Genomic DNA, 144,179 nt, shown 5'->3' with positions numbered 1-144,179 from the left:
AGAATTTGTATTTCAAACATTAAATTTATTATCAATAACAACAACAACAACAACAACAACGACAACAACAACAACAACAACAACAAATGGTTAAGCCATGTCAAAAAAAAATAGAAATTCAGATTATCGTATTTTTCTTTTTGATAATTCATTTTTTCCTATTCCATATATACTGGTATATTGTTAATTTTAGCATTTGATTGATTCATTTGGAGCCATATACCAGAACAAAAATTGTTGTTGTTGTTGTTGTTGTTCTATATTATTTGGATCTAAACAAAAAACATTTGCACATTTTACATTTCATATATATATGGATATGATACAATAATGAAAAACAAAAATGAATATTTGCAAGTTTCAAATAAAATAAGAATAATGATAATCAAAAGTAGCAGTAGTCAGCAGTCAGTTGCCAACAGCATTATCAGAAGGTATACAATAATAATAATAGTAATAGCGTGTCGTGTCAAGCATCGTTTGCTTTTGTTTTCTTCTTTTTTCTTTGAGCGAAAAAAGAAAAAAAAAACGTCAAGTGACTCGTTTTTTTTTGGTGAAATGTAAAATGGATGATGGGGTATTAGCGATCGAGAACGATCCTTGGAATAAAACAGCGTCAATGTGATGAATGAAAGAGGAAAGTAAACGAGAAAAAGAGAGAGAGAGATAGAGAGAGCGGATCATGAGAATGCAACCAGGTGATGATGTTCGTTTTTTTCTCCTTTTTTGTTTAGGTTCAATTTTGTTGTTGTTGTGCTTGTTGTTGTTTTTTTTCCATCCCCCTTTTTTTCTCTTGTTTGTTTGTTCATCATCATCATCATCATCGTTTGTAATTCTACAAATGTTTGAAAAAAATGGCAAACAACATTTTGTTCGAACATAGAATTATTCTCTCTCTCTCTCTCTCTCTCTCTCTTGACTGTTTTGTATATATATATTTGTATTGAGAATCTTCCAAATCGAATCAATTATATTTCATGACATGATGATTCGTTTTTTTGATCCAAAATTTTCATCAATTTTCATTGTGTTTCTGAATGCAAATCTCATCAACGAATGTTTCATCTTCAATTATTATGGAATTTATATATATCATTTATTTATTACAAAAAAAGCTCAATAATATAAAAAAATAACAAAAAAAATTCAAATATAAATCTTATAAAACAATAACGCCATCCAGAATCGGATAACGAAACTACTTGGAATTCAGTGTTCATTTTACTTATTTTACTTATATAATGAATATAATAATAATAATAATATAATAATTTTTAATTAATTAATTAATATATAATATATAATAATCTCTTTATGACGCTTAACGATTTGTCGGTAACTGCAACTTTTACACTCGCCAAGTGCTTGCGCTGTGTACCTGCACTGTGTATTAACTTGGCATTTAATGCGGCGAAGCTGAGCCGGCCATCGTACTTATTATCAATACAAACATAACTATTTAGTATGAGCTACTGAGTGTGTGTTGTGTGTGTTTTTTTTTATATAATGAGAGCAAAACTCTCTAAAGTTTTATTATTCGAATAAAAAAAAGAAAAATTATAGAAGAGAATTAAATTACAAAAGGGGATGATGGGGGGTGGATAGAGTGTTCATTGTAAGTATATGCTAGGGGTGTGTGTGTGAAAATTTCAGGGAGCGATTAAATAAACGGAAGCGAGAATGGATGTGTTCGCAAAATATGTGGAATGTTTTGTTTTTGACGAGAAGTTTAACCGTATCAAAAAGATTGAAGGAGTGAGGATTCTTTTTGTTTTGAAGTTAATTTTATCGTTCCAAATTTCAGAAGCATAAAGAAGGGAAGGAAGAAGAAAATTTTTGTACAGTATAATTCTTCTTGAATGAGTGAGACCGTATTTATGTGAAATGTGTAGCTTCAGAATATTGAGATATTTATAAAGTTGAGAAATTTTATCCTGAACGTGACGATTAAATTTCAAATTTTGGGTAAAATGTGTGTGTGTGTGTGTGTCTGAACATATATATCGAACAGTGGGAAAAACTTTTGAATGCCTCTGAACAGTTTGTCCAGCTCAAAAGTAGAAGCCGCTTCTAAAGAAACGCATTCTGTGGTATGTAGCATTGACAAAGCTTTTTATTAATTAAATCTTTTTTTTATAATTTGTGTTAATCAACAATGCGGCCACGCCTACGGGGTAACCGAATCGTAACATGTTTCTCCACCACCGCAGGTTTCAATCTCTGGATACCAATAATTTCCTCGCCATGTTGAGTTTCAACTTTGAACGTTCTCGTTCCTCGATCAATGACTTTAAACGGCCCGTTGTATGGTCTTTCCAGAGCTCTTGTATTTTCTTTACGTACCCATACATATCCTGCATTAGCCAAATCAGGTGGAAGATGCAAATTATCATCATTTGATGGTCTGGTTGCCATTACTAGATTCACCGGTCACCATTTCGTTTACATTACTAAATTGATCATTGTTATTAATTATCATTGCTGGATTATTATCAAGATTTTCTCTATTTTCATACAACATCGATGTCTGTTGTTGTTGATGATGATGATGATCATCAGTATCATAGACAATATCATTGTGATACAATTCGGCTGCATTCGATGGAATTGGAACACTATTAACGCAATATTGAATATTCATACATCTATTATCATCGTATGGATAATAGTAATCAGTATAATAAATCATCTGGTTCGAATCGTAAGGATTATATAAAGATGGCGGTTCATTCATTGGTTGTTGTTGTTGTTGCTCGATCTGATTGGCATAAATAAAATTGGTATTATTTTCGATAGAATAGAAAGGATTGTATAATGCAAAATGTGGATCAGGATAATCCAATGTATTATCTACTCTTTAAGTTATTATTAATACAGTAACCATCCATTGTAGCGTATTCGATGACTACATTTATTCAACTGAACTCAAAACGCAACTCATCCCCACTCATCTGTTCGAATCGGGGTTAATCATTAATGACGTTACCACGCCACCACAATCTCTTATTTTATAAATATCATCGTCGCGAAGCGCCTGTTCCCGGGCTGGTTTTACTTAATTATCATAGATGGCTGGCAATGGATCAACATTAATATTATCATCATCGTCATCATCATTTGCTTGCAGTGGGACATCACGAACATTGTCATCTGCATTTGATGGAGCGACAAATGTTTCTCTATAGAGCAGTGTTTCCCAACCTTTTTTTCTTCGCGAACCCCTAATAAAAATCCGAGTACATACAAAGTTACCCTTTTGCATATCCAACGAACCCCCAGGGGTTCGCGAACCACCGGTATAGAGCATCATAGACAAGATGTAATAAAAAATTATATTATATATAAATATAAGTTACATTACATTTACACTTACGGATGGTGCTCGCATAAATGATAATATAGATCATTATAATTTGTAATGAACAGTACCATGTACAGAACAATTGGCTTCAGTAAAGATGTGATTTCTTAATTTTTTGTAACTTATTACCAATTCATTGGTTGAATCAAATTTTCTTTTTTTGGCACCCTACAATAAAAGATTATCAAAAAAAAAATTTACAAAATTAGTTTGAATTACGTATTGAAGTAGTAACTTACTGATTTTAAATTTTCATTCAAACAATTAGCATGTTCAAGATCTAGTTTTATTTTCATTAAATAAAACTCTGGTATCTCGCTTTCCAAAATCGATAACATGTAAATTTGGATTCGTTTCCAAGCATCAATATCGACCTTTTTAGACAATAGTATAATTCAATACAACAAACAAATTTTTCATTCAATATTGCAACACACCTCGAAACAAATTGTCTTATCTTTCTCGGCAATTTCTCACATTCTTTTAATTAGCCGAGAATAAGCGGCAATTATTTGCTGTTGTAATTGGAACAACAATTCCAATTGCTGTTATTGCTGGAATTGTAATTGATGGTAATAATAATACTGGTGTGGATGGTGTTGATGATTACCAACATCAACATTATGTTGATGATGATGAGGATTTCTTTTTAGAACAGTAATAGAATCTTCCAACGAATTAACTGTACATTCCATCATACAGTTATTTTTGATATCAAAATGAGTATGAGAATTAGGAGAATAAATATAAAATTTTATCAATTAAATTTTTTAATTATTAAGATTTTAATAAACACATGTACACTCGACGACGGCTATTTTCACTCCCATCATTTTGATTGTTGTTTTTATTTTCCATTTTTCTTGGAATTGAAAAAATGATTAATTAATTTCAGGTATATTATAACAGGTATCAGGCAATAATTTATAACTTACCAAAAAAAACCAAAAAAAAAAAAAAAAAAAAACCAATCTACAAATATGATGATGATGAAATGAAATGATGAAATGAAAATGATGATTCGAATGATTCGAATTCAAATTCGGATACGGAATCATCAAAAATGATGATGATTAGATTAGAATTAGAATTGATAAAAACAATACTCACTTTTCAGTGCTCATAATCATCATATTACTCATATAATACTCATCATACAATGCACACAAAATGAAAATCACGTGTGTCAGTATCAAAATTCGAAAAATTCGAATTTGAACTCTTTCTATGTTCTATTGAATGACTGCACCATCTATTGGATGCAAAAGCTGCAGCAACGTGTGCTGTGCTAGGACAGTGAAAAAAAGCTTTGTCAAAGCTACATACCACAGAATGCGTTTCTTTAGAAGCGACTTCTACTTCTGAGCTGGACGAACTGTTCAGCGGCATTCAAAAGTTTTCCCCACTGTTCGATATGTTCAGACACACACACACACACACTGGGCGTACCTGTTTAATAAACGAAAAATTGGTTTATCACCAAATTGCCCTGTGTGCAATTCTCCACAAAATTATAGCCACATTACCACATGTCCGATGTTTGATGACATTATGAACATCTTTGAAATTAACGGCAACGAACACTTGACCTCCACAATTGAAAAATTGTTAAATAACAACAAACTATCTGATTTCTCCCATCTCGTCCACCGACGCTTAAGGGATATGAATGAACGCCTTAAATTCATCATTTAAAGCTCTATTCTTAATTTTTTATCTCTTATCTACATGATTATTATCATTGTATGACTTTATTCTCGTTTTTTTTTCCTATTGTATTTACATTTTTCATTATTTGATAATTTTAAATAAAGCTAGGAGTTATGCTCCGTTAAAAAAAAAAAAAAAAAAACACACACACAAACACACACTGAGTAGCTCATACTAAATAGTTATGTTTGTACTGAAAATAAGTAGGAATGGCCGGCTCAGATTCGCCGCATTAAATGCCAAGTTAATACACAGTGCAAGCACTTGGCGAGTGTAAAAGTTGCAGTTACCGACAAATCGTTAAGCGTCATAAAGAGATAAAATAAATAGACATAAAGAGATAGATAATAATTCATTACGTGCGTGGATGCTGAGCGTCGATGGCATTTGTTCTTTACTTTACCGCTGTACTACTGCTTTAATTTTTCTGTTCTTTACTTTACCGCTGTACTACTGCTTTAATTTTTCTTGCTTGATACTTATATATAGCACTAATACCACTACTAGCTAATTCTAAAGTTCATATCCATATATATGTACTACCAATCATACCACTAATACTTGAAAAATAAAATTCCCTACTTTCGTTGTACATTTCTTGCGCTCAAAATATCAGTAGTATGATGTAATAATTTTAAATTCTATCCAAAAGATGGCAATCTATGCAATGATCAAATAATACAAACAATGCTAGAGAATAGCAAAATGCTCACACACACACTTTATCAATATTGATTCGGAATGAAAAACTAATTTTTTTTTCATTTGTATGGTAGTGGTACATAGATCTGAATATTTCTTCTTCTTTTTTTTTTTGATTATAGACCCAACAATCAGGATCAAAGAAAATAAAAAAAAATTCGCAACTAAAGAAACACATTGAATCGCCTTTGGCTCCAATAAATAAAGCCATTGTTGTTGATGTTGATGTTTGTATGTATGTATGGTTTTTTTTTCTTGATATGTTGAATGATCCAATTGAAAAAGAGAAATAAACTCTCTCTATATACACTAACTTATAAAGTAAGAGAAAGAAAGAAAGAAAGAAAAAAAAAACGGACGAAAAAAATATTCGTTATTTTTAGTTCATATACATCCTTCATAATGATGATGATAATGGTAATAAGCGCAAAAGGAATATGTTAGCGTAACTCGTTTTTTACATCATCATCATCATCATCATCATCATCAGCATTCATTGCTATCTGTACCAGAAACGGTGTTCATCAAACACATACACGCATACACACACACACACACACATCGTTTGGATCAACCACCACGCCACGCACTAAAGAAACAACAACAACAACCACAACAACAACCACAACAACAACAACAACAAGAACTAAGCAACTAGTTGCCATCCACATACATACATCAAACATTATCATCATTATCTTGAACAAGCTTTTTCTTATATTATTATTATTTTTTGATGATCTCTCAATGTTTTCTTCATTCCATGTTTGAATTACATACACAAAATACACATTCTCTTTATACATCTCATCATTCTATCCCATGTTTCAATGGTCAAAATGTTGTTGTTGTTGTTTTTGTAGTAGTATCTCATCAAGCAAGCTATTGATATATTACTATATATCAAGATATTTTTTTTTCTATGGTTCATTCGATCGTTCTTCATGAATTTTTTTTTGTGTTGTGATGTGTGTGTGTGTTTCCTCTCTTTTTCTTTTCTCATTAAAAACAACAACAACAACAACAACGACAACAGCAACAGCAACAGCAAAAAAAATGATCATTTCTTATTCTCTTCTTGAGACCGAGAAAAAAAAATCATTTTAACGTTCCTATTCATTTCGTTTTGTTGTTGTTGTTGGTAGTGTGACGCGCTTGTTGAAATTTTTTTTTTACCATTTTCCTTTAGTTTGTGAGTGCGCTAGTCCCTTCTCGCGCTTTCTTTGCATTTTTTCAACAACAACAACAACAACAACATCAACATTCGTACTTGTTTATTACCAAAAAAAAATATGTGAATTTTTGCTCTATTTCTATTTCCATTCAACAACAACAACAACAACATGATATTTTTTTTTTGATATATATATCAATACATGAGAAAAAAAAGATGCTGAATTTTGATTGGTATGAAGAACCCCAACTCTTATACATCAATATCAATATATCGATATCGATGACGTGATTGATTGACCCTAATGAATCATTGATTTTTAATTTAATTTTTTTTTCGCTTGCTTGTTTGTTTGTTTTTAATGTTGATCCAATTATCCATGCAATCAATTAACGAAAAAATTTTTTTTTTTCATCCATCTCTCATCTATGTTGATTTGTAAATGAAAAAAAAATTTCATTTCATCCATCATTAATTATCGGCCAAATGATTATGACAATTTTGTTTTCTTGTTTGTTTGTTTGTTTTTTTTGTATTTCATCACATTACATTCCATTCCATGATCAAATTGTTAATCTTTTCAAACTTTTATCTTAATTTTTGTGCCAAAAATATATATATTTTTTTTATAAAAATTTTATTTTTATCAAAAAAAAACAACAACAACAACAAATTAATGTAGAAATTGATCCACATATCTTGGACAAATGTAATCATCATCATTATCATCACCACCGCCGATCAATGTGTGTGTGTGTGTGTGTGTGTGTGTGTGTGTGTGAAAAAATGTCATAAAAATCTAATGATTATATGGTGTTGTACGTGTGTTTGTTTGTTTGTTTTTTTTTAAATTTTTTTTCTACAATATAACAACAACATGATGAATGAAAAACATCAAATCAAACTGATGAAATTCATCAATTTTCATACATAAACACATACACAGCATATATCCACACATATTATATATGATGAAATGTCACGCACGTTTTCATTATTATTTTCATCTTATTATTATTATTATCATCATTATCATTGCCGACATATGATAATAATTGGTGACATTGTTTTCTTTCATTATTATTTTCCATAGTTTGACAAATTTTATTTTATTTTTTTTTGCTTCGTTTTTTTTTCAATATATTCTTTTCATCATCATCATTGAATATAATACCTGGTTGGTGATGATGATGATGATGATAATGATGATGACAATATGACATCGAATCGCACGAAGACAACAAGACAACATTATCCTTATTTTGGATCATCATCATCATCATTGTCATTTTGATAATCTTTTAGTCACATCTTTTTGTTGTTGTTGTTGTTGTTATTCATCAATTCAGGTAATTTTAGCTCTTTTTTTTCATTATTATTATTATTGTTTTTATATGCAAAATGAAAATTATTTCTTTTTCTCTTTTGTTTTTTTTTTCTCACATTCTGTCTCTGTCTGGCTCTCATACTATTCTATTCTATTTCAATCCACAACTGTTTAAACTATTTTGACTTTGCTCTATATATTTTTCATTCTTTATTATATATTATCATCATCATATGTTTCAAAATTCTGTTTATGTTTTTATGTTGTTTTTTGATTTTGGGAAATTTTTTTTTCTCCCACAAAATGAAAATTCAATCTATTCAAATTTTTTCTGTGATCATCAGTTTGATTGGATGCCCATTATCGATTGCGTGATCGATTGTGATTGGATTTTTTTCTTTCTCTTTGTCTTTGTCTTTTGTTCTGTTTGTTTGTTTTCTACTCAAAATTTTCTTTCATCATCATAATCTATCATATAGTGGTTTTTAGGCGATGTGCTTTGTTTTTTTTTTTTTTTTTTTTGTGGTTTGTCTCCAGGAAATAAACGAAAAAAAAATCGGATAGAATTTTTTTTTTCGTTTTTGTTATCATCATTTGAATCACCACCACCACCACCACCACCACCACGCAAAAGAAATGAAAAAAAAAATCATTTATTCAACATATATATATATATTGTTTCTCATTGTTACCATTATTTTATCGATTATTATTGTTTTTTTGCCTGATTCATATCTGGTATGTAATAATAAAACTAGATATAGATATAGAGATCGAAATTGTGATATACAGAAAGTCAAAAAAAACAACAACAACAACAACAACAACAACAATATCATAATTTTGTGCTAATCATCATCACGATAATAATCAAAAAAAAAAAAAAAAAAAAAAATAGTAGCCAAATCTAGTAACCAACCGTGTGTTTGATAACGGCAATGAAACGCCTATTGAATTCAATAAATTCCTTTTCGATTATAACGATATATATTAATCATAATCTACTGCTATTTTTTTATATTAATGTGTGTGTTGTGTGTGTCATAAAATGAAAAATTTTCTTTTTTGTTCAAATGAAAAAAAAGTTTTGTTTTTGTGATTGAGAATTTGTCATTCTATTTCCATATTATATAACATGAAATTCTTTGGAAAAAAACAGTAATTTTTTTCAATCTGCTATAATAATATCAAATCAAGCCATCATTTCCATCAATTCATTCATTATTTTAATGGCCCTAATAGTAATAATAATTATCATTAAGCAATAAATTTGACTATTTCATTGTTATTCATCATCATCATCATCATCATTATTTTGTGTGTGTGTATATATGGTTTTTTTTGGAATATCGTTACTACAAATGTTGTTATTCAGAAATCAAAATCAAAATAAACAAAAAAAAAAAATTCTGAGAACAACATTGTTTTTGATGTGTGTGTGTGTGTGCTATATATATAAAAAAAATTGAATGTTTGTATGTATATTGTTTGTAATGTCATTGGTCTTGTATGTGAATTTTTATTTTCTGTTTCGTTATTTGTTTAGATAATTCTTGTTTTCAATTATCTTCATCAAACATACACACTCGCACACACACACACACACACACAGAGACATGTTGGTTTTATATACCGTTTGTTTATACAGTGAAACAAAACGAAATTAAACTTGAAAAAAATCTTTTGAATGTTTTGATTTACTGTTTTTTGTTTTTGTTTTTGTTTTTTTGTGTTATTATATAAACATTCAAAAATAATAAGATTATGTGTTATGTTAATTCACACACACACACACACATTTAAGATTTTAGAATTTTTTTTTTTTTTTTGCTTTCTATTATTCAATATATAAACTGAATGAAAAGCAAGAAGATAAAAACAAAAATGTTCATCAGAAAATTCAGTCATAACAAAAATAATTTAGACTGTTGATGATGGATGTAGAACCATTCATCGCCATTAGAGACTGTGGTGGGTATGATGATGATAATAATAATAATAATAATGACGATTCACCGGAAACCAACAAATAGTGTGCATATGGTAACCAAATTTTTTTTTCGTTTTCTTTGCCATATCTATATTTATGATCCATGAAAAAGATTATTCCATTTTTACCAATGTAAAAATCTTTTTTTTTCAAAAATTTGTACTTATGATGTAAAACATTAGCGATGATGATGATGATGATGAAAAATAAAAGAATTCAACGAGTGCGAAACGAATCAATTTTTACTTTTAACCATATCGTCTTGTCGTTTATTTTTTTTCAGGTGGTAGATTTTTTTTTTTTTTTTTTTTTTTGGTTGGTTTCTTTCCTGTCATTGAAGGTACGATACTTACATTTTCATATATGTAAGTTGTCCACACACACACACATACACACACAACAAAAATTGTCGGCCATATATTACCAATTTACATTGCTTTCATTAACATTTGAACAACAACAACAACAACAACTTCGATGAAAACAACTCTAGAAATTTAAAAAAAAATTGCCTAACCCTATGGATGCGTGATTTGTTTGTTTGTTTAGTTTAGTTTGTCTTCATTTTGTTATTACAACAAAAGATTGGCTAATAGCAAAAAATAAAATTCGTTTGTTTTTTGTTGGTTATGTGACGGTATTTAGCCAGAATTTTTGTGTGTGTGTGTGTAGGTTGAAAAATCGTACACTTTCTATGTGTGTGTGTGTGTTTTATACGACGACAATCGTTGTTGTTGTTTTTGATGATAATTTAATCCAAAATAAATTACTAAATCCAAATTCAATTATTTTCGTTTTTTTATTTCATCCACATAACTTCATGTTTTTTTTATTTCTTCGTTTGATACATTAATTTTTGGTGGTGATTATATAAACACAAACAAAACAAAATTTGTTGTAATAATTATATATATATCGCATCTCGTTAATAAAGGTTTAACAAATTGAAAAAATCTTAATAACAGATTAATAACGTAAATGTGACAACAAATATAGTGACCATATTTTGTATTGTTTTTTTTCTTCTATCAAATCTAATTTGTTTTCTTTTTCTTTTTTCTTTTTCATTCATTCTAGGTTTTCATTCATAGCTGCTAAAAATTGGGAATTCTGTTGTCCAAAAAGAAATTGACTTTAAAAAAAAAAAATTTCATTCCTGATCAACAACGACAAACAATTAAATTATTAATTAAATCAAAATGGGCTTATTACCGTTAGAATTTACTGATGGCCTAACGGATTCGCCATTTTTTCGTGAAACATTACAATCACATGAACGTGAATTAGATCTGACCAATACGGCCATAAAGCATTTGATAAAAGATATTAAAGATTTAATCGCTGCCGCTCGAAGTATGTCATAAATTTTTTTTTTTTGTTAGCCTAATTTATTTTTTATGTTCTTTTTTCTAACATGTTTTTTTTCCTTTTCAAAAATAAATAAATAAATATAAAATCTAGATTTAAGCCGAGCACAGCGTACATTATCTGATACATTGAATAATTTCAATTTCGAATGCATAGGCAATTCACAAACCGATGATGAAATGGTTATTGCTAATTCATTCAAAGATTTTGCCCGTCTTTTGTCCACTATTGAGGATGAACGTGATCGTTTACTTGAAAAAGCTGATGAAGCATTTCTTGAACCAATTGAACGATTTCGTCGTGATCAAATCGGTAGCGCAAAAGAGGCTAAAAAGAAATTTGAAAAAGAGACAGCAAAATATTGCCAAAATTTGGAACGTTACCTCAATCTATCTGTGAAGAAAAGTGAAACACAATTATGGGAAGCCGATGCCAATAATTCTATGGAACAGCAACATTTTTTCAAAGCAATGTCTGAATATGTTTTGAAATTACAAGAAGTGAATGAAAGGAAAAAATTTGAATTCGTTGAAACTGTGCTAAGTTTTATGCTCGGTTGGTTAACATTCTATCATCAAGGCCATGAAATTGCTACCGATTTTTATTCGGTGAAAATGGAATTACAGATGCGTTTACAGCGGACACGAAATAATTTCAACATGACACAAGAAGAAACTAAATCATTGCGTAAAAAAATGCTTGATAATCAAGAAAAAGTAAGCTTTCACTTGTTCAATAAATTAATCAATGATTGATTAATTATGAATTTTTCTTGATCATTCGATAGTTTCGTCAAAAATTTCAAGATTCATGTTCATCCAAAAAGACCTATTCCCGTCAAGGTTATCTATTTTTAATGGAAAAAAGTTTGTATCATTTTTTGAACAATAAGATATTCGGCCATCTTTCCGTTGTGGAGTGGCCGGTGACCAATGTGTTGATGATTTTTAATTTTGTTTTTTTATATATTTATAGAAGCTTTCACTACCTCATGGACTAAGCATTTTTGCAAATTTAATAAACAAACAAAACGTTTGAAAATGATACAATATACTCAAACTACTGGGAAAATTGTATCTACAGACGAGATTACCATAAAAGAATGTATTAAAAGAAATCAGGATACCATTGATAGACGTTTCTGTTTTGATATTGTGGCACAACCAGAAATATTGAATTCTAATCATCATCATCATCACCATTCTGGTCATAATCATTCTGCAACAACAAATGGAGGAGGTAGTAATAGTGGCAGTGTTGGTAATAATATGGCTATCCAAAAACATTCCAATAATTCACAGAATACGAATTCATCCTCAAATGATGGTTCGGCTCAAGTTGTCATTTATACATTTCAGGCCATATCTGAAGAAGATTACAAGTATTGGCTTGAAACATTGAATGCTCGTGATCCATATCCGACGAATTTAAGTGGTCAAAAATCGGGAAAACAAAATTCTAATAAAATTAATAGTGATAATTTGAAAAACACTATTGATAGTCATCTAAATGAAACGTATCAATTGGATGCTGAAGGTTATTGGTTTGTTAAGAAATGTATTCGAACAATCGAATCTCATGGCCTAGATCAAAAAGGAATTTATCGAATGGTTGGTGTAGCTAGCCGTGTTCGTACATTGATGGATATGTTTGCACAATCTAAGTCAATCAATCAGAATCATGAAGATCATGAACATGATATTGATCGTACAGATTTATTACCAAATTTTAATGTCGATTCAGAGGATTTTGAAACAAAAACATTGACCAGTGCTTTGAAAAGCTATCTTCGGAATTTAGCCGAACCAATTATGACATTTCAATTACATCATTTATTCATAACAGCTGCGAGTATGTATTGTTTTTATGCTTTTTATTATTTCGAATCCAATCTTTATAAATTTTATTCGTTCTTTCTTTATTAGAATTGGAAAATAGAGCTTTACGAATCGAAAAGATTCATCAACTTGTGCATCGTTTGCCACCGATCAATTTTAAAGTTCTTAAAATTCTTATTGAACATCTTCAAAAGTATGTATTGTTTATCTAAGCTTTGATAATCGAATTTTTTTTTATCCTTAATAGAGTTGCCAAATTACATGACAAGAATCTGATGACTTCATCCAATCTTGGTGTTTGTTTTGGTCCAACATTACTACGTACAGCAGAAGAATCTGTTGCTGCAATTATGGATATCAAATTTGTCAATGTTATTGCCGAATTATTGATTGAAAACTATGAGAAGGTATTTTTTATAATAATAAGTAGTAATCATCCACACACTTATCATCTGATTTTATTTTACAGTTTTTTCTGACTAAACCAACACAAATGGAATTAGAACAAGTCCAACCAATTACCAATTATCTAACTTCAACAGTTAATCAGAATTATATGAATAGTCAGATACAACAACGTCCGTTGCCAAACGTACCAATTAGCCAACAACAACAACAACAGCAACATTATGCCAAAACAATCTATGAAACTCCAATGTCTACGATGAATAATCGTTTATTACCGCCATCGTTGAACCAACAGCAATCACCAACGAATATATGTCGAAGCAACAGTCAAGATCAATTACATACAGCAAATATACAAACAAAATCTAGAGCTTTGTATTGTAATAATCAGAATGCATTGAATTCTGTTGGCCAAAATATGAATGGATCTTCAACGGCCATGTTACATGCACAACATTCAAAACAGTATTCAATCAATTATTCTACTTATCCACATTATCAAATTCAACCACAACAACAACAACAACAACAGCAACTTAATTGTAATAATACGGCATCACGCCGTGCACTCCATCTTTCTTTATCATCATCATCACCGTCACCATCATTAGGATCGACGACACTTTCAACAATGGCCAATACACTACAGCAACAACAACAGCAACACTTGTATTCACAGCCACATCAACAACAACAACAACAACAGCAGCAGCATCAAATGTTTTATAAACAAATTCCGGCCAATTCTATATATGGACAGATTCGAACCAATTCGAATCATTTATTACAACCTTCAATTTCTTATCAAAATCTTCATTATAATAATGAATTGTCCGCCGCTTTTTCAGGTGATGCAATGCAGAAAAAAAGTCCGACTGGACCGAATTCAAATATAATCTATAATCGACCAATGACTAGTATTGGTATAATGCCACCAAATTCAAATTATGCAAGTCTCCTTCGTTCAGATAGTAATGAAACGGGATCAAAATTAGAATCAATCAGTAAAAATAACTATAGTCCAATAACAAATGAATCGATAGCTTTGCAAAGTGGTTTTATATCAATACCAAATACACAATCAATGCAACAACATTCTTCAAGACCGGTAAATTTTTCATCATCATCATCGACGTCATTACCATCGACACCCGAACATTCACAATTCCCATATAAATTGCCACCGGCTACAATGATTAAATCGGCAACAACGACATCGGCAATGAATAGAAATCCAATTGTCGATCAAACTGGTTCGACAACTGCCGATCCAATTATTGAATTATATGGCAGTAGTGCAGGTGGTGGCAGTGTTGTGAATCATCCACATCATCAACAGCAGTTTAATCATCAACAACAACAACAACAACAGCAGCAACCGCCCGTTAGCAAACCGATATATGCAAGTATTTCCAGTCCATCATCACCACCACAATCATCGATTGGTAGAACGGTACGAACACGTTATGTTTGTATTGGTGGTACCGATTCTGAACTATCATTTCAACCAAACATGATCATTACAAATGGTATGAGCATTGTTGACAAATTTAAACTTTCAACTTTCAATTCAATCGTTTTTTTAATTTATTCTTTTTCATTAATGATTCTTTTTTTTTTTGCTTTCATTTCATCAACACATCAGTTCGACCATCACGGGAACCAGGCTGGCTTGAGGGCACATTGAATGGAAAAACTGGTCTCATACCACTCAATTATGTTGAATATATTGATTGAGTTTGTTATTCTTCTGAAATGCCGTTACGATGAAGAAAATGAAAAAAAATAAAAAAAAATAGATCGTCTATCAAAATCAATTCAGTCTATTGGATTCTATTTTGAATTGTATTACATAGCATATATTTCACATACTTACGATGAAAACATTGTGAAAGAATTTCATTGGAAAAAAAACCGGAAAATCAGTGCATTGATTTTTTGAATTTTGATTCCCCTTTCTTGACAATAATGGTAGCCAATCACACACACACATGCACACATTTTTCATTTTACTTGTATTTCTCTTTCTTTCTTCTTTCACAATTTTGTTATTATTGAAATATTTGCCCTCTAAATTGACTTTTGATGTTGTCCATTCCATTTAATAATAAATATATAAATTATGCACATCACATCATACAGATAAAAAAAATGGGGGGCACATACTTTTCCGATATGTGTAATAATCATTAATAATGATGATGATGATGATGATGGTAGCGATAATGATGATGATAAACATTTTTATTTTCACATGTTCCATTATCATATATCCATATATATATTTATTTGGATCAAATTTTTTTTTCTTTGTTCTTGTCATTGTATTTTTTTTTTACCGCCATATTTTTTTCTCTCCTGATTCTCTACAGTTGTTGTTGCTTCATATCGATTGTCTCATATGATTTTTTGGCTATCCGATGACAAACACACACACACACAAACACACTTATTACACAGCTACACTATATATACATTTTAAGCATCAAAGAGTGAATATAATATACCATTTTGTTTTGCTAAAAATTTTCTTCATATAAAAAAAATTGTTGATTTTTCAGTTTTTTTTTCTTTTGTTTGTTGAAAAAAAAAATTTCATTGTGAAACTTGAATTATATATATGATGATTTGAATTTGAAGAACACATGCATACACACACACATATGAAAATACACGAAAAACAGTTATTGGTCGATATCGACCGATCAAGTAATCATAATCAAATTGCGTATGTTTGTCTGATCTCATGACATTGATTGTTTTCTTATCAATTTTTTTTTCTCTACATTACCATTTTCAATTATTTTTGCAAAAAAAAACGAAGCTCTTTTTTATAACACACACACACACACACACATTCTATTCTCTTTGATCATTGAAACTATTCAATCATTCATTTCATATGTGTCTGTTTAATTTATTTATCCGAAAATGAAAAGTGATTTTTCTCCACCCGTTAACAAACACACACATACACATACACACACACACACTAAGTCAGTGAAAAATTTAAAAAATTCATCAATGTCCACATTATTATTTTGGAATTGATTTGCCAAATATGAAACCAAATAAAAATATTTTCTATAATGTATGAAATGAATATTGAACCCCAAAAAAATGGTCAAATTCTTTCATATTCAAAGTTTGTATCCGATATATTCAATTATTCCATTCGATTCAATAAATTATTCCAATCGGATTTGTTGTTTTTGTTTATTTTGATGTTTTTTTTTCAATCACCTTTTTTTTCATTCATATAATAACAGAAAAAAAGTGCAATATTTGTATTTGAGTTTTTAATCAATAATCATTAAACGATAAAGTATTAATAATAATAATAATAATGATAATATTCATTAATCAATCATAAATAGATCCATAATGAATTCTTTGGATTTTTTTTGCTGTGTGTATGTGCGTGTGTGCTTGAATGAACTTCCTGGTACGAATGTGTTCATAATAATGATAATAATTATAAAGAATGCAGAGAATTTTTTTTTTTGAATGAACAAGAAAAAAAATTAAACAAACAAGATAACAGACAAAAAAAATGACTACGTTGAAAAAAAAATTAATCAATCAATCAATCAATCAATCGATTGATCGATAAAATAATTGATCAATCAAATTGACAACAAGAAGGGAGTGAAGCAAAAATAAAAACCGGAATAAACAAAGAATAACAACAACAAAAACAAAAAAAAATGAAACTGAATATTTTTGATGAATTCTGACAAACAAAAAAAAAATTCTTTGTTTAATTTTTTTCCAGCTCTTGTTAAATTGTTTCTCTACATTTTTTTTATATTCATTTTCTACATTGATATTTAGAATTCATTATTTTTTTATGGTGAGTGAAAGAGATACGAATATATAAGAATATATAGAATTGAAAATGAAGCTAATATTAAGTCATTATCAAGCCAACGGATCGGATATTTATTGTGCCATTAGAATAGGCTAAATAATCACGTTAAACTACATATAAAGTTTTGTTATATGGTTTTTTTTCGTTCAAAATTAAATCTGTTCTGTTTGTTTTTTTTTCGTCGACAAATGAAAACAAAAAAGCAAAAAAAAATTGGATTCTTGAATGTGCCTGTTTGAATAGTAGTAGTAGTAGTAGTAATAGTGTGTTTATCATATCATCATATAAATATTTATGTAATAGTATTTGGCGTTTATATGTGTGTGTGTGTTTAATGTGTTTTTTAGTGTGTCACAAAAAAAAATCATAACAAATAATTAATCAATCATGAAATAAAATTGATGATGATGATGAAAAGTAATGTAATGAAGTAATATTCATCATTTTTTTTTTAATTTTAGAATTCTGCTGGTGTCGCTGTTGACCATATATATATATATATATTTGTTGGCTATGAATCGAAGAAACACTACACAGACAGAATGATAATATCAAGAAAAAAAAATGATCAAATCGTATCGAATTTCAATGAATAAGAATATAGCAAGAAAAAAAACAAGAAACAAATGAGTGATAAAGAGAGAGAGAATGAAAAAATGAATTACAATTTCAACTTTATGTTTTTCATAACAGTTTCAATTATTAACGAACAAACAATGAAATAAAATTTAGGCCACAACGTATGCTATGCTTTTTTTTCTTCATCAGTAGTTGATGTTGCCGTTTTTGTATTTATATTTATAGTTATTTATAATAATAATGATAATGTCGAGTACGTTTGCTTATGTGTGTGTGTGTGTGTATAGTAGGTATTTTCCCGGTTTTTTGTTTGTTTGTTTTAATATTCGTCATCATCAAAGATTCAATTCGTTTGTTTTGTTCGTAAATGGATAGCACACAAATTCACAATGATAATCAATGTTGATGTTTTTTTTTGTCTTCTTCACTCCATTTTCATTTTTATAATCATCATCGTGGAATTTAATGTGATGTTTGATGTTGTTGTCATTCTTGTTGTTGTTAATGCTGTATTGTAGTCATTATGGTTGATAGCTATTGTTTAGTTGATTAGCTGGTTAGTTGATTTATTTTGGTTCACTTTGTGGCAATTCATTTAATAGCTGTCGCTTGATGTACATGATGTGATGATTTTTTTTTTGATGTATAACCGGGTTGATTTTTTTTTTTGGTTTAATTTATAAATGTTTTTTTTTCGTATGAGAATTTGTAATTTATTCAAAACCCAAGAGCAGAATAAAAAGTAAAGGATAGTATTATATAAGAATGAAGAAGAATAATTGAATGGATGATGGAAACAAATGATACAATCAAATAATTGATGAAACAATACTCGATTTTGTCTCTTTTTTATTTTTTTTTTTTTTTGGATGCTGTATTTCATTTGATTTTTATCGTGAATCTCTGAAAATATTAAAATGTGATATGTTGATATTAATACATCAATAAGAGATTTTTGAATATATTGGACATGATTTTTATGTACTCACTTGGTCAATGATAGACGTCTCATTCGAGGTATATCCTATTCAATGGAAAAAAAAGAATTAGAATCATTTTTTTTCTTTGAATCAAGAATTTTCAATAACTCACATATTCTTCCATGGAAAGTGTGCGACGTCTTCCAATGGCAGCTAGGCTTGATTTGCTAGGCGGTGTATCGCCTTTGATATAATATAGATCAGAGATTTTTACAATAAATATCATATAACAATCATTGTTAAATTTTTCCTTACCTCCATGTGTGATTCCTGGCAGCTGTAATGAAGTCAGAAATCCTAGCCCTTTGACAAACAAAAGAAGACTTTGTGCAAATTTCTCCGGGCATTGACTATTTTTTTTTTTTTTTGAACATTTAAAAAGTAAAAGGTCAATGATGATAAGAAAATTGGATATATAAATAGAAGTGAATAATATAAATTGCATAATATTGAATAATTGATTATGTTTTTTTTCATTCATATGATCTTTTGGAAATTTTGTTCAATAAATAAATGATAATAATGCTTACCTGACAACATCTACACAATTATCCACCTTGAGTAATGATGTTTTCTGTTTGTCGCATTTGGTATAAATATGTTCAACACCAGCTGCAAATGGTGATTTACTACCAGTAACCAATAATATATCCAAATTGCCCAGATCAACAATTTCTTTACGATTCATATATGCAGACATGAATCTATGTAAATTGGTCGAATTGATCTTCTTAATATGGCTACTGTAATTATCGACCAAATATTTGAGACCATCACCGGCAGTATTACCAAGCTATTTATTTTTTGTTTGTTTTTTTTTGTTTCAACATGGATTTTTTTCCCCATTTATAATTATTGTTGTTGTTGTTGAACCATTATCATCATTGTTTGCAATTATATAATGTATATAAAATGAAAGACAAATAACAAGATAATAAATGAAAAAAAGAAGATTAACGTCATTATTATTATTATTATAGTTAATTTAGACCACAAAATGTCTATTATTATTATGATTATTATATGGTAAAGAATTAAGTGTTATCGAGAAATAACAAAGATTAAAAAAAAATATTCCGGAAAATGATTGTTCTCTTTCACAGAGATAGAGAGACAAGTAAACAAATAAAAAGAAATTCACAGAATAAAAAAAACAAAAACAAAAGAATGAAAGATAATAATAATGAAACGAAACGTAATGATGATGATGATGATTGTAATGATGAAAACTAATACAACTATATGAAAGAAGGTGACTAACAGAGAATAAATCTGATTATCAAAAAAAAACAGAAAAAAAACAAAAAGAATATTCTCAATCAAAAACAAAACTAAACTAAATGATTCTCAGTATATATATATGTGTGCTCATTGTTGATGATTAAATCAACAGAATGAAATTCATTTCACATAAACAATAAAGAATTATGATTACCTTGTGCATGGTCACAATTTCTTCAGGACATAATTGCTGTGAGCTTCGACGTTTGGAAAAGAATTTCTCCTTTATAGATTCTAAGAATCCAACGCCCAATGAAACGAGGTTGATAAGTACCAAGCCAAGTATACGTTCAGGATGAGCAAGTCCAAAACGGGCCAATATATTGGCACCGGCACCATCACCGATGCCAACACACAATTGTATTTTCAATTCATCGAGCACTTTAAGAAGCACTTCTTCGCCTTTTTTTTGTCCATATTACAATAAAAAAAAAATAGTATATATGGATTATGCCAATACAAAGTAAACAACGAAAACGATATAACAATATTATTATTATTAACAAAACATTCCACGTCCAAAATGATAATCGAAAAAAAATATATAGTGAGAATAAATTGAAAATACAAAAGAAATGAATGAATGATTAGAAAATACGGAATACATGAATAAAAACGGAAATTAAACTCAACACTGAACACTACATAACCAAAAAAAAACGGAAATTCAAAATAGTATAGGATTTAACAACAACAACAGCAGCAGCAACAACAACAACAACAACAACATATTTTCGATTGAATGATTCAATCTTTTACTTTTGAGAATTATATTTCTCACATACATATTATTCATAGTCAAATACACTTACCTATTTGTTGAATAGTGGGAAAATGTTCCAAATCTTTTGCATCATCTTCTTGTCCCGGTACATCAACATGAATGAACACAGAACGCATACGAATTTCCGATACTTGATGATTTGTTTCACAATATGATAATATAATAAATATTATAATGTTTCCATGAAAAAAAAATAAGAAAATTTAAGAAAAAATAATAACAAACACAATAATGATTAGAATTACAAACAAACATTTCATATACATTCATATCATTCGTTATTCGTTTGTTTTCATTTTTGTATATATTATATATAAATAGAATCTAAACATGTTAAAATTCCTGAATTTTAATTATCATATAAACATTCTAACATTCTAACAGAAAATTTCTTTCGCAAACTTTTTGTTTTTGTTTTGGTGAAAAAAAATGACTGAATGAATGAATGAATGAAATGCAATTAAACAACAACAAAAAATCAACTTACGGCAATCAAGATCGACAAAATCTTTCATTGATCTATGAATATTGATATTATGAACAAAAAAAAAAACACACACACACAAATTGAATATGAATGAATAATTTTAATAACACAAATGTAACCAACCTGTGATTGAATCCGATATCGTGTACAGTCAAAAAAATTGCCTTCTTTTCGTCCAATTCACCTGTGTGTAAGTTAAGAAAAAAAAGAAGATAATAATTAGATATAATAAGTTCAAACAAGGGAAAAAAAATCAATTCATTTCAATCAAAATATGAAATTTGTGTCCTCATGCCTAGATCAAAATCGAGATAGAGATTCTTTTCAATCAAAATTTTACATTTCTATGAAGTATTATGGTAAAACTATATATATCCATTATATAATGCTACCACCATCATATTCTGGAATTAATGGGATTTCAATGTTATGATTTTAATTAGATTTTTTTTTTGTCGCCGATTCTTTTCTTTCTTCTATACAATCGGTTTCATATGGCACTTTATATTCGTGTGTGTGTGTGTGTGTGTGTGTATGTGTGTGTACGCCTACGCAGATTTACAATATCAAAGTCAAGTCAGAAAAGTCATTGATTCTGAAAATTTGATCTCTATTTTTTTTTAAATCTGATTCCTTGAAAATAAAATAAAAAAAAATTCATGATAATTATGACAGTGTCAGGCGATTTTCTTTCACTCTTATTCCTTTCAAATGATTAAAATAATCACCAATTTGATTCAAATAATCATGATGATAACAATATGATGATCATCATTTCAAATGTATATATATAACATTTAATGCGATAATCTAATTGCATCATGTATGATAATGAAACAGGAAAAAAAGTTTTTTCCAGCACTCAAACTAATCATTACACACACACACAGACCACAATTAATTCTTTTATATAATGACAATTCTTTTTTTTTCTTCTACTCAATCTTTGATCTATATATTTTTCACATCGAATCAACATTTTTCATTCAAGCATATTGTTGTTGTTGTTGTTGTTGTTGTTGTTGTTATTTTTATCATCATCATCATCATTATCATTAATATCAAAAATAGCTGAATAGAATGGCCACATAGTTGTATTTTTTTTTTGTTTGTTCGTTCAATCTCTCTATGTGAGTACTATTTTCATGATAATCATCATCATCATCATCATCATTAACAGAATAATTAGTCCAGATGGTTCTAGAAAAATTTTTTTTCCATGTGTGTGTGTGTGTGTTTGTGAGTATAAATATTGATGTATATTAGAATGAATCACTTTGAAAATAATTCTTGCTCTTTCTCTCTCTCTCTATATTTTCTCCCACATTTTTTTGTGGTAATAATATTGATTTCAGTAGATTATTTGTTAATGCACCGTATTCTTTTTGTTTTGTTTTTTTTTGTTTGTTTGTGTGTGTGAGTGCGTTTTAGTGATTGAATCTATCTAATATCTAATGCAATATTTGCACGCGATTTTTTTTCATCTTTTTTCTTTCGATCTTTTTTTTTTCTTGTTGCTGATAGATTATTATATAAACATTATCAAGAATTTCTTTTTGACAGTATCTTCATTTTTACTCATTGCATAAATTCTATTTATTCTATTCAGCTTTTTTTTATTATTATTACTGAATGTATGAGATTCTTTTGCAATTCGACAAACACACACACACACACACACAATGTTCACACAATTAAATTAGAGAGATAGTGTTGCAAATAAAAAAAAATTATAGATGCATCCATGATTCAGCTTCATACATGTGCACTATTTGTAATTGAATTTCATAAACATAATTTTTTTTTGTTATATACCTTGAATATGGACTTGAACATCACCAATCTGATCATTTACTTTGAATGAAAGAGTTTTTGTTGGCACTGGTATTGGTGGATGTGCACTGGTTGTAGGTGAATTTGTCGATTGTGCACCGACAGCTGCGGCTGCTGCAGCACATGCTTCAGCCAAAATTTTTGATGAATCCATTTCTTTATTTTCTTCCAATGTTGTTAAATTATTGGCCATTGTAATGTTTTTTCAAAAAAAAAAAAATTTATTTTTTTTTTTGGAGAGGGGAAGCAGGGTGGATATGGGTGGGTGGATGAATAACAGTTTGAAAGTTTGAAAGAAAAATGACTGTTGTTGTTGTTGTTGTTCAATTTTCAGTACAGGAAAGACGTTTGTTGTTTACATCGACGACGGTTTGAATATTATCGGATATGAAAAAGAAAATAACACTAGTCATTAAGGTCACTATTAGTTATTTTATTGTTGATGATGAAAGATGGACAATTCTTTTTAAAACAAAAATTCTTAAATTGTTTTTAATTGCTAAATTCACAACGACCACCAATAATGCAATGATTCGGATGATGGCTATGTTTGTTGTATCATCAGAAAAATGTCAAATATATATTATTGTGAAATCGGGAAACAAACAAACCAATATGGATGATAAACAAAATGTTATGTGAGAAAAAAAAGCACAAACAAACACACAAAAACACAAATATGAATCTTTTTATGTTTTTTGTTGTTGCCGCCGTTGTCGTTGTCGTCTTCTGTTATCCAATCATGTGATGATTGTTTTCAACAAACAAATAGCGAAAAATAAAATGGATGATGAATGAATGCGAATCGCATATACACACACACACACATACATACGAATCGTCAAAAGTGTTCAATGATATATGAAAAATAAAGTACGTGATTTTATAATAATAATAATAATTATGGTGGTGATGTTTGATTCAAAATTCGCATTTTTTTTTTTTGCTTGTCCTTGTAGTCGTCGTCGTTGTTGTTGTTGTTGTTGTTGTTTTTATATTTTTGTTGCAGTTTTGCAGAAAAACCAGAAAAAAAACTACGAATGAATGAATATTATAATGAATGTGTGTGTGTATTTATAATAAAGTAAACACGAATTTAAAATATCCAAACGCACCCACACACACACACACACACAACACCGCCACAAGTGATGAATTGACATGTACGCACACTACACAGAGAGTGAAAAAGAAAATAGCGTAAAAATAATAAAATCATCAACAACAACAACAACAATAATAATAATAAAAATAACGAGAGAAAAAAAAATTTCAATTCACAACAACAATCATAATGTGTACATACAAACAAGTTTTTTTTTCTGTTGATGATTATATTGTGATGTAAAATCCATCTATACACAAACAACAGACAGACAAACACAGACAGAAAAACACAAACAACGAATACAAAATGATTGGAATCTGCGAAAAAAAAAATTAGAAAAGAAAGCAAAGTTGAATAATGAACCAAATGAATTTGTTTTTCTTGTTGTTGTTGTTTTTTTTTCAATGTTATCAAATTATTATATATTGTAGTTTGTTAAGGAGATTTTGTTGTCAGAATAATAATGATGATGATGATGATGTTGTTTCTTTAGTAGTCGATGATCAATTGGCACCACTGTATTATTATTATTATTTTTTTTTTTTCATCACATCAACCCAATGAATGAATATCAGCCAATATCTTCTTCTGTTGATTGTATGGTTGGCTGGCAAAGAAAAAAAAAATGAAAAGAAATTCTTTGGTAAATTATATTTTATATATATGGAAAAAGAGAAAAAAAATTTTTTTTTTTTTTCGTAAAGGCCAAAGTGAAAATATTCTGCAAAAAAGAAATGAATTTACAATTTTGATCCAATGAATTTTTGACGATGATATTGCGAATGATGATTCAATGTTATATGACATTCATCCACTATGTATGATGAAAAAAAATTCTATGCAAAAAAAAAGAAGAGAATATTGTTCATTCTCACGCTACTTATTCATTTCTTATTTTATTTTATAAAAAAAAAAAAATTTTCTCCTTTTTCTTGTGATGATTCTCTTGATATTTTCTTGATGTGATGATATTTGGTTGGTTGATATGTGCGCGTGTAATAGATCAATGGATTTTTTTTTTGTTTTTTTTTTGTTACTTGGATTCACACAACTACCAATACCAATACAATTCATACATTTGCATTTATACACACACACAAATACCATAGAGGCATGAAATAATGAAAAATGAAATGAAATGAAATGGATGAATGAAAAAAAAATTTTTTTTTTCAAATTTATACACATAAAGTAATATAATAAACATTACCGAAAAAAAAGCGCATATACCGATAAAGTCAGGCCCAATGTTAAAATGATGATGATGATGGTGATGAAAACAAAAAAAAAAATTTTTAGATTCTCAACGCTCCAAACAAATGTGTGTGTGTGTGTGTGTGTGTGTGTGTACAACAACAATAGATTCAGTTCCAGTTTTTAATATATATTTTTTTTGTCATTGATAGTTCTGAGACGGGTGTGTGTGTGTGTGTGTTATTGTTGTTGTTGTTGGTTTATGTATAAGTGCGAATCAAACTAAAATAAAAAAGGAATACAAGAATAAAATTGAATATAGAATTTATAAACAATCTATGTAGCAGTGGTAGTAGTATTCAGTAGAAGCAATGAATCTAAGAATTTTGATTCTGAAATAAATTCTGGATTCAAAAAAAAAAAATGAAAATACAATAAAAATTTCATCTCCACCCATATATTGACTATTATCTATGCTACTATGTTTTTTTCAGGTTCTGTTTTGATTCTTCTTCTTCTTCTTATTCTTCATTTGGGTGTATGCGTAATGTATGTGTGTGTGTGTGGAGTGTATTAGAATTTGATGCCCGGATCATCAGAAAAAAAAACACAAACTTCAAACAACGCCTGTTTTTTTTCATGGCATCAAAGTCATAACCAGAACATACACACATATACCATGTGTGTGTGTGTGTGTGCGTGTGTTTGTGTATAAATGTATAATTCTGATGCCACATTGGACTAATAATAAACTTTAACATTCAAGTTATATTAGATGGAAAATACCCTTTAGAAAAAGAGTATGGATCCATAAAGATGTATATATATTATATAGAATAAATGGACAATATAAATAATGTATACGAATACGAATTTTCATGTGATCTTAGAGGATTTTTTTTTTTTTTTGGTTGACGTCATTGAATCAAATAATAATAGTATATACATACGCAGATCTATTGTGTTGTATGTTATCTATCAAAAAAAAAAAAAAAAAAAAAAAAAAAATAAATAACCATGAGACAATGTTGGTGAACTCTAAAACACTTATCTTGTGTTATATTTCAAGTGTTACGTGTACGAATCAAATAAACAAAAAAAATTGGTGCATAGCTTTCAAATAAAAAAAACCTAGTAAAGAATACTAAAATTTTGGTATTATAATGATAGGACCTGTTTGTTGGTGTGTTTGTGGCTACGATTCTTGCTTGTTACCACTACTACATTCTATCATATATATATATATTACTACATTCTACTAGATTCTATCAACGCAAATGAAAACGAAAAAATGACGATTGATGATGACATTCACTTATTGTGATTTTTCTGTTTTTTTTTTTTTTTTTTTTTTTTGGTGAGGAAAGTCAAAAAAAAAGAAAAGAATTTTTTTTCCATTAGAGTAAAGTGAATATGAAATAATAAAATGAAAGAAATGTGAGGATGAGTAATGTATTGAATAGATATTATAATTTTACGAATACGAATAAAATGACGCCATCATGGATCATGCGTGATTTTTTTTTGTTGATTAAATGGATAAATGAATGAACCATTTTTTTTCGTTTATGCTTCTGCTATGGAATTCACTACAAATGTAAAAGAAGAAGAAGAAGAATCGTCATTCGATTAAGATTATTTCATTCATACAATATAGTATAGTAAAGATAGGAAGATATCTTTTATTCTTGGATAAAAAATGGATCAACTACACACACACACACAGACACAAAAACATTCATTTGAGGTTCTATGAACTAAAAGAAAAAGAAAAAGAAAAAAAATCTTTTTTCCCCATAGTACCATTTATTCTGTGTTGTTTGTCTTTATATTTGTATGGGTTATCTCCGTTTTAAGTATAGGCTTAGCTCAGGTTCATTACCAAATAAAGAATTGAACAAACGAAACGATGACGATTGATAATCATAGTAGAGAAAGAAATAGAAAAAAAAAATTGATGCCCAAAAGAATAGGCCATATACTTTTGAGATTTGAGATTTTTTTTCCAATAAAATGAAATGAACGGCCACCATTCAAACAAAGCAAAAAAAAAAGAAAAATCAAACAACGCAAAATCAGACTTGAGACTGAATTTTTTTTTATATTCTTTTTTTCCACAATTTCAGTGATTCTTTACGATGAAAACATTACTCTAGTTGATCAGGTTATGATCGATAAATGGATGAATGGATCAACCAAGGCTACATGATCGATCTAAATGTCTTGCTTACTGTTGGTATAATCATCTTCATCATTATAGCTATTATCATTGTTAAATTGAATTTTTTTTTTTTCATTTCTTTTTTGTTCACTTTGTTCAGTGATTGCTGATTTTGCTAGTTTTGTGGCTCCGGATTTTTTTTTTGACTGAAATTCATTTCTTTACTGAAAGAATATATAAATTATTATGGAATTCAGATTTTTTTTTTTTTTGGTTGAAAACTAGGACATCTTTCAAACCAAACAGCACATATAAAAAGGAATATGAATGTATGTATGTATATTCTATTCTCTGACTTCAAACCGAATAATGTGAAAAACAGTAAAGCTAGATCAGGAATAGACCTGACCGATTTGCACCAAAAAGATAGATTTCACTTCAAACGCGAGATTGGCCAATGAGAAAAAAAAGAATAAAAAGAAAAAAAAGTGACGGCTCAAACTGATATCGAGACCTAGATAGATGAATAAATCAATCTAATATTATGGAAGAAAAAAATGCGAAAAAAAGAGGAAATTCAACCGATCCATCGAGAATTCTGATTATTAGTGATTTTATTCACTAATTTTACATTATCAATATTTGCGTTCGTAGTGAAATGCTGTTTTCGGTAATCAATTCTCATCAATCTCTGGCCTGAAGAGCAAAAAAAAAAAAAATGCAATGTATAAGTGAATAAAAATTTGATTAAATTCATTTGACTGACTTCAGAATTCTGGAACTCATAATTTTCATTCAGTCATAACTATCGAAGTAACCATCATTACCACTTTAAGCCAATCATGAATTCAAACTTGAAAATGATGATGATGATGATGATGAAACAGATATTCAAGAAAGATGTACGCATATAAATAAAATGTGATTTAAATGGTCAAAATTAATTGATTTGAATACGATAAAAAAATGTATTCGAAATTGAGAATATTTATAAATTTTCCGTTCTTTTTTGTTGTTGTTGTTTTCTTGTGTTCAAATATTTGGAATACAAGTAAAAACGATATTCACTACCTAACCTTTTATTATTAGCGATCAAATTACAACAAAGGTTCTGGATTCTGTTCATCATTATATACAATTTGACAAACGGCAAACACATGCACACAATGATGGATCAGTCTTTTGCATTTTTTTTTCTTTGCCTCCTGTGTTATATAACATTCATTCATCGTGTGATATTAGACAGATTTCTTTCGAAATAAAAAAGAATTCTGCCGAAAGAATAAGTAAAGAATGAAAATTTAATTATGTATCGTGTATGCCGAGACAATATTTGAATCTGATTTCAAGTCATAATACCGACACACACACACACACACACACACACACGAATACACTTGAACAAATAAACCATACAATGAAAAAAAAACAAGACAAACAGACCAGACAAGCAAGCAAACAAACAATCAAAATGATGATGCTGATGATGAAGAAAAAGAAGAATTGGAACAAAGTGAAAATAAAAATGGAAAATGAAAAAAAAATCGAAAAAAATGATAAATCAAATACAGAAAAGAGATAAAAAAACGAATACAGATCCAATAGTGGATTCAGAATCCAATTGTGATAAGTAATAAATCAACAAAAATCAGACACACACACACACACACATACATTGGTATTGAATCTTCCAAATATTAACTTTGTATCAATCACTTTTATTTATTTTCTTATTTTTTTTTTCATCGTATCATCTCGCTTGTTTTGTGGAGATTCTAGAATCTAGATAATGCCAATATCCACATCTGTCAATAAGCAAGGTCTTTTCTTTTATCATTGTTACAATTGTCAATCAATTTTCAAACACACACACACACAGAGATATATGTTTGGCGAAAATCAAAAAAAAAATTAATTACATTTGCATTAGATTTTTTTTTTATTCTCTTTGAGATTCAATTCCAAATTTATTCTTCATTACAGATACTTTTCGAATATCAGGCATGGTGGTAACGTTATTTGTGAACATGGCGAGCGAGCGAGCGAGCAAGAAAAAAAAACGGATGACATGCTGACTCATGAAATCAACAACTCTATCTGTTATCTTTTATATCTTACAAACAAAAATGTAAAAAATATATGAAAAAATCGAATGATTTCATGACTCGATATATTGATAAACAAATGATAAAGAATGAGTTATGATGGCTTAAAATAAGTAACAACAAACCAGTCAGAATGACTTATCATCATGATTGATAAAAAAAAACAATAATGACTCATTCTGACTAACAATGAGTCGATATTGATAAACGATGACAATGCCGTATATTGATATGAAAATCAATATAAAAACCTAAGAGAAATTGATTGAAAAATAATATTTTGTTCAACATTCATATTCATAATAATTTACCTTTTTTTTTTATTTGTGAAAATAAAATTTCTACAAGCCATTAGGATTAAAAATCCAAACTCTACACACTATAAATTATGGAACATATATTCCAATGTGCTCGAGAGAGACATCAATATCATCAATAATATATATATGTAATAACCAAGCATCCACACCCATTTATTTCATTTGTCACATTCAAGAAACCATATTTGGATTGAAATAACGAATATGGGAGGAGAATTGTTAAGAAGTGAAGGTGACATTAATCAACATATTATAACGATCGAAACAATGGAACGAATATTAAAATTAACAATATTGATGTCAATGATAACAATCGTGATTGGTCAATTTATGGTGGTGAAAATCAAGGTATTAAATCCTATCGGAGAAAATTCTGATCTAATTGAAGATTTCTGGACTCAGATGAGTCTAGAAAGAAAATTTCATACAGAAGTGATTGAAATATTTCAACGTCAATGTGTCGATAAAATGATCTTGAAAGAAAAACGTATGATTAACTATGTTACAGTGATGGGCATAAAATCAGTTTTGGATAATCGGTCATATCGGTCACGTTCAAGTGTTGGAACATTTCGCAATGAAACATTATACAGAAAAGTTGAACCAGATAATAATTGAAATTATCAACTCATGTGATGCTTGTCTAAAAACGAAGCAAGGACCATCTTACGGAACAATGTGAAAAATGGATCATCTAAAGCACCGTTTGAAATCATATTTATTGATACAGTAGGTGGCAACACCGGAAGATCAACTAAACGATATCTTCATTTAGCCATTGATGCTATGACAAGATACTTATACTTCAAAAACTCAAACTTACCGAGATTTTGTAAAATCAGTGGAAACAGTACAAAAATATGGAAAGCCCAGGTTGGTTGTGGCTGATCGTTACGTGGCAATGGATTCAATTAGCTTCAAGAATTTTCCTCAAAATAATGCGATCGAGCTAGTGTCCACCCCAGTCGATCATATAAAAACGATGGACATTGGAAGAAGACTTAACTTCTGATTTAGTTTATGTTGATGAATTGTATGCTGTGCGAATTCGATTAATTATTTTCAATAATCACTCAAATAATTTTTTTTCGTTCAAAATTGAAAATGGTAGATTTGTAGAAACGACTGTTGCTAGTAGACTAGATTATTTTGACCGAATTTTCAATTCAATTTTTAAATTTATAAAATTGACTTTTTTTGAATTTTCACTGATTATTTTTATTTTATTTTTACTGATTATTTTTCTTATTTTACTAACCGTTAATTTGAATAAAACCGACCGGTTTATATTTTAAAACTGACAATTTATTTTTAAATTAACTGATTAATCACATAAAAAAAAAACTGACCAAAATCGATATATTTACTGATCAATTGACCAAAACTTTTAAAAAATTACTGATCAACCCTTAAAAATACTGCCCGGAAAAATGGTACCAAAAAAAAAAAAAAAAAAGAATCAAGTGCCAATGAAATCATAAATGTTTAGTTTTGTTTTCTGTATTATCTGTTTTGTTTTTTTTTCTTCATCACTAACATGGATCACATTCATTGAACGAAAAACGGATCTCAACCATGTTCAACATGATCGTTCTAATGGCCAATAGGGCAATCATATCATATCATATCATATTCTAATTATTAATTGGCTAATCAATTTGTTCATGTTGAAATTGAGAACGAAGAAAATTAGTATTTAGATTTTCGTTGGTTGAATCAAATTTCAAAGAAACCGAAAAACATTTTATCCATGTGAATGGATAAAGAATATAATAATTATGATGATGATGATTATGATCATGATCATTATATAAAATGTTGATGGTTATTTGACCTATACATCGTATTATTATTATTTTTTTACATTCAATATATCATCTGTTAAATGCATTTTGTTCTATAGTATAGACCAATAGACATATCATCATCATTTGAATTATGATTTGTAGCGATAATAATGTAAAAAAAAAATGTCATTGTTGAAAATGAATGAATCTGAACATGATACATGATTCATATGTCTCATATATGAAAACATTTCCGATCCAAAATAATCGACTATTTTGTTTTTTTGCCACCACTACATCTGTAGCCTCTTTGTGAATGTTCAATTTATTATTTTTTGTTGTTGTTACTATTTTTGTATTTTAAATTGCATTCTGTTGCTGCAATTTCACTGTCATATCATTAATATTATTATATTATTATTATGAATGTTAAATATGTATGGCCAATTTATGAAAATTATGAAAATTTATTTCATACATTGCAATGAAATATATGAATTTTTTTTTTTGATTTGAAAATTCAATATTCTCTGTACAAATATTGTCAGAAATAAAAATCAATCATAAGTATTTGTACAAATGTTTGTAATATATATAGTAAGTAAGTACCACATACACACACTCACACACACACAATTGGGAATACCTAACCCCCTTAATATTACCTGGATTGATTGAAAACCAGGTTATTCTTAGTAAAAAAAAAATGAATTAAAATCTAAATTTTTTTTTCTCCTCTGTAAACACAGCATGGAAACTTGAATTGAAACCAAAAATTGGCCACCATCAAAAAAAAAAAAAAAAACACTACCCACATCATCATCATCATCATCATTGGATATAAAAATAAATCCAAAACATTAACTATCAACGAACGGAATAGTGATCAAGTATTAAAATCGTACATATTAAATGTGAATGTGCCATATTATATAATCGTGTGCGTGTGTAACCTAAAATATATTGAAAGGAATGAATTATATACGTTTAGTTTTAGTTTTAGTTAGTCAGTATAGTAATATTTTTCCTTCATCTGATAATACGATCAACGAAACGTTTGTTTTTTTTTTTTTACTCGACCACCCGAATTCTGTATGAGCACGAATCAAGTTTTTTTTCATTTTTTTTTTTTTTTTTGGTTATATTTCTTTTTTGTTTTTATACGCGGCATACACACACACACACACACATGAAGGATGAAGGACATTTTGAGAGAGAAAAGAGAAAAAAAGCAAGAATAAATGGGTGTGTGTGTGTGTGTGTGAATACAATGTATAGTGACAATAAATGATGAAATAAAAAGACAAAATGTACGACTCGTTTGTCCGTGTGTGTGTATGAGTGTCCGAGTGTATATGTCCGTCAAATAAAAATCGTAGATTATCGTATTTGGTAATAATAATGGGGCCAGTAGGATTTTTTATACGAATGAATGAAAATTGACCAGGATTTTATCGAATTTTATTCGCTCCCATTCTCTCTCTCTCTGTCATTTTGTCATTGTTCTATTTATTTCTTCTCTATATTGGCACACAATATATTTCTTTACCCTATTTTTGTTCTATTCTATATATAAATATCATTCTTTTATCGAAAATAGTTGAAGTAAAAAAAAGAAAAATGTAAATAGCAACACTAAATGATTGAGTGTGTGTAAATCAAGCTTGGATAATCATATTTTTTTTTTTTGCTATTCGTTTTGTTTTGTATATGATGATGATGATGTCGGTGATGATGAATGATGATGTGTTCAATGTGTTTTTGAGAAAAAAAAACTATCGAGAAAAAAGAAAATGAAAATGAAGCATATAATAACAAAATTTTTAGTATAAAAAATTTTTTTTTGTCTACCACAGAACAACTACGTGTGCATGTGACAAAACATTCTCTGAATCAAATTCATAGAGAAAAAAATAGCCTGTTATGTACACTACCTAAATCGTAAAGGAGTGGCGCAACTACCAAAATCGATAGTACACACACAAACTTGTTAGTACTTGCTAATTTAATAGTGTACACTACTAAATTAGCCGGACTTTCGAAGTAAGTAGTGCACACTACTAAATCTCAAAATACAACCCAAATATGTGTAGTACAATACCAAATCTGATATTACAATACTAAATCAGATAGTACACTACCAAATCTGATAGTACACTACCAAATCAGATAGTACAATACCAAATCAAATAGTACACTTGTTGTAACATTCTATATGAATGATATTAATTGTATTGTATTATTGTATGATGATTGACATTGAACAATATTAAAATTATTCGATTTTCTACCATCATCGTGAATACACGTGTTTATTATTTTACAACACTACCAAATCAGATAGTACACTACTTTGATTTTTGATCTCTCCCCCTTTTTAACCCTTTCGACCTCCTTTTCATTATTTGTATTGAATTTAAATTTTATTGCAAAATTAAATGGATAATAAATAAAGCAAGAATCTTTCCTGCTCTGTTAAAATCCAGCTGTGTCTGGAAAGAGACAATTAAGAATTTATTAGCTACCGAAAGATCATCGTTTGAGCAGATCAAATTGGCTATTGAAAATGACAATAAGGGTAAACGCCTTAAAAATATGCAAGAATTAGCCAACATCAAACGTAAATCGAACGAATCTCTCCCGAAACTGGCGACCCGTATATGTCACGGCATTTATGAAGAGGGCCGTTTATGAGTAGAAAAACGTGGTGGCGTGGAAAAAACGCGTCACTTGTGTCTTGGCAGTTGAAGGAAACGTGTCGTTGTAAAATATTAAAATTTTATAAAATTGAAATAAAATCGAATTAGTGATTATTCGTGACATATACACATTCTAATTGACCGTGTATTTGGCAAGTTTGCAGCATCAAATAAAATGCAACTTGAAATTTTTTTCTTTCTAAATTGCCTTCCGCTTGATATTATAATTATAGAAGAGCATCGTGTTCTAGGCAGCCACCTGATTCATCAAATCGCGATACTCCTGCACAACATGACCAGGAAATGATTGATCCATCAAATCGCGAAACTTCTGAACAACATGACCAAGCAATGATTGATCCACCAATTCATGAGATTTCCGCACATGATCAAGAAATTCAAGAAATGATTGCTGCATCAGAGATTCCAATGATATGTGATAATGAACAAATGGATTAGGAAAATCAAGATTATTCAAATTCTGTTTATGATGACCCCGAAGAATTGGAAACGATTCAGGAGATATTCAAAGAATCTTTTGATTTTATAGCTGATTCAAATTCTTGTTCATATTATTCTAGTAACATAGCAATGCTACCCGACGGTAATTTTTTGAATGATGTAATTGGAATTATAGCTTTTCATTTTTTTTTTTCAATTTAGACGAAAAAAAGTTCATTGATAAATTCCTGGCCGAACTCATCCAAGTGAAAGTAAATAAATCTATACCTGATAAACATGTTGTTGAAATCGGGAATGTAATCGCAAAATATTTTATAAAAGCAAGAGAAAAAAAGAACATGTTCCAAATATAATGGCAAAATATTGCGGTAGCAGTTATTTACAAAAGCAATTTGTGGCAGAACAAAAAATCCATACAAAACCCGTTACTATCAATATGCCCAATTTACGCATTCAATATTTTCCGATTAAAAATATTTTAAGAAGCATAATTGCTCAATATCCTTGGTTAATTGAATCGATTCAAAAAGAGAAAGAAAGAAAATTTGTTCCCGAACAAGACCGTGTCCATTTCCGAATCAAGAATGAACTAGATACAACAGACAAAGATATGTTTGATAGACTCGTAGGAAAACTTCGAGTTAAAGTTTCTTTCGACGATTTCTCATTTATGGGAAAAAACGGAAGAAAATTTTTTGTGGGTTATATGTCATGTTCAAATTTGCCGTTCCATGATCGGACAAAAAGAAACAAAATTTACATGTTTCTGATGGTCCAGCGACCAAATCCTGATTTACCTGTTGCAAATTTCATCGAGCAATTTGGTCATTACTACAATTATAGAGAGCCAAAACCATGCTCACTATTAAAATTGAATGGAATCACACGCCATAATATAATGCCTCCAGACCTGTTTCATGTTAAAAATATTGTTAAATAACGATATCTATGAATTATTATATTGGCATTGTATGATTTTGCCTTGCTAAAAATACAAGTGTTTCGAACTTTGATTTGGTGTAAAAATTTATAATTAATTTCATGATTTATTAATAAAAACCATTTATTCAAAACGTAATTTTGTTATTATCGTTCATCCTCAACATTTCACGATCTGTTGGATAAGTTTCAAGACGACTTTATGTTTATATTGTCATCATATTCGTCGTCTGGTTTTCCGTCTTCGTATTCATCTTTGTTTTTATAGTTATAATTTCCATCGTCGTTGTTTCCGTTTTATTCGTCTTAGCGTTTATTGTCGTTTTGTCATAAATTCACTTGTAAAATCGTTTGTTAAATAATGATTATAATATTATAAATTTATTTATTTATTGATTCAAAATTCAGTTATTTGGTTGTAGTTATATACTTAATTTTATCTAAATTTATGTTTATTCATCAATGATGAATTTGTACTTTTTAGATTGTTGCAAACTACTTTCAAAAATGATAGTGTACACTGCCATGTTGTTTAGTACTTATTCATATCGTAGTGTTCACTACCATTTGTACACTACTAACTAGTAATGTACACTACATGCTTTTTTCTCTGTGAATGATTCGGTGTGCAAAAAAATAGTGGTTTCGAACACCAAAAACCAAATGAACAACAATGGCAACATCATTTTTCAAAACAAAACAAAAAAGAAAAAAAATGAAGAGAATGGCATGAATTACATGGCATTGGCAAAAAAAAAATGAAAGTGAACAACAGTGGAAAAAAAACCCAACCTAACCAGAAAATAAAACAACAAAAAAAAAGACTGAAAAACAACAACAATACCAACACACTAACAAACATATGGGCATTTTGAATGGAGCGATTTTTTTTTTTTGGTTTTTGGTTTTTTTCCGATATTGTTATTGTTATATACCTATATCTTCTATATATATTATTATTTTGTATATGATATGATAATATTTATTGGCAATGAGCATTGATGATCTGTGTGTGTGTGTTTGTCATATAAATTATATCATCATCGTATATATAAATATATATGGATCATGATTACATATGAAAAAAACAAACAAATAATATGGTGCATATAGTAAATTCAACCAATATAAAAGACAATATGGAAAATTAATTCGATAAGATCGATAACAGAGAGAGAGAGAGAGAGAGAGAGAGAGAGAGAGAGAGAGAGAGAGAGAGAGAGAGAGAGAGAGAGAGAGAGAGAGAGAGAGAGAGAGAGAGAGAGAGAGAGAGAGAGAGAGAGAGAGAGAGAGAGAGAGAGAGAGAGAGAGAGAGAGAGAGAGAGAGAGAGAGAGAGAGAGAAAAAAAATTTTTTTTTCTTGTTGTTTGTATTTCACATTCTTAACACACCATATACACACACACACACAAACACAATTGTTATGTAATTGGCTTTCCATTTATTTGCACACTTATTTGATGAGAAATGAATGAATGAATGAATGAATGGAAAGTGAAAGTAAAAAAAATGTGAGAAAAAATCCGCCCAACCATCCAGAATTGTTCTTGAACCATAGAAAAGCAGAATAGACATGAACGGAATTTTTTTTTCGGCATACACATTTCATTTCTTTTTTTCTAATAATAATTTGGTTTGTTAATTTTGTTGTGGATTTATTATGTATACGTTTTCTTTTCTCTCTCTCTCTCTCTCTTTTTTTGCCACGACACCAGAATTAACCACTTTAATGATGATCATAATCATCAGACAACCAAAATAGAATGCATAGAAAAAAAAATTAAATCAACTCGAATCTTAAAAGTATGAATAAAATACATTCACACTATAAACCATTGAATCAGCATAAATTAAATGAGAAAATAAGAAAAAAAAACCTGAAGAATTATTAAAAAAAAATAAAAAACTTACAGCAGAAAAAAAACTTGATAAAAAGTGAAAGAATTTTTAGTCAATTAATTGCGTGTGTGTGGGTGTGAATTAGCTAGTGTAATTGAATAGATAACAGAGGGGAAAAAAATTTTTTTTCCATCCATTCATTCTCATAACAAGTTAACACTTGAAAAGTGGGAAAAAAAAATTTCGTTAGTCATTATAATATAAACACTTACACATGATTGTCGTCAATCATCATATTGAATTGTGGATGAATTTTTTTTTCCTTGAATTCTATGTTTGTTTTAGATATTCAGAGATAGATAGAGAGAGAGAGTAAGAAGTTCAAGAGAAAATTTTCGAAATCAAAAATAAAATAAAAAAAAAAGTTTTTTCTCGTAAGTTTGATGATGATGATGACGATGCAAAAGTTTTTTTTTATTTTATTTTTACAACCGCCTAAATATAATCATAACAAATAGCAATGATGGATGGAATAAAAAACAAAACACAAATCGTCTGAAATAGAATGAATTGTAGAATTGTGAATTTGGCCATAAAATATGGTCCGAATTAAATGAATTCTAATTCCGTATTTTTTTTTTTTTTAGTTTCTATTAAATGGCTAATCACATTCTATCTATGATGGTATTCAATTGTTTGCTCATATATATTTGTCATTATTGTTTATGGAGAAAAATGGATAAGAGAGAGAATTCAGTCAAACGGAATGGCAGAAAAATACAAACAACTGACAAAAACAACAACAACAAAAAAATAACAATGATAATGGATAACAACAATAACAATAACAGAATAACAATAATAATAAAATGATGAAACATTTGATCTAATTGGATCTGATCTGTCGATAGAATCGAGTATGGAATCTAGAATTCAAAAATATCCATTCGAATAGGAAAATGTTAACTGTAATGATTTTCAATTGGCCATATTGAATATAAATCAAAGAATTTTTTTTTTTTTTTGAAAAGAAGAAAAAAATAACAAAGTCAACTTTATTTATTTATTTTGAAAAAAAAAGATTTTTCATATATAATGACAACTAATCAATCAATCAATCAATCAATGAAAAACGGAATCGATTCGACACTTGGATCGAATTCTAATCGATTCGACAACAATCGATAAGTTTTTTTTTCTCATTTAAATCAAACAAAATAACGATCGAAAAGGCAAATAATATATGAATCGAACAAAAACATTTGCACTTTTATACACGTATGAACATTGAACATTGACGAAAAAAAAATCTATCTCCAAGGAATTTTGGATGATGAGAATGACACCATACCAGAATACCAGAATTCATGAAAAGTAATTCCGGAACTAGAAACTTTTTCTTTTGCTCTTGTACAAGATCGTCAATCAATACATCATCATTGCCTACAGCCCTACACACGCACACACACACATACACACACACTTTCGTTTATACAGAATCATCCATCCTGAAAGGCATCGAGTAAAAAAAAAACAAAACTGTACCAAAGTTCCTAAATATATTGAAAAAAAAACGATTCACGACAACATTTTTTTTAAAGAAAGTTTTTCTCTTTCATTTAGTTATGAAATTTTTTTCTGTTTTTTTTCCATATTATTATTCATCATCATTGATCAGATGGTCACAAATCGGTTCATTCATTCATTCTTGTTGTTGTTGTTGTTGTTGATGTATGAAATGACAAATGAAAAAACAAAACATTTGAATTCAATCATAAAAAATAATAATAAAGTAAAGTTATGATGATCATTGTGAATTACGTTCTACCATTATTATTATAATTAATATACAAGTAAAAATAATAATGATATCAACAACAACAATAACAACAACAACAACAACAACAACAACGAAAAAAAAACATTATTATTCTGATCCATAACCTTGTCTTATACTGTGAAATTTATTTTTCATTCTAAATTCACATAACAATATTCCTGATTCTAATAATAACAATAACAATAACAATAACAATTATTCTTGAAATGAAAAGAATAAAAATTCATACATTTCAAAAAAAAAAAATAAAAAAGGTACAAAGGCTTAATCTATGACTTTTTATTCTGTATTCTATTATTATGCTATATACACATTTTGTAATATTGCAAAATGATGATGATTTGCTTATACAAACAGAATTTTTTTTTATTGCTTCGGGCTGTATAAAATGTTAAGGATAGAATAAAAAAAAAATATTTACCAATGATGCAATAACAATTACAGTAATGATAATAATCGAAAAATCATAAGAATAAAAATCTGAATAATAATGAAAAGTCATTCTTTGTAGGCCAGTTTGGCCACAATTAGCCCGAAGTGTATTGAATTCATAAACGTGATGTGTTTGTTTTTTTCCCCACTCTCTTTATTCGACCTGGATGGATGAATCTTAACATATGAACAGACAAACAAAATGAAATGAAATTGAATTAAGAATAAAATTTTCTACTCATGAATTGTTCGTTTGCCTCAAGAATTCAAATGTAAAGAATATGAATATGATACTCAATAACATATTAGATTAATTTATGGAAAAAATAAAAATAAAATAAAATCGAAAATCATCACGAATGGTCATATGTTCATCCAGATATCCTTTGATGCATTCGTAAATGAATTTGACCGATTTGTTATTGTATAATCAATAATATAAAAGCTAGGAGAATATTTCCACAAAGATTACAGTGATTTTAAGCTTTTATTTTATTGAAATACATTAAAGAACATTGGCCACAAATGTCAAAATCGATTCTTGAAATGTGATGATGAAAAAAAAAAGAAACAAATAATGGATGAAACGAAGTAAAGAAGAATGGATGAAAAAATGTCTAGTTTAACATTTGAATATTTCATGAGTAAGTTGGTTTTTTTTTTGTTTGGACCATTTTATTGAATTATTTGTGTGATACAACACACAGACAGGACTTTAGGTTTTTGGATCAATTTAGGTTTGATGCTACCAGATTTGATCATAGTTTGATTCATTATTAATTGATTAATTTCAACTATGATTATGATTGAAATCGATACATAAAAAATTATTGAATAAAATTTCCCAAATGAAAAAAAAACCAAAACAATAAACAGAACAAACATAATAGAATATAAGAATTAGACAAATTCCTTATGATGTTTAATGGATAGAATTTGTCTAAACAACAACAGCAACAACAACAACGGCAATCATTATTGTTGATCTAAATATTTTCGGAACATTAAATTATATCATTATTATAGAATAATTTTGCAAAAACATTCTTTTACAATTTGGAATCCAATGATAATGATGATGGCGGTGATGATCATAATGACTATGACGACAATGTTTTATAATGATAATATTGCTTTTCAATAATGTCGAATGAAAAACAGCTACAACAACTTAAATCTTGTTCAACAACCATCGTTAAACAATTGGTCTATATATGGTGATGCTAATGATTTGATTTCAACGGAAACAACTCCAATAAGAAGATGACAACAACAACAACAACAACAACAAAAATTTTGATGATAAAAATTTACTTACGTAACAAACCAACGACTCAAACAACCATAACAAAAACGAATCACCATTCGTATGGCAGTGAATAGAAACCGAAATAGAAAAAAAAAGACATTCTAACGTGCCAATGGTATCTATTCTATTATTTCATCATGAAATAAATTTTTTATTTTTTTTTCAAAGCCTAGTAGGCATTATTATTGTGTAATAATATGAACAACAAATAATTCAGGTTCGATTAGTTTTTTTTTCTTATTTCTATTCTTTTCCTTTCTTTTCTTTTCATTTGTGTCTCGTTTTTTTTTCAATTTCCTTTCTTTGTTCTGGATGGATCACTTTAGAATCTATCTATTCTATTCTATTATGACGCTTAAATTTTGTGCGCCAAACGCCTGTACCGAGCTCGTCTATTATTATATAATTATTATTAACCAATTTTGGGCGTTTCATATTTGTTTGTGGTACGTTTGCATTCAGATACATTCATTGTATGTAGAATAATTTTAATTTTTATCAACATAACACCCATTTATCCATTCATTCAAATAAAATTTTGATTCAAAAAAAACAAACAAAAATTTATACGGCTAAACAATTAAATTAACACACAACAAAACAAATATATATTCTGTAACAACACAATAATATAATGATGGTTGTTAACATTCTCATCTCGATGAATGAATACAATAATAATGATGATCATCATATATAATATAATGATCAGCAGCAGCAGCAGTATTTTATTTTCATGTTTTATGTATGTATGCATGTTTAAAGGTGTATAAGAGAAAACAGAAGAAAAAAAAATTTATATATACCATAAATGAAATCAAGAATTAAGAATGTGTCAAGAATAACATAAGGAAAGAAAGGAATAGAAAACGTAGTAACCGGCCCTTTTTTCTTTGTTGTTGTTGTTGTTGTTGTTATATAAATCTATCCAAGTTTTTTTTTCTCATTTTCAATCCCAATGGAACATGGAGAAATACAACAACAACAACAGCAAAAAAAAAAAGAAAAAAGTTGACATTCACAACGACAACAATAATGATAATGCATGAAATACTGTAGACGAAAATAAATAACAAAAAAAAAACGAAAACGAAAAAAAAAATGTGAAACATTTTAGCTTAATGGTAACTTGATTCTTTTTTCAGTTTTCGGCATGGTTTCTAACAAAAAAAAAAACAAAAAGGAATTCGGGCAGAAACTAAAAAAAAAAAACTTGAAAATTAAATTATTGTTCAATATTTTGAACGTTCAAAATTGATTATGGCTAGTCCACAGATGGAACTCCAAAAAAAAAAAAAATAAAATAAAATAATCGTTTAATTTTTTCAAAAACCCAGAAAAAAAACAAACCAGATCTAATACAACAAAAAAAAAATGAAAAATGAACACCAGAAAACGAGGCAAAAAAAACTAAACAAAATCCAAAATTAAGTGGCTTAAAATTTCAGTAAAAAAAGGAAAATTAAATTAAGAAAATTTATAATGGAGATACATATGATGGAAGATTTTCTTGTACGATACTGCTACCATCTTGTTTTTTGCATACAATAAATGATAGAATTAAGAATCTCGACAATTTTCTTCAAAAAAAATCTTTATTTACTCTAAGTTTAAATTTCTATATTTTAAAAGAAAAAAAATGTCAATAATTGTCAAAAATAATAATAATAATAAAAATAATAATAATTAATAAAGATGCAAAACATCACGTAAATGGTCCAGGGTAACAAGAAAGATGCAAATAATCAACCAAATGATGGATAAATAAATCCAAAATTGACTTTGAAAAAACGATACAAATGGATTGATTCGGCGATAAATTTGATCAATATTAATCATTCGTAAATCTAGCCATTCCAATCTTGAACGTTTTTTTATATATGGTATGAGACATTCTTGTTTCACATATCGCCGTGAATAATATGCTAATAATGTAGGAAACACATATTGAATTAATGTACCGGAATAGGAACCAACATATTGAACAATAGATGATATATCTTCGGTAAACAAGGCAATCACTAATGGCGGTATAATTGCAATCAATGGCATTGAATACTTAATTATATGTCCATAACGCATATCATCAGTGAAACCGACCAAAACTTTCATATTGTTTATCAATGTTAAAGCCAGAATTGTATAACTTGAAAATAACGTAAAGATTGGAAATGTTGGTAAGAAAATATCAAAACCACTAATACTGGCAGGATTTGTATTATTATTCATATTGGAACATCTATTATTATATATCAAAACAAAAAAAAAAACAAATAAATAAAAATTAAAACGTAATCATCCAAAAATTAGTACATACTTGTCTACTTGAAAATTTAAGGTATAAACTTGTTGGATATCGCCAAATGCAAAAATGGCAGTCAATGCAATAATAACATAGAATGAAAGCACCAATATATAATCAATGGAGATGGCCGTAAAAACTCTTTTTTTATTTCGAATGGGCGTAATAATTGATGGTACCGAATGATGACACATGAATGAATAGACACATATTCCAAATAATTTAGGAACATTAAGAATATCCATTGCTCTTGGTTTTCCTTTAGCTTCGTTTTTTACAAATATTTTGATTGTAATACCAATCATACTTAAAAATGCTATTTTTAAAAAAAAAGTATTGAAATTAATAAAAGATAAAATGTATAAATCAAATAATAATAATTACCCATCCAACGAAGTATAATGGTTCCAATTTGAATGATTTTAGTTTTCTGTAATTTTGCATAAGTTAATGGGCCTAAAATGGCAATGAATCCAAGCAAAAATATACGATAAGCATTATGGCGTGAAATTCCAACCGAATCCCAACAAACAGCATCAAGATGTTCTGGATCATTTTTATCCGTAGCATTACAATAAGCTTGAGATGTGCTAAAAAAAGTTTAATCAATATCATAATCATCATTATATTTAAATTTACAAGTAAATGATTATGAATAAAAAATCAACTTACCAGCTAATGTCACGTAGTGATTTAGACATCATTGAATTGTAGATCAATAAATCACCAAATAAATATACAATGATTGATACGAAAAAGAATTTCGATAAATATCTGTTCAAAAATAATTCTGGTCATATTTCCCAATTCAAATTTTTCATTAATTTGAAATCGTTGATCAATATGATCGATTGATCGTAAACAATTTTCAATATTCTTCGTTATCATTTCACGGTTATCATTATTTGAATTGTGATTTCCTCTCATTTTTCTGAAAACATTACTCCAACGTAAATTATTTTTCTTGCTAAAACCATCGATGGACATGGCTACAACACCACTGCCAATACTATTAACACAATCAATATTACCATCAATGATAGTTGTATTAATCGAATTGGATGAAACGGTTGGACATAATTGTCTTTCATCGGATTCTGAATTTGAAAAAGATAATAAATTAGTCGATGAATTTGTATGAACAATTGGGCGAATAGTAAAGCCAAGATTATCATATTCATCATTATCATTCGTTTTTCCATAATAAACATCCATGCTATTATCGATATTTTTGTCATAATTATCATCACAGGACAATAAAGATGAAGTTTCGGTAGTTTCATGTTCTAGATTCCAAAGAAAAAACAATTTAAATGATTAGATTAATTTATGCAAATTTTGTGCGTGTGTGTGTGCATGTGTTCGGACGGGAGTGAGTGATTAGGTTCATAATAAAATAGGATATAGGATATATTGATCAAGCAATTTAGTAATAGATAAAATATTCAAATTACCCGAAATGTGTTATATAAATGATGTAAAAAGTATTTGATAAGAATGTAAAAAGGTGCCATGCAATATTCATCTGAAATAAGAAGAAAGGTGAAGAGGATACCATGCAGAATGATGTATCACGATAAAAAAAGAGGGTTGTTAACCAAAACCAATGTTAAATCGATGACAGAATTAGAGAAATAAACTCACGAGAATAAATAAAAACATGTCAATTAAGGTATGGGTGGATTAAAGTTTTTTTTTTGAACGTTACTTATTCAGATATCATCATTATCATTATTATTAGTGTATTCGAATTCATTCATGCATGGTTATTGGTGATAAAATGGATAAAATGAATGATAATGATGAATAAATAAAAATGGAAAACACTACAAACAACGACAACAACAACAATAAAAACGGATAGAAAAGGGTCATCCGTTGGCCATTTTGTTGTGTGTGTGTGTGTGGTTATGAAAAAAAGTGCAGATTATCATAACGAAGGCATCTTACCAGGTGATGATGAAAATCAAATAATTGAAAAAAAACTTACCATTTGATTGTTGCATTCTTTTAACAAAATTTGCATTGGCCATCGATTCAATTAGGAATGTTGTTTGTACATATGAGATCAAACATAATAATGTTAGACAGATGATTCCGGATATATAGCCAGCATTTTCAAATACGGCAGGCATTGTCAATACACCGGTACCCAATAATAGATTAAATAAATAAATTGATCCGACCTGAAAAAAAATAAAATACATGAAATTAAATAGATAGATAGATTCTATGTAATTGCAGATATCCTGCGATTTATACGGGATATCGGCACGAAAATACGGCATTTGCATGGAGCAACGTTTTTTTTTGTTGATTTTATTTTTTGACAGCAACAAAAATTCCATATCGATTGCAATAGAAATTCAATGTTGCAGTCAGCAAAAAAAAAAATATAACGAATAAAAAACGTTGCAAACAAGTCGTAATAGAGCTTTTATTGAATTAAAAACTAGAACTTACCAATGGTGAATACAAATTTTCATTGGCCATTTTTAGTATCTTTTGTCAGAAGTTTGTTTTCACAATATAAATGATGATGAATAGAAGAATGGAATAACAAAACACGGATTAGCACAGATTTAAAAGGAACAAAAAATAAAAAATTTTCATGAAAAATCTAGCTTTATTATTTAGAACAAATTAGCCATATATTAGTTCTATTTCATTAATAAATTGAATTAGAATTTTTGATTTTAATTAATGAAATTAGAATTTTTTTTATCACGAGTCAAGTTTTGTTTTATACAAGGCAATCAATTTCAATTGATTTTGTTGACGGCAACAAAATACGACATTGCTGACAATATGAATTGAATGTTGTCGTCAACGAAAAAAGTTGCCTCATATAAACGCAACTTTACCCAGGTAAACGAACCTTAATAAGAAAAAGAAAATATCCGGAATATTAAAAAAGAAAAAATTGTTGAACAAAAACAAAAATTCTAATTATGAATTATGAAAGCATCAGGTGATAAAATAATGATATGTTTAAGATGAAATTATCTATTATTCGAACGATTTTTGATTTTGATCATTGTCTTTGGTTTTTTTGTTTTGTTTTGTATGCAAATCATCAACAAACGCTCCATACACGAAATGAGCGAATATTTAAAATAGGATTATCTATCTTGGTGTTGTCGTTGTTGTTTTTTTTATTATTGATCACATAGAATCCACAAGATGGTGCTACTTTAGCCATCTTCATCATCTCATCATTAAAACGTGTCACAATACAGCTGTTTGTTTTTTGTGGTCATTGTTCCTGGATCGATTGTATTCATCAATTTCTTACCTTTTTTTGAGGTGAGCACAAAAAAAAATTAATTATTAATTAATTAATCATTCAATAATACATGAATGAATGAAGACTATATATAATAATAAGTTTGATTAAAGTTTTTGTTTTCTTTGTCGTTTTGTTGTTGTTATTGTTGTTGTATTTTATCATTAACAAATTGTGACACAATCTTTTATCAAATTATATGAATATTAAGAATATATAGAGATAATCAAACAAAATATATAAATCCACCACACATCCGATAATCACATTTATATATATAGATTAGGGGAGAGAAACAAAAAATCACAATCGATTATTGATCAATGATGATGAATAAATAAATGACGATGACGATGATGATGATGATGATGTTAAGTATACAAGCAAATATTTAAAATAAATATATCAAATTCAAATGATTGATTAAAAAAACACTGAAATTCAAATTGTTCAACTAGTGGATTGCCACAAAAAAAATTTATGCCATTTTTATATGATCATGATGTATTGAATTTCAATTGAAAATTAAATTCGAATTTATATATATTTGATGATGATCATGATCATAAATTATTATAATGATGGTATACGTTTTGCTTGTAAAATATGTGCTTTTATGTGTTTTTTTTATGGAGGAGTTTTTTAAAATTATTTTCTGCTACTATTGTTTGAATGTGTAAAAAAAATAATAATAACGATCGTCCAAACTGAAATCAAAGTTCAGTCCAATGTTCATTGTGCGATTGTAGCTGCAAATGATGATGATGATATCCATCCATTAACATTTACACATATGTTTTCTCTAAACATCATCATCAGTATCATATAAATTCCATCATTTTTTGATCACATCACATCTTTTTTTTTTTATTTCCCCAATTTATTAATACTCGATTATTATATATTAATATTAATATATATTCGATAAGATACAATCTAAGATAGTGTGTCAACATTAGAACATTCAATAATGAAAGACAATTTCCACGTTCTTTTTAAAAAACACTTTATCTGTTAAGCAATTAATAATTAACTGGAATAATTAACAATTTAATCTAATCAAAATAGGTGAAAGAAAAAATCGCTTTGTGATAAAAAAAATTGTGACAAACAAAAGAATATACAGGATGGAGATATCATCCTGGACACTAATTTGGTTATTAATAATTTTTTGGTCATTTTATAATATAATCCGTTCATCATTAACGGCCGAATATCAACGGAAATTATTTTCAACATATGGTTTATCATTAGGTATAATATCCATTCATTTGCAAAATGAATCAATAACCCGTTGGATTAATAACATTCAATGTCATCAAATGCCGTATAGACGAAATGTTTATAATAATCAAAATCAAAAACCATATTGTTATTATCTACAATTAATTTATGGTTATTATTTCAAATTGAGCATTCTAATCTTTTATGTACTATTTCCTTATGCTTTCTACCAGATTTCAAGTGAGTGCATAAGTTTTTTTTTGTGCTGTGTTTGCATATTTAGTTTACATTTCAAATGAAAATTTTTTCTCTTTTTTTTTCTTTCTTTCATTCACATTCCCTTTTTTACATTTTATCATAGAATCATTGATTTATACGAATGAATTTCAACAATTTATCAATCATTTTTACATCAAATCCAATTCCATCGATAGCATTGATAATAATAAAAATGATGACAATCAATTAATTGTTATGTTTCCAGGTTTAACACTTTCTTGGATTGATAGTCTTTATTTTTTTATTGCAATTTGTATATGTTCTTTATTACATGAATTTGGCCATGCATTGGCTGCTAATCGACATTCAGTACAGATTGATACATTTGGATTTCAATTTAATCTCTGTCTTCCATTAACATTTGTTTCGATACCCATTGAACAATATTTAAAACATGATCTAATTGCTAAAATGGAAATTGCCTGTGCTGGATTGATGAGTAATTTCATTATCTGTTTAATATCGTTATTTTGTATCGTATTCAATCCTATGGCCATATTCTATACATCCATTAATGATGGATTGTTGATAACTTCGGTCGATCAGGTATACAAAAATATTATGAATTTTATATTCGAAAAAAATAATCCAAATAATTTTTTCTCTTCATCAACATTAGTCAATAATATCCGGTCTTAATGAATATGATGTGATTACCAAAGTGAATAGCGTGCCTATTAATAGCCAAAATGATCTGTTCATGACATTGAATAAAATATCCAAATATCAGACTGGTTTCTGTATTGAACATAATTTTATCGATCAATTTCAACGATGGTCATCATGTAATCTGGAAAAATGCTGCAATAAATCTGATCAACGAAGCAATTTATGTTTCATTTTCAAACGAATAAAAATTGAATCATTTAACAACGAATATTGTAATGTTACCAAAGAATTATCATCAAGTAATCTATATCATTTGGCAAAATTTGAATCCAATTTACAGGATTATTACAAATCATGTCTTCCTGTTCGAAAAATCATCGATAAAACAACACAATTTTGTCGCCATAAAAATGATTGTTTAAACACTTATTATGGTAAAAGTGATTGTCTATTTCCACTTGCATTAGAATCTCATTCAATCAGATTAATTATAATCGAAACGGATGAACATAAAATGGATAAGATTTTATTCTGGGGTCCACCAATGGAATTAATTCAGGCTATTAAAGTAACCAAAATGAAACCATTATTTTCATTCATTACACTTGAAGCTTTTAATAATGTTGAAATGTTTTTCCGGTAAGATACATATTTTCATCATCAAGTTTTTTTTATTGTTAAACGAAATTTTTTTTTTCGAATATAGATATTTATGGATTATTTCAATGACAATGATACAATTCAATCTGTTACCATTTTCGCCATTGGATGGATATCAAATGTTAACATTGGCCACTGATTACATTGAATCGAAATGTAAAATTAAATCATTTCGTTTATTACATCGTATTGCACATTTATGGTCAGCTATAATCATTCTATTATACATTATGTTGGCCATTTTTAAAATCATCAACCATTCATAATCATCATATATCTATTTTTATCATTTATGATGTTTCTATTTACAAATTCATCGTAATCATTAATCTTTCAATACATGTGCGTGCCTTAGAAATTTTTCCAAATCTCTTAATGCATCGTTACCTCTGGTCAGATTCATATCGATCAATTCTTTATCTGTGATATGTTTCATTTTACGAAATTCTTCACGTATCCAAACACGAATCTCTTGGCGTTGTTGATCATTGTCAATTTTTCGAATGAGACGAAAAAATTGCCTATATAATGATAATGTTCGTTGTCTTCTTATAAACTTCTCATATAATAAAAGAAAAAAATATTTTGTTAACATTTATTTAAAAAAATTATCGACAACTTACATGAAATAATGATAATGTATTATCTTGGAAACGACGATTCATTTTTTTCCCGGAGAGAATAAATAAAAAAATAAAAATACCATTTGATTTGTCCAATATTATCGAAAACAACAGAAAAAACCAAAAATACCAATCAACAATGAGTGAATCAAATGGGTGGAAATAGTTGAATTTAAGAATTTCTAGATTCTTTCTTTTAGGTTTGATAAATAAAAAAAAATCGAGCTTTTTATTTTGCTTTTCATTTAGATCATATATATTCAGTTTGTTATTTTATCCAATAATATTAGTAATAAAAATTATATAATAAAACGACCAGAAAACATAAGGATGAAATAGAGCAAAAAAAAATGAATGAAACCATGAAGAAAATCAGTTAAACAAAATGATAGAAGAACAAATGCATCAAATGTGTTTGTATGTGTGTCTGTGGATGTATATATGTCAATTATTGTTATAAAATGTATTTACAATAATCAAATTAACATCAGATCAACATGAACAAAACAATTGTTGAGTTGGATTTTACCCGCGTTGTTTGTAAATAAATGTGTATGATTGTCTGTCCAGTGAGGATGTTTGGTTGAATTTTTTTTTCAAAAAAAAAACAAGATGAATACGTGCAAATTGTAATCAAAAGGCGTGTTTGTTTGTTTCGAAATTTCAACAATCATTAATCGATGCATTCATGATTTTATGACCAAAACATGTGTTAATCAGATCCATTTTAACATTTTGATGCCAATTTATAGATGATTTTAGTTAATGTAAAAAATTTAATCGAACCTTTCACACCGAATAATGTTGAAATGTTTTTATCACAATTCAGATAATATGATGAATTTTTCGTCTGTCATTTAGAATTAAACAAACAAAAAAAAATGTCAAACAATGGCTAAGCAATAGAAAAAAAATGTTATTACTTACAAAAACTAAGCCATTATCAACAGCATAATCAAGCATTCGAGAGCAAATTTTTTGTGGTGAATCCTGAACATTACAAAAATGTCAACAAAAAAAAAAAAAAATTCAGTGAAAATTATTTCAATTTGACGAGAATGTTAAATGTTAAAATGTCAACAACACAACATAACCAACTTACCACAGTAGTGTCGAAAAATTTAGCTATCTGTTTAAAATTTTTTCCATTAGACGATGTCTGTATTGAACGATTTGTTTGAGTTGTTTTATGACTATTACCATTCGTGTTATGATTGTGTTTATTATTGCCTTAAATTGAATGAAAAGTAGAAAAAAAATGTCATTCAAATTATTTGATAAAATAGTTTATCCGTTACCTTTGTTTTTCTTACAATCAAATATACCATTTTTTGATTGATCATTATTATTATTATTATTATTATGGTCATCTTGGTCATTAGTGGATGAATGTCGACGTTTTATTCTTGTTGTTGTTGTTGTTGAAGCTTGTTGTTGTTGCTGTTGTTGTAACATAATTTCATCAATTAATGGATCTTTTTTCAATTTAGATAATTGTTCATGTAAACGATCATATGCAACAATGGCAACACGTCGTCTAGCAGGACGTGCTGCTTGATATTCTTCCTGTTGTAAACGTCTAGCCAGTTCTTCATCCGTTTCGACACTTAAAGAATCTTCATTATGATCATCTAGATTATTTTCATCTTTATCATTGATTGTATTATTATTTGTTTCTAAACGATTTGATATTAAATTATCATTCTCCGTATCTGCATGATAGGTTTTACGTCGTTTTGTGATCGGTTTCGATTTATGTACAATAGATTGATCATCATCATTTGACTTTCTTCTAATAGATCTATTAAGGTTTGTCGTACCATTATGTTTTGTCACAATCATATGATGATGATGATTATTATTATTAGCATTATTTACTAATGTTCCATTAAATATTCTGTGATGTGAATTACGATTATCGATTGGTTCCAATAATGTACGATGACATTTATTATTATTTTTAACTCTTGTTGTTTCATTCAAATCATCCAAATCACTATTTTCACTATCGCTAAAATCACTTCGTTTGAAAAATGTTTTGATGTTTTTATTATTACAATTAATATTGGACGGCGTTTCATCAATAGATAATCCTTCATTTGATGCATCCGAATGAACAACTTCGGATGAATCGGATAAAATCGGTATGTCTATCGATCCATTATCAACCGATCCATGATGATAATAGCCATTACCATTGAGAATTTTAGCTGTATCATCACTTTCACGGCTATCATCGTCATTATCATCAACAATACCGTTACGGTGAATATCTAGATCTGAATCCAATGATGAATATGAATGAGGAGATGAAATAGATGAATTTCCCGAATTTAATGATCGAACACTGGCCACTTCGGCATCGTCACACCAACATTTATTCATTTTGTGATTTTTGCTATCATGGTGATCATTACTGTTTATTAGATCTTTATCATGTTGATGTTGTTGATCATTATGATTCGAGTTAAATTCAATTGATTTTGATTTGTTATCAAAAACAGCATTTTTTCTATTTTCAATAATTGGTTCTGGATCAGGAGATTCAGGACTACTTATCGTTCCACTAGTAACCTTTGCACTTTGTGTTTGTTTATTTTGACCTGTAAATTTTGTTGTTGATGATGATGACGATGATGATGATGAACATGTTGATGAAATTGAAACACTATCAGATAATGTAGGCTTTATTAATGATTGATCCTCATCTAGATCAAAATTCCTATAAGCTGTGTAGCGCATTAATTTTTTCCAGAATACAGTCCTTTGTTGTGGTTTATCATTTGTAATACAATCTCCATTATTACCACCAACACTTATGCCATTTAATTTAGTTGATGACTTTTCATCAAAATTTGAGATTAACAATGATAAGGAAGAAGAAGAAGAAGATGATGATGATGATGATGATGAGTCTTGAGCATTTTCATAAGAATTTTTCATTCTCATCGAGGTAGTTACTAATTTTGATTGCGTTTCAGAGAATTTCTCAATCATTTTAGACGTATTTTTATTCATGATATTCACATCTACGGCTTCTGTTTTATTTGATGAATATTTTGTTGTAATCGTTTTACTATTATTATTAATAGATTTCAAATTGAAATTATTATTGCTTTCACGGCAATCATTATTGCCATTATCAATAATCATATTATTCTTTGTTGTCAATGATGATGATGATGATGATGATGAAATTGTTTGTGCTGTGGACGTGGCTAGTATATTTTTATTTGTTCTTAATAATGAAACATTATTGTTATCACTATTATAAGAATTTGCAATTGACGATTCAATAGATTGTGCCACTGCTGAATTTTTTATTGAACAAATTGAATGGTGATTATTAATGAACGCATGTGCAATTCTATTTGATTCTTGTATCGGTGATTTGGATGATGATGATGATAATGTTGACAATTTTTTTATAGAATCATTATCATCATTAATATTGCATAAAATTAATGGCGATTTTTTCTGGTTCTGTTTATTATTAGTATTGCCATCATTATGTATTAGTAATTGTGATTTTCTTTTCTTCAATTTTGAAATTTTTCTTTTTATCATCGTTATTGATGTTGGCACTTCATTGGAAGATAATGATGAACGTTTTTTAATTACATTATTACTATTTTTATTATTTTTGCCATCATTGTTTGTTGAAATTTTCGAAATTGGCACTTTAGATTTTTGTTTCGAATATTTTTGTTGTTGTTGTTGTTTTTGTTTATGATATTCATCATCACCATCATCATCATCATCATAATTTTTCTGCATACAAGAACCAAATGCTGAAACTGAATGACCAGAATCAGAATGATTATGATTAGCAATGAATAATCGTAATCCATTTGTTATTGGTGATATATTTTCATCAGGTTTTATTGAATTCGATAATGATGATGATTTATTTTTTATTGTTTGTAAACGATTTAAAAGGCATTCATAATGATACCCATTTGTTAATGATGATGATGACGATGATGATGAAAGAGTATATTGACTATGATAAGATTTGATCAATTTTCGATCTTCATTAGGCATTGATTCTAATAGGGCAATTATACGTCTATAGATATCCAAACGGCTAAACAATGTACGAACAAATGTTGCACCATATTTATCTCCTAATTGGTCGATTATTTCATTTTGTATATTTTTTAGTGTCAATTTTTTCAGATCAGTCTTTCTTATTATATCTATTTGTTTTGAATCAAATAAAATGAAAATAAAATTTCATAAATTATAAATGAAAACATATGTAATACAAAATTTCACACACACACACACACAAACACAACTACAAACACTTACCATTAATAATATTCGAAGCATCATTGGTTGCATGTTCACGTAATTGGTGAAAATCTTTATGATTTTTTCTTAATCGAAAACTATTCATCGACAATGATGGTAATGGCGATGACAATGATGCTGATGATGTGGATAAGGGAGAGTTTGTTGTTGATCTAGATATCGATGTTGTTGATGTTATTGAAGAATTAAATTTCGTTTTATTTGTTGTTGTCCATGTTGATGATGAGGTTGTTTTGGTAATGGTATTATTTATTGGATTTACATTTGTAACAGGAATAGATGTTGTTGATGATAGCCTGAGATTTTTGTGTTTCGATGATGATAATGAAGTTCCAGATAGCCGTTGTGTCGATAGCCGTAAAGAATCACTTTGTTTTTGTATATATTTTGATGAATGTTGTTGATTATTAGTGGTATCGGCTATATGAATCGATGATGGAACTTTCAACGAAGTTGCCAACATTTTGTTGATTATATAAATAAAAAAAATTAAAATCAATATCGTTTGCCAATAGTAAAAATTTGGGCGTTTCACTAGTATGGAACGATGAAAATGATGATGATAATGATGATGATGATGGTGATGGTGATGATGATGAAAAATATTCAATCATCGATAAAATCATTTGTGAAACATTTGCTAATGAAATCAAAAAAAAAAAAAAAAAATTCTTCAGCTCTTTTGAATTTTCTTGTTAAAGATTTGATGAATGATGAACCGAATTCAAAACAATATATCCAATAATGATTGAATAAAGAAATTTATTTTCCAATGGAACAAATATTAATATTGGCGGGAGTAAAATCACTGGAAAATATATAATAAAGCCAACAAGGCAAACGATTCAATAATATATTATATTACAATAATCAGATATATAAAATCCACACTTTAAATATAAAGGAATACACATCTATAACATGAAACGAAGAGAATAATGACCAAGCCAATATTCAGCATAATGAAATGAGACGAAATTTTTTTTTCCAACTTTTTTTTTCTTTCAGCTTTTTTGATGAAATTCATTCAATTTCACTGTTGTAGTGTTTGTATTTGTGTTTGTGTGTGTGATCATAGAAAAAAAAATTGGTTGGCCAAACAACGACATCGACATCGACATCGACACACACACACAACACAGCAGAAAAAGAGTACGAGCAAAAAGAAAAAGAAAAAGATCTACAGTTTGTGCGTGTGTGTGTTCTCAATATTCAATGGATCACAAATATTATTATGAGATGAAATGCATAGATTAGTGACGAATAATAAGAAAAAAAATGGAGAAGCACATAACATATATACACAACATACAAACAACATATAACTTATAAGTTCCAGCAATAACAACAACAACAACGACAACAAAAAATGAATAAAATTTTAGCACTTTGCTGCTATGCCAATTGCTAGTATCCAAAATATTTTTTTTTCTTTCTTCGTGTTTTGTAAAAAAAAAACTTCAGACTCGTGAATCATTATCATCATCATCATTGTATAAAATGTTGCAAATTCATATTGTTCTTGGATATAATAAAATAGGATACAAAAAAAAATAGGAAGAAAGAGAGAAAGAGAGATATAGCAATATTGCATTTGGATATCGGACACACAAAATGATAGAAGTTGTGATAACAAAATGAATGGTGGTGGTAGTTAGATGATGGTGGTGGTGGTGGTGGTGGTGGTGGCCTTTTGATTGTTTCTCTCATAAGGTATATAATTGATTGTTGAGATATATATAGCGAAAAACTTGTTTGTTTCTTCTTCTTCTTCTTTTTTCCAGATTCACAATTCAAAATATATATTCAATTGAATGTAGAGAGTTCAATTTTGTTTTTTTGTTTTACCAAATTCACAACATTTCACATATATATTATAATAATTCCCTGCAATTGCACACTACCAATGATGATGATGATGATGTGAGCAGCATTGAAGTAAATAACAACGTTGACGATAGCTATCAGAAAAAAAAGCGCGTTGTTGGCACTATACACAAACACACCTACTGTATATATATACATCATGAGATCTTTTTTTGGCTATCGGTTCTAATATATGATGGATAATAAATACACGAATGCTAGATGTATGCAGTATAACTGACATATATATCCTCATTTGCTCAATATATATTAATAATGTGTCTCTCAGATGATATTTTGGAAAAAAATTTTTTTTTTTATTTTGGATACATGATGATTATGCGGAGCCACTTTCGTTCGAACCATATTATATTTGGATAATATTTTTCAACTTTTGCGCAATTTTTTTCTTTCTATGTTAACAACAAAATGAATATAAAAGAATCTTTTGCTAGTAATTTTTCAATTTAAATGAATCAAATCTTGAAATTTCTGAATTTAAAATTTTCAAATATTATTAAGAATTATTTCATTTCATAATGTTTCTAAGATGGAAAAAAAATTACAATTTTTGATTTTTGAAATTAAAATTTTGATGAATGAATTGAAATGAATATTCATTGTTTTTACCTATCGGTCATCAGATGGCATTAGTGGTGAAATTCTTTTGTTTATTCAACTCATCTGCTCTAGGCCCTGGCGAATGTCGAGGATTTTTTTTCCTTTTTTGAATACAAATAAATAAATCAATATTCTAAGATATTGATGATATAATTGATATAATACATTATTCATTGGACTAGGAGAAATTTATTGCCTACGATAATGTTCCAAACCAATGCTTTTTTTCGTTTCTATCAATGTCCACAAAAGAAATTGACAAAAAAATGTACAAGACCATTTTGTCAATATAATCATGGAAATAATCATGGTGAATCGGCCATTCCTGTTGTCGATTATAGCCAAACAAATTTTGGTGTCGATGATTTTTTCTCAAATCTTCGCCCAGAAGATCTTGAAGGCTATTTAGAACCATCAACATCATCATCGTCAATATCTTCGACAACAACGTCAAGCCTAACAAATGAATCAATCATTTCATCATCTCAAAACAGTATTAGCTTCGATAATTCATCGTTTGAATCATTCGTCGATAAAAATGAGGATGACCACAGCAATGATGATGAGCATAATAAGTGCAATAACAATAATAAATCATTGGATTCTAAACAAAGTATTAAAAATAATGAGATGAAATCGAATACTAAATTCGGTTTAAAAAGAACCTTGTCCATAGAAGAAATTTCGAAAAAACACCCACCATCTCAGTCAAACCATTCAAATGGTAATGATGATCTGTGTTCAACAGACCGGAAAGTTGAAAATACTCATCCAGTTAATCATGTAAGTGAATTTCATGTAGATAAAAACAGATTGACAAATTGTTACATTATTTTAGAATTTGACAATCAAAAAACCACGAACCACAGTCAAAATAAAACATTATCGTGAAGTCATGTTGGAACGATATGCTAAAATAGCAGCTTTATCGAAAAATGATAATAATTCAATCGATTTAAGTTTGTTCAAAATCGATCATCGACCATCACTTTCTAATACTACTAATGAAAGCTCAATTAAGTCCGGAACTTTGATACTAAATACAATTGGTCATACTGCAAAAAACAAAAAGGAACAAAATCTGGCAACAATAAAGTTGAATACAAAATCTAAGATTGCAGCTAATACTAATCGAAATCCAGAAGAATCTGTGAAAATATTTGCTTTGAATTGGATGCCAATCACTGTGCCATCAATAAAAATTGCATTCAACATACGTGTACGAAATATAAGAAGAATTTATGAAGAATTGATTAAGCTTAAACCAGATAAAAACGAAAATGAACTCTGCAAAGAAGCACGTGAAATTGAAAAAGAAATCTGTATCCGAAGTAAAAACTGGTCAAGTTTATATTTGTCATTGCTTGCATCAAAAATTCGTTCAATTCGTAACAATGATGATAAGTCAATGGATACAAAAACTCCTCGGGTGAAAATTGAAACTTCTAGAGCAAATAATATGAGTATAGTGCGTAAGGCAAAAATCAGTTATAATGATCTAACCACAGAACAATTGTCGAAATTTCTCGGACAATTAATCATACCCAGCAATGACTTATTATCATATGGATTTCCTAAACTTGATGATGAAAGTGATCGAGCATTATTCTCACAACATGAATGGGATCATCGTAGACAATTGATAAATACTTTGATCAATTATAAAGAAGAAATCCTAATTACTTGTGATCGTTGTACGAAAACCTACATAAATCCACAGAATACTATACCAAGTGTATGCGTATTTCATCCGAAACATGCATATAATTTAAAAACGAATGGAAGAATTGAACGTTTTTATGTTTGTTGCAATAATGAAGCCGGTTCAATTGGCTGTCAATCGATGGATGTTCATGTTACCAAAGGCCATCAATTCATTGAAACTCGTACCGGTTTCGTTCGGACTATTTCTCATCCAGATGAAACACCTAAAGCATATGCTTTAGATTGTGAAATGGTATCATTTTTTTGTAATAATTATTTTTATGTCATTTTATTATTTACATTTTTTTTGATCTATCATACAGTGTTTCACCGAATCAGCCTCAGAAGTATGTCGAGTAACAATCATTGATTTTGGAGGCGAAGTTATCTACGATAAACTAGTGAAACCAGTTTCAAAAATCATCGATTATGTTACCAAATATTCAGGAATTAAAGAAACGGATCTCATCGATGTAACAAATACATTGGAAGATGTTCAACAAGATATATTAAAAATGATATCAGCTGAATCATTCATCATTGGTCATGGATTGGATTCAGATTTTCGTGCTTTAAAATTATTACACGATAATATCATTGATACAGCTTTTTTATTTCCACATAAACGTGGTTTACCTTTTAAAAAATCATTGAAAACCTTGGCTGTTGATCATTTGAACAGAATCATTCAAGAAGATGGTAAAATTTATCATTTCAAATCGATTGATCCTATCTATTTATTCTCATATATAATTTTTAGAAATTGGACACGATAGTGCTGAAGATGCAAAAGCTGCTCTGGATCTGGTCAAACTTCGTCTACAAGATGTGATTAATAAACACAATGTTTAATGCAATGGTATTTTTTTGATATAAATCATTAATTATTAATTAATAAAGTTTAAACTCCTTTAATTTTTGAATGAAATGTTAATTTGACTAAATCTACTTAGTTGCTTGATCAATATATTTTTTTTACCATTCTATTCATAGGGCAAAAAATTCATATGTTTGACCTCAAAGTGATAATGGCGCCATATGAAAATGATGTTAACCATTGGAAACAAAAAAAAAATACAACAATGATGACAATGATGATGGTCATGATTATGATTTCTTCTGATTTGAATTTCGAACGTCTATAAAAGTCAATTACTGATTTTGTTCGAAGCATCATTTCGATTTTGATTACTACATTAACAACATTGAATTATTACCATCTTAATTTTTAAATTCTTATCCAGCCAAATATATTTTGAAATGGCCATCGAAGATCAAATCGAATATTTTATGTTTGATCATGATAAATATATGTTTTCTGGACGTAGTGGTAAACAACGATCAAAACGTGAAACAACATTGCATACAAATCGTTATGATCCAAATGGTCATAGTCGTAAATTGTTTGTCAAAATTCGTAATACCGAAATGAAACGTCGTTCACCTACACAACAACAACAGTTGCCATCAAAAGCTGTTCAATCATTGAAAAACAACAAAGAAATCAAATCTCGTTCGGCACGTTCAATGATCCGATGTCTTTGAGATGTAAAAAAAAAAAATTTTTTAATACAATGTAATGTTTGATTATTTGTTTGGTTCGCTATACATTACATTCTTTTTTTTTATTATTATTTCGAAAATTAATTTCATTCATTCATTCATTCATTCATCATTTCAGATGTTGAGAAAAGAAAAACAAATAATAAATTTTTTAAAATTCTTGTTTAATGATGATAAAATTTATTTATGTATTTATTAATTATTATGCTTTGCGTACAATTTTACAAAAATACATTGGACCAAAATTTGTACAAATATTTGGCAATACTTGTGTACCGTATTTGAATTGAAAATCAAATTGAAACATTGTACGAAATGGTCGCAATGATTCTTTTAGATCGACTATGGAAAATTCTAACATTGGTTGTTGTTGTTGCAGTCGTTTGAGTGCCATATGTACAACACCATCATTTTGTATTGGTGACAAACTACAAGTAGAATAAACAACAGTGCCGCCAATTTTAACCGATTTAAGTGCTTCACATAGAATATCCAATTGTTTATTTGGAATAAGTATTCTTTCATTCATACGTCTTGTTGAAAAAATATTGTTTTCATTTACATAGATTGCATGACGATCATTTGTACATGGCACATCGACTAGAATTTTATCAAATCTATCATATTGCCGTAAATGATTGGCATCCGAATGACTGAATATGATGGAATCTTTGATTTTATCTTTCGGTATGAATGATCGGAAAACATTTTTTAGTCGATCAAATCTTGATTCGGACATTTCATTTAGAAACAATCGACAATTTTTCAACTGTAGATACATTAACAATGATTTACCACCGGGCGCGGCACAAAAGTCAGCAACGAAATCTCCTTGTTTAATATCCATGATTAGAACCGGCAATGCTGATGAACCATCAATTAGATAATAATTGAATAAATTACTTTCACACAAACGTGCTGCAGGAAACTGTGTAAAATCGTTTCGACGAAATACATAAAGGTTCAATAAAACTGGCATTTCCAGCTCATTTTGCTGGACACGATCAATATGTAATTCATGATTCATGTCATAGAATTCAAAATATTTGTGATCATCAATTACTTCTTCACGATATTTTAATTCAGTTACAGGCACAAATTCACTTAGATCCAAATGCATCGATGCCTGGTTATGTTCCAATTCAGATTCTTGTACATCAGTGAAAAAAGCTTCAATGTTTTCAGTTTCAGATTCTGTATATTCCAATTCAGATGGCATGACAATCGATTCATTATGATTACTATTATTAACTGCCATTACATTTCTAGATTTAATAAATTCATCTTGTTTCAATTGTTTAACAATTTTTCGTAAATTTTTATCATAAATATATCGTAGATTATATGCACCAAGTTGACGTAATTCAATCTCAATTGATTCAAAATCAACAAAGTTGTTCACAATAGCTGCATATTTTTTCGGTGACAGTAGTCCTAAACGTATTGATTGCCATTGATTTCCGTAAATTTTTGAATAAAAACTATCAAAATGACGTAATGCCAGTTCAGTATTATAGACTTTATTTTTACCTTTAAACTTGTTAATGAATAATAAATTTGATTAAATTGTCAACAATCAAATAGATAAAATGAATACTTACAAAATGATTATTGCTTCTAAAACGGGTTGGAATTTGTGATAAACTTTTTATTCTCCGATAATTTGAACCAAACATTTTATTGATTTTTGAAACAAATATCAACAACAAAAAATGAATCAATAAACACGTGTTTGATCAGTAGTGTCATCTCGTGACAGAAATTTTAAAATGTGAAATTGTGATCAACGAAAGTTTTATCTACTTAGATTCTACCAGCCCCAGAACAGATTTTGATTTAAAAATATTTATTTGTTAATAAATTACAATGATGATTAGTGTCATATGTTTACATTTTTGAAATCATGACGATGAAAGTTTCATCTGTTGTTCAATGATTGATTCGGGCCACCAAAATGGTCGCCATGTTTGTATACGATGGCCCGTACTGCTTAACTTGAGTTTGGAATCACTTAAAATTGAATCAAATTTTAGTATGGCCAGACCTTGATTACCGTAATTTGATCGAAATCGTCCAACAGTTTTACCTTGTGTATCAATGATATTTTGCATCTGTAACATTTGATCCGATTCGATGGGTGGATCAATAATTTTGATAGGCATTACACGTTTACGTATCACACCGGTATGATAAGTTCGGGCAGTTAATTCTTGTCCAATGTAACAGCCTATGATGTTTTGTAAAAAAAAAATATTAAATATGAACTAATCATTGGAAATCATGAACAAACCTTTTTGGAAAACTAATTCCATTAAGTATATCACCGTTAGCATCGAATGGTAAAGAACTTTCAGCTGGAAAATCTAAAATACCTTCACCAATACCATATTGATATCGAAACGAACGATAACGATCTTCATCCACTTTGGATATTTTCCATTCACTTGAAGGATTCATTTCATTCAAACGACATATCAATTCATCAATTGATTGAATTGTTGAGATCATTTTATAACCGAAATGATTGTTTCTTGGATCATTGATCAGTATCGTTTTTGAATCTTCATCATTCAATCGAACAATTTCAGATGAATGATTTTCAGCAACACAAGGAAATATAGCATAACATTGCCAATCAGATTCAGTGTTTCTAATTGATACTTTACTTTTAATTTTGTATCGTTTTAAAAGTTTAGTAAGAATTGAGCTAAGTTGATGATCAACTTCTAAAAAAATTATTGCATTATTTTCATTGTTTTGTTTCGTCATGAATCGATAAACAAATAAATCAGCTATAATACGGCCAGTATTGTTTAAAAAGAACGAATAGATACACGACGAATTATATTTGGAATGATTATCACAGGATAATTGTCGAATATCATTGGTAATTAAACCTTGAAGAAAATCAGCAGAATCCTTTCCAGTGATTGTCAATAAACTTTTACTTTTTAAATTGGCTATATAATAGCTCTGATGATGTGATGAAAGATGGCGATGATGAAAACATTGCCTCATTATCGATATTGATGAATAATTAATGAATGGTTTTAACATTAACATTTTTTGGGACATTATTTTGTTCCAGGAAAAAAAACTTCATATAAAATTCATATATTTCAAAAACTATCGAAAACACATGAATAATATTTTGGTGGTAATCACGTGTTCAATGAATGAACGAATTAATCGATAGTGTATCCTAAATAATTTGAACAATTTTTATTTTTATTGAATGAACATTTTTTGCGTCTGTTCATCGTAATTATCCAACAGAATTTTCATAAACATTTACCAAAATGAATTCTTATAATTTTTCTGAATCAAAATCCATTGAAATCTTCCAACCACTATGTTTAAGAACAGGATTTTTGTTTCAAGTTGTTGTTTTAACAAAAAAAACGACTACAACGAGACAGTAATTGAATTTTTTTTTTATGATTTTTTTCAATGCTATGAAAGGCTAATATAATATTATCGTCAATGCTTATAAAATGTTGTGTTTGAAAAATCATTTTCTATGATGATGTGGAATCTGTGATAGATACAGACAGACAAGACATACAACACCAAAGTGTTGCCTACGTGATATTTGATTTAGCAACCAAACCAACAATGGAAAGCAATGCATTTTTTTTGGTATGGTCTGAATCGTATCAGTGTTACTGCAATACAAACTGCATACTTACAAACTGGCAAATCCTTCTATATTTTCAATAGTGTTATCATATGCTTTAAAAGCATTTCAGTATACAGAGTGATGTGTATGTATGTTTATTATTATGATCATTTGACAATGATGATTGTTTATTATAAAGGTTATCACGCTAAACGAAATGGCAAAATGAAATATACATTTTAAGTGTTATTGATAGAGAATGAGGATACATTTTTTTATTATTATTATTACTGCATGCATGCAATATTTATGCAGGAAACATGGGATATACACACACACAAACAACACAAGTCATATGATGATGATGATGTTTGTTGTTGTTGTTTTTTTTATTATTATGATGACGACGACATTTTTTTTTGCTTCAATATTTTTGTTTTTCGTTTTATTTTTTTTTTGTTTCCATGTTAAAAATTGGTTATTATAAGATCATGGCTGGTTATGAAATTAATTTTCTGAAAGATTTCTGATCATTATTCATGAAGATTCAGACAGCCAGATAAATCATACCATCATCAAAACAGATAAATATAGACAAGTTTTTTTTTATTTGAAATAAAAAATTCCTATCGTCTATCCCCTGTAAATGGATAAGAAGAAAAAAGTTCCACGTCGTCATATTCATTGATCGATCGATCGATCGATTTGTTTGTGTGTGTGTGTGTGTGTCGGGTTTTTTTCCAATACCAACCCAATCAATAATTTTTGATGGCAATTTTTTTATGATGACATGGCTAAGTGTAAATCATCTACTTGTTGATTTAGATAGATTTTTTTGTTTTGTTTTGTTTTGTTTACTCGTACTAGCAATAGTAAAAAAGGATTGCGTGTATTGGAATGTATTTGAATTTGATTAGGGTTAAACACAATGAATCTGTCTGTATTCTGCCTGTCTAGTTTTTTTTTCTAGTTAAAATCGAATCAAATTGTCTCAAAAAGAATATCTATGATTGATACGTACACAATGTATCTTACAACATTATCGGATTATTGGTAGTTGAACCAAAAAAGAAAAAATGTCGATTTCTTTTTTTTCTAAAAATCCAACCTTTTCAAGTTCTTTTTTTTTACTTTGAATTATACACAGTGGCTATAAATATAAACACATCATGAAATGTTGAACAACTAGTTTGGTACCAAAAAAAAATAAAAAAAAAATTATCGATGATGACCAACTGGCTTCTATTTTTTTTTTCAATGTAATTTTCAAAATTCAATCTTGATTTGGTGGTTGTCAGGTCTTAGTCAATCAATTCAGGTTATATGAAAATCCTGTAAAACAAGTTCATTGAACATAATAATGTCTATATATATGGGCGATTTAAAAAAAAAATTGGAATAGAATTTTTTCAATAGAAATAATCAACAAAAATTTTTGAAAAACATTACCATTTTGAAGAGAACAAAAAAATCAAGAATCCACCAATTCCGGTATTTTTTTTCTATTTATGGCATCATTGTCATTGTGAATTGCATCATTATTTATCAACGAAAAAAAAAAAATTCCACACCATATACATCAGTTATTATTTGTAATGATCAGAGCCAAAAACAAAATCTAACCACATGATTTTTTTTTTTTTTTTTTTTTGTTAATTTCATATCATTATTTTGATATTATACGCTCCAATTGTAAATGAAATGCAAAGAAAAAAAATGAATGAATGAATGACACTTATAATTAATTTATTACCAGTCATATTATATTGTAATTAATGAGGTGGAGAAACAAAAAAAATTGAAATCAATCGAAATAATCAAATGAAATATCATTGATCATCATCATGTGATCATCATGATTGTATTGTATTTTGTCCGAGATAATTTTTTTTTTACTTATTGTTTATCCATCATCATCATCATTGATTTAATCGTTAAAACTCATCATCATTAGATTCTCAAATTTTTTTTTTTTTTTTTTACTAAATCATACACTTGTGTCTCTCTCAATTATATCCAAACACACACACACACAATATACACACACACGCAATCCAAGATACATGTACATTTAGCACTTATTTTTATTTTTTTTATTTTTTATTTTTTGTTGGCATCCATGAAGGTCTTTTATACAGACGATTATCAGTGCGTACGTGTGTGTGTGTGTGTATGTGTGTGTGAAAAATCGGAATAATAAACAAAACAAAATAAAAAAAATCGTACATTATTCGATAGAATGTTTGGGGCGTCAACATTAATGAATGACAACCAAAAAGGAAAAAAACCTCCATAAGTGAAACTTGTTTGTTATTGCTGTCTCTTTTTGTATTTATTTTGTATTGGATGAAAATGATTTTCTTTCGATAATAAAAAAAAACCATTTCACGACTAGTATATAAATGGATGCACATAGCGATCAAGGATGTTAAATTTTATATATTCTTCTCATTCATTCATTCATTCATTATTATTATTATTCAACGTTTAATTTTTTTTTTTTTTAATTTATTTGATTTTCAGATTTTCTTTTTTATCATTTTTGCCATTTACAGTATTCTTCTTGTAATATTTTCATTGCAATTCACTTTTCTGACTATATTCGACCAGAATTCCTGTTTTGATTATATCAAAATGTCATCACTTGAAGATCCAACCGTTTTAGAATATTATATGTTTGAACATGATAAACATATGTTTTCATCACAAAGTGGTAAACAACGAACAAAAAAAGAAGCTGAACAACATACAAATCGTTTTGATCCGAATGGCCATTCACGAAAAATCAGTGAAAAACTTCGTAATTCTGAACAGAAAAAGAAATTGGAAAATTTAAAACCAAAACCACGTACACGTAAAGATTCGATCGAATCAGATGAAACGGACGAATAAATAATGATCTATATATAAACAAGGATTGATATAATCGTGGAATCGGATATTGATCCATTTTGATCAAGGATCGATCTGGTATCCGTATGATTGATATCTATTTTTCTTTTTTGGTCTAATTTGGTATGGTATGGCTGCTCTCTTAATCTAATCGGTCTTTATATCTGGCAAGTTTGTCTCTTTTTTGTGGTACTAATTTTTTTCCAAACATTCAATTGCATCACGTTTGTCTGGTTTATGCATGGCTTGTTTTGTATCCACAATCTCATCATCACTTATTATTGGTATATTTGACATGAGAAAAAAACAAAAAAAAATTTTCATCTTTGAAATTTGGACTGAAATTTGTCGAATGAAAAACAACAACAACAACAACAACATTTGAAAAAAAAACAATTCTGATTTCTTATTATAAAAAAAACAGACAAACCGAGCAATCGATCTGATATGATTGATATTATATTGTATTTGTTGTTGATTGATTAATCATTATATATTCAACAAAAGAATTGTAATGGCTTGAATTTGATTGTATATGATCAGAATGAAAAAAAAAAATAAAAAAAAATGATTAAAAAAATTTTCAAAACATTGTAAATATTAATATGTTCGAAATACTATACGAGTGCCATCTATTGGTGATTGATCCAAAAAAAAAAAATTTTTCGGCATCATCATCATCATCAATTTATATATACAAAGCGTTGAATGCATTTCAACGTGTTTATATTTACATTCAATCGATTGACTCAATAATTATTGGATCCGAATACTAATCATTCCAATTCATACATATAGTTTTTTGTTGTTGTTGTTGTTGTTTGTAGATTCCCTGTTTTCAACATTTCATCGTTAAATATATTAACTGGCCATGTAAATCTGTACTACTCACACACATGTTTAGTAGATATATGGTAAACCATTGATTACCATTGAATTCAATCATTGAAATTTTCATTGTTTACCTTAAACGTAAATCACACTCGGATGAAATTTTTTCTTTTGCTTTTCCTTTTTTTTTGTTCGATGTTGAATGATGAATAAAGAAATAGTAGTCCACAACATTGTGTGAACAATAAAATACAAGACCAGCACGAGTACAGGTAAGAGATTATTATTATTATAGAATAGATATCAATTGGGTTTTTTTCCATCAATTCCACTAAAGTTTGATGATAATTAGAATAATTAACAATTTTCTTTTATTTTCTTTAGATGAATAAATGAAAATTACGAAACTATACGAATTAATTGCATAAAAGCATTGCATAATAATATATTTTTATTTTAATTTAATTTGGATACATCATCATCATTTCAATCATGTCGAATGTGAATACAAATAATAATAGCCATTCAACCAGAACTGATAATTATCAACAACAAAATTTAAATAATAATCATCATCATAATGTTCATCAACATCAAAACAATAACCAAAGGATAATCGATAATACATCCACATCACCATCGGGTACACCTCGAATGCCCATAAATGGATTGGAAACAAGTACAACTACAACTACAACGACGACAACAACAACAACAATACCACAAAAATCATTGCCATCATCATCATCATTTATGGTTGGATCTTCACCAAATCAACAACGTAGTTATTGGTTACCATTATTAGCGAATCATCAATCACCATTACCATCACCACCATCACCTTCACCATCATACGATATGGGCGTTGATCATCATGCACACCCACCGCATTATCTTCATCATAATCATCATCATCAATTACAGAATCAACATTCACCGTTTTCACCATCACATTTTCCATCACCACCACCAGCCATTAATTCCATCCGCTCCAAATCATAAAGATATTTTAACAACACAACCACCACCACCGCCAATGCTGTATTCCACACAAACAACCAATTCTAATTATGGTGGCTATCAAAGCCAAAATATTTCGAATCGATCTCCAGTTGTGTATGTATATGAACTACCATACAATATCCGTAAATCTATTTGTGATCTTCTCGGTATGATCCATTATGATTGAATATGACATTCATATTTCAATAATATTTATTTCAACATATATAGATGCCGATAATTCTTGGCGTGAACTTGGTGGCCTTTATATGGGTTTTAATGACACTCAATTGACATTAATTTCACATGCATTATATCGAAGTGCATCACCTACAAATGAATTGCTTACAAAATGGGAATCTAGTAATGCCAAAGTATCACATTTATTCATATATCTAGCCCAAATGAAACATCATCGTGCTTTACATCATTTATTGCCATTTGTTAATCAAAAACTTCGTATAATGTATGAAACAACCGATGGTAATCCATCGTTTGAACATCTTGAATCAATGTATAATCGATCAAAATCAAATGATTTATCATCAATCATAATCAAAGATTTAAATGCCAAACAATCAACATTGAAAAATTTTATGGGTGGAAATTCCAAATATTATGATCATCACCATCAAAATCATAATCGATGTAAAAATAATCATCAAAATAATTGTGGCCAATCGGATGAGGAAAAAACATTGATCGATTTGCAAAATGATACAAAAAAAGCTGGATTATCAAAACGATCAAAATCGAATGATCAAAAAGAGATTGAATATTTATTGAAAATTGATGATTTTAAGATTACCTACAAAGAACTGGTGATTGCTACCGATGATTTTTCCAAAGATAATGTTTTAGGTAGTGGTGGATTCGGTACCGTTTATATTGGTGATTGGAAAGGCACTGAAGTTGCAATAAAAAAATTAAAAGGCCTGGATAATTTGTATGTATAGTATATACATTTTTATTGATAAATCAAATTTTCATTTTAATCTTTTTATTCATAGAACTCAAGCATTAACAGAATTACGAATCCTGAATTGTTGCCGTATTGATAATATTTTACCATTATATGCTGTATCCTTGGATGGTCCAGAACCATGTCTTGTATATCAATACATGTCTAATGGTTCATTGGAAGATCGTCTTCTTTGTAAAGGCAATACTGTTCCATTAACATGGATTCAACGTGCCAAAATTGGTGAAGGTGTTGCTAGAGCTTTAAATTTTCTTCATACACTCAAAGGCAATCCATTCGTACATGGTGATGTTAAAAGTGCAAACATTTTACTTGATCCAATGTTTGAACCAAAACTTGGTGATTTTGGACTAGCACGTCAAGTTGTTAAAAATAGCCGTAATGAAAATTCAATATATACACATTGTACTGTTAGTTCAGTGAATGGAACTAGTGTTTATTTGCCAGCCGAATATCTTCGTCAGAAAATTCTTAGTCCTGCTGTCGATGTTTATAGCTATGGTATTGTCATATTAGAAATGGCTACAGGAAGACGAGCTTATGACGGTAAAAAATTACTCATAAATTCTGTTGAAGATGAATATAGTAAAGTGCAGAATGCTACGTTACAGATTCAATCTATTAAATCAGATAATAATAATAATCAAAATCAGAAACAAGATTCAATGAATGAAAATACGCTTGAATTTTTAATGGATAAACGAATTGTTAATCTTACAGATAATCGTCATTTATTCAACTATCTTCTTGAATTAGGTCGAAGATGTGCCCATAAAACTAAATCAAAACGTCCAATCATGGTTCAGGTGAGTTTAATCTTGAATAAACACAGAGTAAATAAGCTAATTGATTATTTTTACTAGATTCTAGAATATTATAATCAATGTCGAGCTACTGAAAGAATATATCAACTATGTGATAAAGTTATACAGAACAAAATGTCATCATCAAAAGATCAATTATCGAAAACAAATGTAAAGAATCCTATTGAATTACAATTATGGTATGATTTCGTTAGAAAATCCTGTGGAACATTGAGTGAAGTTGTATTTGAAAATTTTGATGCTCAAGTTACGAAAATAATTGAAGATTTAGTATCATCAAAAGATTCGAATGAATCCACATACTATTTGGATCTTTTACTTTGTTCGAAAAATCGATTATCAAATAAATCATTGATTCGTTCACGAGAAAATCCAGAAACATTGTCAACAGCCAATAATAATAATAATAGTAGTAGTAATGAATCATCAATTTCATCCATATTATCGTCATCGATTAACACTTGTAATCAATTATCAAATTTATCAATCAATAACAAAACAATTGAATCGAATAATAATGATGATTTATCCAGAATTTTAAAATTAATCAATCTTGATCATAACATTGAACAGTTACAGCAGCAACAACAACAAGAACATGTGATTTCCAAAATAACAACAATGAATGATGAAAAATCTTCATTGAAAAATAATAATAATGATGATGATGATGGCCAAAAAAATTTAACCGGTGAACAAGACGATAATAATGATGATGAACAACAACAATTGCAACGACATTCAACACCATTCATACCATTGTTGACTGCATTAGGTTTTGATACCACTGATTTTGATCGATTAATCATCAATGAACAGAATTGTTGTTAACACACCCACACATACACACATTTATTTCTCACAAATTTTTATTCATGTTTTTCACACATATTTATGAAAAAAATAAAAATTTAATTTTTATATATAAATTCGAGATCAAAATCAAACAAAAACAAAAAAAAACAAAGATAACAATTAACAAATTGAGGTGATTGATTGATTGAATGAATGAATGATTGAATGGAAAATACTTTTATCAAAGAAATAGATGAATGAAAAAGAAAATTGTAGCCAAAAATAATAATCATCATCAGTCATTTATATCACATATAATTAGTTAATTAATTGACAATTTCAATTTGATCATTTACGATATTCAAATATCCATTTCGGCCATTGGTGATGACAAGCTGGTCAATAGTTTTTCGGTTTGTTTTAGACTGTACAAAATCTATAAAAATATTGATTGTAGGGGAAAAAAAGGAAGGAAGAAAAAATGAAATTGCAAACACTAAAGAAAAAAAATTCTGGTTTAGCAGAATGGTTTATTTATTTATTTTTTTGTTCAATAAATTTTTGAATTTGGTAGCAAATCTTTACCAAAAAAAAACAAAATTACAGGAAAATAAAAGCGATAACATTGGATCATAATTGCCTGAAATTCAAAATTTACTTCAATTCCACGATAAAATGCTCAGTGTATTTTTTTTTGTCACCAGAATGAATTCACTATTGAAAGAAGAAGAAGATATAGCTCACAAAAAAAACCAAAAACAAAATTTAGGATTCTAGGGAAGGAATCTTTCTGATCTATAATGTTAAGCTATACACACTATGTTATATTGACTAATTGTGAAATGAATTAGTATAAAAGCAAATGGGATTTGAATTGGATTTTTGTTTTTTTGTTGTTGTTATTTCTTCCAAGGAAAAAAACTTACCTGAATATTACGTTTGGATGGATAAATAGCGAATAGGCTTAATTGTATACCGTAAATGATTGCACCAATACCATTTGGTATCTTTACAAATGAATCACCAATCAATGAACCATATATAAACCACAATAATGTAACCATGAATGATGATGCAATCAAACTGAATGGAAGACGTTCAGTACATTTGGATCGAATCACTTCGAATACTAATGGCATTGGTGATATTGAAAAGAATAACGATGATAAACAGGCCATTAAACCAACAAGATATTCTGGTTCAATTGAATATTGTATATATAAATGTACAAAAAATATGAAACTGAGTACGGCAATAATTGGACGATTAATTTTGCTCTAATTTTTTTATAAACATCAATTGAAATGAAATTATAGTTCGAATAATGAAACGAAAAAAAAATCATCCACAAACCTTCGGAACAGTGTAAAGATAGAACCAAAATAAATAGATTGATTGTAATGTAAATCCAATCACATTGACAAATATCATTGTAGGATCATCGAGCATAAAACCATATCGAAGCCATAGATATCCACTATATGAATGCAAATATTGAATATAATGAAAAAAAAAATCCAAAAAGCAATTACAGTAGCAGCAACACACATACCACATGTTTCCAACAAGAAATGGTAATGAAGAAAAATTATCAGTCGAACCAGCCAATTGAATACTTCGACATATTGGACTATTGAATTGAATTTGAAAATTAGTTATCAAAATTTTTAAACAAAAAAAAAACAAAAAAAATTTTTTTTGTTGTTACAGAATACTTACATTCCAGTCAAAAATGAAAAAAGTGTAAATATGGTGGCCACTTGGCCAACAAATTCAATTAAAGCCATTGGTTATTACAAAAAAAAAAATAAAGTTTTCGTCTACAGTAAACCATAGAAAAACTATTGAAATTAAATAAATATAATATAAATTCAGTTAATACCAAAAGTTATGATCAGTTTTTTTTGTTGTATATATGATAATGATTGCTACTTGTCATTGAATAGGGAAAAAAATCATTCATCCTAAATCTGTATAAAAAGCGATAGATTTGATTATTATCGGTGCTAATTAAAAGTGAAAATGTACAAAGATATAGATAGTCGAGTCGTGGAAAAAGTACAACCAAAATCATGCGATTTGGATGAAAAAAATTGTTGGATTTTTGTCATCAAGTCCCTCCCATCAGTAATAATGTGCACCATGTGTATGTCATTGGATAATTTGATTGATGTAAATGAATGAAATGTGGTTGTTTTTTTGTTTTGTTTTGGTGAAATCGATTAAACATTTTGTTTTTCGAATTATATGATTGCTAATTTGCAAGGTTGTATGTGTGTGTGTGTGACAGGTGTTTGAATGTGCATATGTCGAGCAGGTTATATTTAACAATTCTATTAGAATAGAACGAAACTAAAAATTTGTGTTTATTTTGTTTCATAATACTTACCAGAATTTCTGGTTACCGGTATAAAATGTTTTGGAATGTTTGATTTCATTCGTAATAAATTGCACAAATCAAATAATTTCAACACAATTGAAATTATTGTGCCATGATGAAATGAATCACGTGTTGCTCATCATTATGTACACAGACAAAAGTTTATACATACATGGATTCTATTATATTGCACAAGATATGGATTCTATGCTCATAGACATCATAACTTGCCACGTATAAATTCGGATTTAGGATTTCCAATCACATGTTTTTATTTTTTGGCATTGTGTATCATATATTATAAAAAATCGAATTTTACTTTGTGATAACGAATTTTGGATTTTGAATTTGCATTATCATACCAGAAAAAAATGCCTGGTACAATTAGCCGAGCATCGAGGCTCCCAATGATTAATTGGATTTTGAAACAATCTTTTCATATGGATACAATATGTAACAAATACATTACCAATACTGAATTAATTCATCGAAGTGTTATGTATGGTCGTTCCGCATATCCAAAACGACCAAATGATCCACGTGTACCATCAAATCCTAAATTTGGTACCACTCATTTGAATCTTAAACAACAACCAGAATTGGTTTCAGATCCAGATTTAGATTCAGATATCGGTATAGCCGATCAAAAACGTGGTACTATTTCGAAAGCGATGAAAGTATATCTGGAACGTGCACGACAGCATAGTGAATTTATACGTGAACAAGAAGTAGAATTTGAAAGTGGTCGACGACATTTGGCCAACATGATGGGATTACAAATTGATTCATTAAATCAGCAAGACATTGATGTAAGTAAATTTGATCATTTTTTCATTTTTTCAAAATTCTAAACTAATCATATAATATGGCAACATTTCAACAGGATGCACTTAAATATCTAATGCCATCGGGTTTATTCGATCCTCGTGCCCGTCCTCGAATGAAACCACCAAAGGAAATCTATCCGGCAATTAAGCAGGCACAATTTAGTGCCGATGGTCGACCATATCATTCACTTTTCTATACTAGCCGTGCCAATTTCTATCAAACATGCTTTGTAAGTGAATGATTATGAATTTGTTCAAATGATAAAATATTTTTTTTTTTCTATCCAGGATCTTGAAGAACAAATGAATCGCCTTAAAGATTATGAAGATGATCAACTTCGTTCCGGTATTAATAATCCACCAAGTGATTCTAAATTGTATGTACCAATTGTTCTATTGAATCAATGGAATATGGAATTAATTTTTGATCCATAAACAGGGATTTGAAATCATCAGAATGGATGTCATCTAGTGAAATGAAGGCCATGTTTTTGGAAAAACTTGAAGTTTCTAAATATGAAGCTTTCATTGTAGCTTTGGAACGTTTGGCTAGTCATCCATATTCGAAATTATGTCAAGATTTTATAATGAAATTTCGTAAAGAAATTAAATCTGCTATTGAAATAATGGAAATACCACCGTTAATGTTTGACCAAGATGGTCGACCATATATGAACGCAATTGGTCGTCGAAAACTTTGTGTTGCCAACGTTACCGTTCGTGGTAATGGTACGGGTAAAGTGGATATCAATGGACAAGATATCCTATATTTTGATTTCATACAAGATCGGTGAGAATTTTTGCAATTATTTTTTTTTCCTAATTTTCATTATCAAGAATTATTAAACACATAGGGAACAAGTGATGACACCATTAAAATTCTGTGGCTTAATGGGCAAAGTTGACATTGAATGCCGAACAACTCATTTGGAATATACACGCGAATACAGTGAAGATTCACCACCATTTCCGCATCATGTTCGTGAACTAGGAACATCTAGTCAATCCGGTGCTATTCGTTATGCATTATCGATAGCATTACGAAGTTTTGTTGACCATGATACAGTGGAAAAAATGCGATTAGGTACAGAATTTTTAATATTTTATTTTTATATGCACATTATATTACTAATTTAAAAAAAAAATTCAATTTCCATAGTTGGACTTCTTTCCAATGATCGACGTGTCAAATTGCGAAAAATCTGGGGCCAAGAAGGTGCTCGACGAAAATATACCTGGAAAAAACGTTAATATTCAAGACGAGGAAAAAAATCACTTTTTTTTGTTCCAATAGCAACGTTCATCACTGTCTTTATCAAAAAAAAAAAAAAAATTCATTTATTACAATTGTCATTATTATAAAGTCGATTTTTTTCTTCCTTTTTCTGTCATTCTATACTTATTATACTTTGAATAGAATTAAATTCTTTTTGTAAAATGATGAATAAGAATCGTAATTACATGAGATATTTTGATGAAAGAATTTCATAAGAATTAATTCAATGTGGCAAATTTTTTTCCCCCCATAAATAAACACATGCGGGTGTGCATCATTGTGAAACAAAAAAAAAATTTTTTTTTTATTTTCATTGTTTTTTCCATAATTCATGCATACATGTTGATGTAACCAGATTCGTTGTGTTTGTTGTTGTTTCCAGGATTAAAAAAAATCTTTTTTTTTCTTTTGGATTAAATTTGATATTTGATATTTTTAAAGAGAAAACATAATTTTTTTTTTTTTTGGTTTTTCTATTAAAACTGCTAAAATTGAGGAAAAAAAGGCAATATGAATTTATATTTTGATCAAAAATCTCAAATTAAGTGAATGCTATTTTTGTTTTGTGTGTCTTTAAATTTTTTTGTTCATAATTTTAAAACGAAGCGTAATAGCATAATATGACAGGAACAATGTAACCATAAGTACAGCAAATTCTGTACGAACAATTGGTCCACTATATGGTGATGAATGTCGGAATGGTAACATGAATAATGGCCGTATAGCAGCATTACCATTATCACGTTTTGCTTTACGATATTGTTGATAACCATTCTCATCATAAATGGATATTTCATAGCTACCGGATGATGATGATGTTAAATCATTTGTCCATGAGATCTAGATTTGTTGTTTGATAATGTGAAATTTCAATATATTATTTGTAAATAAATAAAAAATATATATATTAATTATCCATTATTACCTGATATGAACCGGTTGATTCATCTATAAGAGCAACAGATAATGTTCGATCATTGAAAATTGCATAAGCAGGAATCACTATTTTTTTTTTTTTTTTAATTGAATGCAATTAATTTAGTAAATATTTTCCATTTTACAATTTAAGCTTACCATCTTTAGGACAATTTGTTATAAATTGTATAACATGTCCAGTACTAACCAACACTAGACCATCATTAGCCGTATAGCTTTTTGTTGTTGCCTGACAAACATCAGCTATGACTGTTGATGATAAAACAATCAAACCGAATAAACTGATTTTGATTAAAATATTTGATTGATTCATTCTTTCTTTTCCAACAAAAAAAAATAAATAAAAAACTGTTAAAAGACAATAAAAATGTAAAAAAAAATATCCAACAGAAAAGATGCGGTATTCTATGTCTTTAAAAAAAAAGTCTACGTGTACAAGTATTCGTATACTTGAAAGCATGAAGCATGCATGTATCACAAACAGACTGAGCCATACAACACACACACACACACACAGAGCAACAAAAAAAAAACCAAAATTCCACTATTTCCACTCCAATGGTATAACACAATTGATGGAAAATTTAAAATTCAAAATTTTAAAATTCGAACCAGAATTCTTACGAAAAAAAATCGATATTTTCAAAAACCACATTACTATTTGAAATTATTTTTATTTTACTTAAATCATTACTGTTAACTGTTTATAAACGTGTGTATGGTGTGTGTGTGTCTTTTTGTGTGTGTATGGGTTTGTTTAATTGTATGTGCATTAGTTTACAAAATGAAAAATTACAAATAATAAATAATAAAATTGTAAGAACAAAGATGAGATTCCATCATTATTATATAATGGGACATTGTAAGAAATAATGAATAAATAATAAGACAAATTAATTATAACAAAAAAAGTTCAAGCTTTTTTTCTTCTTCTTCTTGTACTTCTTAATTCTCATTGCATTGATCTATTGATCACCCACTGGTCAATTTCCACACATAGAAATCATCATCATATGAAATATTCTTATAACATGAATTATAATGTTTTTTTGATATATAAATGATTAGCATGATGGTGTCTGTTGTGTGAGTGATAAGTTAATTTTTTTTTAATTTTAATTCTTTATTCTTGTAAATGGAAAAGGATGGATATATAGAAAGAGAGGCTGTTTATCAGTTTGTGTGTGTGTGTCTGTCTGTGCCTGTGTGTAAGAAATAAAAATAAAATCAATGACAACAACAACAACAAATTCGATTGGTTGATGACAATTCCAGTATCAGCAGCAGCAGCAGCAGCAGACAAACGTTCCAAATGTTATGTAATGGACCATATATGGATTTATGGTAATGACAACCAATTAGTTTATTGAATTGTATGTTTATTATATGGTTTTTTGGTTTGTTGGCGATCGTGTATGGAATTTGAAAATTAAACGTTACATTAAACGAATAAATGAGAAAATTGTATCAAATTGAAGGAAACAAAAAAAATTTATGTCCATGTCAACAACAAGTCAAGTGTAAAATGAGATATACAGAATCAGAACATCAGATGGATACAATGGAATGAATCAAAACGAAACAAAAATTGTTTGTAATGAGAAGATACGCATTTGGATTCAGAACGAGAATTTATCACCGAAATTTTTTTTTTTTTAATACAAAAATCACAACATTGTTTTTTTGAATTATTTGTTTGTTTGTTTGTTTGGTTTGGACAATAATAAGATCAACAACAGCAACAATTCAGAAATAATTAAACACAAAATTGACAATTACAATGATGTCAATGTTTTGTTATTGACATTTTTATTCTGTTGTTGTTGTTGCTGTTGTTGTTGATTTGATATTTGTTGTTGTTGTTGTTGTGTGGCTGATGTTGTCGTTATTGTTGTCGTTGCTGCCGCTGCTGATGATCTTCGATGTTGATGTTGTTGTTGATGGCGTCCATGACTGTGATGGGGTGATAAATGACCACCATTTTTATAATCATGTTCGTCATGATCATCATCACATGGATTACTACAAATTGTTGCTACTGGTAAGGTCGAAGTCGGTGTTGTAGAAAATGTTGGGCTCATTACGGAAGTAGGTGATGATGATAATGATGTAGGCGTTGTTGACACTATAGTTACAGTATTTGGTTGCTGTTGTTGTTGTTGTTGTTGATGATGATGATGATAGTAATGAGGATGAGAATGTTTTTGTTGTTGCTGTTGTTGATGAGCGTGGTGATGATGATGATAATGGACGATCTGATGTTTGAGCTGCTGTGGTCGGCCATGTGTAATACAAGTGGCCAGATCGGTTGTTGTCACAATGGCTGCTGTGGTTGATGTGGTCATTTTTGGACATGATGATAATTGTTGTGGTGGTTGTCTGATTGGCGATGATAAAGATTTGGCAGCTAATTGATCATTATTATTGTTTATCATTATTTTTGATGACGATAATGATTTATTTGAATCACGTTTTTTATTATGATCATCGTAATTACATTCATCATTCATTTCGTTTTCATCGTAATCATCATCATCATCGTCATCATCATCATCATCATCATCATTATCATTGTCATTATCGCTATTATTTATATCAGCAGCTGCGGCCATAGTTGCAGCCGTTATAGCCGGACCAAGAACATCGACAGCGGAAACACTTACAACGGTCGCTACGGTTGCAACGGCTGCAGCAGCCGTTACTGAACGTGTACTGGTTTCAGTGGCAGCATAAACTCGATTATCTTCAGAAACGGTTAATTTGACATGTTCTAGTCTCCAAAATGGAAATTTAAAGAAAAAAAACAACAACAACAACAACAATAACAACGATATGATAAAAATAACAACAACAACAACAACAAAAACAAAGATTTTTTTGTTTAATTCGTAACAATTTGAATTATATTATAGGGATTCATGTACATTCACTGAAAAACAAAATCTAGGACAAACAAAAAAGGATATTGCATATAAATAAATAAAACAAAAAAATTGTTTTCCCGGGATTAATAAAAATACAAAAACACAGAAACGAAACAAAAATGAAAATGAAAATGAAATGGAAAAAATGAACAAAACATAAATAGACCAAAAACAAATCGAGAGAGAGAGAAAAAAAACATGCGATTTGAATTAATTACCGTGATTGGATGATGTTGTGGGAACACTTGAAGATGTTGTTTTCTTATACGTTGCACTATTCATAGTTAGCTTACGAACATTTTTATCCGGATGGAAGATGATTATGTATAATTTTGGTGAAAAAAGGCAAAATAATGCTACGTAAGCGCTCAATGAAATCGAAACACATAATGTCGTTATCTGGATCTTTTTATTTTGGATTATATTGATATAAAGAGTGAGATATTTTTGTTTTCATTCAATTGGATATAATCAATAATTAAATCAATTGAATTGAGAATAAATCGAATCAATTTGCTTACTTCGAAATTATTGCCAGTTCCAAAATAGATTGGAACAAATGCTAGCCAAATAATACATGTTGTATACATGGTAAAGCCAATAAATTTTGATTCATTAAAATTTTCCGGTATTTTTCTTGTTTTAACCGCATATAATGTACATGTTGTTATAAGAAACATATTATACATGAGGCTTAATAAAAAACTGGAATCTCGTACACGACATTTAAGTATCACTTCGGATCTTTTACCATCTGGATAATATTTACGGATACCCGGTGGTTCAAGCAAAAACCAAACACCCGTACCAATTATCTATCATTATATATATTAATTGATTATTATTATTATTATTTAATATTATGAAAAAAATGTAATCAATGGATTTACCTGTATCATGACCAAAAAACCGGTAATAATCACTTGTGATTTTGGACTAATAAAGCTTGGACGACGGACAGTTTTTCTTGCACTATCGAATATTCTTGATATTCGATTAGTTTTTGTAAGCAATGCTGCATAGATTATAGCAAAACCGAAACCAACCTATTTTTTTTTTGTTTTTGTTTTGTTTAGTTTATTAAATAGATTACATTTTATTAGATGAATTTAATATAAATTTTTTTGTTATGTTGAATATGATAAAAATCAACTTACCCCAAAACGTTGTATGGCACAGGTGATTAATGTTGGTTTGGCAATCAAAATGAATGTATTAAGATAGCAAAAAATGATACCGCCAAGCAAGATGAATGATAATTCTCTGCCCGATGCTTTGACAATAGGTGTGTCACTATATTTGACAAATATCATTATGACAAAAAATGTTAGAATAAGGCCAATGAGAGCAATTATTATTGGCACTATGGCAAACATTGATGCCCATTTCATATAACGTAATTCTAAATCATAGCAGCTTTGTTTGTCCGGATATGGCCAACGGCCTTCACCACAATCTTCACATGTAGATTCATTATAAACATATTCATATGGTTTACATGCTGCACAAATCCAACAACAACGGTCACCTTGTTGTACGATTTTAATTTGGCCTACTTTACATGGTTTCGAACAAATTGATTCTGGTACTCGTACAATACGTGTATAACCATCATTACCATCAACCTGTATATCTTGAAAGCTATCGTCATCTGGTGTAATGTTGAATACAAGCTCATCTAGATATAATTCCAATCCAGCATCACTCCATTGACCAACTTTTTTATAATTATATTGATTCGTCGATAAAGTTGAGCGTTGACTGTTGTTAAGCTGAAAATTGTATATATTATAACGGCCGAGACCATCGCCATTTTTATCAAAACGAATTTCAGTACCTGCCAAATCTTTTCAAAACAAAATAATAATAATAATAATAAAATTCAGCAAACAATCTTTTCAATACTAAAATGTATGCATAACAAAAATGAAAAAAGAATACTAACCAATAAATGAAACGTTGAGCAGATAATGTTTATAGAATGTTTCACCATCAAGCTCTTTTAATCTTGGACAATATCCTTCATCGGATTCACATAGATCAAGCCATGCATTATGTAATGCATATGCAAATGAATAAACAGCATCGACAACAAATTGTACTTTAGATTCTTGTTTATAACCAATGATACCGGTAGGTAATTGTTGTGAACATAAAGGCACGGATAAGTTCTCAAATGGATCATCATCAAAACGGCAACCATATGTATCACGCCAATATTCTTTAAACCAAGGATTTCGTCTTTATTTATTTGAGCCAATGTTTTTGTGTGTGTGTGTGCGTGTGTGTGTGTGTGTGTGTGTGTGTGTGTGTGTGTGTGTGTGTGGATGAAAACATAAAGAAAAAAATTTATATTAAACCATAGATACATTATTATTATCAAAAAAAAAATTTAAAAACATGACGATCACAAAATGAACAAATGGAACAAACCCAAATTGAAATTAGTGGATTCAAAATTTATTCATTCATAAATAATGTATATTCAAAACTAAAATATCTTGATGATGATGATATACAAAACAACAAACCAATCGAAAAATAAATGGATTAGAAAAACTTGTACAAAAGCAACAACAACAACAACAAAATTTTCAACATCCATTTATATAATATGATAATGATAATTATGGAATTATGTATATACACAATACACAACATTATGAGAATTATATTTGTCTGTTTGTTTGTTTTTTTAATATTTATTTTATCAATTTTTCATTTCCATAAACTACTACACACTGTGTGTGTGCGTATGAAATCCTACAGAATTTGATAATCATATTTCACATATAATGTAATGTGATATGAAACAACAACAAATGGAAAATTGTCATTTGAAAAACAAAAAAAAAAAAAAAATAATAACTGGTTGAAATTCATTTGTTTTGTGTTTTTGTTTCACCTTTTTTTTAAATCTCATTTTATGTGCTACCATTATCACACTATTGCACATTTTGAAAAAAACAAATTGAATTGGTTGTTGTTGTTGTTGTTGTTGTTTGAGATTAGAGAAATTATCATCATCATCATCATCATCATCAGCAGCATTATTTTTTCATGATGATAATAATAAGTTTCAAATTTACATTTGGAATAGAAACAAAAACAAAAAAATTTGAATCCAATTCTCATATTTCCATTCTGTAGAATTGATGTTATTTTTATATTTCTCTATCTCTATTTCAATTTTTTTTAATTTTCATTTCGATTCATTTTTTTTCTATCACCATAGTTCATGTGTGATCAGTATTCAATTTGATTAGATTTTTTGTATGTAAAATAATCATAATTACCGATTATGTTCGATGGTTAGATTGGTGAAATATTTATCAAATTCTTGTACTTCAGTTGTTGCCAATTCAACAGTGATAGCACCTTCGGCTACTTGTTCAACACCCAATACTAAATGATCCTGTTTACCCCAGCCATCCGAAGCAATAAATGTAAAATGATTTGTAAAATTGAGTGATTGAGCGGCCTCAAGTAAGCCACGATTGTCTTCAGCACGTAAAAACAGTACAACACCACGAGCATTTGGTTTTGTACGTAAATTGAACAATATTGATTGAAAATAATTTGCATTGGCATTTTGTGGTACTTTTTCATTGGCCGCAATACAAATTGAACGTTTTTTTGCTTCACGAACAAATGCAGTCATACCAGAATCACCATATTGACCTTCAGATGTTACTAGACTAACATATGACCAATTAAATTTGAGAACCAAATCAACCAACGCTAATGCTTGATACGTATCAGGTGGAACAGTACGAGCAAAAAAATCATAACGTGTTTTATCGCTCAATGATGTTCCTGTTGAGGCGTAGCTGACCTGTGAATTCAAGAGAAGAAAAAAAACAGAAATTGCCATTAATGGTTATATTTTGGATTAAATTTTTTGAATGATTACCTGTGGAATTTTAAATAATCTTAACAAATTGGCAACTTGTAGTGAAACCTGGAATAAGAAAAAACACATGATATAATTTAATTAATATTATTTCAATCAATCAATATCGATTAATATGTCAGCAATATCCATGTCAGCATTATGTTCATGAATATCCAAAAATATGTGCATTGTGGCAAAATATTTGAATTTGAAAGAAAAAAAACTTTGCAATAACAAATCTGGTTGAACATTTTTTTTGGATAAAATAATAAATAAGATTATTATGAATATATCAAAACAAGAAAATGGTGAATGAAAAATATTTCAACATCGGGTGTTTGTTTGTTTTTTTTTCTCTGAGATCGACATCAACCTGATTTTTTTTCTCGTTTTCCATTCAACCTGTTCTTGTTGTTGTTTTCAATAATTTTCGAGAAAAAAAAACGATTTTGTTTATCGTTTTTTTTCGTTTTTGTTCAAAACATTTGTACATGCTATACGCGATACGATATGTGACATATGTGTGGTGGTGGTGGTATAAGTTTATTCATTTTTTTTTTATTTTTTATTTTTCGTTACCATCATCGTATCTAAGATAATATGACGGGCGCCACCTTTTCAATTTTGTTTTCTTCATCTATGAGTAACATTTTTTTTCTTTGCTCTACTGTTTTCATTTTTTTCAAAATTCAAGATTTTTTTTTTTGCTTTCGGACATCGTTCATCATCAATTGTAAAAGCTGTCAACTGAAAAAAAACAATTTTTTCCATTTTCTCTGGTTGTTTTTTGTTGTTGTCTGCTTTTTTTTTGCTGGTGACAACAATGAAAAAAAAATGAGAAAAAAAAACAAAAATCCATTCGAATTCTTGGCGTATTAGGGAACATGAAATTATAGAATTTATGGAATTTTTATGGAATATTTTAGCCATACACACACACACTTGAATCATTAGACACATCTTATATCTCATTAATTGTGAATTTTTTTTATGTGTGTGTGTGTGTGTGTTTCAAGAAAATATAACACAAAAATTCTGGATTCTTGTATTGATTTTTTTTTATTCTCATCATCACAAATCTCCGGTTTTCATTTTTTTTTTTCATTCAATTTCAAAACTTTTGATTTTGTCGTCATCATTTAGTTTACATTTTACATCTATCTATTTGTATTTCAATCTAAAAATAAAATTCTTTCTTTTTTTTCTGAATTGAATGGAGACAAAAAAAAAATTTCTTGATTTAGTTCCTCATTTTTATTTTTTATATTCATATTCATGCAAATGATGATGATCAAATATTTAAATTCGAATTCATTTCTACCTTTTTTCTTTTTTTTTTTTTTTTGTTCATTCAATCTTTTATAGTTTCAATTTGATTTTTTTTTCTTTTTTCTTCTTTTGAATACCTGTTCAATGTTTGCCTGTGTTAAACTGGAACTAACACTGAAACATTGAAATGTTTGGATATGTTTGGTATGATGATGCAATTTGCGTGATGTTATAATAATAATGATGATGATGATGATGATGAAAATAAAATATAGCCGAACCTGGGTTTTAAGAGAGGAAATGTTTTTTTTTTATTCTCGATGATATACCGTTTAGGAAGAATCAATTTTTCGGGCTAGATAAAAAAATTTTCTTTTTTTTCCAACTAAATAAATATATGGAATTAAATGCAGCTATCATCGTCATCATCATCAATTGGTTATCATAATGATAAAAACGATTTTTTTTATTGCTGTTGTTGTTGTTGTTGGAAGTATCATCGACCAAAAAAAAAAGAAAAGAAAAATGAAATTTTTGTAGATTTCCTACACACACACACACACACACGCACTCAAGTGTTAACATGTACAAACACAAATAAAATTTGAATTCAAATGAAAATTTTTCATTTTTTATTTTATTTTTATTTTTTCATTTCAATATGAATGCAAATGACATCATTTCCATCATTTTAAGATGAAGAATTTCCAAGGTATTTTTTATCGTTGAAACTTTTTCAGCAACAACAAAAAAATTTCCCTACGGCTTCTTTGGAATTGGACGTTGTCGTTGTTGTTGGACTTCCGCTATTTTTAGAGATACTCGATTCTATTCAATGGCTTTTTGTTTCCGGTTTTATTTTCGAAAAAAAAAAGTTTTTTTCTTTTTGATTTTCAATAATTTTTTTGTGATAAATAAAACTAAATTATTATCTGTAAACAGTGGACAATAACTATTGCTTGAATGTAACATTATAAAACACAATGATGAGTGTTTTGAAAAGTTTTGTCTAACAACTATTGAAAAAAAACTATCGATCATATCCATATGAAAAGGTCACGAATAAATGTTGAAGTGTGTGTATATTCTGATTTTAACATGAATATAAAAAAATTTAATAAATTCTTCTCTCACTGTATTGAGAATATTCTTATATTCTTTTATTTTATTGTTTTTGTCGTGTTTGTTTTTTTTTTTTTTTTTGATTCTACATACCTCACTATATGATCCACCAACAACGCCACTGATATGTTTCCAATCATATTTAGGTCTCGGTGTTGATCCATCAATACATTCAAATGCTGATGCTTCAACAGTATTAATAGATGCACGAATAAATTCTAATGATTGATTTAATGCATATGTATCGGAAGAACAGGTATCTAAAATGATTGCACCTAATTTAATATTGGCCAATAATGTTTGATCACGATTGATCTTATCTATTGCAAATAACATTGCCTCTAAACGTTGTATACCACGATCTTTATTGATTGATCCACAATGTGTACTATTTTGACCTATATTCAATTAGTAAAATGATGGATAGGATAAATAAAGAATAGAGAATAAAAACAAAAATCATCATTATTATTGGCAACAATCAGCAAATAGGGAGAGAGAAAAAAAAGAGAAAAAGAATCTATAATAATAGTTATTGTAATGAAATAATCATTCAAATCACACAATAAAGGAACAAGCTTTATTTCAATTTTACAAATAAACGTCTTTATTCATTGACGATCAAAAAGCAACTTAATAATTAAACAATACAACACTTCACGTGTTGATTCAAAACTCGCCGTCGATGGCGCCACACGCCATTAACCATTACACCCCCTTACGAGGGCGGCCACGCTTTCGAATTTTCGATAGAACGCCCTCGATCTCAGTCGGCGCGATTTGATCCCGATGAACATTTAACAGTTCACCAGTCTCTCCGGGGGCGTGGGTTCGAATCCCACCTCTGCCACCATGTAATGAAATAATCATTCAAATCACACAATAAAGGAACAAGCTTTATTTCAATTTTACAAATAAACGTCTTTATTCATTGACGATCAAAAAGCAACTTAATAATTAAACAATACAACACTTCACGTGTTGATTCAAAACTCGCCGTCGATGGCGCCACACGCCATTAACCATTACATTATAGAATATTTTGATTTCAATATATATATATATATTTGTGTGTGAGCAGCAACAACTATTACATTAATAATATTCTCTTTATTTTTTTTTTTTTTTTTGTTTTTTACTAGTTTTTTTCTGACTTTATGATGAAATGGACATAGAAATAAAGACAAGTACAAAGTGTGTGTGTATATGTTTCAGCTAGGAATAGAAGCAAATGATATCGTCGTTCATTTTTTTTTTCTTCTTCAATGATATTAATGTCGGATCATTATGATAATAAATGGAATTTCTCGCGGTAATTTTTTTTTTTTACTTTTTACTTCTTCTTTTGGGTGACGATTTTTTTCTATTTCTCATCAATTTTTTTTCTTTTTTTTTGGTTTTTTTTACAATAAATTTGTATGTAAAGAAAAAGTGAAAATAGATGGAAATGAAAAAAAAAGAAAAAAAAATGAACGATTCTTCTTGTCAATGATGTGGTGGTAAATATAGTGTCAAATAATATATGCGACATATGTGTGTGTGTGTGTGTGTCTGTATTGGATCCAATGTGGGCAAGCAACATCGATGACTATGATATTTATACGACGATAAACGACAAATAACAGTTCCATCATCAAGTTTTTATTATTATTATTATTATTTCTTGTAAGGTCAATTCAAATAAACTTTGGATTGAATCTGATTGCAACACACACACACACACACACACACACACACACATACAGGATATCATTCTGAATGTTTCATAAAATTCGTTTCTTCAATTCAAATAATATAGCGATAATCAATTATTTTTTTTCATACGGGCTAGAAAAAAAACGAAATTCCATTCGTTACAATATGTGTGTGTGTGTGTGTTTTTTTTATATTCTCGAATCAATCGAAAATTGTCGAAATATACTTGACAGGTTTTTTTTCTGCACTTGTATATATGTTTGGTCTACACTACTACTAATATTTTCTCACTACCATTATTCTCTCTCTCTCTCTCTGCAAGATTTGTTCATTCTTTCCTTCCATTTTCTTTCTTTTTTTTCTATCATTGATGATGATGATGATCGTTTATATCGATTCTGCTTACGTATGGTCAATTTTTTTTTGTTGTTCAAAATTCGAATTTCGATCCAAATTGATGATTCTCTTCTACCGATGATCGTTTTGTACCGTATTGATTAAATTCATTCAATAAAATACTGAAGAAAAAAAAAGAAAAAGAGAGCGACACAGAAGAAAAGAAATCTTACATTTCAAGATTCAGGTATCCAATTTATTCATCTATTTGATGTGTGTATGTGTGTGTGTGTATTTACATGGTTTGTGTTGAAAAATGGGGAAAAATAAAGCAAAAGAAAGATAAATTTTATGCTGACGACAAATACAAATTTTATTTGTGAATTTTTTTCTTCAGTTTTGTCAAATACAGTGCAATATCCATACATGATGTACATGATTATTGAATTGTATATCATCAATATTAGATTGTATTGGCAATTTTCATTATTATTTTGCTATCGTTGTTGCTGTTTTATTGTATTTGCAAATACAAATTGCAAACAAATTGAATTTTTATTTGTATTATGTATTCGAGCGTGGTGATGATTCAATTGGTTTTGCTAATTGTAATATGACTAAGGCGGCTACGACGATGATGATGATGATAATGATTGCGGTAAGAACAAACAAACAAATAATTTGGAATTTATATATACAAATCAACAAACACATAGACATAGAATGATGAAAAAAAAACGAAATCGGAAGCAACACTACATTCCAATTAATAAGTGAATTTATTTCGTTAATAAGTAAAATTTTTTCTGATTGAATAATAACAAATCAGGCAATGGTAGCAGAAAAAAACAAAAAAAAAACACCAACAGCAGAATCGATCCAAGATTCATCTATCATCATCATCATCATAATAATCATCATTAGAATCCGTATCACAAAATTGCCGTCAGCATGTTTTTCTCAAGAAAAAATGTAATGAAAAAGAAAAAGAAAGGAATAAAATTATATTAAAAAGGAAAAGAACGAACATCGAATGTTGATGGCCATCTTGTCTCGATTGCTGATGATGATGATGATTATAAGAATTTACAATAATCAATATTTGCAATTCAGCGAATTCTTTCAGCCGTAAGCGAGTAAAAAGAAAAAAAAATTCATCGAAACCAAATTTGATATATAGAATTTGTTGTCGTTGTTGTTGTTGTTGTTTCATCATTTCACATTGAATCGAATCGATTCAAATTGATTGATGGATTTCTTTCTTAAAAAATTGCAAATCAATTATTGATTTGGTTGTTGTTGTTTTTTGAAATTAAAAAAAAGTGACTAAAAAAATGAACAAATAATAATTTAACAATCTTTGTATTCTTTATTCTTCGATTTCATTTGTGTTTGTATGTATGTGAATTCTTTGCACATTTTTTTTCTTCCTTTTAATTGTAAATTGTCACCCATCACAACATTGTATTGCAATGAATATTTTTTATTTATTTTAGATTTTTTATTTGCTTTTTTCTTCGTGTTGAAACAACAATGTCAACAAATTGAAAATGTGAGAAAATTTGTACCAATGAATTTGGGAAAAAAAATTTTTTTTTTAACGGAATCCATCTGATTCTACAACATTCGTTCTGCTGGTCTTGTCGAGATGGCCAAAATCAATTTTTTTTTTTCATTTTCATTCTCATTCTTTTTTTCTTTCTTTCTTTGATTACGTGATTGGTGTGAACGTTTTTTTTTCTCTTATTTTGATTGCATGATTTAAACAAAATTGTGGCACTTATTTTTGGCAACTAGTCAAACAATTTAACATTGTGATGTGGATGATTATATGAGTGGGAGCCAGTACCAGAAGAGAATGGAGAGAGAGAGAAAGAAATCAAACTAGCCCTAAAGTGACAACTTGAATTTTAAAAAGAAGTAAACTTTGATTCTTTACTTTTTCTCAGCAATAATTTTTTTTTTGGATGCGTTTAAGAGAGAAAAAAAAATTCTGGCGACTATCGTTATACAATACATTTATACTGTTGTTGTTGTTGTTGTTGTCGGCGATCCATACATTATACATTTGAAAAAAAAACGCAAATGCACAGAATTCATAGAATTCATTTTTCGTTTCGTTTCGTTTCGTTTTGTTAGTGTGGTTTTTCATCCATTCATTCATTTCCTTTTTCATTTTTTTAGTTCTCTCTATTCTCTTTCCCTTTTATTGCCGTTGTCATGTTTGCTAAACGTCTGATTTTTTTTTATATTATCACTGAAGCTTTTTTCTTTTTTCTCATATTTATTTTCCTTTTCTTTCTTTTTTATTCGATTCAATTCATTTGTACATTTTTTTTTTCTTCTTTTTTTTGAAAATAACAGGAACAAATACAAAGACGGGTCATACACAGTAACCGAACAAATTGATCTAATTTTTTTATTTCGTCCATTATTATTAATATTCTAACGACGAAAACCAGCAAAATAAAAAAGAAAAAAAAAGTAAAGAAAAGAATGGAAAAAAATATATAAATGTCAAATAAATGCCATATACACAAACATATTATATGTAGCACAAGAATCCAGGAATTCAGTAGTTATTTGTTCCATCATCATCATCATCACAGTGAAATAATATATACAGCCATGATAGAAAAAGATAGAAAGATCTGTATGGAAAAAATAACGATCGACAACGGAAACAGACCACAGAAATGGTCAAACACTAACATTATTAAAAATAATATAATAACAGATTTTTGAATTTTTTTTTTCACAAATTTACAAATTTGTTTAACCATTTAAAAACTATGAAAAAACTGTTGGAGAAAAAATTACTCAAGTACACACACACACACACACACACCAAGGTTTTTGACAGATAAAATAGATAGATAAACAGAAAAAAAAATTTTAGAACCACTGAATGATCTCGTTATATCGTTATTTTTTTCTGACCAAATAAAAAAAAATACCTTTTTATTTCGAAAAAAAACTATTTTCCAATGTTTTTCCATCCATTCATTTGTTCATCATCATCATCATCATCATTTCGATTTGATAATGCTGGTATTCTTAGTTGGAAAGAAAAAATTAAATTAAGATGGACCAGCATCATTTTTTTGTTTTGTTTTGTTTTTTTTTTTTTTTTTTTTTTTTTTTGGTTTTTTTTCGTGGTCTCTCGGGCGTTGTTGTATTGTAATACATATACAAATTAGTATTATGAGTTCAGTGAATAATTGAAATTTGTCCTGTTTTATACTGGTTTCTTTGGAAGCATTTTTTCTCACTCTCTCTTTCTCTCTCATCATCAACATCATCATTAACAAAATGGCTATTATTGAACATTATTGTTAATGAGTAATCATCCAAATAATTATTTGAATGATTGATGTTTCAACAATGAGCTTGAAAAACGGTAAAAAAAACAACAACAACAACAACAACAATAGCAACCATATTTGAGCCAAATAAATGTGAATAAAAATCATATCACAGAATTTTTCACTCTATACGTTGGTTATATAATATCGGTGTATGATGACACCATTATTATTAATATTTTTTTTTATTTTTTATTTTTGATCATAAGAATAGAATGATGAAGGTGGCCGATATCCGATGATAATGATGATGGAGAAAAAAGTATGTATGTATTTTTTTTATTCAACCAAAAAGTCAAAAAATAATATTGATTTATGTGGACAAAAAAAAACACCCATAGTGAAGCATAGAATTTAGTTTTTTTTTCTTTTGGTACACTATAAACGTGTATTATGTATATACCACATAGCATATAATCTATATTCACACATAGTGGTTTTGTACATCATCATCATGTTGTTGTTGTTGTTGTCGTTGATTTTCTGGAAAAGCCCAAATTAAAAAAATAACCATTAAATTTTTTTTTATAGTTCCAAATTTTTTTTTTGTCTTTCATTCAATCTTTATTCTATACTTTTAAAATTTGGTTCTTTTTCATCATCATCATCATCATCATCACCATCACTATCATCATCATCGTCACCATCATCATCATCATTTACTAATAACTATTATGTATGTATATATATATAGAGATTTATTTCATCTATTCATCTACATATTCTATAAATATGGTGTTCTAACTAAAGAAAATAAAGAAGAAGAAAACAAATTGAAGATTCCTGACGACAAAAAAAATTGGACTAAAGGAATTTTTCTACATCTATTTTTTTCTCCTTCATTCTCTCTCCCTCTCTCTCTTGTTATATACTTGGAATCAAAAATTTTTTTTCCTCTCATTTATCAAGCTAAAAAGCAAAGTGAAAAAAAATATGAAAATATTATAGCCTTCTAGGCCTTTTGGAACATTTATTTATTTATTTATTTTTTTTTTTGGGCAGCACCTTTTTTTCGGTGGTGTATCCATATTCTTTTTTTTTCCCTTTAACCGTATTGTCATCATCATCATCATCATTATCATTATCATCATTTAGGTTGAATTGTTGTTGGTGACGGTAGTTGTTTTTTTTTTTTTTGCTCACTGTTGCGTCCATATCGTATTGAGAATTTTTTTTTATTTGTTACCAGATTGACAGAAAAAAAATCATCCACCAATCATCCTTCGGGCGTTATATGGATGAATTTTTTTTTCTGGCAATCCTTGTAATATATCGTCATAATCTATTGTGTGTCTGTGTGTGTGTGTATGATGTGTTCAATTTTTTTTTCTCTGAATGAAAGTTTACATAATTTTCATTTTTTTTATTCGTCTTTGGGTTAAATTTTTCTTTTTTTTAGGTCGTTTTTAAGTTGTTATTTTACTTTTCACATCGATGTTATCAATTATATCAGAAAGGTAGAAAAAACACGTTGTCAATCTGGACATCGTTCTCCACACATACAAAAACACACGTTAAACTTCGAATATTTAGATTCGGTTATTAGTAAATCAGAACCTGAATTCATTCATCTGAAACCATACTCAGATATAAGATAAATTCTCCTCGTATATAGAATTTTGCAAATAAGAATTCTCATGAGAAAAAAAAAGACAGAAAATAAATTCATTGCTGCCCTGAATGGCTGTTGATGGTGTGATGGTCAAAGACAGAGAATAAGCAAAAAAAAACCAAAATCAAAATGATAAGAATGACAAATTTGGAAAAATCATTTTCAAATATAAGAAAAAAACTAGATTTTCAGAGTTTCAAAACATTTACATGAACAGATATATTTGAGATATATTGATATAAATTCAATTCAAATTCCTGTCATGTCCTGTCTTGTTTACTTGTCAATCAATTATTCATAGAAAACACTTAATCAATCAGTTAGTTGGTCAATGGTGTGTTATTTGATCATTCAATTTATCCATTTTATTTTATCTATTTATTTTTCACAATTTAATTTCGATCAAATCAATAAACAACAAGAAAAAAAACGTAATAATAATGAAAACAAGAACAAATCTTGAAAATATTCAAAATTGACCGAATAGAAATAGAAAAATCAGTGAATAAGGAAATCGTCGATTGATTATCAATCGATTATTTTCTTTTTTTTTCTGAAATCCGATTATACGATACGTACATGGCATATATTTGTTCTAATTTGTCTGCATCTATTGATGATGATGATCAATACTTTTGATGGAAAAATAATGAGCCATTGATCAAAAGCTTAATGTATTTTCTTCCATTTTGTTGTTGTTGTTGTTGCTTAATTCTTGAATATAGTTAATTTACATCATTACTGATGGATTTTCTCTTTCTTTCTTGAATTAAAACAAACTAAACTGAAAATGACCAATTCTAAAAACTAAAATGATTGGACCAAATGTTGTTTTCTACACTTAAAAAAAAAATATTATTTACATTCATTGATCTCTACAATTTGTTTTTCATTTGGTCTTATGTAACTTTTTCTCTTTCTCATAGAAGTCATACAAGTTATATATATGCAAATTGTATTTTGTATTACCAAAATAAAAATATTTGAAAACAAATTACACATTGAATTTGCCATTCTGTGATCATACAATTGAATGGAATCGATTTTGTTTTTCATTCGTTTAATGTTTTTCTTTTTTTTCAGAATTAGGATTTAAAAAAAAAATCTACATTTGTTTTGCTTATATTTTTATTTCCATCATACATTCAATTACACATTCTGATTTTGAATAGGCAACACAATAAATAAAACAATGAACATAAAACATGAATTGTTGATAAATCCAGACACACAAACACAAACAAATTAAACATTCAAATTTCAAATGATAATAATAAAAAAAAGAAAATTCTCTTTTTTATATTGCTACATTTTTTTTTGGATACATTCATTAATCCAAATGTAACTGATATACATATGAAGTTCGCTAATTTTCTTTTTTTTTCAAGATTCTTGATATGGTTATTTTTTTCTGATGATTTAGCTGTAAACCAAAAATATATTTATCCAAATTCTTGTTCCATTTTTTTTTTTTTTTTTTGGTTTCGGTTCATTGGTGTGATGATAATAATGATAATAATAAAAAAACAACAAGAATCGTACAAATTTTATGCTACAGTTGCAAATTTGTTATTGTCGTCGTTGTTTTTTTTTTTTGCCGTATCCGGAAAATGTATTGCAACCATTAAACGTATTTATGCTGATTAGTTTTATCATGTAAAACAAAAAACAAAAACGAAAACGAAAACGAAAACGAATGAAATGCAATCCGAAAAATACTGAGAATTCAAAAAAAAAAAAATAAAAAAAATAACGGAAGACAAAAAAAACAAAACAAAACAACAGACACTTCTTCAAGTCTATGCTGATTTTATTCCGTTTTATTTTATATTTTAATAAATAAAGATTTTACTACTATAGATTATTCTAAATGCAACTACTACTATGATGACTACTGTGTATATATTAATGGTGACGTAACAAAATTTTTTTTCCCCCCCCCCAAAATGTTTATTCCCTAGAGAGCGATATATTGATCCACGTTTGGGAATCTCTGACATAAACATTCAGAATCAGAATGAGAACAGAAAATAAAAAGCTGAAAAGCAAATTGACAATCATCATTGGATCCCCAAAAGATTTTCACTTTTTTTTCACTTATTCTTCTGCTTCTTCTTCTTCTTTTTTTGTTAGATTTTTTCTCATTATGGTTGCATGGCTTGTCAAACTTTAAATAGTATATTTCTGCCTGTTTGTATGTGTGTTTCCTAAGCGACCTGAAACATTTTTATTCGGTTTTATCACAATAATAACAATAATAATAATAATCGATTCAATAAATAATAGAATATATATATAGTGAACAAGTATCTTTATATCAATAAACTGGTGACAGTCATAGTCCTTCTAGTCGATATAATAACGTTGACATTATAATGTCAATTTGATTGAAACGTAACGATTAATAGTTTGTGGTTTTTTTCTTTTGTTCCTCTGTGTTTGTTGTATTGTTTAAATAAAGCCAATTTTTTTTTGTTTATATACAGTAAAAAAAATCATCATCATTCTCCATTACTTGATAAAACATTGCATTGGTCAAGTTTTAAGATATATACTGTTATTATATCAATAATGAACAAATTCATTTGTACTTATCATAATTTAATGGATAAAATCAAAACTTTTCATCATCATTGACAATCAATTCTGATGATGATGGAAAATTTTCATTTTAAAATGGAAATTTTTTTTGTTTTTGTTTTCATTCTGTGTTTTATGGTGGAAAAAAAATTAACTAATTGATTACAATGATTTGGCAATACACAATTATCCAAATGAAAGAATGAAATTCCAATTTTTTTTCCTTTTCTATTTCGGATGAAATCCAAAATAAAAAAAAACTAGTCTCGATTATTATCGATTCAATTTTTGTTTCTTTTATTTCTTTATTGCTGTTGAACAAATTGGAGATTACACAGATTACAGCGAACCAAAAAAAAAGAAGAATATTCTTCCACTCAAACACACAGAAATAAGAGTAATGAAAGGAAAGAAAAAAAAATCAATAAGAAAAAAAAATATAGAGACAGACGTTTATCATTGTCTATGCTGTATGTATATATGTATGTATTAGCTAATCATTCATAGTGATTCGTTCATTATTTTTTTTTATTCCTTTATTCCATAATAGAAAATGAGACATTCATTTTGATTCACATCAAATCTATTCATTCATTTTTGTTACTTTTTTTTCGCATTCTCATTTTATATATTGTATGAATTTCAATAATGAGAATAATAATAATAATTTTCAATGTATTTTGATTTTTCTATGAAACGAAAGAATCAAAGAAAAGAAAAGAAAATTCATTTTCTTATTCACATATATAAAACAATTTGTGATGATATTACATGATTTTTTTTTAATTTTTGTCTCAACAAAAATCCTCATTCATTCCATATGTTCAATCATTCATAGCATTCTGTAGTTAGAATTGAACAATTCTTCTTCTGGAATTATTCTGATGAATGAATATATAAAAAAAAATATCTAATCATTTTTTGATTATTTTTTTTTTTTTTTTGAATCAAAATCAAACTGATTCCGTTTCTTTTTTATATGAACAAAAACTTACTATAGGTGAAACATTCAAGATCAAAGATTGAATGCCAGAATTTTATTATTAATTGAACTAATATAGACAAACACACACACATACACACAATATATATGTTCAACTGTAATTTGAGAGCCTTTCAATGGGAATTTCTATTCCATTTCTCTCTTGTTGTTGTTGTTGTTGTTTTGTTTTGAATTGAATCTCCATGTTATATATTCACCGATGATGATTATTCATTTCATTTTTTTTTATCCATAATATAATATTATATTATTATTCAGACAGATGTAATACATAATAATTCAATTTTCTTCATATTTTCTTTTAAATGGCGTCTAAATAATCTTATTTTGTTGTTGTTGTTGTTTTTCTCTTTCGATTTCATTCAAGAAATTTTTTTTCAATATATGACATGTTTAGTGTATTACCTGTGATTGCTTTGATCATCATCATCATCATCATTTACATGAACATAACATAATCATTTTTTAGTCTGCCATATATTGAATGTGTTCGTATGTTTTTAGTTTTCTCTTCTGGAATCTATCCTTTTTTTCTTCTTCTCCGATTTTTAAGACATATATTTAATGTTTTATACATGTATAAAATGGACCCTATGTGAATGATAAAAAACAACAACAACAACAACGACAACGATAGGTAAAATGAATCACTAGATGAATGAATGAATGAATGAAGATTCTTTTTTGGACTTTTAGCTTTATTCCACTTTTTGTAGCACATACATACATAGAAAAAAATGAAAAAGATTCTTGATATGAGATAAAGAAGAAAAAAAAGAAGAAGAAAAAGAAAAAGACCAAGAAAAACGGGTAATACTAACAATATTGTACAATATGAGAATTATATGTTGTATTAGGTTATTCATGATAAAGTTTCATTTATTCTTCAATTTTGTATGGCCAACAACAACAACAACAAAAAAACGTAAGAATCTAATAATAGTATTTGCTAACATTCAGTAAACACACACACATACAATCACTATGGCCCATATGATTAATAACCTGATTGGATTCTTCTATCTAGCCATCCATTCATTCCATTGTGTCCTCATTTCTTTCTTCATCATTCATTCATTCATTCATTCATTCAAGTTTTTACGCGGTCAATTTGTGATGAAAATATAAATTTTCTTGCTTTGATACGCACATTTTCATGTCCGGCCCTAAACATGAATGAATAGAAAAAAAAACGAATGAATCAACAACAACAATCACTAACAACCCGGCCAGTTAGAATGAATGATGAAGAGATAGAAGACAAGAAATACAAGTACCACGTTCAAAATGCAGAGTATAAATGAACCAAAAAAGAAAAAAAAGAGGAGACAAGATTTCCATGTTACAACAACAAAAAAAAAGTATTTCCAAACAGAAAGAAAAAAAAATGAAAGGAACAAACAAAACAAATGAGGTATCTCGAATAACATGATGACATACAAACAAAAACAACAAATGAATTCGGTAGTTCGGTATGCCCAATTTCTATGTCCATGTTGGTCTTATGAAGTTATTGTTTGTTATATAAGTTGCCCACAAAAAAAAACTTGAATCCAATATCGAATTGGTTAGTGGCCATTCTTTGACTTAAAATATATAATGACAAAAATGAACGATGATAATGAATGAATGAGATGCAACATTTTTCATTCATTTCCATTGTGGCTACAACTAAATGTGGACTGTTTATGCTGCTTAAATTTAGTTGTTTTCTGTCAGTAAATACCAAAGGAAAAAAAATGACTCGATTTCAGTTTATATTTCTATTTTATGGAAAATACCGGCCAACAATGACCAATCTAAATGGTTTGAACATTTATTTTTCTTCATCTACATTCTCCTTATCATGTTCCATTTAGAATTTGGTCTGGTTATATTCAGATGGTTGTTTGGCCTGGTTGGTCGTTTGCTGTCATCGATTTCAGAAAGAAAAAGAGAGAGTGAGACAGAGGGAAAAAACTTGAAATAAAATACAAAATGAATGAACATTCTATAACATTCAGAACAACAAATGCAAAAAATATTTTATGAAGACAATAACAATCTATCAATTCTGACGAGAAAACCACCAACCAGTGACAAAAAAAAAAAAAAATAACCAAACAAACAACTTGTATAAAAGAGAGTCTTATTTTTCATCATCAAACGAATGAATTTGGTTTTTTTTTCATTTCTCATACACAAGAATGAAGAAAAAAAAACGAAAATGAAATAAGAAAGATTCTATTGTAGTTGTTCTTAAATATTCATACATTCAGTTGTCGTATCCATTGTCGTCACTATTATTGGTACTAGCCTCAAGATGTGAAGGGAGAGAGAGAGAGAGAGAAGAGAAAAATCGAAACTGAAATGGTAAATTTAGTTTTATTTTCGACAAGAATTTTTTTTTTTTAAACATGTGTGCGAAAATAACAATTGTGAAATTCAATTCAATTTTACATATTTCCATTTTTTTCTACTTTTTTTTACCATTGATGTCCTATTGGTTGGTTTTCATTATTTATTTTTTATTTTTTTTTTTCGTGCATATTCCTATTCCCAGAATGTTGCCAATGATGTGATGTGCCATGAACCACACCACACACTCAGTTTGTTCTTGTCATTCAAATCATTTTCTTACTGTTCAACTCTTTTTTATTTTAAATTTTTTTTCTCTTTTGTCGAATGAAATCTGAATATTGTAGAGATTTTCAATGATGAAACATGTTTGTTTATGCTGAGATTCTCATATAGAATTCGTTTTATTGATTTAAAATAATCTTGATACATATTTTGGACATAAAAAAACTCATTTTTATCATTTTACAAATTCTCGATTATATTCTTGATGTGTGTGTGTGTGCGTCTGAGTTTTAATCAAATATTATCATTATTTCCATGTTTATTCTGTAATGCAATAATAATAGATTATGTCATGGATTTTAATGTTTATTGTTGAATGATCGACCGATTGATGATCGAACAAACAACATTCAAACAAATCATTATATATATATAATATAAAGTGTGATGATCATATTGCAATTGTATTTAAATAGTAAAAAAAAATGTCATAGTCAAAATGTCAAATGAGAATAAGAATGAGAAAAAAAAGTAAATAAAGTTTCAACCACCAAAAAAAAAAAAAAAAAAAAAAAAAAAATACACAAAAACATCACATACATAACATATATCCTTTCATTCGTCCATATTTCAAATGAATAAATACATGCACACAGATACACATATTAACAAAACGACAAAGATTTTTTTTTTTTGGTTTTTTTTATTTCAAAGATATTCCGGTTGACAATGAATGAATGAATGAATAAAAGCGATGAGAAATAGAATAATGATGATGATGATGATGATGATGAAATAAAAAAAAGAAGAAGAAAAAAAACTGTCCCAAAGAAGAAATGCTATGCATTTCATTTTCCAAAGAAGCTTTTTTTTCCATTTTTTTTTTATTTTCATGGCAAGAATTTTGAAATTCTTCTTACAGTCAATTCGCACGACATATTTATACGACAGACAGACACACACACATGCACGCAGACATATGCAACAATGAAGTAAACTACATTTGAAATTGTTAAAGTTGTCACTATCATCACCATCATCATTTTCGTTGTCGTTGTCGTTTCGTAATTCAATTTTTTGAAATTTTGAATTTATTTTTTTTCTTTTTATCAGAATAAAAAACGAATGAATAAATAATAATAATATTATTATATTCTGGTTTGTCGTTGAAGAGTTGGTTGGTTGTCGAAGAAGAAGAAAAAAAATTAAAAATAAAATGAAATGAATGAATGAATGGAAAGAAAATATAAAAAAAAACTAGAATCACTAAAGTCAAAAGGATTTTGTTTGTTTGTTTTTTGTTGTTGTTGTTGTTGTTTGATGTATTCCAGAAACAGCAAAACACAAATGGCTAGAATCTCAGTTATGTATTAGATATGTAATTTTATTTTTTTTTCATGTTGAAAAATTCTTTCTTAAATCATGTCACATGCATTCTGTGGTTTCAATTTGTATTTGATGAAATAAAATTTTTTAAAATTTTTATTACAACGGTCAATTGTTTTTTTTTTATTTTGTTCAAATATCATATCAGAGAAATGAAAGAACAGAAAAAAATTGCCAAAATTCCAAATTATTAAAACCGATTCATTCGATTTAGTCCAAATGTAATATGTTTGTTTTTACAATGACTACTGTTATTGCCACCAATTCTTATGTGGTATATTTATTCGGTTAGGAATTAAATTCATTTCTTCTCTTTTTGTTTTTGTTTGTTTCGACATGCATTTGATTTATGTTGGTCAATTCATCTTGTTTTTTTTCCTACTATATTTGCTTCTATTTGTTTCGTGATTTTTTTTCGGTCTATTATTATGATTATTGTTTATGTTTATCTGGGCTAATGGTTTGTTTTTTTGGTGGGCCCAAATAACCAAAAAAAAAAAAAAGAAAAAGAAAAAAGAAAGAAAAATTCTGACCATAGTCATATCATATATTCTATATATGTGTGGTTATTTTTTTTCCTTCTTATTCTAAGGAGGCGTCAAATTGAATGACAAATGTCTAAAAGAAAAAAAAACTAATTCATCATTCGATTATATATTCGTGGATAGAATTTAACACTATAGAGGTTCATAATTATCATCATCATCATCATTATTATTTTTTTTTTCATCTTGCGATGATCGGTCATGGAAAGCGAGAAAATGATATATTCAATTTATTCCTGCAGAACCTTTGAAAACAGAATTAATTTATCCACATAGGTTATTGTATTTGGCATATATTTTTGAAATTACACATTATGCAATATAGATGATGATGATGATGATGATGAATAAAATTATTATTATTTAGACCCCAGTAAAAAAAAAGTTGTTCATCATAATCATCATCATCATCATCATTATTATTATCGTTATAAATTGTTGTCATAATCATCATTATAATATATATGATGTAATGGGTGTGTGTGTGCGTGTGTGTGTGTGTGTGTCTGTGTGTTTGTGTCAATGTGAATCAAATAAATCGACCAAGAATTTCTTCATTTTTTTCCTCTCTCACTTTTTTTTTGTATTTTTCTTTCGATTATTCCACTATAGTGTCATTGCTATTAATTTTACTCATCACACTAAAAATATATGCTCATTTTTCCCTCTTTTTCTCTCTGCTTGTGTGTGTGTATGTTAGGAAAATTTATGTTGTTTTTTGTTTCGAATATTTTTTCTGACCATTAGCATCATTGTCATTAAAAATAATTAGTGGTTTGTATACATAAATGACATGATAATGGTAATGATGATGATGATGATGGTGATGATGATGTGAAGTGAGTGAGTGAGACTTTATTGCCCAATCATTCATTACAACAATTTGCTTACAAGAAAAAAAACCAAAAACAAAAATAAAAATTGAAAAAAATACAACAATCTAATCAAATCACATACAACATACTGTGATTATTATTATTATCATCATCATCATGATTTGAGAGATTCTCTTTCATTTTCTTTTCTGGTTTTTTTTCTACTTGTTCATTCTGTAGATCATATTCACTTCCCTAAAGCACAAAATTCATTCATTCATTCAGTTTTTTTTTGTTTTGCCATAGGTTTTTTTATGAATGTAAAGAGTCAGTGGAAAAAAAAGAAAGAAAAAATTTGGTCCACCCGGGTCATGACTAATTTTTTTTCTTTAATATTTCCACCCCACCACAACCAAGCCGCTTTTGGTTCTCTCATTTTTTTCACTACTACTACTCATGAGCGATTTTTTTTTTAAATCTTGGTGCAGTTAATTATTATGGCGACAATGATGTTTTCAACCAAGATGGATCAAAAACACAGATCATTAAATACAAAATTATTTGTCCAAGCAAATCTCTTTTACCACCACCCCCGCTACTATTTATTTTATTTATTTATTTTTTTTGACTAATTTGATTTTTATCTTTGTTTATTATTTTTTTTAAAAAATGACAATTTCACTTTTTTAGTTTAGGTTATGCAAGACCATTGGTTTTCAGATTTTTTTTGTAGTTAAATTTGCCGTATATGTGTTTGTGTGTCAGTATTTTGTTCCAATATAGGTGTGGTTCTATTGGATCGTTTTTGTTGTTGTTGTTGCCTCTATTATTATTTTATTATTTTCAAAATACTTAATCATTATATGATCATGACAATAACAAACGCCACGATTCGCCATAGCAAAACAGAACCGTTGATTTGTCCAAAAAGAAAAAAATTTCTACTTTTTATTCTACTATTTTATATCTCATTCCAGGCTTATCTGCATACTTTACGAAGTTTTTTCAACGTATCGTGTTTGTGTGTGTGTATAATGTATTCATTTTTTATTCACGCTCAAATACGCCCGTTTATGTTGTCGTCATGTTCAATTTATTTATAAAATGTTATAAGTGTTTCGGGTTGAATCTCTTAATTCTTATGGGAATCATTCGATTGTGATGAAATAATAACATACAAACAAACAAACACAATGATGATGACAACAGCAACAGCAACAACAACAACAACAACAGAATAACGGCAAGATTGTAGAACAAAAATACAGAAAATGTGGTATTTAAACAAAAAAAAATATTGAGTGGAAAAAATGTTAGAATAATCGATATAATACAATCGATATTTGTCCATTGCTGCTGCTACTACTACTATCATTATCATTTCATTTTTCATCATCATCATTGTATATAATCATCATGTGTGTAAATCAAAATCTTATTCATTTTGATGATGATCAACACTCATTCATTTCTAATCAATTGAATTCCAATTTTTGTTGATTTTAGTGAACCAAAAAAAAAAAAAAAAAAAAAACAGAAGAAAAAAAATCAAATCAACATCCTGGTGTAAATGAGAGAGAGAGAGAGAGAGAGTGGGGGCAACAAAAGAGAGAAAAAAAAATTAAATAACGAAAATCGGATATAATAAATCAATCGGTAAAGTGGTCAATAACATTCAATTACAAACACACACACACACACACACACAACACAAACTTTTCATTTAAAACACATTTACTTGGATTGGAATCGACATACACAGACACACAAAAAAAAATAAATCTTCTTGTTTAGGAGTAGAGAATATGGTATTTGGTGTGTGTGTGTATTTGATATAAAACTGTCAAATCATCAAAAATAATCAATGCTAGAATCGTAATTTTTGTTTTCTCTTTTCCAGAATCAAATACATTATAATGAAAAACATTGATACGTTTTTTTTGTTTTTGTTTTTGTTTTTTGTTTCATTTTTTTTCTTCTTTTTGTATGAATGGAAAAAAAGGGAAACGAAAACAAAAATTTGTTTGTTTGACAAACCTTACACAATTTTGATTGATTTGATTTTTATTGACAATGAGATTCTCTCTCTCTTTCTCTTCAATTTATTTTCATTAAACATTCAGAATATTTATTGATTATTTTTGGTTTGAACAAATCATACATTTTTGTAGCGACAAAAAAAAATGTTGTCCATATTGAGAAAAAGAAAATGAAATTTCAAAATTCAACAATATGTACGAAAAAAAACCACCGTCAGTCGAAAAGTTGGATAGATTGATGTAAATCTGATTTTTCTTATTTTTTTGAATATACAGAATTGTATCGAAAAGATTGATCAATAAAATTTGTATCATCAAGAAAAAAAACCACCACCACCACCAGATGTGTAACGTATCCGTACGCAATCTAAACATTGAATTGTTAATGAATTCTCTCTTTCGCATGATAATAATATTCAATTAAATTGATTATATCGAAAAATTTCAGCATTTGCCCCGAAGGCAACCTATTATTAATATTTCTCATTTTTTTTCTATTTGAGTCAAGTAATTTTACTCAATGAATTGGTCCATCCATAAAACATACTGAAAGCAATCGCAATGATGATGATGATGATGAAGACAAAAAAAATAAATTGATGAAAAGAGAATTCAATTTCTTCTTCAATTTTTTTTTCTTTTCTTTTCTTCTACTTGTTTTTACTCTATCCACCCACGTACGGACATATATTTCAATTTCATAATCATATTTGGTCAGTTTTTTTTTTGGGTGGTAGTTTTTGGTTTCATCTTACAACATACTGAATCGAGATTCTATGTCGAGATTTTTTTTCTCTCTCTCTCTCTCTCTCTCTCTCTCTCTCTCGGTTGAATGAGAAATTCTTTTAAAAGGCTTTAGGGTATTATTGATCATTCTTGCTTGCTTTTTTTTTGCTCATAGATTCATGATTTATATCGTCATCATCATTCTCATCGTCATTTGATATTGATTCAATAATAATCAGATGGTTTTTTTTGATTTTCATCAAACTGCTACTACTAATACTACGACTTTGCTACAAAATAGGCCCAAAACAAAATGAATTGTTGTTGGAAGGTTGTCTTGAAGCTTTTGAATTTATTGGCCATTCATTCATTCATCTAAAGCATTAATTTAGTTACATTCGTTTTTCTAGGTTTTTGTTACTTTTTTTTGCTGTCATTATCATCATCATCAAAGTTGTTTGATTGAATAAAAGTATTCACAGAAAAACAAAATTCAAAAGAAAAAACTATTTCTTGCTTTTTTGGATTCTTTGGTATATTTTCTGGTTTAAAAATAGAGTAGAATACTCATCATCATCATCATCATCATCGTCGTTGTTGATGAAAGTTGTAACTAAAGAAAAACTTGCATTGAATTAAATGACCACAATCAATCAATTAATAAAAATGGTCTGTTGTCCATCGAATTTCATTACATTTACAGTTTCATTCAGTTTAGTTTTGTTCATTCATTTGGTACTTTTTCCTGCTGTATATGTATACATTGTTCATTCAATTTAGATCATTTTTGTCCATCATTTTTTTTTTCGTTCATTCATAAATAGGAACCCAAAATCTTATTTTCACTTTTCATCATCATTCAGCCAGTTGGTAAGTGAATGATGATGATGATGAAAATCAAATCAATCCAATCGACCAATGATGATGAATAGATGGATATTCTTATAGAGTTTTTTTTAGAAATTTTCTTGACATTCTCTTTTTTTTGATGTATTATCTACATTATCATCATCATCATCATAATCAAGTGTATTTATCGTGTGATGGAAACATTCATTCATCCACGTTCTGTCCATTCTTTGTGCGCATAAACTTGAATGGAAATAGTGATACTAGTCGTAAGTAAACGAGGTGTAAAGAAAATTTTTTTTTGCCATAATTAATTAGAGTTAATTAGCTGAACACATTACCAAGTTGTAATTTGTATAAATATAAAAGTTATACACACACACACACACAAATAAACACACGAATGCTCATACATAAACATAAGAATGATTCTTGAAATGAAAAAAAAAGAATTCATCAAAAAAACGACGAATATATAATTTTTCGTTGTTTACTATCAATATATCCATTCACAATCATTTTCAATCGATCGAACACACCCACACACACACACACGCAAAACAATTGATAAAAAATATTGATACAATGACAAGCAATTGTGTGTGTGTGTATTTTCGTTTTCACTACTTTTTTCTACTAATAGTTTGATAGAATCAAAATAATGCAATGATGATGAACAACTTTTATTTTATTTCATTTCATTTCTTTTTTTTTGTTGTAAACAACTAATGTAATAAGTGTATAATAATATAAAATTGATGAACAATGCTATTTTTTATGGACAAACATCATCGGCAGAATAATCTGTATGTTGATGATGATCAAAATGAATTATTTAATTTTTTTTTTGTCATATTTTTTTCCACTACTACAAATGCTGACGATTGGTAATTTCATCATTTACAAATTTATTGTACAAAAATCCTGAACAAAAAAAAACAAGATTACATCATCATCATCATGATCATAGATAGGATTCAAGTGCAAATAATCTGTAGAACAAAAAAAAAATCGTTTCATTTTACATTTCACAAAAAAAAATAATAATATCAATGTATGATCACTGGAAAAAAAGGCTTGAAATGTTTATCCGAAAGACAAATAGAAAACTAATGTTTTTTTTTTTATTTGTTTGTTTGTTTGTTTGGACATCACTGATTGTTACGACGATGACGATAATAATTATTACAGAATTCGGTGCAAAAAAAAAACAAAAATAATTCGTGAACAAGAAAATCCAATTTTATTTTCAAAAAGCTTATTATTATGTTCAATTGTGTGCATGTGTGTGTGTGTGTGCGTGTGTATGTGATTCATTGACACCTGCTTTACCAGAATTTGTCCGATTTATTCACAATGATTTGTTCATGATTCAATCATTTATTTATTCATTCATATAAAATGTTGTACAGAATTTTTTTTTCAATTTAAATTTATGCATTGTTTTATTTTTGGAAATGAATGTGAATTATATACGTAATCAACGACAACAATAACTGGATGATGATGGGAAAAAAATACCGATGTGAACATTAATATGTGCATGTGTGTGAGTGTGTGTAAACTATAAACAGGAAACAAAAAAAAAAAATTTTGATTTTTTTTCTTTGAAAATAGATAGTTCAGTTTAAAATTTATATATGAGCAGCATTTTTTTTTCACCCTTGCTAAATACATCTCTTGATGATGATGATAATGATTACATTGAAATCATTTGCAAACAATTTATAATCAACCAACAATATAATGATTAAGGTTCATCATTTATAATCATCATCATCATCATCATCATCAACCATAATGAACTACTATATGCAACAATGTTTTGATGAACATTTACAGTCAAAATTCAAATTTTTCTTTCTTTTTTGTTCACATCAAAAATCAAATCGTTGTCATCATCATCATCATCATTATTTTGTATATTAATAATGAGATTAATTGTGACACATAGTTTGAGGTTTTTTTTTATATACATACATTCATTTTTTTCTGGTTTGAATTTCTAGTTAATTCATTATCTCGATAGACAACAACAACAACAACAACATTCCATTCTTGGATTGAATGATGTGAATGATGTGAATAAAAATGCCAAAACAAAACAAAACGAAAAATTCCCTAAATTTATTTTTCCGTCCATTTAAAGTGGTTCAACTTTTTTTTCTTCTGGAATATTTATCATCATTTTAATTTAAGAATTCATATGTTATTTGTAATTTGATTGTCAAGAAACAAACTTAACATGGTTATGGGGGAAAAAATGATGAAAAATGGAAAAGTTCTAAATAATAATCGTTTTGTCAGTCAGACAATGATGATGATGATGATGGCAACGAAAAACAACGACAACAACAACAATAAAAATGGTGATGATGATGTGCAGAAATGAATTCATAATTAGTTCCATAATTAGAAACGATTTTTTCTCTTTTTCTCCTACACACACAAACTCACACACAAATTCATAATACTCAAAGGAATTTGATTCTGTGTGTGTCTTTTTCTTGGTTTTGTTCTATTTTTTTTTTTTTTTTTTTTTGCTTTCGTACCTGTGCATTTTTGTGTGTGTGCTAGTTGACACCATCATTATAATCATAAATTTGTTTTTTTTTCATTTTCATTATTATTCTGGTGACAATATTTTCAATATAGAATAAAGAAAATATAGAGCTGAATAGTGAAAGATAAGAGGAATAATGAAAGTGGTATATATAAGAATGGAAAAAATAGACCGGAAACAATGATGAAACAAGCCAAATTTAACAACGAAGAATGAAAGAATTTTGAGAGTTTTCTATTTCCATCTTTCCATTTTTTTTTCACTTAAAATTCTTATTATTAGTGGAATTTAATTTCTTGATTAAGATTTTTTTTTTTTGCACAAGGATTTCTCCACCCACACCCTTAAAAAGAAGTGAATAAATCTTTTTTTGTTTCTCTCTCCCTAATACACACACACACACACTCATTTTTTCATATTTTTGAATATCCGTATGGTTGTTCTTTAAATAATTCTATACACATTCAAATGCATAATACCATGTGTTTTACTGGTAAAGGTAATGTGTTGCACTAAATGTACTAATAAACGAATTTAGAGAATGAAAGAAAGAGAACACTAACTCGTTGCACACACACACACAATTATAAATAATTATTATTCTCTACACCCCTACCCTTCCCCAAAACATCACTGTGATTTGGATAAAATATAAAAGAGAACGAAAATAATTACTATTAGTACTTATTATCCTCATATTACATCATTATCATCATCATCTAAAATAAATGGAAAAAGGATTGAAACAAAACAGGAAAAAAACGACAACAACAACGACAAAGACAACGACAACGATGACGGTGAAAAAGAAAATCTTTATCTTACTTACACCTACAAAATAAGTGTAGCGTTAAAATAATCGAAATATGGATTTAAGAATAAAAACGAACAAAAAAAAAAAAGAAATCTTTTTACAACGAAAAAAAATCATGATTATAATGATGATGATTATTATGATTATAACAATGTACTCATATGCTACAGGAATAAAACTCAAACAATTTACCTCATTCTATTCTCAGTTTTCGTTACAACGAACGAATAAAAACCGGGTTGTAAAGCCAATCTGTCTATATTAATGTTACCTTAGAGCTATTTAAACACACCAAAAAAAAAATGTTCATTCATTCATGCAAATTATTATAAATTGATGTTGACAACTATTTTTACCTATAGTTGTTGCAATGAAAGACACATATTTTCATTTGAAAAGTTTGCTACAGAAAAGATGAAACAAAAAAAACATTTTGACACCTAAAGTGTTGATGAATTCTATACATTTTCAATATATTTTTTTTGCCTACTGGAAAAAAATATGAAATTCATGAAAAAATAAGGATGAAGAATTTTTTGTTGTTGTTGTTGTTCCATTCGAGTCAATACGTGTTGTTGATATTTTTTTCAAAATGGAATATGATTATTATTATTTAATACGGAATTAAGCTTATTTTACATTCTTTGAATCATCATAAATGTGATTTTATTTATTACCAGAAAAATGATGATGATGATGATGATGATGAAAACGATTTTCAACATTGTTCAGCTCTTATATGCATTTTATTTCTCTCTCTCTCTCTCTCTCTTTGTTGATTGCTTCTGTTTTATTTAATATTTTATTCATCATATCTCACGTGTGTGTGTGTGTGTGTGCAATGAAAAAAAAATGTTCAACAAATTATGTAAATGAAAATAAATGATAAAAAATACAGAATATGTGTGCTATAGTAGAATGAATATAGTAGAAAAAAAAATCATCATCTGATAAATAATAGATTCTTCTTCTTTTCTTTTTTTTTTTTTTTTTTGTTATTCTATTCATTCAATCATCATCATCATCATTGTTAACAATCATTCCATTCATTTAGATCTATAGAATTATGAAAAAAAATGATGAATAAAACAAATGTGACAAACAAATATTAGGTTGAGGTCGGTCGGTCGTTCGGTCACAACCTAACAACAGCAGCAACAACAACAAAGTTTTTTTTTTACTAAGTTTCAGAACCAACCAACAAGAAAAAAAAGAAATAAAGAAAATTCTTAAAGATGATTCTGTTCAAGTTTGTTTGTTTGTTTTTTTTTTTTTTGTTCAACTTATTCAATATAAATATTACGCTCAAATTATTTTCAAGTTAAATTATGCTTTCATACTTTTTTTTTGGGTCTTGCACATCGTACATTTTTTTTTCTTCTTGATTCAATTTTTTTTGTCGTTATTATTATTATTGTTGTTGTTGTTGTTGTTTTATTTCACATCGTTTCACTTATTTCGGTTACAAAAATAGTTGTCTCAACAAATAAACAAACAACATGCACACAAAAATGAATTTTAAAGTTGAAAACAAAAAATGTTGAAAAGTTGAAATTTATTCGACACCACCACCACCACCACCACCACCACCATCACCACCACCACCAAGCAACCACCATACACACAGAGAAATGACAAAGAAAAAAATTTTTTTTTTTGTTTCCACTTAATATCATTTAAATCATTTAGAAAAGAAGAAGAAGAAGAAAAAAAATGTTCAAGCAACCAAAACAAATGAATGTTTGGATGGATGAATCTACCGAAAGATTTTAAATTTTTTTGTTTTGTTTTGTTTTCGAAAAAAAAAGTTTAACATTTTCTCTCTCTCTCTCTCTCTCTCTCTCTCTCTCTCTCTCTCTCTCTCTCTCTCTCTCTCTCTCTCTCTCTCTCTCTCTCTCTCTCTCTCTCTCTCTCTCTCTCTCTCTCTCTCTCTCTCTCTGTCCAACATTCATTCTGTTCACTGCTTGTTTGTTTGCTCGTTGGCCAAAATGTTAAAGATGTTCATTTCATTTCATTTCATTTTTTTTTCGTTTTCGTTTTGTGTTTGTTTTTCAAGTTTAAAGTTTTTTTTTTGGTTATTTTTCTGTCGTTGTTGTTGTTGTTGCTGTTGTTGTTGTTGTTGTTGTTCTGTTTCATTTTTGATAAATTTTAAAAATCAAAACAAACTTTGAACTTTGTAGAAAATATTAAATTAAGAAAAAAAAAGATTCTTATCATCATCATCATCATCATCATCATCATCATCATAGGTGAAAACTCTCATTCTCTCTCTCTCTCTCTCTCTCTTTCAATATTAAACTGTCAAAGTCTTTTTGTACAAATGGTTCGATTTGTGAACATGAATTATGAACGATGACAATGACAATGACAATGACGAAGACAAAATAATAAAGGAAACTTGAAAAAAAAAGAAACTTGAAATAATCTGGTCGAAAAAAAAGAAACCAATAATAATAATTTGAACAAAAAAATAGAAAATGGGGCAAAGAAAAAAAAATTTTTGAAGAATTGTTCGATGGATTGAATGTATACGATAGATGTGTAGATTTTCAGAAAGAAAATACTAAATAGAAAAATTAAAGAATAAATAAATAAATTCTCAACTGCTCCAAACCAATGATGATCAAAATGAACAACAATAATAATAATAACAACAACAACAACAACAACTAAAAAAAAACGATGAACAACACAAATGAACAAAAGAAAAGTTTTCAATCAACTAATATCGATTAATTCTTCTTTTCTTTTGTATGGATGTTTAGTTTGGACGGAATTTCCTTAGTTGATTATTATTATTATTGTTGGTCGGTGGTCGTTGGTTCCTAGGATTTCGTGTGTGCGTGTCGAAATGTGTATGTGTGTGTGTGTGATGTATATGATCAGTTATTGTTGGATCAATGAAAAAAAAAACAGCGGTTGTAATTACTTTTGTCATTCAATATCATTCGGTTGTTGTTGTTGTTGTTGTTGTTGTTGCTGCTGCTGTTATTATTCAATGATTCTTATTTTTACTCTAAATTTTTCTGTTTATTATTATTTTTTTTTTGTTTTGTTTTGTTTTCATTCCGATATTGTCTATCGTAGTCTATTGTGGATCGGTTTTCGCAATTTCTTTTTATTTATTATTTTTTTTTTTGCTTCTTTATATCACCAATCCATACATATTGGTTTGTGTGTGTGTGTGTGTGTGTGCGTGTTTGTAAGACTAATGTGCCCTACAGTCACACTTTTGCATTATTTTTCTTCATCATCATTCTCATCATCGACCAAAAGTTTCATTTTCTTTTTTTTCCAATTCTTTTTTTCATTGGCTAATTTTTTTAGACTGTAAAAAAACTATTTATGTATGATAATAACGACGACGACGACGATGATGATGATGAGAAACCAGTCGATTTGGATCGATTCCTATATATTTATAAATTGAACAGTTTCGATCGATAATGTATCGATTCATTTGAAAATATAATAATCATAACAACAACAACAATTTCACATTGGTTTCAGTATTTTTTTTGTTATTCATTTATTTTTGGTCCATAAATGGATGATTCAATTGTTTGTTTGTTTGTTACAGACGCACACACCAGACACAAATGAAATTCTTCGGGCAAAAAAAAAGTAAAAAAAAACAAGAAGAATATCACCAAGTATAGTTTTTTTCACTTGTTACATTTTTGTGTGTTTCTTTTCAATAATTTTTTTTCCCTAGTTTGTTTCGTTTGGTTCATTTCATTATTACAATGTTTTTTTTCATTATATTTGGGTTATTTGTATTGTTTTCATTTTTTGTTAGGATTTTCTCATTTTTATTTTACATAATATTTGTTGTTAATCGATGTGACCGAATTTTTTTTTTCACCACCACTCAGAAATCAAACAGGATGTTTCATCATCATCATCATCTCAATCATTATGATATAGATTTGTAGATACAAAATTCTTTATCATTTTAGATTATTGTGAAATTATTTTTATTCCATTCTACAATTGACTATTTCTTTCTCTCTCTCTCTCACTCTTTTTCTCTCTCACTCATTTTATGATTGTTATTAATTGAAAAAAATCACCAACAAATGGATGCATGGATGAACATACATATACACATAGAAAGAGACTGTGATTATCATCTTCATCATCATCAAATGTTACCAAATCAAAATAGTATGTTTAATCATTTAGATCACACATACACACATACAAACAAAAAAAATAAGCTTACCATTTTTATTATTCAAATAATGATGTTCAGCTTTGATGATGATGATGATGAACAATGTCTGATGAGTTTGGTATTTCATGATTACGATTACAATTATGATGATGATGATGATGATAAACCAACATAAAATACCAAGAGGTTTTATGCCAAGTAATACAATTTCAAGTAATCATTGTTTGGTATATACCGTGAACAACAACAACAATGTGAATGTGTGTGTAAATGAAGAGGAAGCAGAAAAAACAACCACCACCACCATCACCACCACAATCATTATCAACAAAAGTTTTTTTTTCAAGATTAAATGATAAAACAAAAGAGTATAATAATAGTGTGTAAATGAATAAGTTGTTTGCAAGTTAATAATGTTTTTGTTATCGTTATATATATGTGTGAATGATGACAAGACTAATTGTTTTTTTCTCACACACACAACAAAACGGGAAGAAAATTACATGAAAACCAAATAAAGAACATATACATGAAGAATGGTGAAAAAGAAAATATCTCACACTCACACACACAATTATTTCATGGATCGTTTGCAAGAATAATTTTCTCTTGGATTGATAATAATAATAATAATAATAATGATTATCATTGTTTTATTCATATATATATGGATAGTTAGATTGTTTGGTAGCAGCAGCAGCAGCAACAACAACAACAAAAAAAAAACAAAATTTTTTATTTTCATTTGATTTTCTTTTTTTAAAAATTTCAATATTTGTCTAAATTATTCCAATTTGTTTTAGGCCTGAAGTATTTTTGTTTCGATTCAAAAGTTGATTATATTTATACCTTTCTTTAAAACTTTTTTTCTTCATCAACCTTTCATCACTTGTTGGTCATTTACAATGCCATCAATTTTATTTTCCAATGAATCCACTTGAGCTGAAAGAAATATGATTTGTAGGTAATTAGGCCAAATTGGATTTTTTTTTTTAACAATAACAAATATGAATATAATCGATCTTTATCCTTGTTATTAATTAGTCGTAGTCATATATGTCTCATCAAATCAAGATCATCATCAGTGGTATTTTTATGTTTTAAAATTTAAATTTTTTTTTGTTGTTGTTGTTGTTGTTGCTAGAACTAAACATTCCAAGGCTAATTTACTTTCATATATGAAATGTTTTAAATATCAACCAATCAATTATTTTCGCCCAGAACATTTATCATCATCATTTTTTTCTATGTATATAAAAGAAAATAAATATTTCAACCATTGAATAACATTGCTTTTTTTCAGTGGTTATAAAAAAAATTTCTGATTGATTCAAACACAATCAATCAGTCGGTTGTTCTCGTGTTCATTTGTCTCTATATTGATTGAAATTTTGCTAATCAGGAAACAACAGAACAACAAAAAAAACTGGAACATCGTTTATCGTTTAAATTTTATGAGAATTTTTTTTATATTCATTTTAAATAACTACGGCAATAATATAACAATGGCCACATAGACACACACACACACACACACCTGGTGACGATCTAATTATGATCATCATCATCATCATCGTCATTAAGTGAATAATTTCATTTCAATATTCATATTTCAAGAGAAAATGAATAGAAACAAAAACAAAAACAAAAACATTTTGCTTACCGATAATCTTTGTTTTTGTTTTTGTTTGATTTGTTTCAGATATTTGTGTTTGATTTAACGATGATGATTATCTTTCGTTGATGATAATGATGATGATCATCATCATCATTATCTATTATTAATCTATATATGTGTACTATTTATATTATTGAATGAAATAGCTAATCAACATTAACTAACTAACTGACAACAACAACAACAACAACAACAATAACACATTCCTAACGTTTCTTGGATATTTATTGATTTTGCCTACAATGTTTAAAAAATGATTTGTTGTTCATATAAATGTGTAGGACAACAACAACAACAACAACGACGACGACGATGACAACATTTATATGTATTTTGAATTCACATAAATTCATTCATTCGTTTACATTTTTTGAATTGTATTTAAAGTCGTCGATATTTGATTGAATTAATTCATTCATTCAACCAACAAGAAATCATTTTTTGTTGATCAAATTTAAACAAAATTCAATGATTCAATGACATCACATCGATTTTAGCCAGAACATTATCCATTTCAATTTCCATTTCAAATTATTATCATCTTCAAATTACCGGTACGTTTTATTTTTGTTAACCATAAATACACATGAAATAATGTTTTCAATTCACGTTCAAATTGTGTTTTTCATTTTCACTGACTTTTTTTTTCTCTCTCTCTCTCTCTCTTTTTATATTCCAATAATTTTTTTTTGTTTCATTACACTAAATAGATAGAAATTCATGTTATTTAGGAAAAAAAATTATCGTTATCACCTACATAAACACACACACATATATGAAAACATTTAGAATGAAATTATGAAACATTGTCACCATCATTGCTAATAACGGATGCTTAAATGTGTTTTATATGATCGTTGTAGTGTTCATTTGTGCTGCAAATCGTTGCATTCGACATTAATTCCAGCCGTGAGTGTCCTACCTTGGATACGTCATCCAATTTTTTTTTCCAAATAATTACCAATTTCAATTGGCATTGAAAATACAAAAAATTTTTTTTTTTTTTTTTGATTTTTTGATTGTTTTTAATGTCAATTTTATTGGTTTTTTTATATTGAAAAAAATATATTGGATATCTATTGACAAAACTGTATTCAAGGTAGTATACCCAGTGCTGGCATTAATGAATTTCTTCTTCTTCTTCTTCATCTTCTTATTCTTTGTCTTCAGCCGGATCAGCATCGATGATTTTCAATTCAATCTATTATACAATAATGTAAGTGTGTGTGTTTATGTGTGTGTGTGTGCTTCACTTCATTTCCGGTTCCGAATTTATTTATTTCAATACGAAAACAAAATACAATTCTAAATAAAAATAAACATTGATCAATCACAAAAACGAAAAATAAAAACGATTCGGGTACAGATTCTCTCCCCCCAAAAAAAACGTGACTTGAGAAATATTCTTTTTTCTCTTTCTTCATCTATCTATCCATGTCTATTATATAACAGAAGATCGTCATCATCATCATTGCAAAGAGAAAGAAAAAAAAAGATGGAAATTTTCTGAATCGTCATTGGTGGTGGTGGAATGTATGAGAAAATCTTGACATCGTTCATTCAATAATGATAATAATAATACGAATTTTTAATTAAAATTCTGACAAACAATTTTTTTTTCATTCATTTGACATCAACTTTGGAACAAAAAAAAATTCGGTGCCTTATTACTTAACATTATGTATTGTTCATTGATTTCATAAAGACAAGCCCAGAATATAGAATATTCTCTGTAAATCCATCCAAATTATTATTTGAATGAATAAATCATGAAATTAAATATTGAAAATCAAATACAGACAATCAAAAAAAAAAAAAAAAAATAGCAAAAACAATGAATAAAAAAGAAAAATAACTTGCCTTTTTGATGGATCGGAAATAGTCCTCCCAACAATATATCACCATGTTCGGTCACTTTGTTGGCAATTGTAAATGGTATAATCATTGTTGTTGATAATAATATCGATATTACAATAATTATTTTAAATGTTTTCCAATTAATTCTGCTGATCAATTCATCATCAATGGCAGCGTATGGTTTTTTCGTTCGATTTTGATAATGATAATGATATTTTTTATGCTGATAATGATAATAATGAACAATTTTTTGATAATATTGATGATGGCCATGATAGTAATAATAATTATAAAACAATGATAATGATGTTATCATAAAATGATGGCTAACCATTTTTAAAATGTTTGTAATACAAACAAATAAAGTGGATAATAATAAAAATTTATTGAAAAAATTTTCAATTCTAATTCTGTTTAATTCCATTATTGAATGGCAACGATTAATTAGAATTTCATTTAATAATGATGGTGATGATGGCGATGGTGGTGGTGGTGGTTTCATGATTTCCAATAACATATTGTCATTTCATCGTTTCGTCATCATCATTATATTGGATATGAATATTTACATCACCACAATCATCATTTATGTTTGTTTTATAATCAATTTAAAGTTGCGTTTTTTTTACTGTGGAAGATTTCTGTGTTGTGCTTTGAATTTTTTTTTTTTTTTTTTTTTGTTGGAAAAATTTCAACTAGATTCTGTTTTTGTTTTTATTTTCACAGGCTGAAATCGTACACATGAATGTGGAATAAATCCTGTTGATGATGCATGAAAAACAATGACGAAAATGGAAGATGAAAAATCTGTGAAAACAAAATCAGAATGGAAAAAAAATAAATAAAAATAAAAATTCAAATTCAAACAGATTCAAAAAGAAATTAAATGAATACAACAAAAAAAAATGTGACCAACATTATTTCATTTTTTTATTTTATTTTGATTGACATAATTTTCAATGCCAAAATGAAGCAAATTAAATTATTGCGGAAACATTCTTGTTTGAATAGTGAGGCTATATTTCCGGATTTGGATTTTCTAATCATTCTATCATCATCATCATCATCAACTTCAAAAACAACAACAACAACAACAACAACGGCAACAAAATCAATCCTGTCACAATATTTGCCACATATTTTTTTGTTGTTGTTGTTGTTTTGTTTTGTTTTTTCGTTGAATTGGATGTCATATTCAATAATAATTTGATCATCTGGATAAATTGTTTATTTTTTGTCTGTGTCTGTGTGTGTTTTGCTGTCTGTTTTACATAATATATTATGTTATGTTCATAAAATTTTGTCATTTATGTTTCTGAGACTCTTATACAATGGATAGAAAAAATTTGTTACTTGTAGACACATTGGCATTTTGAGATACAGACCAAAAAAAAAAGAAAAAAAAATTCAATTATTCATCAATTATTGATTTCTTGTTTGGTTGTTGTGATTTTTTTTTTGTTCTCTCCATCATTTAATTCAATTAATCATGTTAAATATGCATAGAATGTGTGTGTGTGAGAGGGTGTGGGTGTGTATGGGTGTATAGCTGATTGTGATCGTAACAAAGTTTTGTTTCAAATAAACGAAACCTTTTTTCAAAATGAAAAAAATAAAAATAAAGTTTGATTTGAATTGATGATATGATTTTTTCAAATACATACATTCTACACAAACTACTATTAAACAGCTAATAAATGCATAGAAATATAGAATTGAAACAGATGCGACCAATCACCATATATGTATGTATGTATATCAGATATATTCATATCTTTCATATATGAAAATGGCCATCACACTTGGTGTTTTGTGTGTGTGTGTGTGAAGAGAATAAAAAAAAACTTTGTGAATGTCACTAAATTTTTTTTTTTTTTTTTTTTGAAAAAAAAATGAAAATAGGTGAATAGATATCAGCAGAATATTCTAAACTTATATGTGAATAGAATAATCATATATCAAAGTATCGACAATATGTGTCTATGTGTGTGTGTGTGTGTTAGTGACAAACTTTATTTTCGTTTTATGATTATATAATAATAAAATATACCACTTGTCATTCTTTGAAGTTTAAGTTTCGAGTATGAAATCAACAACTACAATAACAATAACAATAACAACAACAACAACAACAACAACAACGGCAACCGAATGTTGCATTTTTGGTTATATTGTGAATGAAATTTTTTTATTTTCGTCACAAAATTTTCTACTTTTTTTCTGGCTCTATTGATGTATCTTTAGAATATGGAAAACAAATGATATCGTACAGTGATGAGACACACATATGTTTCATGTTTCACATTAAATGATGATGATGATGATCTGCATGATGCTTTGATTTTCAAAACATTATCTGAACAAACAATCTGAACATTCTTTCCAGAATGTCAATAGAGAGAGAATAAAGAATCTGTCCGTTTGATTCGAGTAACTACCATCAACCAAAATATCAAAAAAAAAATGATAAAATTAATTTCTTCACACATATTCTGTAAGTGATATTGTTGTCAATAAGGATATTGAGTTTGAAAAAAAAACTTGATTGACTGGCATTTTGTCATCATCATCATCATCATCATTTTGAATACAATGGATGAAAGAAAAAACAAACGAAATTCTGTATTATAATATGTATGTGGATTTCATGATTTTACTGTGTTACTATGAAATTAAAGCATTCTGCATTCTGTTGCGAATAAAATACCAAAACTGAAATCGGTAGTCACCAACAAACTGGGAAAAAAAAGTCAAAGAATTTTTATAGTTTAGTTTGCTTTCTGTAAATGTTATTGCATCATGCCATTGGTACAGAATCGAGACAAGAGAGAGAGAGAGAGAGAGAGAGAAAGAAACTAAACACGACCACCATGAATCGCCATCGAAAAATGCCAGTCAATTTCATCTTGATTCAATTCATTCTTAAAGGTTTGTTCGTTAGACTTAAAACTGGTGTGTGTGTGTGTGTGTGAGTGTGTGTAAAAATGATGCCATGGTATTATTGTGATTATGATTCATGACACGAAAAACCTCTCGGTTTTTTTTCTGTTCGTATTTATATTCTTTTGCTTTTATTTTTTTTTCTACCAAATATAAATACGGTTATTTGAGTTTTATAAGTCGATTCCCCTTTCGATTTTCATTCATTCATTCTCTCTTTCTTTCTCTCTCTCGCTCTCTCTTGCTCTCGCTCTTTTCAAATTCATTCATACGATTCCAATGATTTTTTTTTGTTTCATTTCAAGTTTTGTTATTGTTTGTGTAAATTTTTTCTGGTTCGTTTGATACGCACCACCCTTCCCCTTTATTTCAAATTTATTCTTTTTTTCCATACAACTCTAACGCTAAATACACACACACACACACACACACACACATAGTCACAGACATATTGATTTACTATTTTATTTTCATTCAACTAACATAGATATAAAAATAAAAAATAGTTTGTTTTGACTTGTTTTTCCGTTTCATTCTTGTTATTCTGTTCTGGATTTCCATTTTCCATATGTTTATAACAAGTGAAAAATAAAATCACATTTTTTTCACTTAGTTGATGGGGTCACATTTCTTTGTTATATATTCGACAATGATAATGTCCACCAAAAACTAGTCGATTGTTTTTCTTTCTTCTTCATTGTGTTGTTGTTGTTGATTCATTTTTCCTATTTTTTTTCTTCTTTGTTTCTAGTCTATTTCTTTATGTATGTATGTATGTGAGTTTCTGTTTTGTGTGTGTGTGTGTGTGTGTTTGTTTGTTTCGACTATTACCATCATTATCATATATTAATTCAAAGAAGAGTAAAGTAAAAGAAGAAAAAACGGAACCGCCTTATCGATGAAAACATCCAAGCAATAATTTTTTACGATTTTTGATATCTAGGAATCAATATAGAAACAAGACGTATCAAATTGATGATGACCATCATCATCATCATCATCATCATTCTTTGGTAGAAAACTTGTTTTGTTTTCATTGATGTTAATACCAGAGGAAAAAAACAGCATAAATTGTATCGAAAAGTCAAAAGTTTTCCGGTCAAAGATGTTATTGTTTTTTTCTTTCTCTATCTCAATATATATGTTTGTTTTCATTTACAAATTTTCTGTTGGCTACAAATACTCTCTAACTGTGTGTGTGTGTGTGTGAATCTTTTTTCTATCCTGGTTCATCAATGAAATGAAAATAAATGAAACAAAATGGAACTTACACACACACACAAAAACATACTGAATAAATGAATGAATGATTCTTGAAACATTCTAGAAAACGAACGAGGTGAAAGCAAAGGCGAGAGAGAGAGAAAAAAAAAGACGAATCAAAGTGCAAAAAGAAATTGACCTAATTTTGTCGTTTATTTTTTTTCTTTATGTGAAATTATACTCAAAATTCCAAACACTTTTTACCATTTTCTTTCTTTCTTTTTTTGTTTATTTCTTATTGCCTCAACGTTTTTTTTTTTTTTGGTGGCCATCACAATGGTGACGAACGCTTTGAACGACAAATTTTAACTCACACTTTGTCTATTTCTTTTTATTTGTTTGTTTCGTTTTATTTCGAATTTCAAAAAAAAGAAAAAAAAAAGAAAATTGAATACAATTCATGATGGCCCTTACAAACAAGAGTGCCAGAATCGTAATAATAAAATCGAACTGTGTATATGAAATGGGCGTTTTTATTTTCAAGCATAAAAAAATTCTTGAACAGCTCAGTTTGTTTTTTTTTTGTTGTTGTTGTTGTTGTTGTTGTTATTCTTTATCAGCCTATGTATGCAATAGTATATATAATAGTTGATCCAGAATTTTGCAAAATTTTTAAATTTTCCAAATAAAAAAAGAGTGAAAAAAATTCCTTTTTTCTTTCTTTGTTCGTCTCATGTTCCATATTTTTTTCTTTACTTTTCAAATGATATTTTAAAATTGAAATTGTGAATAAATATAACCTGACTTTATAGGAAAAAATTTTTTTCCCCAGAAAACAAAACCTGTACCAATAGATGAAAATGAATAGATTAAAAAAATAATTCCATTTCATCATCATAGGATTCTATTCAAAACAAAACAAAACAAAAAAAAATATTCATTCCTGGATTTAAGCGAATAAAACCAAACAAGTAAAAAAAACGTTTAACCATTTGTATGCATGAAAAAAAAGTTTCAATCGATGGATGGATGAATGGATGGATGGATGGCTGGTTGATTACTTTTTTTTGTATGGAAACAAATTTGAAAATTGCTTTTAAACACTAAAAAACTCTGTGTGTTTTTCATCATTTCATCATCAATGACTACAATGATAATGATGATGATGATGATCTACGTGAAATTGGTCGAGAAAAAAAAATTTGAAATTCATTGATTTCTGAAAAATTGAAACACACACACACACACACACACACCGCCGTTACCATAATCATCATCATCATCATGATCGTGATCGTCGTCATTTTTTTTCAACAATACATACACCTTTATCGATTTTTTGTTCCATTTGAAAAAAAAACCAAACGAAAACATGGCGAAACTTTTTTTTTCTTCAAATAAAACCGCATATATAATTGAAATGAAATGAAAAAAAAGAATCGACAGAAAATATAAATAGCACATTCAAGATGCTTGTTTTGTTCATTCATGAACATATTCGATATTTTAATTTAAAAAAAAAGTTCATATTTATTCCTTTAATTCAACTGCTTGAATGATTATATTGAACATGGAAATTTCAAAAAAACGTACATAAAAATAATTTGGTAGTTAACCGGTTTGATCAATGGTTGGAGAGAGAGCGAGAGAGAAAATGGTTCAAGGACAAACCCTTTTTCTTTTTTTTCAAACAAATGCAAACAAAATAAAATACATACACACACACACAATTGATTCATTCATACATAGTCATTGTTTCATTGTTGTTTAGTGAATTTGATTTGATTTGCTAATCAAATCTTTTTTTTCAAAAAAGTTTATTTTGAAAAACTTAAATTTCGGTTCAACAGACATATATTCTCAATTCTCTTTGTTCTTTCATCATTCATTCGAAGAACTTCAATTCGATCCAATGAACCTAGAAAACAAAATGGGGCAAAAAATAAAAAATCTGGTAAACGAAAATAATTCACTCTGTTGTTAGTGATAAGTGAAGGAAAGCAAAAAAAAAAATTCCATAAAAACAATTTTAGTCAAATTCCATTCACCCACTTAAGACAATGAATTTTATTTGAAATTCGATTGAACAAAGTTTTTTGTTGTTGTTGTTGTTGTTGTTGTTCCTGTTTCATTGAAAATTCTTAACAAATCAATTCCTGTGAACAAGATGATTTTTTTATATATACATATGATTTTGATTTACATAAATTGGTAATTTTGTCATTTTATTTTTTTTTGTCTATTGAATCAATGAAATGATAAATAATTTACATCTCTATAATTATTCACAAATACGTACATTTCATGTTTGAAATTCATTGTTTCAATCGATTAGAAAAAAAACAATGTAAGAATGTATTCAAATAATTCTTGTATCATTATGGTCGATTCTATATATATATAGAATTTCCATTTCAAACTAATCAAAATTGCCTTATTCATATCATAATGTGCTGAATCAGTATATAAAAAACAACAAAAAAAACAGGTGTTACAGAATTCAATTCAATCAAATTAATAAATGTATATATTTTTTGTGTCTGTTCATGTCTAAATTGAAACTTGGAAATCATCATTTTTTTCTGTTGTTAAATTCTGTACAATAATAAAAATAATAATAATGAAATGATAATAACAACGATGCAAACAATAATTGTTACAAATTCTTTCATTCATTTTTTATCAAAAAAAAAATTCATCCAATTTTCTCATTCACGATTCTTTACGTTAAATTGTTGTTGTCAAAAAAAATTGTTTCATTAACATTCACGTCTCGTTTTGTGTTATTATTATTATTATTATTGTTGTTGTTGTTGTTGTTATTTACGTATAGAAAACATTTACAAGACAGTGAAAAAAAAACTCGTTGGCTACTTTTTTTTTCTTCTCAAATCATCAAAATATAAATATCCACATATATGGCTGGTTGTATGTTTGTGTGGTTATCTATTAAAATTGGAAAAATTTAATTAATTTCAACCGTATTCATATGACCGTAGTTTGTGTATGTGAAAAAAGTAGTGAGTTGTTCAGCTGATTCAAGCATTTTAGCCAACACGCTCTATTTTCGTATTGTTTATGTTTCTGCATCGTTTTGTATTGTTTGTAATCATCATATTTTTTTCCACAATTCTTTGAAATTGAATTTTTTTCTTCAAATCTTAAAGAATTTATTAGTGGCCAAACAAAGGATGATGAGGACATTGTTTTTTTTTGCACATTATCCATTCAATATACAATGTGTCGTAAAGAAGAATTTGAAATTTGAAAAAAAAACTGAAATAATGATTCGATTTTCTATTTTTGATGGCCCACTTGATAAATTGACCTTTTCCGGCAACGGGGTAAAAAAAAAAATACTGGACGAAAAACTATATTCAGAACTGTAACAAAAAAAAATTGTTGTTGGTCAATAATATAGTGTGATATAATGATTATGCAAAGCGACTAACTTTTGTTTTTGGCATCCATTTTTTTCTCTCTCTCTCTCTCTTTTCATTTTATTCAAGATGTATTGCTTGTGTATTCAAAGGCCTACACCAAATGTCACATGTGTATTCTATATTTACAAATAAAGAATAAGTATAGAATAAAAAGTTTCACATATGATGACTCTATCATTTGAAAACATTGAAACATGTGCATGAATGGCAACAAACAACAAAAAAAAAATTTAAATATCAGCAACAACAACAACAACGACAACAAAAAAAATTGAAACGAGCAAAAACAAATTAAAAGTTTTACATACATTCGACGTCCTTTATAATCATCATCAGGGCCGGCCCAGAAAATCGCGAGGCCTTGTGCAAAAATAGCTTGAAAAGTTGCAGCTGCGAGGCCCTGTGTTGTACAGCGGAAAGGACGAAGGCAGTCTGCACAGTCTGCACAGGCGCCTCGGCCGGCCCTGATCATCATCATCATGATGACGATATTTTTTTTCTGTATTTATTCGGACAATAATTTTTAAAGTATAACCGTTTGAATCATTAAAATTGAACGAAAAAAATAGACAACAAAAAAAAAATATGAATTTCATAACAGTGAAAGTAACAAATTAATCATATTGTTGTTTTTGTTATTTTATATTTTCATAAACTTTTTTTTCTGGATTCTTCTCGAAAATGTCACAGCCACTATACAAATGTTGACCATTCGATATGAATGTCGAAAACTTATCCAGTTTCAAAAATGAAAAAAAAATATGGAATCTATTGAAAAGAAATGGTCGAACATTTTTGTTTTTTTTTTGGATTTTAATTTATTCAATCAAGATGAATTCAGCAAAAACTACCAAAAAACAAAAAAAAACGATAAACGATTTCTATGAAATTTTAATTGCTGATGACGCAAAGAAAATTTCTGGATAAAATTCTGATTCAATATTTTTTTTTCACTTTCGTTGTATTCTAGATTCAATAATCGATGAACAAATTCCATTTTTATTTTTGCACAAGAAACAAAAAAAAACGATGAAATCAGCTCATTTTTTTCCCACTTTCAATAATATATTGAGGTGTTTGACCAGAATCTTGTTCAAAATCATTTTTTGATTGTAAATAATTTGTCAGTGCAGAAAAACCAAGCCAAACCAAACCAAACCAAACCAACCAAACAAACGAACAAATCACGATAAAAGTGATTTCATGTCATGAATTACATGATTTTCGTTCTCTTGTTTTTTTTCATTAATTTTGTCACAAATTTCTAGGGAAAAATCATTTTTTTTCAAAAATAAATCTTGTTATTATTAGAAAAAGTGAAAGAAATGACAATTTTTCATCTTTTTTTCATCTTTTATGGACACAATCTGAACAAAAATCAAACAGTATCAATATGAAGACGAATTGAAAAATGTAATGAATGGCCAGATGGAAGAATAATAGGAATATAACTAAACAAACAAAAAAAAACAAATACACGTACATATATAGCAAAAGTTTGTTTTTTTTTTTTGTTCTTTTCATCTTGAAAGTCAAATTTTCGTTATTCTTTAAACAAACACTAAACCGATCGATCGACTACAAGATCAATCATGATGATGATGATGATGATGATTCATAAAACAAAAGGGGATTAATTTCCAATCAAAAGTAAATCATTTTCTTTTTCTATGTGTCCATCATTATTCATCATCCGATGGTCAATAGGATATATATTCTGAATGAAAAAAAATAAAAATAAATAAAATGCCAATATCTGAGCCGTTGTCGTCGTCGTCATCGTTTTTGTTTATATGAAACAAGAATTTTGTCAAATTGATGATAATAGAAAAAAAATATTCTTTGTTCACACAAACAATAAAGAGAAAAAAAGAAAGAAATTGGAAATGTTAGGTCGACTACTTAATGATTTTCTTCGTAATTCTTTCAAGATACACTTGGATAATTGGTTCGTTCAGATTTATATTTTTCCAAAATGTTTGATTTAAACGAATGTTACCAAGTACGTTTATTGAATTTTTGAATGAATTTTTCTTTTCCATACATTCAATTTTTTTCGTAGTATCCTGTAAAGAAACAAATGGAAAAATTCTTATTTCCGGAACTAATAGCTTCAAGCAATCCGGAAACTAGTGGTAAAAAATTTTTTCCTTTTTTTTCTTCACATCAAATTACTTCAAACTTATGTTTGGCAACAACACAGCAGTGACAAAAAAACAGCTAAAAATCTGCAGTCGTTATCGATCATAAAATTGAATCAAAATTCATCGTATTGTCCGCCTCCTGCATTGAAATTCAATACGAATAATTATTGAAAATCCGGTTCACATTTGTTCGGATCGGTCTAGGATCGTTTTTTTAATCATTATCATGATGGTGATGATGATGGTTGCGAAAAAAAAATATATCTCTGATTATATAAATTTGAATAACTTCATGGAGCGAAAAAGATATGTATTTATATCGTTTTTTGATGATGTTTATAATTAGTATGATGATAATGATAATCATTTTTTCGGGTTATTTTTTTTGTTTGATAATTATCATCATCATCGTTACAATCATCAAGCTTACAGAGAAAAAGAGAGAGAGAGAGAGAATACTAGAATCAGATTCAGAATCATAACATATAATATTTGAGTAAATGAATTATGAAAAAAAATCATGTTTGTGAGAAAAACGATGTGAAAGATCATCATCATCATCATAACTATGAGACATAGTATTGTTTTTTTTTTGTCTTGGTTGAAACAGTATCATCATCATCATCAAACATCATGCTGAGACTTTAAATGTTTCAGTTTTTTTCAGTCAGCCATTGTAGCCGTTTTCTTTTTCTTCTTTTCAATTCTCTCATTCACTCACTCTCTCTTTTTGGTATATACGGCTTGTTCGCTTCTAAACGAATGATATCCAGTTCTTTTTCTTTCTTATTTTTGTTTTTTGTTTTTCACATACAATACATACGGCCATAATCATCATCATCATCTTCATTGCAATGATCTAATTTATTATACCAAAAAAAAAAGAGAGAAAAAAATACATTCATAAAAATAGAAAAATTCATATGATTTTCCATAAGATATTGGCGTCCATTGATCATGATTATGATGATGATTGCATTGGATGAATATAAATATATGGAAAAATATGAATAAAATATCAACTTGTATCAAATATATATATATGTAAAAAATATTCAATATAAATTAATGACACGCACTTGTGTATAATATTAGAATGGAGAAAAACAAAAGTTGAAAACGAATAAATGAATGAAAATGGATAACAGTTTAATATTGACGTTTTTGTTTGTTAGGCCAAAACATTTGGAGATATTAGAATGTTTTTTTTTTTTTTTTGGTTGATGACATATGAAGAACAACAACAACAACAAAAAAAATTCAATTTCATTCGAAACGAAAAAAAAACAAAAAATTTTCAATCAAAATTGTTGATGTTTTTTTTTCTTGGTTCTCGGTTACTGTAAAACCGGTAATTAAAATCAGATAAAAAAGAAAATAAAATTTCGTATAGATTTGAATATGGCAACAACAACAACAACAACAAAAAAAGTCATCAAAACAACAACAACAACAAGTATAGGAATAGAAAACAAAGTAAAAAAAAAATTCATTTCGTTTTTCTTCATTTTCACAGCAGCTCACCTTCACTAATCAAAAAAAAAAAAACCTCAATACGACAAAAGACAAATAAGAAACATAACAAAAGTAAAAAATAAAACGGAAAAAAATTCCGGTCTATCTATTCAATATCTTGTTTTTTTTTCATTCTGGTACGCTTTCACACACACGCACAGACAAGCACGCTAAAAATGAATGAAGAAATCGTTTCTTCATCATTGCCATCACCATGACAATTCATGTTGTGTTTTTATGTGCAATTTTTTTTCCATCATTTTGATTCTTTATTTCATTTATATATAGATATACATTTAGATTCTTGTTATAATATTTCGTTTAATATTACATACGTTATCATTGTTGTCATCGACAACAACATCATCATTGTTCGATTGATTACTCAACCGAACCATTGGTAATGTGAGTGTGTGTGTGTGTGTGTGTGTGTGTGTGTGTGTGTGTGTGTGTGTGTGTGTGTGTGTGTGTGTGTGTGTGTGTGTGTGTGTGTGTGTGTGTGTGTGTGTGTGTGTGTGTGTGTGTGTGTGTGTGTGTGTGTGTGTGTGTGTAAAAGATTAGAAAACCCAGAATTTGTATCAACTAACTATGGATGGATGAATGATTTTTTTCATTCAATTCTATTCTATATTTTAGTTATAGTTATTATTATTATTATGAATTTGTATGTATTTTCTTCATACGGATTTTTTTTTCTCTCACTCTTCCCGTTGTATATATATATATGTTGTATCAAGTTTTTTTTCCTTCTCAAATATGTTTTTGATTCTTTCGTTTTGTTCAAACATGTTTTTCCGTTTTCATCAGCATTATCATAGGGTCTCAGTTTTTAGCTAAAAAAAAGAGAAGAAATGTTAAGGTTTCTCTCTCTCTCCTTTTTTCTTTGGATCCCGTTGATCATGGTTGATTGCCCATCATTATCATCATGATCATTGTTATTGTCATTGTCATTCATTCAGTTTTTCTTTCTTTGCTTTTCCAGTATCTCAATGATTCAGCTGTTCCATATTTCTCTCTCTCTCTCTCTCTCTCTCTCTCTCTGGTTTGCTTTTGAATCACTTTTTTTTGTTTTCTTTATTTTATTTTATATTTTTTTCTGTTTCATTTTTTCTTTGGTTTTGTTTTTCTTCTTACTTCATATGATCACGTCTAAATCTTCATCATCATTCTATAAAAATTCAAGTACACATTGACATTTGTTGTTGTTGTTGTTCATTCATTCATTCATTCGGATTATTTTACGAGAATTTTCTTTTCGTCTTTTTTTTTACTGTTGTTTGAATCAGATCATATAACGATGAAATCTAATAACTTCAGATAGTTATTTTTGTTGTTGTTGTTGTTGTTGATGCTGTAGCTGAAAAATTATTTTTAACAACAACAATTTCATTTCAACACTTTCATTCTGATTGAATAAATCAAACATATTGTTATTATTATTGTTGTTGTTGTTGATGAGGATGATGATGATATCTGGAAAAAAACCCAAAGGCATATTCATTTCTAAATTAAAAAAAACGAATATTGATTCAATTGATTTTTTTCCAATCAATCATATGTCATATTGTTATTAATGAATAAATTACCATAAAATACAAAAAAAAAACAGAACAAAACAAAATTCAAAACGCATGCGTTTACAATATCCAAATTATATAATCCCATTACAGAATCGTGCTGTTCTGATTAAATCATTTCAATATATAAAAATAAAAAGAGAAAGTAAAAAAAAACAAAAATTTATTATTACATTCAATTTATCTGGTTTCATATATTTACTTCATTTCTTTCTCAATAATTACTGAATAAAAAAAAAACATTTGTTGGTCATCATCATCACCATCATTACTACTGATACACTATCACAGAATATTTTCGAAAGAATTTCCGTTGTTTATTGTTTATTTTATTTTTTTTTTGTTTTGTTCAAACAAAAAACAATGCTGGATAAATATAAATATATAATATAAATGAATTAAAACAGAAAAATAATGTAAATTCACTCAATCATCATTCTTCATTGATAATAATAACAATAACAATAACAATAACAACAACAACAACAACAAAAAGACATAAAACATGATCAGTATGAATATATAAATAATATATAAAAATGATGATAATAACCAAGACGACGACCACGACGACTACTACTATACGACCAACCATCATAATCATTACTAGTAGATAATATAAAACAATTAAGCCTACTACTACTAATTATTCATTTTTTTCTTTCAGTTATTTATCCACTTTATTATCACTTGTTTGTTTTTTTTTGTTTTAATCATTCATAATAAATGAATATATCTTTATGTCAAGCCGCCTCCATTTGTGTGTGTCTGACCGAGATTTTGATTGATTATTCTTTCTCTTTTTCTTTTTTTTTGTTCTGGTTTTTGTTATTGTATACTATCAATAAAAACAACAACAACAACAACAACAACAAAATTTTTAAACCACAATAGGATTCAAAATTCTGAAATTATTTTATCAAAAAAAAACTTTGATCGTGACCGGAAATTATTCTACAAGAATGCAAAAAAAAAAATTCCATTTAACCCTATGACCTTTGTGATATGAAACAAGACAATTTCAAATTGTCAATGATGAAATAAAATGAATTACACGAATTCATGAGAAAATTCAATTTCCATTAAAAAAAAACTAAATACTAAATACTAAATCATGTCATTTTATAATGTATTTTCGTGACAATCGAAAGGGAGAGAAACGAAAATTCTTTTTCTTTTTTTTTCTTTGTTTGTTTGATAAATGTTAAAAATATGCAAATAACTTGTATAACTGCTGATCATCGTTTTTTATTCGTTTGTTTCTGTGTGTGTGTGTGTGTGTGTCTGTGTGTGTCATCAATATTTATAAATCATATGAACGGAATTTTTTCTTTTTTTTCCCTTTCTTTTTTTTACTAAATCCATATCATTTGTCTTGTTATGATTGTCATTTGAAAAAAAAACATAATTCTTTATCGAAATCAAATTGATCTAATCGATTTGATTCAATTCTTTTTCTCTGTATTGTCGACGATGTTGAATTTGTCGTTGTTGTTGTCGTCGTCGTCGTTTTTGTTGTTGTTGTTGTTGTCGTCAAAAATAGCAATAAATCATTAGATAGTTTGGCATAAGAATTAAGAAAATGAAAAAAAAAATGATAAATAATCTTCATAAATTGTTTATATATTGTCAACACATTTCGATAATGTCATGTTATGTTGATGTTTTTTTTCTCTCTCTCTCTCTCTCTCTTCGAAGTCCAAAGAGTTATTCATCATATTTTTGTAAATTTACCAAATTACTTCCAATGTAAAACAATCGAATACAATCAATATTTTTTCTTTTTTTTTGGATGGATCAATATTGGCGCGGAAATAACAAAAAAAAAAATAAATAAAGTTCCGATTGTAATTGTTTTACATTTTTAATTTGTTTGATGATATTCATTTTTCATTTGCATACACAAAATACACAAACATTGTCATCGCCGCCATATAAGTATTAATTATTGAATTTTTTTTCCAATCACTTTAAATCCATTTCGATTTCGGAATGATCCGATTTATTTCATCTATGAAAGTGATTCAATTCATTCATTGTGTGTGTGTGTGTCAACAGAACCAAAAATTCAAGTGATTCTTTTCATTAATCTATCTATTACCTATTTATCGATAATGATACACTTTGCAAAAAAAAAAAAAAAAATTGGCCGCTGGGATAAAAACTGAATGATGAAAAAAATTTTCAATTCATTTTTTTTTTTTTTGCTTCAACAACTATGACACATCCATTCATACGATTATTATGCAAAAAGTGGAGAAACAAAAAATAATTATAAAACAAATTGAATGAATGAAATGAATGACAGAATCAATGTGTGTGTGCGTGCGTGGCGCTGACAATGAAAAAAAAAAAATTTTTAATTTAAAATAAATTTCAATCAAGTTTTTTTTCCGGATCCTTTAATTTTCTTTCTCACACACACATCATTTTTGAACATCAATCTGATATATGTGTGTGTGTGTGTGGATCTGACATTTTTTCGGGTTGACCAAACTTAATATCAAAATGAATTTTTTTTTTCATTTTAGAAACTTTTTCACATGGATAATAAAATTAGTGATGATGATCTTTACTCTTTATTATCATCATCATCATCAGCATCATCATCATTATCAAATTCAATTTTACAAATCATGAATCAAGATTAGAATACCATCATTCTTGTTGCTATTTTATATGATCATCATTGGCGTTCCTATTCATTAAACTACATTATTCTATAAATGTTACACTTGTGTATCAAACAACAACAACAACAATAACAATATATTTAGACTTGTTTTTTTTTCTGTTTTGTTTGCCGATATCGTTTCCTATATATATTGTCAATTTTTTTTTATCATCATCATGATCATTATTATCAACGTTTTTTTTTTTGATCATCGTTATCGTTATATTATTGTTGTCGCTTTGTATTTGAAATATTATCATTTCATTATTATTATTATTATTATGATAATTTTCTCTAAGATATTCCAATATATATATATTTTTTTTTCATCGTTCCTCTTGTTTGAGCAATGATGATCTGATATTATTGATATTCACCAAAAAAAAAAAAAAAAAACAAGACGAAAATATGGCCATTGCGTGATTCAGGATAGTTAATCGTTCAATTCGTTTTTGGGTTCGTTTTTTTTTCGCTTGTTGTTTTCATATATGAATGGAAATGAATAGGAGTAGGAGGTCAACATCTATTTGAATCATCATCATCATCATCATCATCATCATATCATCATCATTACATTTCATAATAAAATCAACATATGTGAGACATATATTTTTTTCTCGATATATATATTGTCCATAGATATCTTAGATCACAGATAAATCATTATATTGATATGAAATTTGGCTATTTCCACCATTAGGCATTATTATAATCATGATTGACATTTACATGGAATGATGAATAAAAAATGTAAACTGTGAATAAAATTCTCAAAATATTCTTATTTGTATATAATGTTTTTCGTGCCTCTGAATTTGCATATCTAGAGAGAATATAGTTTGTAATTCACATATATCCATCGGCATAAATAAATTTTATTTGAAAATTAGAATGAAAAAAAACACACACACACACACACAATTTCAAAGAAATTTCCCAGATTTTTTTTTTTTGTAAATGCAACTAGAACATTTTATTATTTTCGATCCAGTCTAGTTTTTCAACTCTCTCACTCTGTTTTTTGTTTTTTTTCAATTAATGAAATTCTAATAATCTCATCATCATCATCAGCATTAAAAATAATCACTGAAAAAAAAATTGGTTATTACAAAACATTATGAATTTTTTTTCCCCTCTTTGTTATTTCATTTGTCTTTTGTTGTTTTGCACATTATTTTGTTTGTTATTTAACTCTACCAATAATCGTTTGCATTAGTGTGATGATGTTTTTTTTAATACATGAAAATGTCGTTCCATGATGATGATGATTATGGAAATTCATGAATCTGTAGAATTTTTTTCTCTCCATCTATTTATAACGACATCCGAATATGAACATAAACAATAAATATGAGAATACAAATGCAAATTTTTTGTTTGTTTATACTGGTGTATGATAGTGGTATCATCATAGAGGAAGAGAGAGAGAGCAAAAAAAAAATATTTGGTTTTATTTTAAACTTCATAATGATTTTTAATAAATGAAAATTTTTTTTTCTTCTTAACAATTGAATTTTCAATTATTTTTTTTTAATTTTGCTGTCAATTTTCAATTTCAAAATTTTTAATTATTTTTCAATTATAATTGGCTATATAATACACCGGGGGAAAAAAATAGTGGAAAAAAATTTGTAAAGAATGGTGGGCATAATTTTTCCAAGTGTTTGCTATCATCATCATCATTATTATCGTTAGCATCATTATTGAATAGTTTATTTTGATCGATTTTTTTTCTTTTTTGGTCTTTCTCAAATCGATTGATTGTGGAATTATATTTTTTTTTGCTTTGTTTGTTTGGTTTTTTGTTTGTTTTTGTGTGTGTTCAAATACCCATACAAAGCATTGATCAATAACAGAAAAAAAAATTCTCCATTCAGGATTATTTAATCTCATATATACACACGGTACCAGTAAGTAATTGGGCACTTTCGAAAAAAGCATTACGGCCTATGGGAGAGAGGGTTTTTTCAAAGCTTCTAAAACCATGTTTTTTGTCGGAATCAAGCGAAAATATTTTACCAGTGCATAGTGAAAGAGTTGCTCTTTGAACAGTCTGAGTTTCAACTTCCGGCTACCATTTTCGAGAGTAGATGTGGGGTGTCAAAGTTTATGTAGGGGAAATTTTCGCCCTCTCGACTGTACTGCCATCTTGCAGATTAATAAATCCCTGAGATTAGCAAAAATGTATAGACACCAATTTTCGAATGTCGTGCAATCATACTTAACATCAATTTTGACAATTTTGCATTTGTTTTAAATCTTGTTTTAAGACATAAATAAAAAATATGGTTTATTTTGTGCCATTTTTTATTGTAAAGTAAGAATTCAAAATTCAAAATCGAGAAAATGACCAATATCCAACCTAACACGACCAGATCAGAATGGAGAAAAGATCAAATCCAACCTAACACGACCAGATCAGAATCGAGAAAATGGCAAATTTCAAAACTAACACGACCAGATCAGAATCGAGAAAATGGCAAATTCCAACCTAACACGACCAGATCAGAATGGAGAAAATGGCCAATATCCAACCTAACACGACCAGTTCAGAATCGAGAAAATGACCAATATCCAACCTAACACTACCAGTTCAGAATTCAAAATTCAAAATCGAGAAAAGATCAAATCCAACCTAACACGACCAGATCAGAATCGAGAAAATGGCAAATTTCAAAACTAACACGACCAGATCAGAATCGAGAAAATGGCAAATTTCAAAACTAACACGACCAGATCAGAATCGAGAAAATGGCCAATTTCAAAACTAACACGACCAGTTCAGAATTCAAAATTCAAAATCGAGAAAACACCAAATCCAACCTAACACGACCAGATCAGAATCGAGAAAATGGCAAATTTCAAAACTAACACGACCAGATCAGAATCGAGAAAATGACCAATATCCAACCTAACACAATCAATTCAAAATTCAAAATCCAGAAAATAACAAGTCCAAACTAACACGATCAGTTTAGAATTCAAAATTCACAATCGAAAAACTAACGCGACCTGTTCGAAATTCGGTTAGTAATTCTATTTTCGAATTGAATGGTAAATTTGTTTTCAACATTCTATTTGAAAAATTTGATGGTTTAGCCATCGAATGTTAGTTGTCGTGTTGATATTGTTAAGCGTGATTAAACATTTTAAAAACTTTTTCTTTGATTAATTTATTCATCCATTACCATTATCATCATTATTATTTACTATCGTTTATTCATTGATTGATCCATTGCAATTTTGATATTAAAAAATCATGAATAAACAAATTGAAAAAACAGTTTTGCGCAGAATTGTCCTACAATATTATAAAGACGGGTTAAGCAATCGAAACATAGCAAAAAAAATTAACACCAGCAAATCAAACGTTCATCATATCATTAAAACATACCATCAAAATAACCAAATAAACGCGATCAAGCCACCAGGTCGTCCTGGACCGTCAGAACGGACACTGAGACGACTAGGTCGTCAAATCGAAAGAACTCCAGCCACAGTAAGCGAAGAATTGGCGAGCCACATGGATGTTTCCGCAAACACCGTTCGGAAATACATTCCGATGTTGGAATATGGGGCCAGAATTGCCCGAAGAAAGCCACTGCTATCGAAAAAAAACAAAAACAAACGACGGCTATGGGCAAATAAGATGGTTAAGATGCCCACGGACTATTGGAGAAAAGTGATTTTCTCCGATGAGTGCCGGTTTTCGCAATTCAATGACGCTTATCGAACTTACGTTTACCGTAAGAAAAATCAAGCCTACCAAACCAAGAGGCTACAAGCCACTGTGAAACACAACGGTTTCAGCGTGATGGTTTGGGGGGCTATATGGTAAGATTTTTTCGACCTGATTTAATAATAATAATAATCATCATTATTCCTTGAAAATAGGCATGGTGGGAGATCAGAGCTGAGACTCTGCTCCAATAGCATGAATAGCGAAGAATATATTAATACATTGGAAACGACGCTATTCCCCATCTTCCGTAATAGAAGAAATAAAGTAACGAAAAGGAACTACCTTTTCCAGGAAGATGGGGCACCATGCCATATGTCGAAGCGATCACAGGATTTTATCAAAAAATCCAATATAAAAAAACTGGAATGGGTCGCTCAGAGTCCGGATATGAATCCGATCGAGCACCTATGGTACTCGTTGAAGCGCCGATTGAAGCAAACGAAGCTTCATCCGTCGACTTCTGCTGGTTTATTCGAGCTCCTGGTGAAGTTATGGGCTGAATTGCCGCAGAGTTTGATAGATCGGCTGATTGATAGCGTGCCAAGCCGATTTCGAGCTTTGAAGAAGGCACGTGGCGGATCAACGAGGTACTGAGGTTAGTTAAATATAAATCATGAAAATTTGAAAATTTGAATTCAAAAAAATCGTTGTTTCCGTTGGTTTCAGATGATGTGGTCCAAATTACCGGAATCGTCAGCACTGGAGGATCTAATCGTTATCAATTCATGGAATCGACAGTTGGAAGATTAATTTTTCTATTTATCATCATCATTACATACTAGAGAGATTTTTTTTTTATTCTTATTTATTTTTTTAAATCTCTTCTTTTTTCTTTTCTGGTATCTTGATTTTAAAATTATAAATTGATAATAATTTTGTATTGATGATTCTAATGATTGTCGATCATTAAAATCAAATTCAAAATCATTTTCTCGATTCTGACCAGTTCAGAATTCAAAATTCAAAATCGAGAAAATGACAAATGTCCAGCAGCAGTCCTAAACGATCAAGATGAAGTAACAAAAGAAAACCATAATATCACTGTAGACAGCGATGAGCAAATAGAAACCACTACAATCATTGGAAAAGTAATCAATAAAGCATCGCCAACCAATTCTGAACTGGTCGTTTTAGTTTTGAAATTTGCCATTTTCTCGATTCTGATCTGGTCGTGTTAGGTTGGATTTGGTCTTTTCTCGATTTTGAATTTTGAATTCTGAACTGGTCGTGTTAGTTTTGAAATTGGCCATTTTCTCGATTCTGATCTGGTCGTGTTAGTTTTGAAATTTGCCATTTTCTCGATTTTGAATTTTGAATTCTGAACTGGTCGTGTTAGGTTGGATATTGGTCATTTTCTCGATTCTGAACTGGTCGTGTTAGGTTGGATATTGGCCATTTTCTCCATTCTGATCTGGTCGTGTTAGGTTGGATTTGGTCTTTTCTCGATTTTGAATTTTGAATTCTGAACTGGTCGTGTTAGTTTTGAAATTGGCCATTTTCTCGATTCTGATCTGGTCGTGTTAGTTTTGAAATTTGCCATTTTCTCGATTTTGAATTTTGAATTCTGAACTGGTCGTGTTAGGTTGGATATTGGTCATTTTCTCGATTCTGAACTGGTCGTGTTAGGTTGGATATTGGCCATTTTCTCCATTCTGATCTGGTCGTGTTAGGTTGGATTTGGTCTTTTCTCGATTTTGAATTTTGAATTCTGAACTGGTCGTGTTAGTTTTGAAATTGGCCATTTTCTCGATTCTGATCTGGTCGTGTTAGTTTTGAAATTTGCCATTTTCTCGATTTTGAATTTTGAATTCTGAACTGGTCGTGTTAGGTTGGATATTGGTCATTTTCTCGATTCTGAACTGGTCGTGTTAGGTTGGATATTGGCCATTTTCTCCATTCTGATCTGGTCGTGTTAGGTTGGAATTTGCCATTTTCTCGATTCTGATCTGGTCGTGTTAGTTTTGAAATTTGCCATTTTCTCGATTCTGATCTGGTCGTGTTAGGTTGGATATTGGCCATTTTCTCCATTCTGATCTGGTCGTGTTAGGTTGGATATTGGTCATTTTCTCGATTTTGAATTTTGAATTCTTACTTTACAACAAAAAATGGCACAAAATAAACCAAGTATGATTGCACGACATTCGAAAATTGGTGTCTATACATTTTTGCTAATCTCAGGGATTTATTAATCTGCAAGATGGCAGTACAGTCGAGAGGGCGAAAATTTCCCCTACATAAACTTTGACACCCCACATCTACTCTCGAAAATGGTAGCCGGAAGTTGAAACTCAGACTGTTCAAAGAGCAACTCTTTCACTATGCACTGGTAAAATATTTTCGCTTGATTCCGACAAAAAACATGGTTTTAGAAGCTTTGAAAAAACCCTCTCTCCCATAGGCCGTAATGCTTTTTTCGAAAGTGCCCAATTACTTACTGGTACCGTGTGTATGTTATGTATCAAATAAGAGGAAGTATAAACCTCTAAATTATCATTGCTCAAATTGTCCATGAGCCCAGATAATGTCACCACGTGGTAACCATGCTGACCTTTCTGCCTGGACCTAGCAACAAGCATGGCAACTCAGGTTGGTCACAGCGCATGGTCCTGCAAAGTTGACAAATCAAAAGCTGATCACGCAGGTTAAGAGCAGTGGGCGGATAACAACCACAGCAACCATTTTGGCGGGATAAAGCACGGACCATTGGCCATCAATCAATATAAATAGCTGGACATTTTGGCCACAATAACATTAACAATCATATCATATTAACGATCAACGATTATGATCATCACTATCATCATATTGGTTTGAAGTTTGAAATCAGGCAAACTCAGCAGTCAATATCGACAGCCACCAATAGCCAACACAGATCACGGTCTCTAGAAGCTTTCCTGGACGACTGTTTCATCATCGACCAAAACCACGTGTTTTGGGTATCAATCTATCTGTTGTTAGGCCGATCATCATATTACCAAAATCAATCATTTATCCAATTATTATCATCATCAAGTTTCCATTTATATTTCTTGTACATTTTTGCTTATTATCGTTTGTTAGGTTATTAAATAAACTTTTCATTTTTATTAAACCGTGTTGTGAGTGTGGTTGTTGCCAAACATATCGGTGGAAGTATTGCAGACTTCCGTTTTGACCTCAACAAGCCTGTCCATAGTCGCAACTTTATATAGTACTTCAGTATTATATATGACATATATATATATATAGTGATGGTCAAATATATAAACCAAATCAACAGCAAAAAAAATGTGTGTGTGTGTCTGTGTGTGTTTGTGTTTATTATGTACACAAACATAAAGAAGAACACATCTTATTATCCATACATACAACATATACATTGATCCATACGCATCATCGAATGATCTAAATAGCTAACTAATAATTTTAGGTCAATTGGACACCACACATACACTAAACACAATGGTGAACAAAAATGAAAATAAAAAAAAAACATGTATACACACGATCCAAGAAGAATGAAGCCATTGGAATTGCTAAATCTCAGTAAGAATCAAGCAAAAATTCTGATGGTTTGATTGTTTGTGTGTGTGTGTGTGTGTATGTGCGTGGATGGGTAGGTAGTGTGAATGTGTGTGTGTGTGTGTGTGTGTGTGTGGCCAATGACGAAAAAAAATATGGCCAATTGTTCATAAAATATATTTACCATTCATTGTTAACTGTATGTCATAATATATATGTATTGTTGTTGTTGTTGTTGTTGTTGTTGTTATTATTATTATGATTATGAACGTAAAAAAAAACTTGTAACTAATGGAACCATTCTTATAGAATTTTTTTCTTCTCTTTTTTTTGTTATTCATTCCAAAGGGAGCTTTTTATATTCCGGTCTTCATTTTTGATCGTTTCATCATCATCATCATTCGCATTGTAAGCTAATGGATGAAATTATTATCATTGAATACGATATATAAATGGCAAAATATTCCCGTTATATATATATTTTTTCAACATTCATTCTAAGTGAGATTTGGACATTATAAATATAGTTTCGATTATTATGGTGATGATTGCTATTTTACTGATTTTAGTTTTCTCTTTATTTTTTTTATATCTAAAATATCAAATTAAAAATACAACAATATCGACAACAGATTCAGATATACCAATAGAATTATTTTCAAAATGACAACGATTTATTACTGTTTTCCTTTCTTTTCTTTATAGTAGCTACTTATAATTTCTTTATTGTAAATCGACGACTACGACGACCACCGTGATCAACTATCATGTGAGTGTGTGTGTGTGGGCGATCATCATCATTTATATATGTCGTAAGTAAGTATATTATTGTCGAAATCAAAACAGAATATAACTTAAATGTTTATTTTTTTCACATTTTTTCACTACGCATACAAATAACAAAATAACTTCTTATATCCAATAATAATAATAATAATAATGAGAAAATGGATAAAAAAAATTGAAATAAAAACAAGAAAAAGTAGAAAGATAGAGAGAATGAGAAATAAACAAAACAAGTTAATTGGTTCCATTATCTAACCATTCAAATAACATACACATTGATGAATGACTTTGTAGCAAAAAAAAAAGCCGAATATAAATGAATGGAAGTAAGTAGAAAGATAAAATAAAACTCATGAATACAATAATACAATCCAAGAAAAAAAAAGAAAAAAAAACAAAAACAAAAAACATAAAATGTTACATCCATGGTCCAGAATATCATCACCAAACAAGAACAAAACATATAACAGTAGTGGTGGTGGTGGCGGTGGTGGTGGTGATGGTGACAGTGCGAGAAAAGAAAAAAAAACGATGAACATTATCAACAATAACAACGGTTAATTCAATAATAATTTAAGAAAGAGAGGTAGAAAAAGAGAAAGAGAAAAAAACGTAATGAACACACACACACACAAACACAAAGTGAACACATTGGTCCAAATATACTGAATTCCATTGGGATTCTCAGATTTTTTTTTTTTTACTTTCCTGTTCCAGTTTTTTTTTCTTATGATGATCAGTAATTTTGTTTGTTTGTATTTTTCATTTTCTTCTGAGATTTGCAAACAATTTTGTTTTTGTTTTTGTTTTCTTTCCGTATGACAAAATTGTATTTTCACTTCTAACGAAAAATTCTGAATTATTGACACACACACGCATTAAAACAAAACGTATATAAAATATGGAATTTACAAAAAAATCTGTTCTCATTACCATCATCATCATCATTATCATTTAGATAATTAGCATACGTAGAAAAAATCATCAACACCCAAACCACAGTTGATAATCAATCTGGTGATTTTTTTTTTTTGAGGTTTTGGCCTTGGTTGTTGTTTATCGTGAATAATTTTTTGGCCAATAATATCGTCTCGAAAAAAAAATATGGATAGAATTCCTTTTCACTTTGTTTTCAAGAAGTTTTAATCGAAAATTAATGAAGAAAAATCAAACCATTTGCTTATTATGGAATTATTTAGCCATAAACACCGACTTTGTTCATATATACACATACACATAAATATTAATTTATTTGATCCAATCTGTTGTCTCAAGAAAAAAAAAATGTTCGGTTGATTGAATTATTATGACATAATCATCATCATCATCATCATAATTATTGATGATAAACAAGATTTCGAGTGAAAAAAAAATGAAAACAAAAAAAAACTAATAATCATCATAATTTGATTAGAAAAAATTCACCAAATCTTGATCTGAATAATGATTGATTTATCAATTTATAAACAAATAAATATAATGATGATATGATCAAATAACTGATCCAATATACATTGGTAGCCAATTTCAATTTGGCAATCTATAAATCCAGAATTCAATATATTATACTTTAATAATTTGTAATATTGTCACGTCATTGCCGGATATTTTTTTCAGATGATATGTGACAAATTTTTTTTTGTTGTATGGAAAATCAAAGGGTAAAAAATTAATTCAAAATTTTTTTTCGCCATATTTAACACTACAATATAGTTAAAAATTTTTCAGGATTAAATACCCACCAGAGAGAGAGAGAGAGAGAGAGATATGGGGGGAGCGAAATTCGGTTTTTATCATGATTAAAAATCAGAAAAACAAACGATGATTGAATAATAATGATGAACGAAAATAATTTTTCTGGCAAAAAAAAAATCTTTACAACTCCCAAAAAAAATTATAATTTTGAAAATTTTTTTCTCCTTATTTTGTCATGGTTTAAGAGTGGTGGTGGTGGTGGTGGTGGGGGTTGGAAATGTCAAAATAAAAAAAAATTTTTACTTTTACTTTTCACCATTCATTCATTCATTCATTCATTCATTCACTCATTATATTCCATATGTTCATTTCGATTTTCTCTCTCTCTCTCTCTCTTGCTCTCTGCTTTTGTTCATATCATTACTGTTCTTTTCATTTTCATTTTTTTTATTGGAAAAAAATTTTTTTTTTTCACAGAATTTTCTTTACTTACATTATGTTTTCGATCGATTTTCGGCGTTGAATATTTCCATTTTCATTTTTTTTCTTGGTTCGGTTTTTTTTTGCGTTGGTTTGTGTGTGTGTGTGGGTGTGGGTGTGTGTGTATCTTTCGTACTTGTATGCACAAATCTATGTTGTCGTTTATTTTTTATTTTTTTTTTAGTCGTAGTTTATGATATAATTTCGTAGCGGTCGTAATCAGAATTTTTGTCCCAAATTTTTATATTTATATAAAAAAAAATTTTTTTTGCATTTTGGCTTTACAATTCTTTCGATGTAGCTATTGCTATTGTTGTTATTATATCTTTATCATCATATATAAATGTGTTCTTTATCGATTAATTGATTGATTGATTGATTGATAAATCCATATTGTGAAAAATTTTTTTGTTTTGATTTTTGATCATTCAGATAAAAGAAAAAAAATTTCAGTTAATTGTAATAGTGGATAAATATTGAACACAGTGTAGATATGAATAATTTTTTTTTTCGTTTTGTTTTGTTTTGTTTTGGTTTCGTCCGTATCATATATGATGATTGAAAATCTATTTTCACACTTGCACACGCACACGTTTAATTGTTCGTTATTTTTTTCTTTGTTTTTTTGTTTGTCTTTCATTTATAATAACCATTAATTATTATTATAAACAAATGTCAATTGATCAATTTATCTGCAATGATTATTATGATGATCAATATATCGGTTTTTTTCTCGTTGTTTTTGTTGTTGTTGTTTTCGTTGTTGTTGTTGTTGTTGTTGTTGTTATTGAGAATCAAAAGAAATGAAAAAAAAGTGAATCAACACATTGAAATCTACACACACACACACACACCAAGTTATATTGATTGAAAAAGAAAGAATTTTTTTTTTTTGATACAATTGTCACCCAAAATGATGGTTAAAAATTGAATGGCAAAAAAAAAATAGATAGATAGATAGAATGGAAGAAATAATAAAATGTATTTATTGTTGAATGAAGAAAAAAGAATAAAAACTAAATGAAATCAATGGAGACCAATTTCGCGAGTGTGTGTGTGTGTTTGTGTTTGTGTGTTTTAAAACACACAGACACAAAAACAAACGCGGGCTTTTTATACCTCCCAATTTCAATGGATCCCACATGACTGAATGAATGAACGAATGGCATGGTATGTGCGTGTTTTGGTTTTATTTTTATTTTTTTTTTCTTCTTTCTCATATCAATTGGGTCCATAACAAAAAAAAAAAAAAACAGAAAACAGAATCTTTTGCGCGCTTGTTACAAGAATTGATTCATTTGATTCACTTCAAATAGTAAACATGTACACACAAACACACGCACATATTGTGAGAATGATATA

General features: G+C 28.4%; 16 protein-coding genes across 37 annotated transcripts; 6 read left to right on the top strand and 10 right to left on the bottom strand.

The window, feature by feature from the left end:
- Window positions 1-1,490: 1,490 nt before the first annotated feature.
- On the bottom strand, window positions 1,491-4,510 carry LOC124498841 (uncharacterized). The gene is made up of 6 exons (XM_075731004.1): window positions 4,472-4,510; window positions 4,164-4,333; window positions 3,799-4,043; window positions 3,601-3,735; window positions 3,374-3,529; window positions 1,491-2,758 (listed from the first exon to the last, which is right to left on the bottom strand). The coding sequence occupies exons 5-6, from the start codon at window positions 3,386-3,388 to the stop codon at window positions 2,393-2,395; spliced, it is 381 nt and encodes a 126-aa protein (XP_075587119.1). The 5' UTR covers window positions 3,389-3,529; window positions 3,601-3,735; window positions 3,799-4,043; window positions 4,164-4,333; window positions 4,472-4,510; the 3' UTR covers window positions 1,491-2,392.
- A 1,422-nt stretch (window positions 4,511-5,932) lies between these two features.
- Graf (GTPase regulator associated with FAK) lies at window positions 5,933-17,078 on the top strand. 10 transcript variants are annotated; one of them, XM_075730996.1, is made up of 10 exons: window positions 5,933-6,004; window positions 8,185-8,296; window positions 11,342-11,617; window positions 11,726-12,348; window positions 12,420-12,498; window positions 12,608-13,483; window positions 13,558-13,663; window positions 13,718-13,877; window positions 13,940-15,407; window positions 15,524-17,078. In XM_075730996.1, the coding sequence occupies exons 3-10, from the start codon at window positions 11,464-11,466 to the stop codon at window positions 15,613-15,615; spliced, it is 3,558 nt and encodes a 1,185-aa protein (XP_075587111.1). In that variant the 5' UTR covers window positions 5,933-6,004; window positions 8,185-8,296; window positions 11,342-11,463; the 3' UTR covers window positions 15,616-17,078. The 10 variants fall into 10 exon arrangements, with proteins under 10 accessions (XP_075587111.1, XP_075587112.1, XP_075587109.1 ...); XM_075730994.1 differs by having other exon boundaries at window positions 5,983-6,094; XM_075730992.1 differs by having other exon boundaries at window positions 5,989-6,004; window positions 6,963-8,296.
- Window positions 15,442-26,244, bottom strand: LOC124498812 (uncharacterized protein ZK1073.1). 8 transcript variants are annotated; one of them, XR_012832235.1, is made up of 11 exons: window positions 25,546-26,234; window positions 23,676-25,408; window positions 21,984-22,044; window positions 21,861-21,892; window positions 21,402-21,503; window positions 20,744-20,991; window positions 19,839-20,101; window positions 19,421-19,658; window positions 19,318-19,352; window positions 15,751-19,231; window positions 15,442-15,628 (listed from the first exon to the last, which is right to left on the bottom strand). XR_012832235.1 is itself a non-coding variant. In XM_075731003.1 (11 exons), exons 2-11 carry the CDS (start codon window positions 23,884-23,886, stop codon window positions 19,219-19,221), a joined length of 1,131 nt encoding a protein of 376 aa, XP_075587118.1. In that variant the 5' UTR covers window positions 23,887-25,408; window positions 26,012-26,244; the 3' UTR covers window positions 17,156-19,218. The 8 variants fall into 8 exon arrangements, 5 of the variants coding, with proteins under 5 accessions (XP_075587118.1, XP_075587116.1, XP_075587114.1 ...); XR_012832234.1 differs by having other exon boundaries at window positions 15,755-19,231; XR_012832236.1 differs by having other exon boundaries at window positions 15,442-15,625; window positions 15,755-19,231.
- A 9,126-nt stretch (window positions 26,245-35,370) lies between these two features.
- On the top strand, window positions 35,371-36,469 carry LOC124498818 (uncharacterized). The gene is given in 4 exon segments (XM_075731415.1): window positions 35,371-35,481; window positions 35,527-35,671; window positions 35,731-35,850; window positions 35,853-36,469. Coding segments are annotated over 4 exon segments (993 nt in total).
- Window positions 36,470-43,463: 6,994 nt separating this feature from the next.
- LOC124498795 (transmembrane protein 104 homolog) lies at window positions 43,464-47,289 on the bottom strand. The gene is given in 8 exon segments (XM_047062612.2): window positions 43,464-44,126; window positions 44,205-44,505; window positions 44,574-44,779; window positions 44,862-44,980; window positions 44,982-45,475; window positions 46,180-46,375; window positions 46,653-46,691; window positions 47,068-47,289. Coding segments are annotated over 7 exon segments (1,899 nt in total). The 5' UTR covers window positions 46,683-46,691; window positions 47,068-47,289; the 3' UTR covers window positions 43,464-43,573.
- Window positions 47,290-47,367: 78 nt separating this feature from the next.
- Window positions 47,368-50,513, top strand: S2P (membrane-bound transcription factor site-2 protease). 2 transcript variants are annotated; one of them, XM_075731480.1, is made up of 6 exons: window positions 47,409-47,495; window positions 48,544-48,939; window positions 49,061-49,524; window positions 49,598-49,951; window positions 50,147-50,226; window positions 50,294-50,513. In XM_075731480.1, the coding sequence occupies exons 2-6, from the start codon at window positions 48,603-48,605 to the stop codon at window positions 50,511-50,513; spliced, it is 1,455 nt and encodes a 484-aa protein (XP_075587595.1). In that variant the 5' UTR covers window positions 47,409-47,495; window positions 48,544-48,602. The 2 variants fall into 2 exon arrangements, with proteins under 2 accessions (XP_046918575.2, XP_075587595.1); XM_047062619.2 differs by having other exon boundaries at window positions 47,368-47,495; window positions 49,598-50,226.
- LOC124498837 (LYR motif-containing protein 2) lies at window positions 50,239-50,976 on the bottom strand. The gene is made up of 2 exons (XM_047062661.2): window positions 50,871-50,976; window positions 50,239-50,803 (listed from the first exon to the last, which is right to left on the bottom strand). The coding sequence occupies exons 1-2, from the start codon at window positions 50,910-50,912 to the stop codon at window positions 50,573-50,575; spliced, it is 273 nt and encodes a 90-aa protein (XP_046918617.1). The 5' UTR covers window positions 50,913-50,976; the 3' UTR covers window positions 50,239-50,572.
- An 84-nt stretch (window positions 50,977-51,060) lies between these two features.
- LOC124499140 (uncharacterized) lies at window positions 51,061-56,897 on the bottom strand. 2 transcript variants are annotated; one of them, XM_075730989.1, is made up of 6 exons: window positions 56,100-56,213; window positions 55,185-55,827; window positions 52,169-55,069; window positions 51,973-52,100; window positions 51,798-51,860; window positions 51,061-51,720 (listed from the first exon to the last, which is right to left on the bottom strand). In XM_075730989.1, exons 2-6 carry the CDS (start codon window positions 55,648-55,650, stop codon window positions 51,598-51,600), a joined length of 3,681 nt encoding a protein of 1,226 aa, XP_075587104.1. In that variant the 5' UTR covers window positions 55,651-55,827; window positions 56,100-56,213; the 3' UTR covers window positions 51,061-51,597. The 2 variants fall into 2 exon arrangements, with proteins under 2 accessions (XP_075587104.1, XP_075587103.1); XM_075730988.1 differs by having other exon boundaries at window positions 55,185-56,897.
- An 854-nt stretch (window positions 56,898-57,751) lies between these two features.
- LOC124498788 (uncharacterized) lies at window positions 57,752-61,120 on the top strand. 2 transcript variants are annotated; one of them, XM_047062596.2, is made up of 5 exons: window positions 57,752-58,457; window positions 58,513-59,631; window positions 59,702-60,077; window positions 60,139-60,237; window positions 60,372-61,120. In XM_047062596.2, the coding sequence occupies exons 1-4, from the start codon at window positions 57,879-57,881 to the stop codon at window positions 60,228-60,230; spliced, it is 2,166 nt and encodes a 721-aa protein (XP_046918552.2). In that variant the 5' UTR covers window positions 57,752-57,878; the 3' UTR covers window positions 60,231-60,237; window positions 60,372-61,120. The 2 variants fall into 2 exon arrangements, with proteins under 2 accessions (XP_046918552.2, XP_075587105.1); XM_075730990.1 differs by having other exon boundaries at window positions 60,332-60,882.
- On the bottom strand, window positions 61,110-62,698 carry l(2)10685 (5-methylcytosine rRNA methyltransferase l(2)10685). The gene is made up of 2 exons (XM_047062627.2): window positions 62,543-62,698; window positions 61,110-62,478 (listed from the first exon to the last, which is right to left on the bottom strand). Exons 1-2 carry the CDS (start codon window positions 62,615-62,617, stop codon window positions 61,144-61,146), a joined length of 1,410 nt encoding a protein of 469 aa, XP_046918583.2. The 5' UTR covers window positions 62,618-62,698; the 3' UTR covers window positions 61,110-61,143.
- Window positions 62,699-62,781: 83 nt separating this feature from the next.
- Window positions 62,782-64,136, bottom strand: LOC124498814 (iron-sulfur cluster assembly factor IBA57, mitochondrial). Its single transcript, XM_075730991.1, has 2 exons — window positions 63,235-64,136; window positions 62,782-63,170 (listed from the first exon to the last, which is right to left on the bottom strand). Exons 1-2 carry the CDS (start codon window positions 64,014-64,016, stop codon window positions 62,843-62,845), a joined length of 1,110 nt encoding a protein of 369 aa, XP_075587106.1. The 5' UTR covers window positions 64,017-64,136; the 3' UTR covers window positions 62,782-62,842.
- Window positions 64,137-68,863: 4,727 nt separating this feature from the next.
- Window positions 68,864-72,020, top strand: LOC124499141 (pelle-like serine/threonine-protein kinase pik-1). Its single transcript, XM_075730987.1, has 4 exons — window positions 68,864-69,452; window positions 69,517-70,231; window positions 70,296-71,073; window positions 71,131-72,020. Exons 1-4 carry the CDS (start codon window positions 69,158-69,160, stop codon window positions 71,920-71,922), a joined length of 2,580 nt encoding a protein of 859 aa, XP_075587102.1. The 5' UTR covers window positions 68,864-69,157; the 3' UTR covers window positions 71,923-72,020.
- On the bottom strand, window positions 71,958-74,422 carry LOC124498825 (sugar transporter SWEET1). 2 transcript variants are annotated; one of them, XM_047062648.2, is made up of 6 exons: window positions 74,276-74,422; window positions 73,606-73,727; window positions 73,439-73,516; window positions 73,240-73,363; window positions 72,813-73,163; window positions 71,958-72,322 (listed from the first exon to the last, which is right to left on the bottom strand). In XM_047062648.2, the coding sequence occupies exons 2-6, from the start codon at window positions 73,671-73,673 to the stop codon at window positions 72,248-72,250; spliced, it is 696 nt and encodes a 231-aa protein (XP_046918604.1). In that variant the 5' UTR covers window positions 73,674-73,727; window positions 74,276-74,422; the 3' UTR covers window positions 71,958-72,247. The 2 variants fall into 2 exon arrangements, with proteins under 2 accessions (XP_046918604.1, XP_046918605.1); XM_047062649.2 differs by lacking the exons at window positions 71,958-72,322; window positions 74,276-74,422 and adding exons at window positions 72,397-72,600; window positions 73,769-73,908 and having other exon boundaries at window positions 73,606-73,706.
- Window positions 74,423-74,531: 109 nt separating this feature from the next.
- On the top strand, window positions 74,532-76,538 carry mRpS9 (mitochondrial ribosomal protein S9). The gene is made up of 6 exons (XM_047062631.2): window positions 74,532-75,075; window positions 75,150-75,323; window positions 75,382-75,470; window positions 75,533-75,883; window positions 75,948-76,177; window positions 76,253-76,538. The coding sequence occupies exons 1-6, from the start codon at window positions 74,638-74,640 to the stop codon at window positions 76,342-76,344; spliced, it is 1,374 nt and encodes a 457-aa protein (XP_046918587.1). The 5' UTR covers window positions 74,532-74,637; the 3' UTR covers window positions 76,345-76,538.
- Window positions 76,539-76,646: 108 nt separating this feature from the next.
- Tapdelta (Translocon-associated protein delta) lies at window positions 76,647-77,802 on the bottom strand. The gene is made up of 3 exons (XM_047062656.2): window positions 77,444-77,802; window positions 77,295-77,371; window positions 76,647-77,209 (listed from the first exon to the last, which is right to left on the bottom strand). Exons 1-3 carry the CDS (start codon window positions 77,763-77,765, stop codon window positions 76,943-76,945), a joined length of 666 nt encoding a protein of 221 aa, XP_046918612.2. The 5' UTR covers window positions 77,766-77,802; the 3' UTR covers window positions 76,647-76,942.
- Window positions 77,803-77,959: 157 nt separating this feature from the next.
- Window positions 77,960-143,959, bottom strand: LOC124498785 (metabotropic glutamate receptor). 2 transcript variants are annotated; one of them, XM_075731156.1, is made up of 11 exons: window positions 142,831-143,959; window positions 117,121-117,924; window positions 86,609-86,913; window positions 84,143-84,190; window positions 83,526-84,064; window positions 82,175-82,470; window positions 81,387-82,075; window positions 81,120-81,275; window positions 80,751-81,044; window positions 80,448-80,634; window positions 77,960-80,075 (listed from the first exon to the last, which is right to left on the bottom strand). In XM_075731156.1, the coding sequence occupies exons 2-11, from the start codon at window positions 117,632-117,634 to the stop codon at window positions 79,081-79,083; spliced, it is 4,023 nt and encodes a 1,340-aa protein (XP_075587271.1). In that variant the 5' UTR covers window positions 117,635-117,924; window positions 142,831-143,959; the 3' UTR covers window positions 77,960-79,080. The 2 variants fall into 2 exon arrangements, with proteins under 2 accessions (XP_075587271.1, XP_075587272.1); XM_075731157.1 differs by lacking the exon at window positions 142,831-143,959 and adding an exon at window positions 118,034-118,157.
- Window positions 143,960-144,179: the final 220 nt, after the last annotated feature.

This window comes from Dermatophagoides farinae, chromosome 5, assembly GCF_024713945.1.
Source record: "Dermatophagoides farinae isolate YC_2012a chromosome 5, ASM2471394v1, whole genome shotgun sequence".
NCBI classification, from domain to species: Eukaryota; Metazoa; Arthropoda; class Arachnida; order Sarcoptiformes; family Pyroglyphidae; genus Dermatophagoides; species Dermatophagoides farinae.
Note: the sequence above shows the minus strand (reverse complement) of the source record. Positions and strands in the feature narration are given on the sequence as shown.

Bases quoted from the DNA above. Each gene is read 5' to 3' on its own strand.
- LOC124498837 (XM_047062661.2), bottom strand. From the start codon at position 50,912: ATGAATCGTCGTTTCCAAGATAATACATTATCATTATTTCAT. The intron at 50,804-50,870 runs GTAAGTTGTCGA...TTATATGAGAAG, and splicing joins ATACATTATCATTATTTCAT to TTTATAAGAAGACAACGAAC.
- LOC124498788 (XM_047062596.2), top strand. From the start codon at position 57,879: ATGTTCCAAACCAATGCTTTTTTTCGTTTCTATCAATGTCCACAAAAG. The intron at 59,632-59,701 runs GTATCATTTTTT...TCTATCATACAG, and splicing joins ATGCTTTAGATTGTGAAATG to TGTTTCACCGAATCAGCCTC. The intron at 60,078-60,138 runs GTAAAATTTATC...TATAATTTTTAG, and splicing joins CAGAATCATTCAAGAAGATG to AAATTGGACACGATAGTGCT.
- LOC124498825 (XM_047062648.2), bottom strand. From the start codon at position 73,673: ATGGCTTTAATTGAATTTGTTGGCCAAGTGGCCACCATATTTACACTT. The intron at 73,517-73,605 runs GTAAGTATTCTG...TCAATTCAATAG, and splicing joins TTTTCATTTTTGACTGGAAT to TCCAATATGTCGAAGTATTC. The intron at 73,364-73,438 runs GTATGTGTGTTG...GCATTCATATAG, and splicing joins TTTCTTGTTGGAAACATGTG to TGGATATCTATGGCTTCGAT.
- Tapdelta (XM_047062656.2), bottom strand. From the start codon at position 77,765: ATGCTTTCAAGTATACGAATACTTGTACACGTAGACTTTTTTTTTAAA. The intron at 77,372-77,443 runs GTAAGCTTAAAT...AAAAAAAAATAG, and splicing joins AACAAATTGTCCTAAAGATG to TGATTCCTGCTTATGCAATT. The intron at 77,210-77,294 runs GTAATAATGGAT...CAACAAATCTAG, and splicing joins AATCAACCGGTTCATATCAG to ATCTCATGGACAAATGATTT.
- LOC124498814 (XM_075730991.1), bottom strand. From the start codon at position 64,016: ATGTCCCAAAAAATGTTAATGTTAAAACCATTCATTAATTATTCATCA. The intron at 63,171-63,234 runs AAGGTTTGTTCA...ACAAAACATCAT, and splicing joins AATGGAATTAGTTTTCCAAA to AGGCTGTTACATTGGACAAG.
- LOC124499141 (XM_075730987.1), top strand. From the start codon at position 69,158: ATGCACACCCACCGCATTATCTTCATCATAATCATCATCATCAATTAC. The intron at 69,453-69,516 runs GTATGATCCATT...CAACATATATAG, and splicing joins ATCTATTTGTGATCTTCTCG to ATGCCGATAATTCTTGGCGT. The intron at 70,232-70,295 runs GTATGTATAGTA...TTTTATTCATAG, and splicing joins TTAAAAGGCCTGGATAATTT to AACTCAAGCATTAACAGAAT.
- LOC124499140 (XM_075730988.1), bottom strand. From the start codon at position 55,650: ATGTTGGCAACTTCGTTGAAAGTTCCATCATCGATTCATATAGCCGAT. The intron at 55,070-55,184 runs GTAAGTGTTTGT...CAAAACAAATAG, and splicing joins TGCTTCGAATATTATTAATG to ATATAATAAGAAAGACTGAT. The intron at 51,721-51,797 runs GTAAGTAATAAC...TCTAAATGACAG, and splicing joins TTGATAATGGCTTAGTTTTT to ACGAAAAATTCATCATATTA.
- LOC124498785 (XM_075731156.1), bottom strand. From the start codon at position 117,634: ATGTTATTGGAAATCATGAAACCACCACCACCACCATCGCCATCATCA. The intron at 82,076-82,174 runs GTTAGTATTCTT...TGTTTTGAAAAG, and splicing joins GCTCAACGTTTCATTTATTG to ATTTGGCAGGTACTGAAATT. The intron at 80,635-80,750 runs GTAAGCAAATTG...CAAAATAAAAAG, and splicing joins GAACTGGCAATAATTTCGAA to ATCCAGATAACGACATTATG.
- S2P (XM_047062619.2), top strand. From the start codon at position 48,603: ATGGAGATATCATCCTGGACACTAATTTGGTTATTAATAATTTTTTGG. The intron at 48,940-49,060 runs GTGAGTGCATAA...ATTTTATCATAG, and splicing joins TGCTTTCTACCAGATTTCAA to AATCATTGATTTATACGAAT. The intron at 50,227-50,293 runs GTAAGATACATA...TTTCGAATATAG, and splicing joins AATGTTGAAATGTTTTTCCG to ATATTTATGGATTATTTCAA.
- LOC124498812 (XM_075731000.1), bottom strand. From the start codon at position 23,886: ATGGCCAATAATTTAACAACATTGGAAGAAAATAAAGAAATGGATTCA. The intron at 21,893-21,983 runs GTTGGTTACATT...CAATATTCATAG, and splicing joins GATATCGGATTCAATCACAG to ATCAATGAAAGATTTTGTCG. The intron at 19,353-19,420 runs GTGAGTTATTGA...TCCATTGAATAG, and splicing joins CACTTTCCATGGAAGAATAT to GATATACCTCGAATGAGACG.
- mRpS9 (XM_047062631.2), top strand. From the start codon at position 74,638: ATGCCTGGTACAATTAGCCGAGCATCGAGGCTCCCAATGATTAATTGG. The intron at 75,324-75,381 runs GTAAGTGAATGA...TTTTCTATCCAG, and splicing joins ATTTCTATCAAACATGCTTT to GATCTTGAAGAACAAATGAA. The intron at 75,471-75,532 runs GTATGTACCAAT...ATCCATAAACAG, and splicing joins CCACCAAGTGATTCTAAATT to GGATTTGAAATCATCAGAAT.
- Graf (XM_075730996.1), top strand. From the start codon at position 11,464: ATGGGCTTATTACCGTTAGAATTTACTGATGGCCTAACGGATTCGCCA. The intron at 11,618-11,725 runs GTATGTCATAAA...TATAAAATCTAG, and splicing joins TTTAATCGCTGCCGCTCGAA to ATTTAAGCCGAGCACAGCGT. The intron at 13,484-13,557 runs GTATGTATTGTT...TTTCTTTATTAG, and splicing joins TTTATTCATAACAGCTGCGA to AATTGGAAAATAGAGCTTTA.